This window comes from Coturnix japonica, chromosome 14 (assembly GCF_001577835.2).
Source record: "Coturnix japonica isolate 7356 chromosome 14, Coturnix japonica 2.1, whole genome shotgun sequence".
Classification (NCBI taxonomy): domain Eukaryota; kingdom Metazoa; phylum Chordata; class Aves; order Galliformes; family Phasianidae; genus Coturnix; species Coturnix japonica.
Window position 1 is genome coordinate 1,653,832 of NC_029529.1, and position 144,179 is coordinate 1,798,010.

The 144,179-nt window shown below is 43.9% G+C and overlaps 1 long non-coding RNA gene across 1 annotated transcript; it reads right to left on the bottom strand.

Moving 5' to 3' along the window:
- Positions 1–13,486: 13,486 nt before the first annotated feature.
- LOC107320795 lies at positions 13,487–66,507 on the bottom strand. Its single transcript, XR_001558372.2, has 12 exons — positions 66,197–66,507; positions 57,684–57,959; positions 56,307–56,421; positions 52,828–55,295; positions 52,487–52,590; positions 49,110–49,231; positions 46,198–46,372; positions 41,677–44,051; positions 39,935–41,313; positions 19,325–19,420; positions 15,403–17,855; positions 13,487–14,638 (listed from the first exon to the last, which is right to left on the bottom strand). It is a non-coding gene; the product is annotated as an uncharacterized LOC107320795 (long non-coding RNA).
- Between the last annotated feature and the right edge of the window lie 77,672 nt (positions 66,508–144,179).

The following is a 144,179-nucleotide window of genomic DNA, read 5'->3' on the forward strand; positions in this document are numbered from 1 at the left end:
CACCAGGATAAAGCAACCCATCAGGAATGCAGCAGCAGCACTGGGATGGATGCTCAGCAGGTGGCTGATGGGTGTCACACAGTGTGTGTGGGGTAGGGAGGGAGAGATTCAGGCCATGCTGAGGTTTACCTTCAGGGGATACTGTCATTGTTTCTGGCAGGAAAGCTCATCCTGCTCCCAGGTGGTGGCAGTTGCCATCCCTCCCTGTGCAGCTGTTGGTGCTGAGTGGTAATTGGGGCTGGATGTGATGGCTGAACAAAATCCCATCTGTCTCAGTGTGGAGCCAGCACTTTCCTGTTCTGATATTCAGATGTGATTCAGTCTTGATGCGCTCAGGTGAAAGCTGCTGCACCTCTCCTTGGATACCAATCTGAGGGAGTAAGCATCTCCTTGCATATAACCTCATCCTTCCAGAGGAAGCACCTCGGTACACACTGGCTTTGATTTCAGGTGATTTAACAGAGGAAGATAAAAGCTTCACAGATGAGACAGCTAAGCTGGAGGAGCCAGTGAGGGGGAAAGGAGCTCTGCATCCCCCAAACCACTGCCCATTCCCTATCTTTGTGCAAGCCACTCATGGCCGTGTAGAGAGGATCACAGTTTGAGCACTGTTCCTTTCATTTTGCCTAATTAAGATATTTGGAATGATTGAGTCAAGTTTTCTGTTCCAGTAGATCTTTTTGAAATAATGCTACAGAAATTAATCAACTTCTTTTTTTAATCATCCATTTCATTCTGACCTGTCACCTTTCCTTACAGCACTAGCATGTAAATCATATGCACACGCAGTTAAACTATGCTAATGTATTCCACAAATCACTCCCAGGGTTTGCTGCAGTGTGTTGAGCAGAAATGTGATGTGACAGAGAATAGAGAGCAGAGAACACGCACACCTTTCTGTAGACACTCTCTAACTCTAATGAAGTAAAGTCTTAGAAAATGCTTGGTGTCTGCAAAAAGTACTCAGCTCCTTCCCGTGCCTTTTACCTTCATTTCCACTTGTCCCCTGTTGCCTTAGGCTTAAGGGATAACAAAAAGGAAACAGCCATCACAGATGCAAGATGACAGTGGTGGGGAGCGCTCATTGTGACCGACAGACGTTGTCATAGGCTGAATTTTCTTTCTCTGGAAGAACAGATCACTGTTTTGCTGCATGAATAGCTACTTCCTTCTTCTTGTGTACAATACAAAAGCTATTGCTCAAGTACAAAAGCTGCTCATCAGATCTTTCCAGGATGTTCTTTGCCCAAATCTGCACTTTGAAGGCACTTTTTGCAGTGCAGTATCTGAATTACATGGAGTAAGTGGCAGCTTTTTTTCTGAAAATAGCAGTTTTGAGCAAGATTTGGAGTGAATAAAAACCATCGGAAGTGGTGAAGTGGAAAAACTTGTGGTGTTTTCTGAGGGGAGCTGTTGTCTTTTATGAATCCAAACTTCTAGAAGTCCACATAATATATTTTTCTCCTCTCCAAAATAAAGCTCTACTTTCAGAAAAAATCCACTGGGTGCAATTAGCAGAGATGGTAGAAATACTCGTAGTTAAAGATGAAACCGCTTAAAATCCAAAGGGGCTTAATTCTGAATTAATGCAGTGATCCCACACCCACTGATACCTACGCTTAGCTTTCAGCACATGGAAATCAATTCAGCCCAGCTGAAAAAAAAACCCTCTGTTTCTGATTGCAGAGAGATGATAGGTGTTAGAATCACAAGATGGAACAGGTTGCCCAAGGAGGCTGTGGATGCCCCATTCCTGGGGGTGTTCAAGGCCAGGCTGGATGTGACTCTGGGCAGCCTGTTCTGGCTGCACATAGAAGGGGGTTGGAACTGGATGAGCACTGTGGTCCTTTTGAGCCCAGGCCATTGTATGATTAATTCTATGGAGACGGGACCCATAAGCTCTCCTCCAACTGTGCTCTGAAGTGCAGGCTCATGTTCATCACTGGCAAAAATGCAAAGTCTGTGGTGGTGATTATGTTAAAAAAAAAACAACAAACGTTTCATAGCTGACAATCTGTGCTATCAAACAGTATTATTGTGCTCTTTTTATCTGTTGTAGCTTCCACAGAGGTAAACAGGAGGCATTACTTTTGGAGCAGCCTAGGCATTTCATAACATGGCCAGTTTTATTCTTTTTTCTCTTCCCTTAAGGAAAACACTAATAAATGCTGCTTTGGTTTTGATTCATCCTCTGTAATAGCTTTCTCTCAAGCCCAGAAAAATCCTGTACAGAGACACAGACTCTCTTTCACAGAAGAGATACATTGACTTCTTGGTGTGGAGAACAGTCTTCTTTTTTTAATCACAGACTCTGGTATTGTTGTCCCAGTGTTAGCATCTGGGTGTCACTTTGCCAGGCAGACGGGCTTCCTCTTGTGACTCAAAGCCAGGGCGAGTGAACACAAAATGAGTCTAAAACAAAGAATGAAGGCACGTAGTAAATGGCAGTTCCATCTTCGCCCGTTCGCAGCTAAATATATGTGTACACATGGGTTTCTATATATATACATACACAGGAAGAGTATTGCTCTAATTTTAGTTTTTGCATCTCAGCAGATGCACATACATAAAAAAAAAAAAAAAAAAAAAAAAAAAAAAAAAAAAGAGGTGAATAATTTGCTGCTGCGCAGTATTGAGTGGATGTTTGCTTTCAGAGTGCTTACCAACTTGTAAATATCTGCCCAGATCCCACTGCTTGGCCCATCAGCTATCACAATGCTTTGCTGGGATGTGTAGCAAGGGAATTCGCCCTTCAGGTGGGGTGTGCCTCCAGCATGGATGGTAGAGATCCGTCCTCGCTGAAATCCAGGCTGCTCCCTTGGCTCTCTGTCACCAACGTGAAAGCAAAGGGAGAGGGAGGAATCATAAAATGCATCTGCTTATTCTTCTGCCTCTTCTTTCCCAGTTATTTGAAATTTCTGAAATGCAGGTCCAAAGAAAAGGTAATTACTTTCTGCAATGGGCATTCATCTAATAGGGGAGTCATTTGCAATGGAAATATTTTAAGAGCTAGGTGAAATGTTGCTAATAGTTTTCTTTGTCAGGTCATTAGGTAGCTGCAGGCCTCACTGAAGACAGCAGGAACTTGGAAGCAGCAGCCTCCTTTCTGATCATCTCTCACTTCTGGTAATGCATCCTCAGGACCATAATCTTGTCTCTCTATGGGGACAGCGACACAGTAGGAAGAGTTGCTGGAATCAGAGCCCTGGTGTGGGACATGTCATTGCAAGCTTCAAGTAAATGCATCCAGGGCAGGCACTCACTGTCTTCTTTGGGCATCTCAAACTTTTCCCTTGATACGTTAATGGGTTGGCTTCATGGTTTGGAAATATGGTTTTTTCCCCTTTTTTTGTCTTCTTTTCTTTTTAATGTTGTAACTGAGCAGGACATGGCTGGCATGTGTGCCAGGGTGCTGTTGGTACAGGGCAGCATCCTGCAGGCTGTAATTCCATACTGGGCTGTGGCCCAGCAGACATCCTCAGTACTGAGTACTGCTGAGGCCTTGGACAGATGATATATGTCAGGAAACACTCTGCTGTAAGAGACCTGTGATTTAGACTATCTGCAAAGGGCAGGGATCTCTGAGCTGTTACAGGAGTTGGTTGTGAGGAGAGAGAATAGGGGCATTTGGGGGTGATGCTTTCTCTGATGTTATTTGCACTCCTATACGCAGCCTGAATGCACTTAAGGTAGGAGCAGAGAGAAATTAAGATCTGTGTGACCCATGAGTAATGTGCCTTCATTCATTCATTCTTTTTTCTTTTTTCCTATTTATTTATTTTTTTAAAGTTTCTTCAAAATCACAACGAAATTTGATTTGCAAACTATCCAAAACCAGGTCAGGATGCTCAGTGTCACCTTGACATTCCTCTTGTAGTGATAGACTTGCACAGATTGAAAAGCACTGAAAACCTAGTTTGATGATAAATTTGGTTTTTCAACTTGGCGACATGAAAGATATTCCCCCCATTTTATTTTTCCCTTTACTGCTTTGTAATTCAGGTAGTTAAGTTTGTCTAGAAGAGGCACTAAAGAAATAGTGGAATTTGAAACAATATTCTGGGAGGGATTGTATTAATAGCAGTGCAATGTGATATGGAGGCCTCTTAGAATTTTCTGTAGAACCATCAGTTGGACTATTGACAACCCACTGCATTTTGGTATTTTCAACACAGAGTTCAAAACTCTTCTTGGTAATATTTTATTGGGAGATTTCGCCATAACTCATTTAGTGCAGTTTGACACCTTTTCCTATCATCAGTCTAAGCTGTTTCTTTGTGCTTTGTTCAGGTGTCTCTGGGAAGGAAAGAATGCGTTTTTACAAGAGCAAAGTCACAGGGTAGAAAGAGCATTCGGTGCAAAGTAAGGAAGCACCAGACTTCCTGACCTGTTTTCTTTCACTTCCTCCTGTTTCCAAGTGAACTCCCAGGTCAGGGTGTGTGTACTATAACTTGAATGCTAAGATCACTTATTTAATCTCTCATCAAAGCTGTACCCTAATGCCTATCCACAGCCTTGGTAGATTAGAAATAAGAGTGTTGTCAGGTCCGGAAATGTAGTTATTTCACTTGTCATTTCTTGTTAGTTCTTTCTTTCACCCATGATCACTGGGTGGATAAAATATTTAAAGGAGTGTGCTGTGTTCTATCAGATGCAGTTGAGATGAGCAACAGGGGCTGTCGGCAGGAGAGGTCACCAGGCACTTTCACTCGGCTTTCTTCCAGGGCCTTTGTAAGCCAAGCGTTGGGAAAACAAGCCAGGCACACAGAAGGATCCCTGGTTTAATGCATATTATGTGTTTTCAATAAGAGAATTTGGCTTGGATCCCAGAGACTGCAATGACATCTTTCTGATCTGTAATATTTTAGGTCTCAGGGTGATTGGTAGAGCATAAAAATTCATTTGTGTGTGACCAAATCTAAGTGATAATTTAAAAACAGATTCAGATCCGTTGTGGCATGAGTACATAGGGCACCTGTAAGAGATCTGTATCTATGAACTCATAACATGACAACAAATAGCAATGGGAACATAGCCTAAAAGGCTCAGGCTAGATACAGCCAGTTTGGGATCGCTTAGGTCTGATTCATAGCAGTCCTGAGCACTGTTATTTTGGTGTTCAGTCAGAGATGTCTGAAGTCAAGTGCCTCAAGATGAAGAGTCATAAATTCCCAGACTCCTTGAGGTTATGTGATATTCCTTACCAACTGCTGTATGTGGAGAGGGATTTACAGATGTCTGGGAGCTTTGTTACGTCTGGCCATATACCTTCTGCACCTCTTATTGACCTTTTCTCAAGCAAAATCGTGGTCCTCCTTCAGATGCTGCAAGCTTGTGTATCTGGCAGTCTTGCACATCCCACCTATGTAAAGGGTCTGCTGCTCACCACAAGCACAGAAGGGTGAAGTATGACTAGTGCTAGCTGTTCTTTGTACAAGAGATACGGATCCTGTAGCTATTTACCTTAAGGACCATAGGTGGTATTCCCACTGGAGTAAAGTCCAGAGATCCTCTCTTGTGTCATCATGAACACAAACCCACAATCATAATAACACTTTGAGATGCTAAGTTTGCACATCCCAACTGGTCCCCTACTGGCTCATAAGTGGGTGGCATCATCATTTTAATGCTGCATTTCAGTCAGCTCGTGTTTTTTCCATAGTGCTCTAACAGCTCCCAATGGCACTTCAGTTGTTGATACAGCATTGTTTCCAATATCAGTCCTTTTCAAAGAGTTGTTTTGTAGTTGTTTCCTTTTTAGTTGTTTAATTTATTTATGTATCACCTAAAAACTCACTGCCAGCCAAATCCTGTCATTTTTTAAAGGCAAATATAACTCTCTTTCTCCTTCCCCTCCTGAAGGTCATGTCTACCTTTACCAGACAAATCTCAACTTGTTTTTTTAATGTTGTGTGAATGATACTCATGACAGCACTGGGACACTCAAGTGAGCACAGCATCCCAATCTATTGGATGATGCTCAAATGCGTGATGACAGATGTCAATCTAAGCAGGGAGAAGAGGAAATAAAGGACACAAAGTAATTAATCCAACATCACACATGAAGTCACTGGCAGGAATTGAATCAGCATCTCTTTCTTTGATGTCTTTGCCCCCAGTTCCCTTCTGACAAAAGTGAAGCACTGTAATGGGGGGAGGTTTGCGTCCCTATTTTATTTTTCCCTCTCAGTCCCTAAGTATGATTTTCATTCCATTTTTCCTAATAGATGCTCTCCACAAAGACAAATAGTAACTGATAATACTTCGTATTTTCAATCTACCTCCTGCAGATCTTGTAGGTTCAGTGGGCAGACCCAATTTAACTTTGGAGTTGTCCTGCTTCCAGCATCCAGGTGATGCTCCTGCACAGTGGCATTCTTTAAGGATTACAGGTGCTCTATTAACTTCCACTGCCACGACAGCAGGGCTCACTGTCCGGCCTATGGATGGAAAGGTCATGTGGGAGAAAGTTAAACTATATACTGTTTTCTTGCTAAATATTAATAATGGAAAATATGAAAAGTGCCTCAAGTTCTGCTGTACTTATCAGTATGTGTCCTGCCTGCCCTGAGAACAGCTTCTGCTTGCCAGGATTTACTTGAATGTTGCAATTATACAATTAGCATATTTACCCTATGCACATAATTATACATAGTTACCGTAATCATGTCGGTACGAGATAGGAAAAGAAAAACCCTGCATTTAATAAGTCCCAGTGAAATTCAGATGAGAAACTCAGCATTAAAAGAACATTAAGGGCTTGATACGACACCAAAATGATTCATATTCAAATGTCACAGAAGAACGTAGGACTGCCAGAGAGCTGCTGCTTTTATGTATTCAGATGTTTGTCTTCCAGTGTGAATTTCCTTGACTGTGTCTGATTTGTGGCAGGATTTCATGAGGGAATAAACTCTAGAGCAGTAACTAACAAACACGATTATACAAATCAACACAAAAAGGTGTATTTCAGGTGTTCTGGAAGTGATGGTTCTTTAAGTACCACAAGGCAATAATGTTTTGGACATGACAATGGAACAAGTGAGGCCTATGGTTCTGATTTGCCATAGTCAGGAGGGGAAGAAATAGCAGACTTCCTTGTTACTGCTCCAGCCTTGATATGGTGTAAGTCAGTGCATACTATGTGACTTAATATTTAATAGCATAATCATTTTTGTTATGTTAGAAGCTGGGACTGAAATCGAGCTGTTCTTCCTCAATTCCAGTGGTACCACGTATCAGATGCTGCATCATCATGAGCAAAGTGCAGAGCAGTTACTCCAAGGTACAGCAAGAGGGGTGATGTAATTGGAACAGCCAAGCAAACCTGCACAGTCTCTGTGTAAGTGGCAGCCATAACGGAAGGCCTTGCCAGCATTCAGACTCCTCTCTGTTTTTTGTTGGAGGCTGAACTGGTATTGTGTTGGCTCATACTGCTGTCTATGGAGTCTGCAGTGGTGCACTGGGAAGACAGAGTGCCTCAAAAGAGCAAGTGTGCAATAGAATTGACATTGGGGTCTTCTGCAGCTGAACTGCTGTATTTTCAGGTTATAGTTAAGTTTCTTATTCAGTGAATAATAGGGCAGGAAGCAACACTGAGAGGTCGTTTGGCCATGTCTGTGCCCCAGGGCAGGCTCTACTGTAGCAAAACTATACATGACTGAGAGTTTCCAGCCTTTTCTTAATAATGTTTAATGACAGAGTCTCCAGTTCCTATAAGTAATCCATTTTAGGGCTCCGTTAGCCTTGCTATTGGAACAGTATTCTGGCTGTCTAACTTAAATCTGTCTTGCTGCAATTTAAACTCGTTATTTCTTCTCCTGTTCATTGTGTAACTATCTTGAAGAGTTCTGTCATGTTTCCCTTGAGGCTAGAATGCTGGAAAGCCAGGGGAGGAGGGTGGCAGTGGCTCAAACAGAGCTGGGAACTGCTGCCTGCTGCCTTGGATACCTTCACCTCCTTTTCCTTCAGTCATCTGGAGCATCTTCTTGTACACCATGGTGTGAGTCACCAGAGTCTATGGAGAGGGTAAAAGGACCTATTTGGGGCACATAGCCACTTGCTACATCTTTGAGTAGAAATACAGGTGAAAGTGCAAAATACTGTTAATTCTAAGATTTGGTTTTGGAGGTGGACAAGGCAGGTTCCTTTGTTGAAGTGCAGTGGGACGAGGGAAGTGCTTCATGGCAGAGGAACCAAGGGGAGTACTGGCAGAGAGACCCAGTCTGTCTGCTGTAGGCAGGTTGCTGTCACTCAGCCTTATGGGAGTAAATCCAGATGAAAATGGATAAGAGAATTTCCCCTACTGGTGTTTCACATATGCCAAATGGAAGGTGACTGCACCCCTAAAAACTCTCTGACTGGAGATTCAGTGTTCTTCCAAACACATTACAGTTTCCCTGCAGTAGGACATAGTTGTAACTAGCATTTACAAGATTTATGATTTACTTTATGTACTGCATGGCAGAGATACCTGACATATGCTGCTGAGAGATCTCCTGGGTGCTGAGAGCAGCGTATGGGATGCTTTGGGCAGATGAGGGAAGTTTTTGAGTGGCTGCTTTTTGTTAATGCACTGATTAGAAGAGAGCAGCCAGCTCTTTCAAAACTCTTCCTTTAGGGATTTGTGTTTTTACTTGGGTAATATTACACTGAATTCAGTGTGATGTATCCAAAGAGCACTAGTGCTTATGTACAATCCATACCAGCACTTGCTTTCCTCAGATGAGTCTGATATCCGTCAGGAGAGACCATTCTGAACGCCCACCAGCTCCTGACTACCTCTTTGTATTAGCTTATGACTTGTCTCCAAGGCCTGGCTGCATCAGCGTGCACAAACACAGCTGTTAAACAAGAAACAGCAGCTTGGTAACATTAATTGCTAATTAAAAATGTGCTTTGTGTCCTGTGACCTTGAGGCTAGGCATTCAAGTGCTAAAATATGACCTCTGTTTGACAAATACTGCTTTGATGTGGCCCATATTTCACAAATAACATTTTAATTGGTTTCTGGTGCTTACAGCAGCGTAAAATAAATTGTTCCTGATTCGCGTTCATTGACTAATGTATATTGCATTATTAATTAGTGTGTAGCTGTGCTGTAATGTTTGTGATGGGGAGATTTAGATGTGTTTCCCTTGGGTATTTCGGGCATCTTCGCAGGTTTGGAATGGCTTAAAATAACTAATTCAGAGGAAATTATGATAAAAGAAAGAGACACTAATTCTCATAAATGGTTAAATTCCAGAAGAAGGGGGCACTCAGCTATGGCTAATGCAAGCAAGATGAAGTCTTTAGTGTTGTGAATGTTCTTGGTGAGGTGATGCAGGGGAGCAGTGTAAAAGACTGTGCTCTGTTCTGATGACATCTGCAGAACATGGACACTCTCACTTTGCTTCTCCTCTGACTGTGTAGCACCTCCTTCAGCTGTTCCAACACTCAGCCCTGAGCTGGGGATCCTCAGTGTGAACTGTGCTTTGGCTGTTCTAAGGGATGCAAAGAGGAACTCAGAGGAAATTATCGGTATCACAATGCATGGAAAAGTTGGAGTGTGATCTTCAGCTCTAATAAATCTGCAGCTCTGTAATTGGTTCAAGTGCTCAGTTACAGCAGTGAAAGACCTGAGTGTGGCTAACAGGAGGACCAGGTGCTCCCAAGGAAGCGCTGTGCAGTGGGTGGCTGTTTCTCACTGGCTGTGTACTGCTGCTGTGACCTGCCCTGCTGGGGAGAGCTCTGTCAGTGCACTCCTGTGGGTCCCAAAGAGGCCTTAAGCAGAGAGAGTGCAACTGGTTCAGCAGCCAAGCAGAAAAGGTATATTTAAAAATCGCTCTTCTGTTGACTAATTACCTTTGGGGCCCAGGAGAAGTGACACTTCTGCAGAGCAATCAGCAAAAAAGTTCTGCGGTCTCATGCAGTTCTGCTGAGCTGACTCTATCTCAGTTGAGGTGTTTTTTGCAGTGCAGATTTCCTGCAGTCCCAGAAGGGAGGGGGAAAAAGTCTGGAATCTCTTCTGAAGTGAATTTCTCATTTTCAGACTTTCCTCACCATCCTGAGATTGGAACCAGCCCATAGCAGCAGCCCCCTGTAAGGGCAGTCAGGAGCCATGTGAGCTCAGGATGGGGTATAAAGGGATGCGCCTGTATCAGCCTGAAAAGGAAAAGATGATTTAGATAAAGTTTTTGCTTTTTCTTGGATTTTAAAGGGGCAAAGCTCACAGCACCACAGCATAGTGGGAGAACTGAGAGTGTTTCGTCCTATTTCCAGGTAACTTCAGCTCCTGAGAGATTCTGTGATTGTGAGATGAAAGGTCAAAACGAGCAAAAAAAGTCAATTTGTTAAGAAGCTGCTTCTTGGAAAGATAAGGCTCTCTTCCTCCCTATGTACTTATCACATAGTTTGGTGTCTAAAGTGTCCTTAAAACATTCCCTCTCTCTTCTCTGTTCTGCAGAAGGCTGTAGGAAACCAGATTAGCATTTGGGATTTCTCAATAAAATTGGGTTAATCCATTCTCCCTCCCTACAGCTCACTTTTCCCATGGATAGAAGCTGGTTAACCATGTTCAGCAAAAGGCTTTAGCAACACAATATTATCTCAGATGCTTTGCAACTGGGAGCTTCTTAGTGGAACTGGTATCACTGTTGCTGGTTTTAAAGCATGAATCTTGGCACCAGTGGTTCCACTATAACACCCTCTGCTTTCCCCAGCTTGGTTCTGGGGCTCAAGGTTCAGCATCTCTGCTGTGGCTCCCAGCTGCTGTCCCTTCCATCCAAAAATGGGATTTATATGTCACATTGCACAGCAGTTTTTTGCTGACCATTTCAGTAGCTCTGTCTGCAGTGGCACCATAGTGGTTAGGGCTAACACAGGTGTGTCTTAAAGTTCTGCTGATGGGGTTTTAGGGTGTTTGCATGAAATGACCCAAAGTGCCTGAGTCCATCTATATGATTTGCATTGGGAAAGACATTCTCTTCCTGCAGCCCTAGCAGTGTTCTGGCCTTGCTGTTCTGTGTCAAAAGACTCTCATTCATTCAGCACCCTCACAAAACACAGCTATGCATCTGAAATAAAAGGATTTTGATTTCTCCACACATTTATTCCAGAATAATAATGTCCATTAATTGTCCCATCTGAGACAAATCCTGATTAGTGCAGAAAGTCCAAAGAGTGATGGCTGCTGACACATTTAAATGCTTTTGAAAATCTCACCCATTCTATTTGGGATCTCACCCGCTTTGGTGCAGCAGGGCAGGGCGCTGCCTGCCTTGGTTTTCCTACTTGAGGGAGAAGGACCCCTACTAAATCATTAACTATAGCAGCCTTGTCTCCTCTATTCAAATTATAGTGGATGCTTTTCCATTTCTTAATATAGTTTTGCTTTTAAATGATTTATGTTCTGTTGCGTGGTTTTCATGGCACTGTATGGGAAGTTGGCAGTGGCCTGGAGGACTTTTGTTCACTTCAGTGTGCTGCTCCAGATGGCTTTGCATTTCCACAGCAGATGAGGTGCTCTGGCCTTGGAGTTGCAGTGGATGTATTTGCTGACCTGCTTTGCCAAGCCCCAGACCCTTACAGGGCACTCTGTGCACCGCATTCTGAAAGCTGGCATTTCAATTGGCTTTTGAAATTAATGTTACATTTTCTTATTTTAATTACTGTCCCTGCTGCTCTCATAGTTATTTATTAGTCTCTGCTGGAATAGTTTGAGTCTATTCAGGCTTGTGATTTTGGTAATAAATTTAGGCCTGTTGTTATTGCTGTTATGCTAGGGTCTAAATACCTAATTAGTGTCTTTCTGGTTTCTGAGAACCTGAATATATGGACGGTAGGCTGCATTTTGTCTCACAAAACAAACTTACATTGTAAAATATGCATATAGCATTACATTATTATAGCCCGGTATATTTCATACTATAAAACGTTGCATATTTTTACTTATCTAGTAAAAATAGGTAGAAGAGTAGCAGCTCCATTTGATTGGTGCTGAGCTAAAGCTCTAAAAGATGAATGGATCTGCCCCCAGGTGCCTCGGGAATGGTGGCAGAATCTGGGAATCCATTCTTTTTGGCACGTTTGACTTCTGCCTTGTGAATTCATTGAGCTGTGTGGGATCAGACCTGCAGCAGCCGCTGGGAGAGCCAAACTTACACCAGACAGCCAGAAAAATGGGATTCCTCACGTGTGCAATTTCACTGAAATGGTGGGAAAACGTTTCTCACTATTAATTTGCTTTTCATCTCCATGAACGTATTTGAGCCAGAAGTGAGATGAAACACTGTGCCATTTATGACTGAATTGGAAGTTGGACTGGCTGGCTCAGCCAGTAGAGCTGTACTTGGTGCATGGAGGGCGGGCACTTTGGATGCTCCTGCTGAGCAGTTCCTGGATGGCAAACACAGTGCTTTTCTGAAACAAGAGTCCCATTATGCTCCTCTGAAATATACTTATTTAAAATTATGGTTCTTTTGTGTTTCTCTGAGCCAGTCTTAGGGTGATCCTCTGGCTCCTGCCTTGGGTCCTGGTGTATGACAAGTGAAACCATGCTGTGACACTGGTGGCTTCAATTTACTACCCATTTTGTAGTACTTAGACAGCAAATTGATGCATGCTCTAATGAATGTTGTTGCTTCTTTTAAAATACTCCTGTACTTCAGCATATTGCACTTTATTCCACTTTCAGGACCAGGGTTCCTTTCCCACTTGCCTGTTCCCAAAAAAGAGCTGATGATGCCCTCCCCTGACCTGCCTGGGTTTGGTGACACATTGCACAGGGGTGTGAAAAGTGGAGAAAGCACTCCTGAACTGGTACATTTGCAGCAGTCTTGCAAAATTAAGGTCAATGGCTTGAACTGCAGAGACTGGGTGCAGTGTATGAGCAGATCTAGAGGGCTGTCTGCCTGTCTAAGAGCCCAGCAGCAGTATGGGAGGTGTAACTGAGGAAGTGGGCACTGCTGAGAGTTTGCACTAATTAACAGGCTTTCGTGACTGATGTTTTTTGCTAGGCTGATGACCTCTGCTTGGCTGCTGTTATATACAAAATGAGGGAATGTGGGGCGTCATATTTTCATAGTGTATGCGTCTGTTCTGCTCTGAAGTGATTTGTATCATACAGAGTGAGCCTTCAGAAACCTAACAAAAAGTGGCAAGGCTCCCAGCCTTTGGCAGAACTTAGAAAGCCATTTGGCCACATGGCTCTGCCTTCTTGAGGGGCGAGTTGAGCTCATATTTGGTGCTAGAATGAGTTTTTCACTACTAATGTCAAAAGAAGAGATTTCAGCTCAGTGTTTCAGGCTGCTTTCTCTGACCCTGATAGAAGAAGTACAGGGACAAATGTTTAGATGCTGTACGTGTTCTCTGTGGGATTCAATTGTAACTAACCTGGGACCAGAAAAAGAAAATCTGAATGTGTGAGAAAGGATGAAAGGTGGTTGTGTGTGTGAGACCATTCTTGCCATCCCTTGTCTGAACAGTGATGAACATCTAAGAGAACTTGTCTTTATTTCTTTTACTGAATGATTCCAAGCAGCGGTTATTTACTGCTGCATTTACATTTTTTAGCATATTTCCTTGAAAACAGACCCAACAACTGGAGTTGTTCAGTTCCAAAGCCCTCATTCCTCATCCCTCTCCTCCTGTGATGTGAACCCACTGGAGGATTTTGGGGTCTATTAGGTTAAGTGCCTACAAAAAAGGGAAGAGTTTTAGCCAACTTGCTCCGAACTCCTCTTGTTTCACTCCACAGCAATGTCATTACTGGTGGATCACACGTCGTGGCTTCACCAAACCCTTCAGTTATGCACTCAGGAAGTCACAGCCTGTCAGAATTGCATTAGTGTCATCTCTAGCACCTCGCCTACCCACTGCCACCTCAGATCATGCCTGAAATATTAACTCCTGTGCTCTCTTGTAGTGGTAAAGTGAGGCTGATCAGCTCCTTGTCAATCAGCCTTTCAATCCAAGCCTTCTAGCTTGCTCATAAATGATACTACCATTACCTAAAACAAAGTGGGTGGTTTTTCTCATATTTCTCATCCATTTTCATGTCGGGAAGGAAATCTGGGATGGCATATCCATGCCATGAGCTTAGAGACACTGTGGATGGGATGGCAGAAAGTCATGCTTGGGTTTAGGGGAGCTTGCCCAGCTCTGCCAAGGGTCCCAGCTTCCAGCTGTGCACATATCCACATGCAGGAATGGCATCCATAGTATTTCCCTACCAAAGAAAACATCTCCATGCAGCTAAACTCATGGTATTTCATAGCACTGCTGCTAATTACTGATGAGAGCTATCAGTGCTTTGATTTGCAGTTTTCTCACCAGGAGAAAAGCTGGCAGTGAGGGAGCAGTGTGCTCTCCCAGGGCAGACGTTGGCAGGAAGAGCCATTCTGCACAGCCACAGAGAAACATACATTGAAATTGGCATTTCAGTCAATACATTGTTCATGGGATACTTCTTGTTCTTGAGATAAAGGGAAGCTACCTAATTTTAAAAGTATATCCCTGGGGAGAGGTCAAGATACCAGACTGACAGGTTAGAAGAAAGTCCCTGAGCTGCTTGGGCAGACTAGAGGAGCCTTGGAGGAACTGTAACATCAGGTCTCTGTTACGTGCCTGTGTGTAACATTTTAGCTAAAAAGGAGACCTGTAGGCACCTGTACAGGCTGGGAGGAGTTGTCCTTGAGAGCAGCTTGGCAGAAAAAGACCTAGGGGTCCTGATAGATGAGAAACTTAACATGAGCCAGCAGTGCGCTCTGGCAGCCCGGAAAGGAAATGGGATCCTGGGCTCCATCAGGAGAGGGGTGGTCAGCAGGGATAGGGAGGTGATCGTCCCTCTCTACTCTGCTCTTGTGAGGCCCCATCTGGAGTACTGTGTCCAGGTGTGGAGCCCTCAGTACAAAAAAGATATGGAGATTTTGGAAAGGGTCCAGAGGAGGGCCACAAAGATGATCAGGGGGCTGGAGCACCTCCCCTATGAGGACAGGCTGAGGGAGTTGGGTTTGTTCAGCTTGGAGAAGAGAAGGTTGCGGGGTGACCTCATTGCAGCCTTTCAGTACCTGAAGGGAACTTACTCCCAGGAGGGGAGTAAACTCTTCGAAAGGGCTGATAATAGCAGGACTAGGGGAAATGGTTTTAAGTTGAAGGAGGGAAGATTTAGGTTGGATGTTAGGGGAAAGTTCTTTACTAGAAGAGTGGTTAGGTCCTGGAACAGGCTGCCCAGTGAGGTTGTGGATGCCCCGTCCTTGGAGGTGTTCAAGGCCAGGTTGGACGGGGCCCTGGGCAACCTGATCTAGTAAAGGTGTATGTTTGGTGGCCCTGCCAGGCAGGGGGGTTGGAACTACATGATCCTTGAGGTCCCTTCCAACCCGGGTAATTCTGTGATTCTGTGATTCTGTGATTCTGTGAGACGTGTAATGGAAATCTTCTAAGCAGTACATACAGTAACATACCCTTCATGACAGAATCAAAGCCTGGAAAAGAGGGGAGACAGGTTTCTTTGTCAAGGCTTGTGCTTTTGTAGCTGTCCTCTGCATTAAGCCACCATGTCTGGCTTAGTGTCCATTGGGAGCCTGGATGTCAAAACTTTTAGTCAACAGTTCATCAAGCAGTAAGCGTTTTGGTTCATACTGAGACCAAACTCTAGGGTGGCTGGTACCATCCCAGTGACCAGACTACTTAAAAATATGCATACATATTCTTACATATATATAATAGGTAAGGATCATAGTTTGAGACTCCCTAGCATGTAATCATGTGGATATACAAAAAGATAAATCTGACAGCTTTCTTTTATGGTGATGTAGAAGCAACTTACTTAAATGTTTACCATAGTCACAACCTAAAAATATTGGGGTAGTAACAAAGCTTGTGAGCTACAATCCTGTCTTGCTACATGCATGAAATCATAGATAAGTGTGACAGAATGTGACATCTAAGATACAGTTTAACTTATCCACGAGGGACAAAACCAAGATAAGACATACTGCCTCCAGGGAAAAAGAGAAGAATAAAGGGGAGAGAGGGGAAAGGTTCACTGTAGGGATCATTCTGATTTTCGAAGGAAATCACAGTGCTTCAAAATGATTGTGCTATAATGGCTATAACATCAGGAGCAAGGGTAAACTCCTGGGGAGCTGCCTCTGTGGTCGATGCACTGGGTTTTCCAGTATTTCCATTTAGCCATTTTAAGGCAAGTTGGTAGATGTAGTAAAGGAGCGAGTGCTATTTCCACATACACATTTTGCTCATATTCTTTGTGTGTTTCATAGGGCTGCATAGGCTACCTCCGTGGCTTCTTATGGACTGAGCCACAAAATAAACCAAAGCAAAGCAAAGACGGCTTACAAGATCACTGACATTTCAGTCTTGAAATTAGTGCGTGACAGTAATCAACAGAAAAATACCACGGCTCCAATGCAGGCAGCAAAGGCTGTGGGCAGCCTTGCTGATTGCTCTGGAGCAGGGTCAGGCAGAGCAAAAGCAGGCTGAGCTCTGTGAATACAGCTCAAAAAGCCAAATTAGCATGCATTTTTGCATGATCTGTCTTGCTGCCCGGGCATTTTCCCACAGTGCTTGGAGCTCTGATTAAGGCAGTCAACCGTAAATCATGAAGGCACATGTCAATGAAGCCCTTATGATGCCACTGGGGATAGAAGAATCATATCCTCTTATTGCTTTAATCGTGAGGCTGGAGTCCATTAAAAATCCATTTAAATCTATGAACTGGTGCTAGTTTTAAACTGGTAATTTATGTCCAGTGGATATTAGCAGCAATTTTTTCCCCTGTATCTGAACTATTGCCAAGATCTGCTCTAACTAACCTACAGTTCTCATGTTGAGGCTTGTACAATATAATCTCCTTCACTCTCTGGCTGTATATATCAGCAGGCAGCAGTAATGGGTATTGTCTGAATCAAAGTGTCTTAAAGGAACATTGTAAACTGGACTGAAAAGGCTGGAATAGCTCACTGCCCACACGTGGGAAGTTTTTCAAACTGAATTAATTGGAGGATGTTCTGCTGTCATTTTTCAAGCTGTATTACAGAAGGATTCAGGAGAAATCCAATAGTATGTGGCCTAATACCCATCACTGATGTACCAAGTTGAGCTATACGGTAGTAATAAAAGAGGAGTCCTTGGGAGTCAAGGGCAAGTTGAGTCTAGGTAATTTTGTGGAGTTCTGAGTATTTCAGACGCACTGTCTCTTTGAGCTCACTGGGTCTGCATGGTGAAGTGTTCTGCAGGGTGAGCTCACCTCGAATCATTGCTCTTCTCTGTGTGTTGGCCTTTCAAAGAAGGCAGCCAGCCTCCTGCTCTTGGCAGCTTCCCAGGCTGTTTTCTTACAGCGTTCTTACAGGCGTTGATTCACACAGGCTGATGTCTCCTCATTTACTCACAGTAATTCAGAAATTCCAGAATTTAAAACAGAGTTAAAGGGAAGCCAAAATCCTTTGTTCTCATTGGCCATTTTCCACTCTTAAATGACGTTCCAAAGTCCGGAGGACGGCAGGTAGTTAGGCTGTCACTTCCATCTGTCCCTGCTGGGCTTTCTCAAGTCCCCATCTCCCATCAGTGCATCCTTTGTCCATTCCCAGGCTCCACTGCCCACCTCCGGCATTGCCAACAGCCGTGTGGCCAGCATGTCCCAGGTGGAGCCCAGCAAGCGGCCACGCCATGGCAGGGCCTGGTTTGTGCTCACGGTCTGTCTGTCTGCCGCTCCTTGGTCCATCTGTCAGCTTCTCTTCCTGCTGGCAGGTGAGCGCCTCACCTGGGAGGGCTGCAAAGCAGGAAGGAAGATGGCAGGGGATGGAGTGAGGTAATCACAGTGCTGGATGGAAAGGTGCAGGTCATGGCTGGAGAACCTGCAGGGGAGGCAGAAGCAAATGTTGAAGGTTGTGATGCAATTTGTCTGGCCTCTCATTTAGAAATGATGGTCAGAGCACGGTGAAGCTGCCTGACCAGGCAGAGGCAGTAGCAGAAAACAAGAAATGAAGGGATGAGTGGAAGCAGACAAAGGCTCCCATCTTCCTGAGGCATCAAGCTGATCTTTATGTTTCAAAGTGAAACAAATGAATTCCTACTACAAACTACTTATTTCTGTTAGCAGCAGTCTCAAGAAATCTCTGGGTAGTGCAGGTGTATGCCAGCAAAGCAGCAAGAAAATGAAAAGGGAAAAGGAAAGGTTCCCTTCACTTTCAGCTTCATAATCCAGATGACAAGTTTTGAAGTGAATTATAACAAATAAATAAATAAATAAATGAAAATCTTCGACAGATGCTTTATCAAAACCTGGCTCACCGCTTGGCTTTGCTTGCAGCTGTTCTGCTTGTTCTGGGCTTGGCACAGGACAGCTGCTGCAGGGCTGCATTCTGCTCACCCTCTGCGTGTCCTTTCTCTGACTCACCTTACATCCAATACATCTTTTTTTTCCCCTCATTTTTTGCTCGTTGATGCAAAGGGAGTGAGCTGCTGCCTTAGCTGTTACCTCAGTTAGACACAGGGGAACTGCTTCCCCAGGCACATGGGAAATGTTTGCTTGGTACCAGGTGCTCACTTGGGACAAAAGAGTAAACTACAACAATATCCAGTTTTCCCCCTGTCCTCACACTTGCATTAAGTGCTCTCCCATGAAGGTTCTTCTCTGAAACAACAGGGTTCATTGGCTGGACTCGAAGGCATCCAGATAGTGCCTCAAAAGGCACAGTTATGCAGCATTAGGGGAGGTCACAGTTGTGGATATAAGCAACCTAAAGCAAGCTGGGAAGCTTCTGTTTGATTCAGACAGCTGATAGCTGGGCGGCAGTGAAGTTTGCATTTGACTGCTGCCGGACTCCATCCTTTTGATTTCCCATGTCCAAAGACCCACAGTAGTTCAGAAAGGTTTCATGTGCGTAACTGGGTAAAGGGGGAGCCAGGAGCATTCTGAAATTATTCAGTGTGAGTTATGTTTTGTTCTTAGTGTTTGTCTTTTTAGCACCAGAAATGGGTGCTGATGTCATTCCTGTGTTTGCTGCTTAGTTTAGTGAGAAGGAAAGATGGCTAAATCAGGGTGCTGCATAACGCACCGCCCAGATGGCTCAAAAGACAAATGAGGGAGGTGCTGAAATGAGAGGCCTTTGTCCTGGGCTTGTAAAAAGAAGAAAAAAAAATCAAGCAGAAGTGAAGCTGATTTTGAGCCTGATATTTGCATTCTTTTGCATCGAATCAAGAAGCAGTTAGTACTGCTGTATTTATTCTGTGTTAAATAGAGGAGCAAAATGAAAAGCAAAGCAAGGTAAAGAGCATTAGGCTGTGAGGGAGTCTCTTCTTTTAGCACTGTTTTGGCACTCACATATGTTGCTGCTGGTGGTGTGTTCCCAGCCTGGATCCAGGCCAGGTGGGCTAAGGGATGCTCGTCCTCATGGTGGCCTCAAAGCTGGATGCTCACCTGCAAGAAACATCCCATATTTTAGTTCTGGCCTGGATCCTGGCTATTTCACTGGTCACATTTCAGCCGCTCATCATCACAGTGTCGTCCCTGCAGAGCACAGCTGCAGACTGAGCCAGCAGGTTAACCTGGTTCTTCTACAGGAGGTGGTACAGAAGAGGATGGAATAGGGACTACAAACTGGAGGACCACGGGCGCTAGCATATGGCACTGCATTAGTTGCCAACACCAGCAAGACTTTGTTAAAAGATTCCCATAGGGTTCCCTATGACAGTGTTACTGATCTACAGCTGGTGATGCCCATCTCCCTGAGTGGTGCAAAATGAAGTAAAGGGTTACAGGCTCCCCGTTTCCAGCAGTCTTTCCTCTGTGGGTATTCTGTACCTTGGGAAACAGGTGAAACGATTTCCACCATAGCAGATACTGCATGGCATTTTCTGGCACTGTGTGATTAGTAAAGCGTAACATCACTTGTTTGGCTTATGCCACACAGCAGCTAGGGAGAGGGCTGGCAGCCAGTGAATCCAGGAGAAATAGCCTGAGGAGATGATGATAGTTTTTCATCTGTTTTTTTTTTCTCTTGTGTTACCAGTAACACAAAAGCATAGCAGCATAACACGTATGTGTTGAAATTAACAATGCTGTGTGATAAAGACCTGTTGTTTTTTTTTAAAATGAACTGCTATGAGTAAAGCTGAAAAGGAAGGAGGAGTACAGCATTGTGGAAAGGGCGACAGAAATGCTCTTACACAATCTGAAATGTGAAAACTTGTTGACAAGAAATATAGGTTGGCTGACGAGCAGCATACGGTAGGGCAGTGATTGTGGATAGATGATGTATTTTTTATTGTTATTTTTTACCTAAACAGTAGAAGGTATGAGGCACTTTGAGCACGTCAACCTCGTGGCATTCATGTGGATGTAGCTCTTGGCTGGGGTTACACTGTAAGGCAGGGAAGGATCTGTCCCCAGGCTCATCCTGGCTGAGAAGATGTGAGGTGCAATGCCAAACGCTGCCTTTTCTTCAGACACTGGAGATGTGGGCAGAAGAGGAGTCTGTCATCCACAGAGCACACCTGTCCCCGTAGAGCAGGTTTGCTGCTTACTCTGTAGCTGGAGCAATCTTACCCTCTGCAAGGACACCCTCGTCTCTGTCTCTCATCACTTCAGAAAGCATGTTTCTTCCTTGGGTTTCTCTTTGTGTGCACTGGGGCTGATGAGCTAATGTGATATGACAGTATAGCTACAACTGCAGAAAATACAGGAAGAATAGCACTTTTTTTTTCAGGGTAGGCTCCCTTCTGTTCCAACATTTTCTTGGCATGTTAGTGCGTTAATGCTTCTTGTGCGGCAGTAACTGACTTACTGATGTGGAGGATGGTAAAGTCCAGCATGAGAATGCGTGCTCAAGATAAGGCATCACAGTAAAGGTAACAGCTTCCAGTCACCAGATAATGTTAAAAACATTTGGAATGCAACATTCACTTGTGTCCTGAGCAGCCACCTTGTAGGTTGCTGCTCACACACATTGAGCAGCCACCTTGTAGGCTGCTCACACATCCATCCAGCTGAGGATTGATGCACAGGCTTCTCCAGTTTTCTTAACGGGTACATGACCTTTCATGAGCTTTCTGCAAGGGTCAGATTTTTCCAGCCTTTCAGACCTTATCGTCTACAGGAGATTGAGGAGCTTTGATCTGTGCTTGTCCGTGTGTAAACAAGCATAGAAAATGCAGGGAAGATTAATACAAACCAGTGTTTCTAAGTGTTTGGCTGTCATCTTGGCTGTTGATCAGACGCTTCCTCAATTTCTATGTAGACATGACCCCAGTGCACAAAGATAATTAGACTTGGTGAAGCTGATAACACTCCTGAAAAAACCCAAGGCTGAGACCTCCTCGTCTCTGCCAAAGAAAATCAATATTTTCATTCTTCCATAACCTCATTGCTCTGTTTAGCAACACCAAGCCTACATTATGCTGAAACTTATGCACATAATTAAGGCTTTGGGACTTTGGAGGTGTTTTCTCCATAATTAGACTGAAGGAGAAGGATAGCAGGGCTTTTCTTTTTATGGTTTTCTACAGTCTCAATAGAAAAGAACAAAACTAAAAACCTAAGTGGAAAGGATTGACCCGTAGACCTGGAAGCCATCCATGCCCCACAGAAGTCAGACTCCTGTGCAAGCATTTCCACCCACTGTTTAACTAGAAGGTCAACAGAAGAGCTCCAGTTTAACCAACAAAAAAGGCACCGAAAGATCCCATGTGAAACTAGGATAGCTCCTCCACTAAGAACTTCAGGAATAGTCCAAGTGGGCTCACCGGTGCACCTTTGCAAGAGGAGCAATATCCTCCACAAAAAGAGAAATGTAAGCTGTACTTAATGCACGTTTAGCTATGTTTAGTTGCTGGCACATTTGAGTGAACTACTTTTGGGGACTCTAGATACATGATGTTCTCTGTTGATAAATAGATTAAGGGAAACATTGGGAAAGGTTTTTTTCTCATGCTGTGCAGCATCTCCCAGTGTCTTTCGGGACTGTAGCTGAGTAAAGGTTTATAGGGTTTTGGCAACAGTAGAAACCTTGAGCTGGCTTTGGTTTATTGCCATAGAATGTGCCCGTGATTTCCTCCCTGTACAGACAGCCCTCATCTTTACAAGCCACTGAAATTCCTTCTGCTGGCATAGATGAGATAGGCCAAAGCAACATAGAATCACATCTGAGGCTTCAGAAGAAATGTGGGTAAGGGCTGAAGCTGGAGCAAGGCAGCTTGGCTTGGCCAAATACAATGGCTCTGGTGCTGTTCATACCTATGCATAACCTCTGGCAATACTTGTGTTATAAACACAGATCTCTCTTTGTTTTTACTCAACAGAATGTCTTCTGAACAGATCTAGAATACTGAGAGTAAAAACAGTTATTCACAAATGAATTAAGAAGGCAATACTTAACCTAACAGCTTTTACTACAGGTAGTACATAGTACAGAGAACGAAGTAATGACTGCACTGCAGTTTAAGCAGCCTTCTGAGCTGCAGCTGCATATGCAGCAAATATATCTTAAACAATTTCACATGAAGGGAAGGAAAGTGCCAAAGACAAAGCTGACACCAATAGCAGCCAGTGGTACAAGTATTCCTGGGTGCTCAGAAACAAAGGAGGCTTTAGGAAAAACTTCAAGCAAAGAGAGTTTGTATCTTATCTATATTCATCCTTGGTTCCACTAGCTCGCAGTGTACTCTATCTTACAAAGGAGATCAGCTTTTGTGGGGACAGCTGGGACTGGGATGGCTTATTGTCGAGTCTCAAATGTCAATGACTAATGCTGATTTACATGCAGATTGCCTCTCAGCTTTATTTTATTTGGTTACTTATTTCTCAGAAATGCTGTCTTTTGCTTCTGAGGAACAAATCAATGAGAGGGCAATAAAGAAAATGGAATCTTATTGCCAATTCAGGGGGAAAAAAAAAAAGAAAAGAAGAAAAAAAAAAGAAGACTTGATGATCATTTCAGCAAACACATAACTGCTGGTAGTTTTCCCATTCAGGTGTTTGCCAGATGTCAGTCTATTTGAGAAGAATGCATGTTGTGCTACATCCAGAGCTGCAGTTGAGCTCAGAGTCTGTTCTGTCTCTGTTGAGTTAGCTTTGAACCTCTCTGCTATTGGTCTGAAACAAGAACCGTTCCATCAGCTCTGCACTCTCACAGCTAAAGAAGTGAACTCCTGTAGCTCTCACCATCTGGATATCAGCAGAAAAGGATTTTCATTCAATGGGAATGTCTTCTTTCCAGGGTGTTCCAAATTCTATCCACTTAGTTAGTGACAAAATTAAGCTATTGTGGGTGGCCCATCGCCTGCATTTGATGCTTTAATTTGGTTCATTATTTCCCTGTCCTATCACCTGCTCTCTAATACTGGGTGCTCTGTGGGGTAGGAAGGGGCTCTGTGGCCATTGTCTTTACAGTGACTTTGCAGTCCTTCCTCCTGCTGTATGAAATGTCTTTGTTAATGGTGATAAATTAGAGTCAGAAAGATACCAATCTAGTGTTTTTGCAGACTTTGAGTTTGGAAGTTAGTGATTAAATGAGAAAGTTGAAGGTACAGCCATTGAAAATGAGCTGTGGTACTCCACCAGATTTACTTTGCATGGCAGTTTCCAAAATGCAATTGCAATGCCAACAGTTCCTGTTTCACTCAGTTGGTCCCCAAACCATTCAGAAGTGGCAAACTGCATTCCAGAAGAAAATGAATTTGCACGAAGGAGGCATAGATTACAATGATGTCAGATCTGGTTTCAGTTTGCAGCATGCTGGCACACCTCCAGCTATGGGGTCAGCTTCACCCCAGCCATTAAAGATGAGAGGGTACACTTGGGTCCCCATGTCCTTCTCCTTGCTGAGCTCAGCACTGTGGTGGTACCAGCTGTGAAATGCTGCTAATAAAAGCACTGTCACACTGATGGTTACCTGAATGTAAAATCCTGAAGCTACAAAGGCTGTCCGGATCGGGACAAACACTTAATACTTAGGATTTACTGTAGCCAATTACTCAATGCACAGCCCTCATGTGGATTCAGAAGAGTGAGGGGATTTATAAGCACCGACAGATAAGAAGAATGGAGGGACAACCCAGTGTTTGTGGATTTATAACCAAACTGCATTGATTATTATCCTTTTCATTTTGATTTGGGACAGACGTAGGAAATGATCACTGGCTGATGGTGACCCTGCAAATTGCTTTATAATGGTGATAAAAATCTTTTATTAAAGATTTACATGGAGCAAGGGACCAGGTGACAACTTTTGGTGATGCTGAGTGAATGTGCTTCAGAGCAAATAGACGTTAGTGGTGATGTGAACGTTCTTTCTTGAGAATCTGTAATAGTTAGAGGATCCTTCTCATTACAGTCAGATATCTCACTACTAATTACTCTGTTGGGCTGTGTTCTGCTAGCGAGAGAAATACTGCAACAAATTTATTTACCTATTAAATTCTTTATGTGTCTATTACTGCCACCAGTCTGTGGCTCCTCAGAAATATAGACTCTTATTGACGGGATCCCAGATGCTAACTAGAATTTAATTTACTTAAATAGTTTCAACTACAGATTGCCTTTTTCCACAGTTGTGCACAAACAGAATGAGAGAAAGCCATTATCAGTTGCTTGGGCTAATTTTTATATGTATATTTTTTTCACTATTTGCACCCTTCTTTCTTTGCATTGTAAACACAAAATATTTACAACTATTTACGTAAAATACTGCTTTTGTTTTGTTTTTTTTTGAGTCAGGAAAGCTGCTCCCTGTGAGGAAAGCCATGAAGTTGCTGTCAGTGCTGTCACTCCAGTTGTAACTGTCCAGCAGTTGTAAGACACTGCATCTGGCTCTACTTATCTTTTTAGTAGATTACACTAAACTGAATCCTTAAGGCTAAACCCTCTAATTTACTGAAACACACACACATAAAATTACAGCTGTCTCACAAAAGCTTTCATTGATTTGAACAGAGCTGAGATTCATTTAAGTGGTTATAAAACTTAGATAAGCAAACTTCTTTCAAAACAAACAGAAAAAAACACAGCAAAATACCAAAACCCAAACACCTCCAAACTGCCAAACAAAGCTAATTACTAGCTTATTGATTGGCTCATCAGCACCTTATTCTTCACCTCTGTGTCCACTGACACCATTGCTGTTCCTTGGCTCCATGTGCAACCTTGGTCCCACATGGAGGGAAGAATTTGTTGGGAAAACAGGGCATTTGTTGAGATAAAAACACAGTTTTGCTTTGAAAAGTAAATATGTATATTGTATGTTCATCTCCCTGAAGGCCAATTGCCTAAAATTTGGATGTCTGAAGCTGAAGGCAAGGCAGCTCCAGATTGTCTGCTAAGGACAAAGAGAACCTGGAGGGAAACACTTAGAAAGATGATTATTTTCAGGCATCTTAAGTATCTAAAGATGTAGGATGTAGCCTTCTGTGCACCTCTGGGGACTGATACAAAACACTGCGGAGAAGGTGAGTGAGTTTTCTGTAAGGACTTGGATGTTCTCAGCCGTCCTCCCAGGAGTGAGCTCTGCTGTTTCATAGTGCCGGCCTCACCCCATTACGTTGCCCAGCTCAGGGTGTTCATTGCACCTTATGGTGTTGCTCTGAACTTGGTTGTCTGCATCAGAAATGTTTGAGAGAGCCAAAGAAATGGCAGAGAGAAAATTAATCTGTTGGTTTTCTAAAGAGATGGTAATGTGTTGGCAGAAGGTGGTGCTGTTACCTGATGTTGCCGCAGATAACTAAGTGCCACATCCTGGAACAAAACCCATGACTTGAAAAAAGATATTTTTACCCTGCAGCCAGAGGTGTGCTACATAAATAGATATAGATGAGGTTTCCCAGGCCCTGAGATATAATGAAGTGTACTTAATTAGAAGTCAGGCAACCGAGGCAACATTTCTCCCAACAGAAAGGAGGATATTGTGTGAATAGTGCTCGCAGAGAAATAATTGCCACTGCATGATGGCTTTCCAATGGGGTGGCTGATTTCACCCTGAAGCACAGGGTCCCATGGGCTGGGTGTCATAAAAGCAAAAAGCAAAAGATGCGTGACGTAAGGGATGGCTGGAAGTTTCAGAATGCCTTTTAAGTGCGGGATGCCTTCACATTCAGAGGTCGGGAGAGAAAACCCAGATTGAAGCTGGGTTTGGAAAAAGCTCTTCTGATTTCTGTCTTCTTCAAGCTTAATGCAGTCAGGTGGCACCTTGATCTGGGTTGGGTGTATGTAGCAATTCACTTGTGTGGCACACATCGCTTTGGGGCTCTTCAGAAACATCTCCTATCCTATTGACAAGAAAGGGGACAATCTGTAGGATACACTGATAACAAGGATCACTTTGAGTCTTCAGATTACCTATAGGTTGTATTTTCAAGCTTTGTGTTATCATAAAAGCCAGAAACTTCTTTTGTGTTTAATGAAAGATGAATGATTTTTCACTATTTCTGTGCCTGTAGGAAGCCCAGTCATGGTTGTGGTTATGATTTATGGCACTGGAGCAGAACATGTATGCAAATAGAAGTCGTTGTTTCCTATAATTCATGTTAACTAAGGCATTAGAAATTGTGATGATTATAAGCTTTATCTGTTTCTGGGTTAGAACTTGGGCTATTGGCAACCCTGTGCTGTTACCATCCTTGGACCCTACTGAAAGTTCCTGATTCAGAAAATGAACTGCTGAAAGTGTCTGACTGGTGTGTAGCAGCTGAAGTGTCAACCTATGTAACAGTGTTGTAATGAAGGTTTATATTCAGGAGCTTCGGAGTACATAGATATACATCAAACTTTTTGAACACTGGCTGGAAATGGGATCAAGTGACAAACCTTTAAAAAATGTCTTTACCCATTGCTAAATCCTCAGTAATTTAATCTCATTTTAAACATAAGCATCTCTAAAGAGAAAAATGTGTACCATGAGAGAAGATGGGCCAGTGGGGAAAGAAAATAAAGTCCATGTCATGGAATAGATGCATCAGGATTTGTGCTCTCTGCTGAACTGCCTCAGCAAGGAGAGCAGCAGTACATTTGGAAGGGCTAGAAATACGTGTGTGTTTGGTACACAGGGGGCTGTGATACTGCGATGTTCAGATCTGGGCAGTGTGAGCTCTAAATTTCAGAGATTAATTTGCAACAGCTACATTTTGGGCCATGTATTCAAACCTGAGAAATCTCGGCTTCAATTCTCTTGTTAGAACAGCTTTGTGGAGGGACACACAACCAGCCCACAAGTACCTGAATTCAGGTTGGGGGGGGATGCCCAGCTCTCAGGATCTGGCTTTCAGAGACCAGGCACCACGGCGTCCCTTCAGAGGAGAGAGACAGAACTGGTCAGATGCCATTTAAGATACAATTCAGTCTGAGAGCTAAAGGCTCTTGCAGGATTTTCAGACCTTGAGCATAAGAAGGCTTTTTTTTTTTTTTTTTTTTTTTTTGTTCCAATTGGATTTCACGGTTGAAACTTGGTGTAAGAATTGCGAGGCTAGGGAGCAAATAGCTTTTTATGGAGATTTGAATTACATTTTACACTTGAAAAATCAGTCTAAGCAGTGAGTTGAAGGGCCTGGCGCTCTGGCTGTGCCCCAGTCCTGCTGCTGGCATCCTGCACAGGGCAGCACTGGGTGGGGAAAGAAAGGGAAAGGGAAAGGGAAAGGGAAAGGGAAAGGGAAAGGGAAAGGGAAAGGGAAAGGGAAAGAAAGGAAAAAGGGAAAGGGAAAGGGAAAGGGAAAGGGAAAGGGAAAGGGAAAGGGAAAGGGAAAGGGAAAGGGAAAGGGGGAAGAAAAGGGGGAGGAAAAGGGGGAGGAAAAGGGGGAGGAAAAGGGAGCGCTGTGGGGGGATGGCTGCTTCCTCCTCTGAAGCCCTCCATAGCAGCCAATGGCAGAGTTTGTGGAGACTTAGTGGTGGATGGTGTGGTTGGCAGCCTTGCCCATGGCAGGGGTTGGAACTGGGTGCTCTTTGAGGTGCCCTCCACTCCAAGCTGTTCTGTGAGGATAGCTTTCATTTACCCTCCATCAAGCAATACAGGGAGGAGAGGTGGCTGCTGCTGCTTTCTGCATGGCTGCCATCAATGCAATAATGTCTCATGTGTTTCAGCTTAAGTCTCCTCTGCTGACAAATACCATTGCCACTTCAGTGGAATATTTAAGGCCATTGATCATGATGACACGGACCGTGTCCTTCTGTATGTGAAAATCCAGCAATTTTTGCAGGATTGCAGGTAGTCCTCAAAGCATCTGCAGGGCTTCCCATGACACGCGCTGAGAGGTGTATCTTTATTCAATTCTGTGGTTAACATCTACTGCAGAGGTCAGCAAAATTAGCTGCCAGTCAGTTTGTGACTGTGGAAGCCTGCTTCTGGTTGTCCTATGAGTGCTGGTGGGAAGCAGAAAAGGAGTCCAATGGTGGTACGGTCCGACCCTGTAACCGCTGCTACTCAGGTGGGTTCTGCTGGTGCCAAGGGAAGCAGTTCTTTGTCAGCCACAATCTTTCTTTCACCTTTTTTTTTTTGTGTGTGTGTGTGAATTGCTGAAAAGCAAACCTTTCTCACAACTAATTGTATTTGCTAATTACCTGTGAGAAAGCAATTATCTCCCGGTGATGCAATTCTTTGGGAGGGCTTATTTATTTATTTATTTATTTATTTTTAGTTGGCGAAGAAGGAAGGAATCTCTTCTATAGGGGTTATTTGCAAAAAATGCTGCCCCAATATTGTACCTGATGTATCACGGTAGACACATCAGATTGGGTTGCATCAGTGGTGTTGCGTTACGTTACATCACCGAGGTAATGTGCTGTGACAGCTTTGCAATGCAGTGTGTCAGCTGGAAAATAGGGAAAGATGTGATTTCCCGAACAAAATGCTCCTTAAGCTTTATGGCATTTTCCCCTCCTCCACGTAAATAAATGGCTGCTTAGGTGTTGGGGTATTTCTTAAAAGACTCAATTATGTTCAGAAGAATCTGAAGCTGTTTTGTTGTTGCTATTTTCTTTCTCGATGGATAATTATCTAATCTGGAAAGAAAGATATCTTCGCTTCTTATATTTCCATTACCATTTGATAATTTATCTGCGCCCCCAAACATGCAGCAAACTGAAAAGGCAGTTTCCAGGAGGGCGAATTCAGCTGACATGGTGAGGCATTCTGGCTGTGGTCCTGCTGGGATGCCAGAGCAGGGGAAGAGGGGATGGATGCACTTTAGCTGTAGCTTTGGAGCTAGACAGGACAGAGCAGCAGAAACAAAGGAGGTACACTTAAAACTGCTATGCACTTTAGGAAAGTGGGTGCTATGAAATCTATGTGAAAGCAAAAATCCAAGTATTTTGAGCACGTCTTCAACTGTCTACATTGTCAGATATAAAGGGCGGTGTTGCTTCCTTTTCTTTTTGTTTTCTTTTAAGTCATCCTTCATGATGAGCTACTCAAAGTTGTCCGATGTTAAATGCTGCTCACGTTACGCTTCAGTAAAACCGGACCAATATACAGTTAGTTTCTGAACAGGGAAGTGCTATGCGATAATGGTGACCATATCGTCACCAAGCTGTGGTGGTTAACAACCCCAAATCGCTTTGATATTTGTACACACTCAGATACAAAGGATTGAGATGTTTGCTCTCATTTTAGTGAGCTCTTGTGATTCAGTACATTTGGCACTTTAGGGTTTGGAATAGTCACTTGTTTCCTACAAAGCAATGCCCTCAAATGTGTTACTATTTGGTTGCTCGTTATGGACCCATCTAGATCTTTCTATTGCTGTGCAAATATGCCTTCGTTTCACAGTAACTTGCCTAATGCTGCTTTGTTTGGCATTCTTTGTTGGAAGGATTAGGGTTCTGGTGCACTCAGAAAGAAATCAGCTAAGTAAATCTGTAATAGCATCGCTGTTTAAACAGCGCCTTGGAGCACTACAAGTAAAATTAAAAATGTTGGTTAGGCACCTGTGGATGCCTTTCATTTTCAGTTCAATGGTTTTCTTACAAAGGGCAGCAGTTGGGTGAGAAATGTTTACTTACCGTTTTTTTGTTTATTGTTTTTTTTTTTCTTACTTTGATTTAGCACTTAAGGACAATACCGAGATTTTACAGCCTGTCCTGAGTGAGGTGAAGTGCATAATCGCTGTGCCCTGGGAACAGCCTGGGAAATGAATTATGGGGAGGCAATTGCTAATCTTTCCCTGGCAACCTCCACTTCTGCTTGCTCTAAGCAGATGTTAAGAACATTAAGAATAAAGGTATTAGAAAAGTATCGAGGCACCTAAAATTCAAACAAACTTACAACATTTCTTTCAGGAATAAGCGAAGTAGGTCTCTCATGTTCCTTGAAAATAAGAGCTGTGTGTCAGTTCACCTCCAAACCTCTGCAAAAAGCGTTATGTGATCTACTGCACCCACCAGTTATGGCAGCCATGCTGCTATCCCAGATCCTATTTCTTAGTCCGTTCCCAGCTCTGTACCCTCCATATCTTGGTAGTAATGGGGTCATACCCCACCCCGCACTGATGTCTGGTGGTACAATCCCACATCAGAGCCGTTTCCCCAGATGTCTGTGCAGTCTGATGTGAAATGCACCCTGAGGTCTCTTTGCTCTCTACCAGCTGCATGGGAAGCCCCCCTGAGACGAGCCCAGAAGTGGATGCTTCTAGCCTGGCAGCCGGTGTGCTCATGTTGTAAATGAAGGGACAGTCTTGGTGCTTCTGCCACTTGTTTCCACCACAACATTGCTGTTCCACCTCCCATATTATGTATGTTGTTCAGATCAATAAAAAAGCAGCACAATCGTTAAGCCAACTATTAACCTTGCTCTCTATATGCCAGCTGGTATTAGCTGTCACTAACCCTTATTCTGCATTCTGAACCCCTATTCTAAGCCTTTTCTTTAAATCCGTTATTAAGTCTGCCTTTCATGTCAAAACCTGGTGCAGTAGTGCAATTAATTGCTTTACTTAACATGCAAGGTTATAAGTGATCTCTATGATTCCACGGACGTTAAAGAAATAAACGGAGCTAAAGTGATTCTCATTACAAGGTGATCATTACGCAGTCTTTGATTGGTGGAACCAGCAGCAGATGTGTATTGCAGAATTAATGTTAAAGTGTTATAACTACCATTGCTACACAGTGGCAGGATACAGAAGAATCTGTGCAAGTCTTGTGCTTCAGTTTATACTTTAAAAGAACTCAGTCATACAGCCAGCACCTACTTTTATGCTCTTCTTTTCCTTCTGGTTATAAACACAGCATCTGCTTTTCCTGTAGTGTGCTGGGAAGTTCAAGGAACTGCTCACAATGAGCCAAAGGTACCTTTCCTACTGCAATGGGGAGAGTACCCTGGTTGTTTAGTTCCTGGTTCTCAGCCTTTTCTGCTGGTGAATTCATAGAGGAATGTCTGGATGTTTTGTCAGGCTTGTCTCATGATGAGACTGAGAGAAGTCATGCGATGCCCTGTGAGTAGAAGTAGGGAACTTGGTGATACGCGTTATTAAGTGCCTGATGTGGTAGCATCCCTGCCCAGAAAGGCATGACTCTGAAAGCAAAGCAGGTAAACAAGGAAGGCAGGTAGTTCTGTCCTTTGCTTAGTGAGTGGTAAAATTTCACATGATTCTTAGAAAAGACCTGTGGTGATCCGGGAAAGCAGGTGACTAACAAATGAGTAAGGTTTCTGCAGGAGCTTTAGGGTGAAGGTAAGGTTCACTTCTAGCATCTATGGAAGATGTGATCAATACGTTTGCCAGAACAGAGCAGAGAGGTTCAAAAAGCTTGGGGATAAGGCTGAATTCCAGGGTTTCGGGGCAGTTACCATATCCAAGTGAAGCTTGTAATAGCAATGCCAAGAGCATGATGGAAAACCACTCCATCTACTACTTCAGGAAGACAGCATTCATTCGATTGCAGTTATTCAATAGGCACACAGGAAAGCAGCAAAAGACCCCAGCAGACAGAATAGCTGGTGACGAAGCTGTAAGAAACCACCTTTAGAGAAGCAAGACTGCTTCCCCAGGTGGGGAAAAGAGGATGAAGAGATTAGAGAAAATGGAAAGTGTCCACCAGGGTTAGAAACATTAATGTGAAGAACAGAGCACAGCAGTGCTCCCTCCTTGGAGAGGTTGCTGGAGATTTGCATTGCTAATTTGCTTGCTTGAAAGTTCTCCCAGGCTTCTGGGGAGAAGAGGCAGATGTATTCTCACAGGGCAAGGCAATAAGTGTTTGTGTAATTTTACCTCTGTGTCCTGAGCTGTGAAGGTAGTGGGGGTGAAGCCTCAGGGCTCCCAAACAGAAAACACTCAAACTTAAGAGCAAAGAGAGCTCGTTTCCAATCTTGGTATCTTCGTTAAGTAACACATCAGTAGGAGGGCAGAATAACAGTTGCTCTAGGCCCAGATAAGCTTTTGCATTGCTGCTACCCCAATTATTTCCTTTTTTACACGTGCTCAGCAATCTCTTGCCTCTGTAATTACAGCACTGAACACTGCAGCTATTAGATACAGTCACTAGACTTTTAATAAGCCATCATTACTTGCACTCGGAGTCTTACAATTTAAAAGCAATGTCTTTGAGAACGGTGTAACTTATTTCTCCTTTACAATAACTACACAGACTCATGCATGGACATGCATGTCTAAAAGCTGGTTGCAGCTGTGGGCTTTGCTAAGGAGCAGCAAAGAAGCCAGGAATAGAGCTGTCAAATTATGATCCTGATTCACATATTCTGGTTATTAGTAACATCTCAATATTGGGAAGATAATTGCCAAATAAGGAAGTAGTAAATATCTGCAGCCCTCGAGGTCTTGTGCTGATGTCAGAACAATGATGTATCGTCTGTTTGGAAACCCAGAGAAGTCAGGGAGGCAGGTGCACAGGATCTGCCTTTTCCCAGCTCCCCCTCCCTCTGGCAATTTCTTTCCTGCACTTTTTGCTCTTGAAATACTGCTGAATACTAAAAAGAGGCGATGCTGTGTACAGCCAGGCAAGCAGGAGCATGGTGGGCCCAGTGACCTGATTAGCCCATGGACTTCTGTGCTAACCCCAGGTGGTCAGACAGAGCAGGCATTTAAAAACTCATCTATCTCTTGTCTGACTGTTTTTGAATTTGCATAATTAAAAGCGAATTGCTTGCTGTATTTTAATATATGCTGTGAAAATGCATGAAAAGCTGAAGAATTACAGCAATCCAGTAATTCATGTCATGTTCCATTCAGAATTACAGCTTCCCAGTGCCAGCTCAAACACCGAGGAATCCCTGCCACCATAAAGCTATAATTGCTGAATTAATAACAGCGGGTTCTGGAGAGTGACTGCTCAGACTCTCTGACCCGAGTAATAGAAACACTTGTGTTAAAGTGAAGTTGATACATTTGACTTAATCTATGTAATATCAGTCTCTAGGAGTGAAGATCATTGCTTTTGCATCGCATAAGAAAGCTGCAGGGAGGTGGTACCCTTCTGGTTTAGTTTGAGTGACCTGCATTTGTCAGCCATGGGAACTAGGAATTGTATTTGCAGGGATTAGTCAGGTTGCATTTCCTTCTGCCATGGGATTTGTACCCCAGTCTGTCTAGAATTTCTGGGAGTTGGAGTTCCCATCCAGCTGCAGAGGGGTGGGGAACAGGATGTTGAGGGAGATGGTGAAAGGCTTCCGCTAACACCTCATTACTCCAGAATGTATTAACAACTAAAACCAATCCTTCCCCCCCCCCCCCCTTCTAACTCAGGAACAGATTCTGCTGCTGGTGCTTCACAAAACACTGTGCTTCATGACCCCCACAGCTAAGATGTTCCTCAGAACTGGGATAAAGGAACTCTCTTTAAACAGGATAATAGGAAATTAACCAAAAAGACTTGATCTGAATGAGGAGTTAATTACATTTTTCTTCATATTTTTAGTTTATTTTTAAAAAAGAGTTTCCCTGGGTGTTAGAAGGACCCGGTAATTCATTTACCATGACTTCCTCAGGTTTGGTCCTTGAATGGGACCTGTGCTACTCTACATTAATTTCAGTAGGATTTGTGATTCTTGGTAACCTTTATAGGCTGACTCAAGTCATTAGGGACAAATTGCCCACGTCAAAGGATTTGATTGTATCATGGAATTGATATAGTGCACAACTAGTCACGTTGCAGAGCTCAGCTGCAGCAAAAGCCAAAGCGTGTGACCATTGAGATGTCGAACTTCTCAGCTCAGGGCATCATCCCATGCAGAGGATCTTAGCAGCAGCCTCCCTGAGGTTGTATATACATCTGGATAAAAAGAATTGGCAGATTTCAGGGCTGCCAATCTGGTTCTTTTCGTAAGAATTACCATCAGTAATTAAAATATCTTTTTTTTTTTTTTTTCTTTTTCTTTCTTTCTTTCTAATTATTTCAGCTCTAATTCTCTTGCAGGTTCATAAATAGTAACATCCCTTTGTCCTGGAAAAAAGTTCATTTTTCTTTTCTTTCTCTTTGTCATTGCCCTCATTCTCTGTCCTCTCATGGCTTAAGGTAATTAAACTTCCAAAGCCCGATCACCTCTCTGAAATATTTAAGCACGATCAAAGAGATTTTCATGTTGCTTTTGCCCACAAAGCTCCATGGGAGTTTTGAACACAAAAGCTTTCTCCTTTCTGCAGGTGACTGCAGAAGAGGGGCTGGGTCTGCTGAGGGATCATTTCTTACCAACCTGGTTTGCTATTGCCCAGACCCTGTGCTACTAAGTTACGGTTCAAGAAGCAAACATTTCAAGCCTTGTGACTTTTAGGCGCAGGAAAGGTATTTAACTTCATTGCTGCAATTGCCTCTTTGCCATTTAGCACTGAGGTTCCAACATGTACCATTGGATGTTGACGCTACTCTCAGTTAACTGCTGCATCCAGCAGATTTCTGCAAGATATCTGTATGTGAGGTGCTCCTCTACATGCCCAACTGCATGCAGGATGGTGGGCTGATATGTGGAGGGGAGGAAAATCGTCTCAAAAGGAGGTACGTAGAGCGCGATTACCCAGAAGAGCTGAATAAAGGACCTGGGTATTTTGAGAAGAAATATATGTAAAACTGTGGTGTTAAGGCAGAAGGAGATCCCTCTTTTCACAACTTGAATTTCTGAAGGTCTTTCTAAGCTGACAGAAGGACAGCCTTGTTTTTTCACTTACTTCACTATGAAATCTGCTTTTTCTCTGCAGATATTTAGCTTGCTGGCTGATGTTTTCTTGAAATTTCCTTTATTAAGTGTCAAGCTTTTGTACCAGAAAATATCAAACACAGCTAAAGGTCAAAGTAAATCATGAATGAAATTACAGAAACTGATGTATAGTGGAGGATAAAACAGAATGTCTGATGGCAGTTTACATAAATGCTATTCCCAGAGTAGAGACCAACTGTGCCCACCCAGAGAAGCCCTGTGCCCACGCTGCCGAGACCTGCTTGTACTGCTCTACTGAGATCAGGCTGGGAATAAGACTGAAAATCCCAATAATTTCACCATTAGAAAAACAAGAATTTGGAGAACTTGACTGAATGCTTGTCTTTCTTTCAAGAAAACATCTGAATTTCAAAAGCATAGAGATGCCACAGGTACCAGATCTCTCTGGAGGTCTCTCCTTAACTGCAGCTTGACTGATATCAGGGAAGAAGAAATTTTTTCTATATCTTCTTACTTTTCCTTACTTCTTTGCTTAGGTGGTGAGGGCAGATGAACTCAAGGTGTTCTGCTGGCAGTGAGCACAGGAGTGCCATTTGTGGGCAGCTCACAGGCTGGGAGGGTCTGTTAGATCTGTCCTGATGCTATTGGTTTCTTGCACACTTGGTTCAGTGTGCAATGCCTTTCTGGTTTCCAAAGACTGCCAATGGACTTTCAGTCAAAGCTTGCCATTTGTGGTGCATTTCCAAGCAAGCCTCCAATAACACAACTTAGTTGTGGGCTGTTGGGCCATGAATCAGAGATGTCTGACAAACCACCTGAATTTGGCTTAGGAGCAAATCAGTTCCATGGGCCAGAGAGACAATGGTGGCATTTTCAGTGTGTATTGTGGGGGTTTTTGTTTTGAGTGTGGGTCAAATGCAGAACTTGTCTGGTTACCAGCATTCCTATTTCATGGAATTTTAGGAGTGTGAATACTTCTACTATATACATACAGATAAACGCATACTCAGAGGCTTTGTGATCATACAAAACAAGAATAAAAGTAATCCTTTCTTTTTCCCATTTTTTTCTGGTTTTTGCAGCTCTTGTCTAAAAATAGTGGCAGAAGTGGAAAGAAGGAAAAGCACACGGGCACAGGTCACAAGCAGAAAAGTAAAGTAGATATTCTGAAGTACTTCGATGGCAACAAGAATGTTGTCTCCCCTCCAACGTCCTTTCTTTCTTTATTTTTATTTAAGCTTGTTAGGCAGCAAAATGAAATGTTTTACTGTTTTATCAAGTGCAGCAAAGTCACTGCTATTATGCTTGCAATTTCATGACATGGTAAACAGAAACCTTTGTGCAAGAGGGTCTGAGTGTCAGCAGTGTAGAAAACTGATGACTACGCTGCCTTGTGAAATAGGAGCTCCTTCACAGGAAAGGCGTGCTACCTGGAGCAGCATCACCTGATATTTGCCCTTGTGGAGTGTCAGCCTGTGGCCAACATTTATAGTGAGATTAAGAATGAGGAAAACAGCTGGGACAGTAAAACTGGTGATATATTTCTATATTTCATCTTGGGCTATATGGGATATAACTATCTTTCCACTTCAGGTGCAGTGTTTCTCACCAGGCTTTCATGGTGGGTATATTAAGCTGCCTGCAGGAGGAGAGCTTGGTGGCTGAGGGTCTTCACAGCAAACAGGGGGTGGCTGCTGTCTGCCATTCTTGCTGTGTCTTTGTTGCATGCGTTACTGGTGTGAGCTCATTTGCTTTCAGTCATTAGAACATTTAATTTGCAGCAGCTGTAATTTATATTTGTAATTTTGTCTGAGATCAATAAAAGAAACCGAAGAGATTTATAGCCCTAGTTTCAACCAAGATAAATTGAAACGGGCTCTGTTTCCCTGAAAAGCTGTATTTAAACGGCATTTTAAAAGAACAAAATGAATTAGATGGGATATTTGCATGCAAGTATGGATAAACAACCCGTAGTGTCTGGAAGAAATATTGGGAGGCGTGAACACGGTCAGTGTGTTCTTCTCTGAAATACAAATAAACTCTTGGGGAACGTTATTTTAGAGCAGGGTCTGATGGCAGACAAGTAACCATTTCATAATGTTTCTTAACAGCAGCAACTGATAAACAGCCTTTTGAGACATGTTGTGTTAATAGTTTATTAAAAAGAATCACAGCTGCCTGCTTTAAATACCGCCAAGATCACTGTGAAGGTGGAAAGGTAAACTCTGAAAGCGAGGCCCTTCCTTCTTTCACAGCAGTCCAGGAGCATGCATTGCTGAAATGTGCTAATGATTTTCAAAAGCTCTGTGGTCACTGAAGAGATCAGCCTCCCAGTGCCTCCTCTCTGTTATCTCCTACCAGCACTGGGCTGTGGGATGGCACTGGGCAGCACAGCCAGACTGCAGCCAGCCCTTGGTGCAGCTGGTGGTCCTGATGCACTGCTGGGCAGCTGCAGGCCGTGCACAGCCCGCAGCCCGCCTGGCGCAGCACTGGGTAACGGAGGCCATTCTGTCTCCATCCCTGCTCAGTTGATTTATGTCTCATTCAGATGCCTTTTGCCAATAGTCAGCTGGTGTCATTGTGCAAGGGAATGTGTTACTCGCCCTTGCAGTGTAGCCAGGCTTATTATTTCTGCTGTTTTTGGATAAAGCTCTAGCTCCTACTGTTGTGTGGTGATGTGGAAATGGTGTTTTACTGGAGAAAAAGATCATTTGTGCTTAGATGCATGGGAGAGAAAGTTCTGCAATAAGACCTACACTCACTCCCAGCAGGGGAGTTGCTTTTTAGATGAGCTGTTCCATGTTATGGTGGTTTGAGTCAGGGTTCTGCCATCTGCTGTGCACTGTCAAGGTTCTGTTCTATTCCAGGTCCGTGTCCTGAGCCTCTATGGGGTCTGCATTTCTGTTTTCATGGGCCCATGTGAAAGCAGATGATGTGTGTGGGGGTGGGGGTTGGCGGGGAGAAATCTGCCTGGTCCAGCCTGTGCTCAACACATGCTCCTCTGTCTTTTTGGAAGGTGTGCAGCTGACCCCTCTATTCTAAGCACATTTTCTCCTATTAGGAGCAATCTAGGATGTTAAGTAAGTGTTGAAGTGCTGTTGTAATCTCTGTTATTCTTAGATTGCTAAAGGAAAAGAAAAAAAAAGGGGGGGGGGAGTGGGAAATCCCTATTTCCTACTTTGACAGAAAGCTTTCTGCTGCATGCTTCCTGATGTCAGTTCCCATTGAAGAACAGTAAAAGTATAACCCGACCCACCTGGATGTGCATGCTGCATTTCAGGAGGAAGATTTGTTTATGAAAGCTGACTGTCAAAGGCACTTATTTCAGACTTGAAATAGAAGCACAGCATGGTTGGGCTGGAAGGGAGCCCACAACCCCCCTCCCCTGCTGTGGGCTGGCTGCCCCCCCAGCTCCAGCTACTCAGGGCCCATCTGTGGCCTTGGCACCTCCAGGGATGGGGCACCACAGCTCTGTGCAGTGCCAGTGCCTCACATGACTCATACCTGAACTGCAACAAATGTCTATATGGATCATGAGACTGTAAACGCCATAAATATTCCTATTATTAATATTAATAGTAATTGTATATGCATTAAGACGATTACTAGATATATCAATGAGGGCTTCTGGCACTAGGGTCAGTAGAGAGAGAGAAGTCTGTGGAGTAAGACTTCTTCCTTCTTCCAATGACCTTCTCTCTCAAATGGATGACACTGAAATGAATGTGTCAATAAAAATTTTAGAAGCAAGAAAACATGCTCAGCATCACATAAGGAATACAGCAGAACAGAGCAGTAACCTTTAATCCTGACCCAGTGCTATGCTCTAAGTATTATCCTGTTCATGGCAATGCCAAAGCCACAGGCGCTCTGTTTATTGCATGCAGTCAGCTCAGCTTGTCACTTCACCTGCTCTTTCTATTACCCAGTGTTTTCCTTAGAAGCTTCTAACAAAAGGATCAAGCGAAAGACTTCCTGAAAATGAGCAGCTATTTTTGAGTCAGTGCATGATACTGTATTTCACCTGCTGTGCTTTTTGGAAGAGAGAAATTGAAAAGGAACAGCAGATAGCACAGCCATGTTCAATGGCCTGTGGGTTGGTCTGAGGTCCACAGTCATCAGGCATACAGGGCTGAGGCCATATGGAGACATAACTGAGGAATCCTTTCCTCCCTTCCTCCCGTCCCACTTTCCTTCCCTCCCCCCCTCCTTTCCTCCTTCCTCCCTCTCTCCTTCCTTCCCCCCTTCCCTCCCTTCACTCTCCCTTCATTCCTTCCCTCCCTCCCTTCCCTCTTTCTCTTCCCATTCTCTCCCCCTCCACCCTTCCACCCTTCCCCTCCTCCCTTTCTTTCCTCCTCTTCCTCCCTTTCTTCCTTCCCCCTCCTCCTTTCCTTTCTTCCCTCTTCCTCCCTTCCTTCTCTCCTTCCTTCCCTCCCTTCCCTTCTTCCTCCCTCTCTTCCCTCCTGCTTTCCTTTTCCTCCTCCCTTCCCTCCTTCCTCCCTCCCTCCCTCCCTCCCTCTGAGAACAGGACTGCCTGTGACTTTCCTCTTTGTAATTAAAATGGTCTTTTGTCCACCTGTGCTTTCTTGAAAACATTCAGTAAGAAACAGGAACTATCACCTATATGACTATATAACTGTCAGTTTGTCCATTTCCTATCTGCTAATATCTCTTTAACATGAGCCTCAGTTTTAGAGTCTCTTCTTATTCAATCTGTAGTGCTAACTGGAATGCATTTGGAGAAAGAGGCCCCCTTCCCTTCCTCCGAGCCCCTCCTCTTGGCTCCTGGTATGAGCTGACCCTGGGAGGAGACCATTTATCCCCACAGTCTGTGGCCCCAACACTTAACTTACTTTGCATTGCATCCACCAAGTGCTCGCTGAAACCTGGACCAGCATAACAATGACCCGCATAGTTCTGTTTCACTTGGCATGTACTCTTCCCCTATATGCACAGTTTCCTGTGGACTTCCTTAGCAGATCCTCTGCAGCAAGCAGGTGTTTCTCCACTTTTCCAGCCTGTGAACTTGAAGTTAAATTCAAAAATAATTCATCATTTTATAAATAAGTTATACAAGCTGTCACCACAGATCTGTCACTGCACAGACAGGTGCCAACATGCGCAGTATGCAAGAAGGTAACGACACCAGGATTGGAATAAAGGATGTCTAAAAAGCAATTACATCCAGATATTAGGCAAACACAATTATTTAAACTGCTAGTCAAAAACAGTTGATAAAATAGATAATTAAAAAAGATCGACCCGAAAGCTGATTTTAAATTATTCTGTCATATGCACGTAACTCAAATAATTGCTCTCTCATAACCCAGCCTCCATTAAAAGGAAATTTCACCTAGAAAAAAAATTACATATTCAGGACGTGGTGATTAAAATAAATATATATTCTCTCAAATGCTGGAGATGATGTGAGAAACTGTATTAAAAAGTGGTTAAGAATTATGCCTGAACTGCAAACAGTAGTGTGGTCTGTCAGTGCAGTAAATCATGCTCAATAGTCACTGAAATGATAAGTATGACAATGCAGTAAATCCACATCAGCCTCAGAGCACAGCAGAGGTAGGAGACCTGCCTATCCTGTGTGTGGATACAGAATAGACAAGCTGGACAGTAGTAGGATAGAGTCATTAGAAAGGAGCTATTTTAGTAGTCCAGTTTTCACACTGAAGTCTTATGATAGGACATCAAAGCCCCTAATTAGGAGCCTGAGTTCTGTATTTAATACATTTTATGCCCACTTCATATATACACAAGATAGCCCAGCTTCCACCTAAAACAATATCCTGACCCCTAATGCAGGGTCAGATTGATTGTTCTTAAGACCTCATTTTCTGTGCTGCTATCTGGTAGTGATGCAGGACTGACTTCAGTACTTGTGCTGTCATACTTCACCACGTCAAAAGCAGGATCAGCCCGCTGTGCTTTAGCTGGGAGGACATAGGGGTGCCCTCATTAATGCATCTGTCTTTAAGAAGCCATCCTGTGCTATCCTGCACTATCATCTTTGAACTTGAGAAACGCTAAAACTTCAGCTATGAGCACACGGTATTACTCCATAAATGGTACTGGAACTGATTAACCTATCAATCTCTATTATTCAACTATTGCAAATGAGACACATGCTCCCATGGGGATTTACCTGGAGTGAGATCAAAAGGAAACTGTTTTCTCCCTTCCCAGCTTGAAAGTTCAGAACTTGTTTTGACTGGTGATGCTACAAATAAATAAATAAAAGAAGTGACCTGAATAACTTGAGCAATCCCCTTGGGATTGAGGCAGGAAGCATCTGAAACATGAAAAGTTGCACCCGTGTTCAAACGAGAGAGGCCCTCGTTAATTATTTACAGCAGCTGAAAGCTCATCAAAAATTTAACCACGATTTATTTCTCTGTGACTGTGCGGGCACCACAATGTGCAGAAATGGAGGCTTTAGCTGTCTTAAGTGAAGCTCTTGAGTTTTCACCTCCCCAGCATTTGAACCGCTGCTGGGAGGTTCTGAGGTGGCCCTCAATGGACTTCAGCTGTGGCAAAGCTGTGACCCATCGCTGTCAGTAGTTGGTATCAAATACAAACCCACCTGTGGCATAGCTCTACTTCCTCTCCCACCTCGTGTGCCCTTCCGTTTTGTGCACACTGGCTGAGTGAAGGCTGGGCCATTGCCCTTTGCTTTGAAGTCCGTTGCATTTGTGATTTTTCTTTGATCATCGCTGTGGAAAAGCCTGAAATGTTTTTCTCCGGAGTCTGTATACACACAGGCATAAGAGAGCTGAGAACCTCAGGAAAGGTAAAACTTCTGAACTGATCTTGATTTTGTTAATATTAAATTAAGTAGGACCAAATTGTGTTTTGCCTTGGGAGACTAATGAGGAGGAAACAATACTGTTCTACTACTATCCATGTACTCAATACATTCACCAGCGACAGGAACAGGACCTATAAACGACAGTGAGTACCTTAGGATACCAACTTCCTGCAGAGGTTTCAATGATGGCACCTCATGACCAATATCTCATAAGGTCCCTGAAAGAGAATAAAAAATCAATTATTTTCTCACCATCTCTGAGTAGAAAGCTCACAACACAAGTGGGAATTCATTTTTCATGAGAAGAGTCAGTCTCTCTGCATTCTCCCATGCTTCTGGAGCTTCCCAGAACCTCTTATGACTGAGTCACTCTGCCCTCTGTATCTGTGCTTGTTCAGCCTTTTCTTGGTCTACGCAGTCTGCACAGCTAAATCTACTTGGGAAGCAGAGCTCAGAGTCAACTGCCCATCCTTCTTGCAAAAGCATCTGAAGCTCAGATGCCCCAGGCATGGAACAAAGCAGAAGGTGCCAAAAAACAACAGCAATTCCTATTTGCAGCTGAATCCATCAGTGATGTATCAGCTCCCAACCCCACTGTGACCATCCTTTCTGAAAAGGGCTACCACTGAACAAGAGATGAAGGAGAGCAGACAGACAAGAGGAGAGCTGGGAGGAAGAAAAGGTCCATCCAAGGTAAGCTGCGCCATCAAACCACTTGGTGGCTGAGGATTTTCTCCTGCTGGGCTGTGCATTTATCAGTGACACTGAGAAAATGAATGAACATTGAATACTCTGCACAGAGAGAGGATCTTTGGCAAATAGCTAAAATAAGCCCCCCTCAAATCACACTGAATATTTTAATGCTTCCTGAGAAGTATCTGGGGAAAGAAACTGTACAAAGCTTTCATTATCAGTTGAAATATTACTGTATATTTTGATTCATTTGGCTCAGTTCGTGATATAATGGAGCACAACTGATGTAACTTGGCTTGATGTGACCCCTTGTTACACATACTGGAACAATATCTGCAGAAGCATTTGAAATGACACTTTTTTTTTCCCAGACATCTATTTTAAGGATCAGTGACTTCAAACAAGCAGTGCATTTGGGCATATTTTAAAGGCTTATTTCCTGCAATCATGTGCAGGTCACGGCTAAATCCTCATCAGAAAGAACGTGTTTTGTGATTCTGATGACTGAAGGGGCAGTGAAAGAAGGATACACCTAGAAAGAAAAGCATCAGAGTTTTCAGGCAGAGCCCGGACTCTGGACCGGTAAATCTTTGATAAGAATTTTTGAGCATGGTGCTTTTTTTTCCTTTGTATTTTCTTTAACATTTGAATGTGGCACCACAAGAGGTGAAACAAAACAGTCTTTGAAGTGTTGGTTAGGTGAGGTTCTGGCATTGCCGTGCACTGCACTGACATGGGCACAGACCTGGGAAGAGCCAACTGTCTTGGCAGGGAGCAGGTAGCCAATGTGATGAGCAGCTGAATCTGTTATTTTTTACCGAATTACTGAGAGTCACAGTACTTTGGAAAGTACTTTTCACAGCACTGTGACTGTACAACAAGAGTTTTAATGGCCAGTAAGCTATTTTAAGTGAGAAGGAGCAGCACAGCTTTGCTTGGCCAGATGCATAGCTGTGCTCAAGGGAGGGCTGGCGAAAGGCAGAGGGAAATGTGACAGCTTTCCACGACAGATAAGAGCTGGATTCTGGCCCACTTCGAGCTAGCTAAGCAAATAATTACCTGTGAATAAATTAGGAAGAAAAATGCTAAATATCCTTATTAATAGAGACCATATGTTTTTGGCAACTTCTCAGCAAAAGGCTCCTAAAAGTACGCAGTGACATTCTAGAGTTCCCAGTCACGTTTCCTACATACACTCACCATGTAGCAGACAGAATACTGATTTTGTGGGTATTTTAAAGCCCCACAGCCTTACCATCTGTGAATGCATGGGCAAAGCCTGTTTCTTCACCTTGAGCATACCCAAAGTATTCTTCCCAACACTCCCAGATAGGCACTCACTACTCATTTCTAGAAGCGCTCTCTTCATTTGGTGCTGCTGACAAGTTTTTACACCCGGTGTGGTTTATGGGAGCCTCTGGGCTGCTCTTATTTTCTGCTTGCAGGACAACTTCAAGCTGAAGAAACAAAAAATGGAGTGATCACAAACCACTCCAGTACCCACCTTCCCTGCCAACCCCTGCATTCCAGCCATTGCCCATTATCTCCACAGAGAGCGCTCAAAAATCAGGCTGTGACTGTCTTCCCCTCCACAGGTTTCCCTGATGTCCCAATCACTGCCCAGCTGTTCCAGCTGCACAGACAGAGGCTCCGGTTCAGATATACCAAGGGTGGCAAGCAGAGGAAGCATTCTAAGGTTCATTTATTAATCTGGTAATACATAATCTGATGTGAGCTTGAGTTGTTTATGTGCCAGAGCAAATTCAGATTTGGGAGGGATTCTGACTTCTCTGTGCCCTGCCTACACCAAGTATTGGGAATACTACAGTCAAAAAACATCCTGAGCAAGATAAGAAGTGGTAACAGTGTAAGATGGAGAAACTTTGCCCTGGTGCTTTAAAAAAGAGAAGGTGACAGCTATCTCATAGGAGAGGAATGAGTAACCAAGCAGTTCCAATGGCTATCAGCTGGGGATGGCAATGCCACTGCTGGGCTTATGTGCACTCCTGCACAGAGCCTGGATGCAGTCGGGCACTGTGCACTGGTGGTATCAGGGTGTGTGTGCTGGGCTGATGGGCAGCTCGTGACAACCAAGGGTGTTCTCAGGCTTTCAGGGAGTGGGGGAGAAACCAAAAAGGCCAGTCTGCGTGTTTCATAAAATTGACCAGTGCATTCTAAATCCAGATATTTTGATATTAAGCTTAGATTTAATCACACCACTATGAAAAGCCTGTTTCCCTACCTGTTACACTCAGAAGCACTTCTGCAGATGAAAACCGAGCCTTTCCATCCCACAACCTCCCACAGACATATGCACACACATTATGTCCCACGTTTAATTGCCTTTCAAAACTGTCTTATCTTGGCACAAACTTGTCGCTGGTTTATCTCTACTCAGGATAAATGCATACCTAATCTTATTACTGGATGCATGCAGAGCAGGCAATCTCATTAAGAGCCACCCTTAAGGGATTTCTATCTAGGGATCAATTTCATAATTGGAACACAGCTACATAATATATAAATATACCCTTTCAATGGCACAGCCATTTGCCTGCTGGTCTCATGCTGTTCTGTCTTGCACATCTCATGAAGAATTGAAAAAGGGGGGGGAAAGAGAGAATCCAGAAAGTATTTTTAAACTAGAGATCCTTCTTGGAAGCTTGTTAGGTTTTCAGATCACACCACAGGCTTACAAGCTTGATTTGTCAGGTTCATGATTGTTACTGGATATGTGAGTTCTATCATTTTTAGCCTGCGTAGTCACTAAGAATAGTTTTCCCCAGCACTGCACTGAATTCTGTATGCTCTTTGTTGTAACATATAGAATTCTATAATGGGAAAAAACCTGACTTGTTAGCTACGTATCATTTTCAGAGCCAGCAGGAGCTGTAGAGCTTTTAAGAATTAAATTATGTTCATTTATTCAGTGACTGCAAAATACCCTACCAAGAGCCTAATAGCTTAAAGGCTTCCTAATCAACTTTACTTCATCATTAAATAATTATGCTTCACATCTCCGAAATTCACTTTTGTCACATCTCATAGAAGGGATAGTTAGTGAATATAAGTCATTACTGAGGCTGAGCGAACCATTCATAATTAAACCTGAGCAACGCAAAGCTTCCTGGTCTAAGGTTGTGTGAACCTTTCACTGAGTCTGGGCTAAGTTTCCTACAAACTTAAATCCAATTATATCCAAACCACAAGAAAACAGTATCTATTCGCTCACTGTGCAGACCCAAGCTACAGAATGCTTCACTTCCTTTAGTGGATTTAGCTCAAATCAAATGGGACCGATTCACTGTCTCCCTCCCACGCTGGAAACACACAGTGAGGATGGGCACCACTGATGCTCTTGGAATACATACCTGAGAAAATAGTGAGAAATGCTGACAGGTGTTTCTCACTTGGATATACCTGTATGTAGCAGTGAGGTGTGTAATTGCATGCAAGGTTTTTTGGACATCACTGAGTACTGCTAGACAGCTGGTCAAATGGAGAGAAATTAATGTCATAACTCAAAAGGAGAGTAGCACTATTAGTAAAAAAGATGATGAAATAAAGAAATGCCAGAAATGGTCATTTACTGTGTTTGCTTACCAGCAGCTCACAAGCCACTCAGAATTGAATATCCTCATCCCCAGGGCTGCCAGCCACACCATGTCCTGTCCCTGCTGCCTGCACAGCAATGATGGTGACACATCCACATGGAATGTGGAGATGGAAGCCCAATGTGTGTCATCTCCTCTGAGGCTGCTCAAGTTGCTCTTCAGTGCTTTATGGGGAAAAAACAGAGCAATTATAAGGCTCTGCATGAGCAATAAGACTCCAATTTGTATTGCGATGGCTCTTCATCACTGGATCTACTTTCTAACAGATGGGACAGAGATGCAGGTAGGGTGGAGGGGCCACAAAAGCCCCTCCAGGTTTCCTTGGAGTTTGCCATTCTTTTTGTTTCATTTATATTTCATTAAGCATGAAATTATGTTTATAATTGTATTAGACAACTGTGTGAGATATTAGATCATAAGCCCAGACTGAATTAAAAACCATTTTTAATTAGTTATTGATTTATTCTGTTTTGTCATTTTTAATGAAATTATGCCCCTGAATTCAAAGCACCAGTGCAGGTGTGTTATCTTAGTTCATAAAACTAGCACTCCGCTTAGCTCCTAACCAACCAGGAGAGTGGAAGTTGGTGTTCTTTAACACAGTTGTGGTATCAGTCACTGATGTGCATCTGCACAAAGGGTGTGAAGGAAAGAGACGCCGCACTCCAGAAGGGCTCCCTGGGCTGCAGGCACACTGCTGGGAGGAAACAGGGCTGAGGAAAACCCAGGGTAAGCTTTCAAAAAGAAAAAAAAAAAAAGAAAAAAAAAAAAAAGAAAAAGGGAAAGCAGGAAACAATATGCAGCTGTGGGATGTGTGAGATGCTGTGCTTCTGCTGGTAAGGAGCAAAAGCCCATTGCCCTGGCGATGTTGTGTTGCAGCACCAAAAGCATCAGCCACCACACAGTACTGGGATCCAGTTCAATCCCAACAGCTGCAAGGACACAGAGCAATGCTGAGCAGCGAGGCTGTCTGTGCTTTGTCTATGCATAGAAATCAGAGCCAAGAGGTTTGGGGTTCTTTGTGGTTTTGTTGTTATCTCAAATCCATCAGTTCCTCAGCTCCCTGTTTTTTCTACTTTTCTACTCCATCCTGTGATGTTAATACATACACAAGGATTCACTTGGACTTCAAAAGGGCATCCTCCTGTGGTGTAGGAGCCTCAGGATATTTCTCGAGGTGTTTCAGACATTGATGGCTTTCATTTAAAAAAGAAATAATAAAGAGGCTGTAGTCTGTAAGGTGCTGCTGACGCACCTGAGCCATTCCTCAGCTCACCTTCAAAATGCTTTCTTTTTTATCACTTTCTGGCACTCACGCTTATTCTGCTAACGACCATGGATCTCCAGAACTTCTTTTCACCCTTCAGTACTTTTCAGTCTGTGTGACAACACGTTCCTCACTGGCATTTATCTCACAGTCTGACAACCCAACATGTTCCTTTTCCCATCCGAGCTCCCCAAATGCCCAACAACTGACTCTTATCCTTTCTTTCTGTTTCGGTGTGGGTTTTTTTTGGCTTCTCCTTTCCTACTTCCTTTCCCCCCTCGTTCAGCCTCCCACATGGTTTCACTCACTAAAACAGCCCATGGTGAAATCAGACAAACACGTTGACTTTGCCCCCGGCCCCAGTGGTAGCTGTACTTCTGAAGCCGCCATTCACCTCTAATTACACGTCTGCTGAAATCATGCAGAGAAGGAACAGTGTAAGTCATTAGCCCTCCTAAATGAATGCGCAGCTGAGTAGCTAACAAAGGGATTAACACTTGACAGCAGAAGCGTTGCACGCTGAAGGGGAGGGTCATTGGGTGGCTGCTTATTACACAGAAATAATTGCCATCCAATGCTGAAAGAAACCGATGGCTGCAGGCTGTGTTTACTGAAAAAAAAAAAAAAAGAAAAGAAAAAAAAGGCATTTTTTCTTATCCCTTCTGCTTAATCTTCCTTTGCACAGAGCAGGGAGGAGTCCCATTGCTGGGCAGGGCATGGCAGGGAGCACATGAGCAGGTAATGTGATGGGAGCTGAAGCCCAAGCAAGTTCAAAAGGAATTCTCCTGACAGTCAGAAAGCTTTCACACCTATGATAAAACTTTGTGTTTTTTCAACTTTTACAAACACTACTTCTCTTGTTCCTCTGTTACCCTACCATGGCATCTGGCTTTACGCAATGTTTAAAAAGGTATAATAAGGTGATTATAAAGACGCAGTGAAATTATTTGTCTTTATCTATTCATCTCCACAGGTTTAGGGGACTATGGACATCCCTGTCACCATGGGGCTGTTCACAGAATCATAGAATTGCTCAGGTTGGAAAAGACCTTAAAGATCATCCAGTCCAACCACAGCCCAACCACACTACCATAACTCTAATGGCCCTCCACTAAATCATGTCCCTGAGCACCACATCCAAATGGCTCTTAAACACATCCAGGGACGATGACTCAACCACCTCCCTGAGCAGCCCATTCCAGTGTTTAACAACCCTTTATGCAAAGAAGTTTTTCCTAATATCCAACCTAAACTTACCTTGGCACAACTTGAGGCCATTTCCCCTCATCCTGTCACCGGTGAAATGAATTACTGAACTGTGTGTGTCTGCTGAAAACACGCTGCACACATTAACACAGTGCGATATGGAAGATCCTGTTTAGCAGATAGGGTGACCTTACAGTTAAGAAAGATTTGGGGTACGGCTTCCCTACTAGAATAAATACTCATCACTCTATTGAAATCACTGCAGCTGCTATGTTTGAAATGGGCTGAGATACATTCCCTTGTCTTTAGGCAAATGAGGACAAAGCAATGAGTAAAACAATGTAGGAGAATTCAGTACACATTTGACATTGAACAGAAAGGGTCTCCATGGTGGACTTCTGAGCAGGGATGATGCTCTCGTGCCCTACCTGGTGCAGGTTGCAGTGCAGAAGGCGTGTGGCTGATGCATGACTGGATTACGTGCCACGCAGGATCTCCAGGTAGGAAAGGTTTGGGTCTGGCTTTTTTTTCCCTTCCTTCTTCTTCCTTTCTTCAAACAACAGAAGGTGGAAAAAAACAAAAACCTTTTTAGTGTTTTTAGGAAAGAAAGATGCAATTTCAGAGCATGTTGACTCAACCGTAAAACCGGACTACATATAGATGTACTTTGACACCTTCAGCCCAACTGAAAGGCAGTGGATTTTAGTACAGTCATTTTAAGCTATCAGATGATAGCTGAGATGTAAATACCACAGATACATGAAAAGCACAGCAGCACTGGGGTGGTATGGTACAATGTGAAAAGGGTGTTTACATCCAAACATGACACGCACAGTTGAGCATGAATTCATATTAACTCAGCTTGCGTTTCAAACATCTATTTATTAACTCTGGGTGGAAACAGCTATTTTTCAGTAGCAGAGTTCAAGTATCACAAAGTAATGACTTCTATAAACCTTAGCACAGCTATTATTCCAAAACCTTACATCTGAGCAGAGGTGATGCTTAAGCTTTTCTATTATTCACCTCTTTTTTAGCATTTTTTCTTCCCATGTCTTCAGTGATGTGTCAGCTTTCCTACATTCTTCCCCTTTATGTGTCACTGTTTCACTACTGTGCTGTAGCCCAGCGAGCCCGTGCACGACTGCAGCATCCTGGGTGCACACGGCCATGCACTAAGAGCTCCTACCACCCAGCACAGGAGGGGCTCATGCATGCCAGAACTACTCGTGGGCAGAGGCTGGATGGAAGGCCACAGAAGCTGTGAATATGGGAATAAAAGGAAACAAATGCATGAGCTGATGCACATCCCATGGAGTGTTTTCCATTCACTGTGGGGTACTGCTTCCTCTTGTCTGATTAAATGACATCCGGTTAGTGTATCTGCCTGACTATTTAGTTCTCTGCATCACTCTGAGCGCTGTAATCTCTCTAATTGGTGCAAAGAATTTTTTTCCTCAATAAGGTTAGAATGAAGCAGCTTCTCTGTCTATGCTCCTTCACGGTTGATTTTGCTATCAGCTTCAGAAATAATACAGAAGGAGTCTGACTGTTCCATTCATTCAAGAATTCTGACATTTGCAGCCACAGAAACAGTATTTAGGTCTGGATACAAAGGAAATATAATGCCCCAATTAATTTTCTGCATCACCAAAATGGAGCTTCTGTCAAATGGGGGAGGCAGACATTGCTGATGCTGAAGAGCCATCCCAGAACCAAGCCAGCAATGCTGTTTGGGAACAAAAGGTAAGAGATGGTCAATGAGATGAAAATGCTGATTATGTTTTTGGACGAGATAAGCAAACTGGCTTGTAATCTCAAATTCTGAAGTCTTCTTGCTGTGTTTTCACACTATCCTGAGCCTGTTGTTATGTCTGGAAACAGCCCTTGGTCTATTTTTATGCTTCAGGCAACATTAGTTCAGATGAAAACACTCTCCCTTGCCCTGATTTGTTAAAGCCCTAAGGTTTATTTCCTGATGATAAGAGGGCAGTCCCAGCCTTCTCAAAAGTGCAGATTTTCTTTAAAACAAACACCCCTGAGCTATTTGGCTGTTTAGGTGTGAGCTGGCAGTCGGCTGCCCAGAGGTGCCCACATCCTCCTGAGCCGCACCAGCACATCCATCCCAACGCTGGAAGAGCGCTGGGTCAGGAACGTGCTCCCAACAGACAGCCTTGGAAAGAGCAATAATGCAAGCCTGCCAGAGATAAATAGCTGATTTGTCTATAAGCAGTTGTCTTAAAGCAAGGATACTACTGATAGTATTGATATTTCCCAACAGCTTGAATTTGCGGTGTTAGAATTGCTTGTACTCTGACTGCTTGAAATTCCTCTGGTGGTTTTTATCACAGGATGTCTAAATTGTTTAGCAAGATTCATTAACAGCGTGACAGCCTCTCTGCTGACTAAGAGCTTCCAATGGCCACTTCACAGAGCAGACACCACAAAACGTGTTGAGTTGGTGAGAAAAGAACAGGAAGGGCTGAGGCATCCCTAACTCCAAGAGAGCAGCAGGCATTATAAAGAAGGAAATCATTTTTCACTTCTATAAGGAATAGGGAAGTGATGAATGTGTAGAGCTTCAAAATAATGTGGTGACATTGTCCTGACACTCAAAACATTTGCAGAGAAGGTACTTCTGAAATACTGTCCTGGTCACCAAAGGGAGGAGGAAAGTGCCTGGCTGCACATGAAGCAAAGGTTTAAATTAGAGACTGGAAAAGCTTCCTAATGAAGAATACTTAATCAGTGAACCTGGCTGCTATGGGAAGCTGTAAAATGTAAGTTCTAAAGGACCAATTAGACTAACACCTGTCTGAAAGCAGCACAGCAGGGTTCTGACTCCTTGCAGCAAAAATGGACTTAAAGCCACTATCATACTGCAGCACTATTTCTTATCCTCCCAAATCCCACTCACATTCCAAAATCTCATTTTTGCTATTAACATGTAAAGCATCCTTCCCTAGTGAAAAAGGTGCATTCTGACTTGTGAGCTACTAATGCATCCGAGCTCGCTTAGGGAAGTCTCTCCTATAACCTTTATCTTTTGGAGGGGTTTGAGGATGAAGATCCTTGCGGAGAGGGAGAGGTTATTGCCCTTCAGCTCTCTGTGAGGTACACAAAGGTTTTACCTACCGTTCCCTAACATGACTGATTTGGTTTCCTGGTGCACTGCATGAGCAGTGCGGACATGCAGTTCACAGTTCTGGGTTTCCATCCAAAAGCCAGGATCCTTCATGCCACCCTCAGTGCTGCTTCCCAGGCCTCCAAATCCTTGACTGCATTCTTAGTCAAGAATTACAAGAACGATAACCAGCACTGTAAGTCAGCAGTACCCCCTTCAATAAGATAAAGCAGCTGTGTTGGCTCTGGAGTAGCTTAACTTTAGACTTCTGAGTATGATGAATTATTGTTTAAGGAGATGCATTCGTAATTCTGTTCCTTCCAAGCAGGTGGTTGATATTTTGAGATCCCTGCTGTATCAGCACTGTGTATATTTGGCACAGAAACTGCATGAATATTATAAATTCTATATTTAATTGAGTCTCATAATGAAACCCTGTAAATCATAGTCAGTCCATCAAACTAAACAGGAAATTGATATGTTGAGGTGTTAAATAACGTTATTTCTTTCCATCACTACAGGTTAGGCAAAACTTGGTTATTTCCCTAAGAAGGAAAAAATGATGGCAGTCAGACATAGTTGATGTAGTTCTCTATCTGAAAGTAACATAAAAATCTCCATTTACATTTATGAACATCATGCAAGTGCTGGGTGGTGAAAACTACCACTGCTTCAACTTACTGGGCTTCAACAATCCTGAACTGTTCAGCTTTTTCTGAATGAAAACTAGCGCAGGACTATACCCATACAGCTTCAGTCTGAGGCTATGGCAGAGGAACTTTATCCTAGGAAACAGAATCATAGAACAGTTAGAAAGGACCTTAAAAAAATAAAAGATTATCTAGTTCCAAGTAAGAGACAGTTCAAACAAGTGTAAGTATGATCTAGTGAGTAAGGGTAAAATCTTAACACAATGGAAAGTACAGCAATGACAGCAGAGCAGCAAGATCCCAGGCTGCAGCAAGTGAGGATTTGCTCAAATGCAACAGCTGTGGGCACAGAAATGAAGGAAAGCTGCTTACCTTCAGAAGGCCTCAGGGATGCAGGGATCTTCAGTGATATCCCCTTGCCTCCACTGCCAACCCTACAATGAAGGCTGGGAAGGGGTGCATCCTGGTTCCACCCTTCTGGTCACCCAGTGCATTGCATTGCATGCATCTGAGCTCCCCTGGGCTGGTCCTGCCTTCCCACCAGGTGCTCCATCACTGCTTCAGATTGTAACAGCATTTCCACTACATCTGCAGGCAAATTCAAGTGGAGTAAGATTTCTATCTAGCTTCTTTCAGTGGGTTGTAAACAGTGTATGTTTACATGACTAACATTGCCTTCATTAGTAGCATATTATTTTGAGGTTTTGGTACAATGAGCTACTATTTGCACCTTCTTTATCTATGGTGATTCTATGACATCAAGTCAAACAAGTGATAAGAGAGACTTGCACTCGATGAATAGAGTTCATTATTTTGCTGCATCTGGCTAATTGAATACAGAGAGCAGAGCAGCCTTTGGCACCTGACCTGCTTGGTGTTTTTGCCTGCAGAGTGCTCTTTGTGGATGAGGACAAGGAGCTGCACATTACTCTGCATTTTCTTAACAGGCTGTTTCAAGCGCTCTCCAGATTTACTTCCTCTGCTTCTCCAAACCCTATTCACACTGCTTCTCTTTACTGCTCTTACAGTGGAATTCATCACAGGCTATTTTATCTGTGTGAGAGCTGAGCATGCACAAGTACAAACTGTGGGGCTGCTGTCCAAGGTTGTGGCCTTGCTTATCAAAAAGCATAATGCCTGGGAAGTGACCTCAGTAAGCCAAGGTGACCCTGAAGCATTGCACCGTGGGCAGCTGCAAGTCCCATTATGCGATAGGCAAGATGCACACTTGCTTGTCACAGGTCAGCGAAAGGTCCTGTTGAAGATGGTTTGCAGATACGTGTTGAAAAGCCTCTTTGCTCGGCCAAGGATGTTTCTTGTGATAACGTTTAAACATGACATCTTTGTTGTGCAGCATAATAGTGATGCTAGAGGAAAGTAACTCAGGTTAGCAGCTCCTGTGTTGAGGGTAAGGGAAACAACAGAGGGAAGGGTAATCTTCACCTGCTGAGGTAAATGCTTGTCACTGCCCCTGGAAAAGCAATTAAGGAAGATCAAAAGTAAGCTGGTGAGAGCATGGGCAGAAGAAACAATTTCCACTGTGCTGGGAGAGATGGGAACTGGTAAGCACAGTCTAAGCAAAGGTGGTTTTACTAAGGAACATATCTACTTCACTCAGTTTTCTTGCCTATTGGAAATTATCCAAGGCAAAAATTGACCAACAGTTCACAAAGAGGACAAGAGGGGTTCTGTGCGTACCGAGGGGCTCACTGCAAGTGTGGGTACTTGGAGAATTCTGTGTATGTCAATAGCATCCCTTGAACATGCAGGACTTCATGACGATGGGGTAAGACCTCAAGTGTATGCATAAATATAATTTCATATTTTACTATTACACAAAGAAAAATCATTCTCCCCACCAGAAAAGAGGCAAAGTTTTTCTGTAGTAGGAATCAAGAAGTAACTTTGCTGGAGGCACCGGTATTAGCTAATGAGGTCTGAATACTTTTACACACACTAAACAATACCTGCATACACTCTCCTATTGAATTTAGGGGGCTTTTTTACAGCAAATTACTGTTCTGCCCAAGTAAGTCTGTGAGCATCTGGATTTCCACTAACTGAGATTACACATCTATTAGACTATTCAGAAGTTATGACATTCTAGTATTGCCATACACTGGATTACCACGCACTGAAGATAGGACCCTGGGAAATTATTCAGTACAAAGATGTAGGAGCCCTATTTTCTCAGTAACAGCAGATCTGTCTGAAGCACAGCAGTTTCAGCGACGATTTGGCTCTTGGAGCAGAAGCCATTTAACTTTGGATTTGGAAAGGCCAGTGCTGGAATGGAGGGAGCAGATTTGTGTGTCACTGGATTATAATGGGGAAGCTATTTTGCAAATAACCTGTCCTCTGAAACTGGTGACTGCAAGATGCTTTAGGAATATTGACAGTTTGCCACAAGTACAGAAACCTCAGAGTCAACTCCCATCATCAGACAACTTAACAACACATTTCACTTAAATGAAACAATTCCCTGTCCTCCTAACAATTAGGAGAACATTTCTCAGTGATTATGCTTCCCCGCAGCAAAGAGAAGGGTGCTGATCCAGGCCTACGTTTCATTTACAAATTGTGTTTATATTATGACTCATATTGAGGGCTTTTCTAGGGAGAAAACGGGGGATTATAAAATACTATTAAATATTGAGCAGATGGCTTCATCTCAAAGAAAAGAACACCCTCTGATAAAAAGTAAAATGCTCAAAATGACTTAACAGCAAGGATGCTCACCACAGCGTGTGTGATGTTTTGGAGAAAGCTGCATGAGAATGGAGCAGGTCAGCTCATTTCACACTGCTGTCATCTGGGGACTCAATCACGGGTTGGCTTCCCTTAAGATAAACAAATAACATCACAGGAGGTCACTCCTACACCAGAGTTCTGTGTGGTTGTGCATGGAGAACTGAACTGAGAGAGGCTGAGATTTTTTGCCCCATAAATCACAGAGCCTTTGGTGGCACTGGGACCTGAATCAAGATTTTCAGAGCTTTTACTCAGCACCTCCATCTATTCTTCAAAGGTTAGGCCCAAAGGGAATCTGTAACGATGGCAGAGTTTCCATAGGATTACTTTGGTAACTGTTTCAGGGCTGTGTAGGATTTCCTCTCCACTTTGCCTCTTTGAAGCTAAGAGAAATGCAGTATGCCCATGGACACTGCCATCTCCACCTTCCCAGCCCTGTTCCTTCCTGCAGACCGTGCTGTTGATATCAGAAGGAAAGAACTGGCTATAAGCAGAGATAATTCTGCCTCAAGTAAAAGAAAGGAAGGAAAAAAAAACAAGTTTCACGACTGGAAACACTGCTGACAATTTCTGTTAATATTTCTACAGATGACCCCATGCCAAAGTTCTTCTGCAGTCCTGCAAAGTGCATGCCATGGGTCAGCCGGTGGGACAGCTGCCCAGGACAATGAATGCTGCCTTCCTCCCCTCTCAGGGTGATTTGTTTCCACATCCCAAATGTTTCAGTATTTTTCTATTTGATTTCTGTGGGTTGAATCCCACGCCTTCTCATGCATGCAACTATCAGTGGGCAGTTTGGGCTCTTGAGCATTTCGGAGATGTTCCAGCCAATTGTCATTCTCCACGTGACTGAATTTTATAGTCACGACTTCATTTGTTGCAGTGGTTGTGCTCACGCACCCTCTTTTTCTGAGGTTTAGAGAGGCCTTTCACTTCCTGAAACCCAGTGATAAAATCTATTCCAAAGGCCAAAGCCATTCCTTACGTTCAAAACGCATATGTGAAAAAAAAAAAAAAAAAAAAAGATCGGCTAATTAGTTCTAAATTAAAATTCAAAAGGAATATCCATTATTTCTGGGTTATGTATACGCACCACTTACTTCCTTAACAGTTTCTGATGAAAGATCAGCCATTGTGCCCAAGTACTGCTGAGAACACCAGCAATGCTGTCACGAGACGATATCTTGATCGAACATGGTGACCTTTAAGTTGGAGCTGTAGAAGCAAACCAGATAAGAAATGTTTTCAAAATACACACGAAAAGCACTACAATGAAAGGAAAAATTATTATCCCCACATTCTTAATTGTTTTAAACAGTTGATACAATTAAAGTAGATACCGTATTAAAACAATGGGATTTCATGCCATGCTGGCTATGTTATTCATCTTTGAATGAACTTTCCAGTTTTCCATTTATGAGGCTATGCTGATTTCTTTATGCATGCTTCTCATTTTTCTTCACATATCGTATGGTCAGGACAAAAATGCTCACAGCAGGAATTGATTACTAGCCAGTCACTTCAAGCCACGTGCCCTTCCTTCTTTGTAATTATTGAATAACTTTCTGTCCTTGTTCTGTTTAAAAAAGGTTTCTACCAGCAGACAACAGCTGGGGTCATTCTTATTGCTCCTGAGTAATCTTGTTTGGTAGGAACTATCAGAATGCACAAAGCAGCCCCCTACTACCTCACTGCTTCTGTGCACAGAAGCTCTTTGGCAAGGGAAAAGGCAAAAGCAAAAACATCTACTAGCGCCAATTACATCTGCTTCCCTTTAGGTTTTGATCCTGCTTTTACAATTAGACTTGAGTGGACTAAGAGAGTTAGAACCAGGGTCAAATTTTGTCGTGTTTTTATATAATGCTTTACAAAATGAATTCCTAATCCTTGATTCTGACTGGGTGGCTCATCTGCCCTAAATATAATAAATATTAAAATTCAGGCTTTGCTGATGTCAAACAGAAATGAGAGACTGGGAGGATGAGCAGAGTTGAGTGACCTTTCCATGTAATCCCAGGTTGGATCTATAGATTAAATATATTCTCTTTGAACAAATCCATTACCATGAAAAACAAATTCAGCCTCAGTTCTTGACTGAAATGCTACTGCTTATCTCTTTCCTTTTTTTCCCTGAAGGTTTTTCTTCTGTTTTTCCTTCTTCTGAGCCCCGTGGTGTACCTTGAGCTCCAGCTTTGACAAGTGAAGCTCATCAATGTGATTCCAAGTGGGAGAAAGATATGTTGTTTATCTGAAAAAATATCTAAGAAAAGGCTAGAGGAATCCAAATTTCTGCATCCTGGCACAGCCAGAGCATTGCTGTGTTATTGTGCTGCAGTTCCATATGAACACCCACAGGCTCTGTTTGCAGTGCTTTCCTGGTAAGAGATTTGAAGTTTCTAGCCCCAGAATGTGAGTCATTCCCATAACCCTTTGAATGCAGGACAGCTGGCAGCCTTGAACTTAAAGTTTAATCTTACCTGAAAGGCCGAACTTCCCAGTTTGGGTTGCTGTCTTTATTTCCAAAGCACTTGTCTAGATCACTGATGTGACTTGATATTCACATTAGCTTGCATTGTACAAATGGAGAACGCAGCATAATCTGCTGCTGAATGTACTTGAGGCATTGCATAACCTGGCTGAAGTGAGGCCAGATGTTTACTGAAGATTTATATCCTTGATGCTTTGATTTGACGTAGGTGACAGAGTAATCCAGAAAAGTGCTTGCACTGCAATCTCTCTCCATTGCCAACCATCTATAGAAAAGAAAGCAAGCAAAAAATGTAAACTAAGGACCCCAGCTATGCTGCTGCTTCCCTCAGAACTGCAATAATGAGGCCAGGCTGGGCCATGAATGAAAGCTGTAAACCACCTTCCATGGAACAGTAGGCTATCAGGTCAAGTCCAATAAGTGCTAGGGCACAGCAATTTTTTACCACCCCAAATCCAAAGTGTTTCGACAGCAGAATCACAACTGGGATTCAGAAGAATAGAATAAAAATCCCCAAACATTCCCTCACTGACAAAGAAAGGTAAGAAAACAAACAATACAGAAGCACAGGATGCTCTGACTGCAAAAATACAGTTATTCTTGTCAGCTTCAGTCGTTTGCCCTCATCTTCACGATGGGTGTTTAGAATCAGTTCCCACTGACACCAATATCAGCACTGAGCCTTGTTCTCAGGATATCACATTGCAGTCACTGATTAATCCCTCTGTTCTATTAAATGCTTTCATTCTTTCAATAGAAAAAGTATGATAGGGTCTATCACAGAGGTATCCTGGGCTGACATTTTATCCTCCTTCTGTCATGAACTCACAGGCGAGAACAGCTGAGAATAGAGAAATGAGCCATAAAAAAAGTGAGCAAAAGATGGCACTCGGATCGCTGCATGTCAGAAATGCCATGCAGGACCAGAATATTGTCCTCACTCAGCAATGACATCGTTTTGTCACTGTCTTCAGTGCTGTTTTACTGGGCCCATCAGAGCTAACTGGACACAGCACCGCTCATCCAACTCCTGTCAGTCACATTCTAAAAATAACATTCAGCTGTCATCAAGTTATTGGAATTCATGACTATTTTATATGCTGCCCACCCTGCCTGTTTAACCCCCACATCAGCCTTGAGTCCTGGGTGACACCGGAGATTTCAGGTAAGACATACTGAACCCCAGGGACTGGATAACTCTGGATGGTAATTACTATACACATAGGAGCACTGGAAAGGAAGAATTAACAAGTATCTGCCACCATGGTTTGGTTTCATACTGTCTATTTTTGTCTCCGTACTGGTTTCCTGCATTGTCCTGCCTTTTACCAACCCCTGTGGTTGTGGTTTGCAAAACAATGTGTCTGACTTTTTAACTCCCATCCCTCTGGATTCCAGCTGGGATCAAACACTGGGTACGCCTGTTCTTGAGAAGTAACAGTGCAGGTATTTTTCACTAAGTATTTTGTGTATTATAGCTTAATACATCATCCTCTAGTGAGAGATAAGACACACAAACATAGCATAGAGCCACTGGTGTTGAGCATAAATCCAGCACTGGCTTGCAATGTGCTAATGAGCAGATGGGAGCCCACCAAGGGATAGCAGCCTCGGGGAGAAAAGGAGGATGCTGAGAGCAGCTGGAAGGCACAAGCTCCTTTATGAAGCTCATAGCTGCCATGGGGAGGAGGGCCTCGTAGAGAGCTATCTGGGAGCACTCTCGTGGGGTTTTGGTTGTGTGGAACTTGCATGAAGTCTAATAGACACCAGCATGCCCCCCTCTCCTCTACTGCAGCTTCCTGAGAATGGAGCCAACCCCCAGCAGCACCTGCTGGTTTGCTTCTCACCTGAAACCCACTGAGGTTTATCTCAAACCCCAGAGCTCTCAGACATCTGCAGAGGAGCCACTTTCTACGCTCAGCCAATGGCAGATAGCCTAGACGATCTTGCCAGAAGCAAAACTCTTGCTAATTCTCCCATCTCACTCCATAAGACATTATAACAAAGTACCAGTGCAGCAGCTCACAAAAGAATGACAACACAGAGAAATTTCTAAGGTGCTGGGAAAAAAGACTCTGGGTTCACTGCAACAGCTTCTCAGTTCCTGAAGGAGACACAGCATGCAATTCTATCTCTGCAAACATACACTCCTTTCCCCTGTGCCCTTGGTGAGCTATCTGAATAAGGCAGCAGCAGGTTTGTCTGAAAGGCACAGAGGCTTTGTATCCAAAATTTCCTTCCACATACATTTGTAACACAGTCTTTGAACACACTCTGTCACCATTTATAATTTTTTTGTCTTTCTTCTTTATCGTCTCTGCAACAGCTGCTGCTGCTACTGCCAGATGCCACCAAAATGTCTACAGAGCATCAAAACCAGGCCAGCCCTAACACTGGGCTAAGTTCTCTGAAGTCAGAAAAGAGGCACTAAAGAGTCTTTCTCCTTACTAGTGGCCAAAAACATGTCTGTTACTTTGACACAGAATCTAGCCTACCAGATAGTCATCCCCATATTGGACTCTTCTCACCCACCTGCCTAGGTTAAAGCAGGCTGCTGCAGTTTCCTGTAACATCCAAAAGGATGCACACCTACATGATATCCCTTGTTAATGAGATCAGTGGATTTGTATCATTTGGTATGAACTCGAAACACAACCACTTCAATAACTACACAACCTAACCGCTACTCTACCCCAGTAGAAATGGGTCTGGTTACACAGCAATGTGTCAAAGCTAAGTGATTTTCCAGCGGCTGATTTGCAGTGATGTCTTATTTGCACTCCGATGTGTCTGGGAACATCCACAGGGTTGTGGTGGAGCTGCCCCTTTTGACCACAGAATCATAGAATTGCTCAGGTTGGAGAAGAACTTAAAGATCATCAAGTCCAACCTCAACCTGACCATACTACCCGAACTCTAATAACCCCCTCACTAAGCCCCATTATGGAGCCTGAAGGATGGCAGAGGATTGCTTTCCCAAGTACTGACTGTTTACTGAGAAAGCAAAAGCTGAGAGTGTCTGCTGAGCCAGCTGGGATAGGTAACAGCAAGCAGCCAAAGCAAGAGCTTGAATGGAACTTGGCCAAAGTAATGCAAGCCAGCAGGGTCAATGGAACCCAACACAAGCTGTCCCCAGGGGCTGCCCTACTGCACACATATCTGGATCTCAAATAAGGCAAGGCTCTGGAGGATCATGGATCAGACCAGCTGAGTAATACTGGGAACTTCAGCACTGAGTCAAAGCCAAAGCTTTTTTAACTTTATCACATCCAAAACTGATTAAAGCAAAATAGTGCAAAATGACAGAGAAACAAACTGATCCAAATCAATATTTGGAAGAAACTGTCAACAAAGAACTTAATATATATGCCAAGCTTCCCCTTAGGAACAGACTAATTTTGCACAGACGTTCCTGAGTGGGAGATGCATCCATAAAAACACGTTGTCTCCGGATCTCACAGCATCGTGGGATCTCCTTACTGAATTAGCTTCCAGGCACAACTCAATCCTCTCTTCTTCCCCTGTGGCCAGTTCTGAGCAGCTTTCCCTGCTTTGTCTCCGTAGGGGTTAATTCCTCTCTGTTACGCAGACACTGGGATTACCCTGAGACTTTCCACAGTAGAAAGGGGAAATAAAAAGTAGTTCCTTGCATGATTTGTGGAAAACACAAAATACAATAGCAATAAAAACAGTAAAGAGCTCATTGCAACTGAAATGTCTCATTACTACTGCAAATGCCAATCATATACATGGTCAGGGTCTGGATGGTACAGGCAGTCCTTTCAACACTGTCCTTCCTTGCTCTGGGGATACAAGTCAGATATAAAAGCATGTAATCCTTCCTATTCCTGGGCTGCTGTCCTTTCATTGGCTCCCGAAACAGTGTGGTGCAGACCGTAGTGCCTGGAATAGGTAGCATACAGGGCCAGATACTCTGGAGCCAGCACAGCAGAGCAGTGCTTCCCCTTCAAATTTACATTACAGCAAGAAAATGGAGGACTCCTTCTATTGGCAAGAAATGGTGTGAGCACACAATGGGAAGATGCACTTGGAAATAAGTGGGAGAAAAAGTTCTCATCAACATACTGCTAATGGATTCAGGGCATTCGCAGATGAATGGCATAAACCAGGCTAATAATGCAGCGTCAGAAGTTTTAGACATCGAGAGCTGCCATGGGAAGACAAGGCATGTTGCTGGCTGCCAGCTGCCTCCTGCAAGGAAAGTTTGGCCACCAGTGCTGGGTTCTCCACTGGGCATTGCCCAGGCACAGTGTGCCCAAGCCCTGCTCAAGAAAATGTCCCTATTAAACATCTGTACATATACATCGCATGAGAGCTATAGCTGAGCTCCTCATATCAATGCATTTCTTTGTGCACATGAGAAGATGATTATATTCATTTTATAGATCTGGGATTATACTTCTGAGACCAGAAATGGTCCCAGAAGTTTGGCACCTTTCTCCTGGCAGCAACCAAGCTAAGGCTTAAGCTTTACTGCTGACACAGACACATCACTCTTAGCCTGCACGGAGCTTCTCCTGGATCACTCAAGACACATTATGTGCCTAAGGGATCAGACTTTACAGGACCTGGATTTTAAGGGACCTCTGCAGCACTGCACACACACATCCCTGCACTGTCTCTGCAGTGGTATGGCAGCCTGCAGCAGAGCAGGAGATGAAACTTCTGTCCCCTTCGGGACTGGCTGTTCCATAATTGCCAAGCAGTCCCCCTGCGTACAAAGTTCTTTTCTCATTTGTAATCTAGGCTACAGGGATTGTGCAACTCCATCAAGATCTGCAAGGTAATAATGAGCAATGCTCTTCAAAAATGTACTTAAGGCTGAAAGTGTTTAAAGATGCTCCAGCCTGCAATTACCTATTACTCACTGGTGCTCTAAACGGTTCATTTTTCACATCATTCCAGGAAGTTGTAACTTCTTAAAGCAACGTTTCTGGTAATTATGGGAGAGCAGTGACAGCAGGCACAGAGCATTATCTAAGGCTGCAGCAGAGGCAGAAATGCCACCTTCTGCAGCTGAGACAGTGAGTGTAGGAGCACAGCAAAGCCACGCAGCCTCCAGTCTGACTGCTGGCCTGGCCGTGCTGGGGCCATTGGCCACCCAGTGGGACATTGGGTCTGAGCCTGGCAGTGGGATGGCTGCAGGCAGGGCTGGGAGTGTGGCAATCTCTGCAGGATGCATCCAGCTCTGCCTGCTGCAGTTGGCCAGAGAAGAAAGGAAGGCTTTAGGGGATGTCTTTTTAGGCTCTCTAGTTTTAATTTTGAAACATCATCAAAATTGCTAAGGCAGCTGAACATGAAACCTCAACAATCTGCCTGCATGTCTGAGGCATTGCTGAGAACTGCGTTACTTACTGCATTCACTCTTTGGTCTGATAAATATATTGCAGTGCTTAGAGGAAAAAAAAGAAATCACAAACAAATAAAAAAGAGCTGTAGGCCCTTGGGACATCCCCTCTGAACCAGACAATGCAATTGCTGGACCAAGCACTGCAGCTGTCCTGCTGCTTCCTCATGTATCCCAGGGCAGGGAATGATCCCTAACAATGGTTGCATCAGGCTCATCGGTCAGCATCACATGAAAACCAAAACTTCTGTGGCTGTGAGCTGCCTTGCTCTGGAAACACACCCTGGGATACACAGAAAGCAGGAGTTTTGCATCTGCTGCGGCGAAGTGACTGATGGCACACTCACATCCAGAAGAAGTGCCTGGTTCCTAACACCAACTTGGCTCAGCGTGCAGATTTGGAGCTGCTGGTATCACATCTGCTGGCTGAAAAGTCAAAGGCAGCAGCATGTGAATTGATCTTCATTTTCCCCTTTGTAGTTTAGAAACAATATCCAGGTTGTATTTTTCCTCTCCAACATGTTTTGCGATGCTTCATTTCCCTGTGCTCACCCCTCTGGCTGAAGTGATGGGGTCACATCAGCCCACACTCTCCCAGCCTTGGCTGGGCTTTCCCAACCTCGCCATGCATGCACACCAGGCACCAGTGCTGCTCCACGTGCCGCAGATGCATCCTGGGTACAAGCTGTTTCAGCACATTGGAGACCAGCAGGAATTCACGGCCCAATTCGTAACTCACAGGAACATCAAAGGGCAAGTCCTAGTCTCCTGAGGTTTTCCTAATCTTTCTATCTGGGGTCTCAACACAGCTGACTTTCCAATGAGCAAAATAAGTGCAACCCAGGCAGTCCAACTTCTTCAGCACCCAACTGGGCTGGAGCAGAACAACTGTGCAACATCTTCTAAGGACTGATATTCTGGGGAGGAGAAACATCACCTCTAGGAATTCAGCTTTATGGGATACTCTAATCCAGAAGAGATAAAAGCACTTACTAATTACTGCTGGGTTTTGTTTCTTTGAAGAATTGGGTTAAATCTCCTTTGAAAGCAGAAGGCTGTTTGTGCTCGTTAGATGTATAATTTAATTTATTTAGGAATTCTTTCTCTTTCAGGGTTTTGTTCTACTGATATCTGTGCACTGACTCCTTTCCTTTCCTCTATTTTCTCCCCAAAGATAGGAACTTTTGCTTTACTCTACATTTCATTATTTAGCAGTGAACATCCTTGAGTTGATGCATCTTTTTTTTCTAGGGGTGGAGAGGGGGAGTATTTATTTCTTTTTTCCTCTCAAAAATTCACTTCCTTATTATGAAAATAAAGTGTTCCTTTCTTTTTTCCCTTTTTCTTCCCTATATAATAATCCTGATGTATTAATTCAGAGCTGCATGTCTGCTGACTGAAACACGTCTTCATGCTACACTGAAGAGAAAACTATCAACATCTACTTTGGGGAGAAGAAATCATTGGAATCACTGTACTGTAATTTATCTGCTAACTACTGCTATGCAACATTGCAGAAGCAAAGAAAATTGGCCTGAAGGGGAACTTGGGAGGTTGTTCAATTCATATTACTTCCCCAGGTCAGGATCATCCACAGCCTACATCCTTCCTAACAGATGTTTTTCTAACCTGCTCTTAACAATCCCAGTGATGCTACGTGCACAGCCCTCCACTGCAGCTTCTATGAATATTATGCTGTTCTCACTATTAGAAAGTATTTTCTTATGCTTAAACTGAATTTCCTGAGAGGCAATTTGAGCCTATGACTTCTCATCCTACCCACATATATTTGAACTTGCAAGTCCCTCCGGCTGGAAATGATCCACATAAACTCCCAGGAGCTCTCAGCACTTGTGCTGCTCTGCAAATATAGCCCACATTTGGGAGATCCCACACACTTAGAACTACTCCCAACATTCAGAGATCAGCTGCTTGCCCTGCCCATGCCTGACAACTACTGAGGCTTTGCTGTGTCAGTGAAAAAAATGCTTCATCCATCACACACAGAGTCACACTGCACTCAATTGCTCAGCTCCCTTCTCTCTCACCCCACTGCTTGGCAGGACAACGTTCTCCATCTCCAATCAGGTTCTGCACTGAGATGTGTGAATATTGACTTCTCCTGTGTCAAGAACACAGCTTTGGATGGGGTATTATAAATTAATTCTTTCTTCTGCAGTATACAACCTGGAGTTTGCTATACAAATAAAGAAAAGTACTGATTGTCTGTCTTGTTTCTTATCTGTAGGATGGGAAAACATACATTGCTATGGAGAATTCCAGCAGCTGTTGGGGCCCCTTAGCTCCATCTCTCTGGTCCTCTGGAACAGCAGCAGTGGCTTTCCAGACATCTGCTAAGCAGGGCAGAAACCAGCTGGGGCACAGCTACTCTGCAGCTCCCAGCAGTTGCAGCAATTTTCTCGCCCCTAGCCCTGGCTCTATCTGGTTATTAATTTCAGTTTTCAGCATTGCTATTACTACTACTATTCTAAACAACAATGGGACAAATTCCTCCTCAGAAATAGATTTTTTTTTTTTTAAAAAGCAAATGTTACTACATCCTGTGACAGCCAGAAGAGAAATGTCCTCATTGTATGAGTGGAGAGAATTCCTTGATGCTAGATGGTGGGCTACTAGGAATGGCATAAAGAATAAATACAGATTAAATTGGGAGTCTGGATCAGACAATGCAGGGAGACACTGGCTTGGGCATCTGGACGTGTTGGCTTCTCTATTCCTGGAGCAGCAGTTGCCTCAAAGGCACAAGCTCTGAGAACATGGGGGTCCCACAGTGCGACAGCCCAAACCGGCAGGAAAGCAGGGAGGATCTATCAGACCACAAATGGGCGAGGAATTGAAAACATTTTTTGACTGATGCCAAGTGATTGTACAGCTGGTCTCAGGAAAATTAAATGCTGAGCAACAAAACATGATCATTTGGGGCCAATCAAAGAGGTCTTGCTCAGCCCCAAGATGAAACAGTTTTGGTTTGTTTGATTCTCTTAAATAAATAAAAAAGAAGAAAAAAAATAGCATGGACAGATTTAAAAATGGGGAATTTCAGAGGAAAAAAGAAGAGAGTGATGAAAATACTTGGCTTTCTTTTCCAAGTGTTGATCATTTTGCAAGCTTACCTCAAGACATTTCCAAAAGGCTGCTCAGTTTGTCTCAGTGTGCTCCATATGCCTGGGGCCATGGCGCTTCATCCCAGCCAAGGGAGCAAGGGAGCCTCTGCCATGGGGGGTCCTGGTGATGGGTAAGAGAAAACATGATAAGGAGTGGTGCAGCCACATCAGCATGCCCTCATTTATGACTCCACCAACTCATGTCTAGCAGCCCTGCAATCCTTCAATTATTTGGGTAAGGTCTCATTCCCAAGACTGAGGCCTTGCTGTGCTCAGCAGCAGAAAAGTAACAAAAGAAGTCCCAGCCCTAAGGAGCTCACAATTTTCTTCCATTGCCTGTTGAAAGGAGCCAAAGAGCTTTGGCCTGGAAAGCCCAAGATATCTCCAAGAAGATGTCCAACTTCTGCCTTTCTGCAAGAGATGACTGCAGTGGATGCTGTCAGGCTGGGGAGGGACAGACCTGTTCTGATGGAAGGACCACTTGTTGCCTCTCTACCAAGAGAGAGGTGAATACAGGCTCTTTAAAATGATGCCCTCTAAGTCATGTTCCATCGATGCACCCTGTAAGCACAACCTCACTTAGCAGTTTGAGGAGCTGTACACCACAGCACAAAGAATTCAGAACTTTCCAACCAAGAGAAAGCATGCAGTGAATAAATACATGGTAACATCCACAGAAATCATTTACAAATGGTCACTGACTTATATCTCACCTCACAGCTGTCTCTAACTGAGGGGTGAAAGATGAAGGCCCTGTTTCTGGAAGGCGCCAGCCCAGTCCTGCCCTGCCAGCACCTCCCCCATGCAGCTGAGCCATGGGCAGAACACATTCCATTGTTAAAGGATAATTGAGAAACTTGCTCCCTTCTGCAAACACCTCAGACCATGGGGCAGCAATGGGGGCCACCCTGGTACTATTAACTCCCCCACAGAGGCAGAGACATGCCTTGCTGTGGCCTCCTCCACCCACTCACTGCATCACCCCCGAGGGAGCTGACTTCCCAGCTTTTTTGAAACCAAAGTGTTTAGCAATCTCTTGTAAATACTGAAATAAATCTAATTATTCACATAATTGGGGAAAAGAAAGCTCCCGCTGCTTCCCAAAAAGCAGGCAAAAACAAGCCATTGCGACAATGCAAGAGAGAAATACGTTTACAATCCCAACCCCATACGGAGTTTGTTAGAAAGCTCCTCAGCCCTCTTCAGCCTGTTGCCAGCCCCACACCTATATTCAGAAAGGCACAATGCAGCAGAAAACCAACGAGCCAAACCAGTAAACTCTCCAAACCCAAACGCTGCTTAGGCAGAGCAAGCTGTCCATCAGCTGCTTGGGACAGCAGTGCAGGTGGGATGGGGTCTGGGCAGACGGGCAGCTCTCCCCTCACACCATCCCATAGCTCTCAGAGCTGACAGCAGGAGCAGCTCAGCGAGCAGCAATGCTTGGTGGCATCCCAGCAGCTCAGTAATGAATGGGGAGTTGAAGTTCCTTTGGCTGACAACCCCAAAAGTGCAGGCTTGCAGGTCCCTCATATACCCAGTAGAGGACACAGAGCAGAGCCCAAAGACATTGCTTTAAACTACCTTATGTGTTATCAGATCCTCACTAACTTGCACAGGGAAGATGGATGTCTCTGGACCTCTGGCTCCTGGTCATTCCTCCCTCTTTATGCCTCCTGCCTCAGTTCTGCTGTCTGTATCTCTCTTTCCATGTCCTGGGGCTCCCTGTCCCCCTGCCCCCTCATGCAGGGGGGCAGAGCTTGTGCTTTCCCAAGGGAGCACATCCCCAACCCCTGCCAGCCTGCTGCAGGGATTGAAGAACACTAAAACAGTATTTGTTTCCTTTTCTCCCTTCTTAATGGCTTTTGCTCTCCTACTTCCCCATCTGAACGTTTGTGCCCACAGGTGCCCTCATGGATCCAGGGCTGCTCCCTGGGTCAGGATAGAGGGAAAAGAAAGGCCCAGATGTGCCCTCTACCAGGATCAGGAGGCAGAAGGGGACTCCCCGGGCAACTCACGGGGCTGTGCACCAACAGATAAGCCATGCTGGGAGGCAGTAAGAACACAAACTCCGTTTCCCAGATAGGGTGAGTCAGCTGGGTCACAGCTCAGTGGAGCCATGGAACTCAGACAGTGCAGTCATCCCTGCAGCAACTGCATTAACTCCTTGTGGCTTGTTTTCAAGCCCAGAAATAATCAATAGAAGCTATGGAACATAGTAAGTTATTATTTGCTTTTTTTTTTTTTTTTTTTTTTCTTTCCTAAAATTATGTGCAACTTTGTTATATTACTGCCAACACAAGCTGCCAGACAGACAGCCCTGACTGAAGGAAGAACTGCCCCATATACTCACCTTCCAGCAGATCAGAAGGTGCCACGTGAGCAGCTGAAAGCACAGCTGAAAGGTGAGCGCTTGGGGCAGTTGTTCTTTGAATCAGGGCTTAATTCCTTTGCTGGCCACCTGCCTCAGCTGGAATTGCTGGTGCAGGCTCATGTCGGCTCTGTGCCACTGCATTCAGGGCTGCACGCGTGTTCATCGTGGCTCAGGGCAGTTATGTCAAGCCTCAGCCCGCAGCAGCTGCAGGGGAGGCAAAAGCCTTTTCCTATGGCGCAAGGCAGAGATGTCAGTGTTGCAATCCCAATGTAAATCAATGCTGGGAACATGAAATCAAGACTTTCCTCCAGCGCTGAGTAATCTCTTTGCATAATTCCCCTCTGGATGTTTTGGATACAGCAACATATTGTTTCTCCTGTAGTGGCAGATTTTGAGAGGGTTTTGCTACCAACTCATGTCTAGTTGGGCTTCCAGTCTGCTTCATGGGAAATGAAACAATTGCTCATATTGGGAGACTTGAAAAAATACACAAACGCTTTTAGAGGAATGAGTCTCCCTTACTTTGAAACATATGTTTCCTCCTTTGTGGCTGTTGTGTCTTCGTTGGGTGCTTTTTTTAACCCACACTTCTTAGCAAACATTGTCACCAACAACATGATGCAAGCAAAGAGAGAAAGCCAAGTTTTAAAACGTCATAATGGTTGATTCATCATGGTAAACACCTGATTTATGTATTTGCTGTCCCTTGAATGAGGGCATTACCACATTGCCCAAGACTGAAATGCCCAATAAAAACAGCTATAATCTTGAGTACCAAATGCTGTCAATGATCTGCTTACCATAAACTACTGAACTGGTCACAGAAAGGTTTGCTATGATGACTCATTTCCAGGAAAGTTATTAGCTTCTCAGCTGAATTTTAGGCAGCAGGGGGGAGAAAAGGTGCTAAGTAAGTCAAATAAATACTACAAATTATTCACCATCTTCTGACATCTGCAGAGATGACCGTTAGCATCTCCCTCATTCCCTAGGGGAGAAAGCAGAGAGGAGAAAGTAGAATAAGACTTCTCTGTTCCCCTCTAGCAACAGTTATTAGCACTTCCCCGGAGCACCCTCCTGCCACCAGGATGTCAGAAGAGGTCAATCATGCTCAGGACTTCCCAGCTAAACGCAGATCTGGTTCAGGAAATAGCACATGAGCAGAGCAGCCCATTCATGTGGGAACAAACAGGGATTTCTGAGTCTATTCTGCACCAAATGCTGCTCCAGTCCCACCGCCTGCAGTTTGGACTTTCACCAGTGGTGACAAAGCCCTGACAGTGATGGGGCTGTCAGCAATAAACTCCCACCTGCACCCACTTGCTTAGGCTGGAGCAGCTCACTGGGCTCTAGTCAATACACAAGCAACTGTACAATCAGTGTTTTCAGCCTTCTGCAGATTCAGTCTCTCCTGAGAGATGTTACTTTCCAGGATATCCCTCTAAGGAATCCTTCCTTTAAAATTGTTAGAGATTACAACTGACAAGGTTTAATGGGCCAGCATAGGGTCTGTTTTGTCTAAATCCATTGAAAGCATTGGAAAATAAGACTTAACATTGTGGTCCAGCCCAGGCTGATCTTTGGTACAGAAACACTGTCTCCCAAAATTCATTTGTGCGCAGCCCAACACAGTGTGTAACCTTTCCCAGCTGATTTCCCACCCCCTCTGCTCCAGATCACACAGTTGACCATGGGCTCAGTGAATCACAGAGATAGATGTTCTCTGTGCATGGCTCCTTTCTGAAGAACACTGCCTCATCCTCATTAAAAACAGCCCTGCCACCATTTGTTTTCTTTCTGCTACCCATATGCTCCTGAGCACCTTTATTAGAAGCCTCGAGCTTGGAGTTAAGAGCTAATTAAACTGACAGTGCTGCCTCACTGCAACTCATTGCAAAACAATTCAGATTTCATTTGGTCTGATTTCTTGGAAGTGAAACCAAGCAGTGCTGGGGAGAGGAAGATACCTGCAAAGCACGGCGGAATTGCATGCCCTCACCAATGCTGTGCATGTTGGTGCAAGGTGAGATGCAGAGCAGGCTGGAGGGGAAGTGTGGGCATCAGCTCTGTGCTCTGCAAAGGGGCAGTGAGGCTGGAGACAAAGGCTGGAGAATCTGCTTGAGGCAGGAGCAGCCTGAATAACACTGACCAGGGAACCCGGTTCTTAATTTGAATTAGGAAAAGAAGTGGCTTTGGATTTTTTCTTTCTTCTTAACAAAACATTTAAAATCACAGCACTCAACAGCCTTATTTTTTTTTATTACTCATTAAAATTATTTTGCATGTAAAATGACATAGCACAAGATCTCTGAGAGGTACATGCAGGCCAGCGTCTCAGCGGTCACCTGCTCTCTGCTCAGGTGGGCACGGCACTGCCTTTGGAAAACCACAGGTTGGCACAGTGAGCTCAGGTCACCATGTGTTGCTCACAGCACCCGCAGCTCCATGCAGATTGCTTGTGAAGCCAACAGGAATTCGAGTCAGTGTTGACACTTGTTGGTGAGTGACATGAAAGCTGTGCCCTCACAACGAGCTCAGGCCAAGCTGGGGCAGCTCTTTGCCAACCTGAGCAATTCTACAACTCGGTGACTCTTGCTCAAGTTAGGATGCAACTTCAACATCTTAGCTCCCTTTTTTGTTTGCATTAGAAGATGCCTGACTTAAATTTCTTAAAACCCTCCAACAAAACAGTGTCTCCATTTCATTATTTCTGCCTCAGACAGCTGAAACAGAGCGGGAGCCCTTCACACTGAGTGATCCAGCAGAGGACAGCTCTGCTGCTCAGTGCGCTGCATTGCATTGAATGCAGCCAAATATTCATCAGAACCTCCCAGCAACTTCAGGTAAGTGCTGGCACCAGCACTGTAAGGCCTGGCTGTTTGCACCCTCAAAGCCCAGCTCTGACGCAGCCATTGCAAACAACCCACTCTACTTTTTGGGAAACAAACCAGCAATCACACTCTAACTCCACTGAGCAAATCACCTCTCATTCTCACATGCTTGGCTGCAAACAATGCAGACCTTTGCACACAGGGCTGCGTGGGCACCTGACGTGACCAGCAGTGACGTGCTCACTGCTCACAGCTTTCGAACCTTTGTGTTTAATGACCTCCACCACCAGTGCTGAGATGGGCAGCACGGGTGGAATGGGTGTTGAGGAGGCTTTACATCAACACACCACATCCCTTAACACTGCAGAAATCACACTGGTTACTAATTTAACTCCACCGGCTGGAAACCCGAACCATTTGCACGTTGCTTCCAGCTTCTGCTTTGTTAAGGTCACATTTTTTTTCCCAAGCATTGATTCATAGGAACTTTCCACTGTGCTGTCTGCCACCAAACCTGAGTTATCTACATTTTTCCACAGTCAGAGATGAGGAATGGGAAAAAACTCTGCCTTACCCCATCGATATAGGATAGTATAAATAGATAATGTTCTATTTTTATCTCATACCAGAGATCCAAGCCTAACAGCCTGTAAAGCTTCAGGTACCTTTTGCAACTGCAGTCACTAATGTATTAGTGAACGAGCAACTGGAACCTAAGAAAACAGACGCAGAAATAACTAGGAAGGAAGCAGCACAGAAGAATGGTACTTTCTTGTTCTCACTCTGCATGTGACTAGCTTGTCCTACATCATAAATGCTATATCAGTGTCTCACTGCAAAAGGATTTTCAACCACGGTGCTCTGTAGATTATATGAATTTCTTTTTACAATCATTACCTGTACAGTCATTTAAGTAACAAATCACTGCAATGATGCATTGCTCAAAAACACTTAGCCTTCAGGTGATAAATGTGGGATTTGAGATGCAAACCAGGGTTTTCTGCCTGGCCTCTGCCTCGAAGCCTCAGACCTCCAACACTGCACTGGGGATTTCTGCCCTTTGAAAGTCTGTTCTGAAGAGCAGTAGCTGGGTAACGTGAAGATGTCAGACAGACTGCAAGTTAGTCACTACAAATACATCTTCCCCATAAGTCTAACATACTTTCCTGATCAGATAAATCTCTTTCTCTCTGATGGATTTGCAGAGATGCTCATCAATAGTATTTACATGTATGTAATTTTAAGCACAGAAGATCAGCAAGTCAACTGGGAGTCCTGACACTGAGCAGGCAGCATGGCTTTGTATTCCAATGCCCAGCAATGGCACGCAGCAGTTTTTCTATTTAACCCAAGGGAGCTCTGTAAACTTCAGGGAGAAGAGATAGAAAGGGTGAGGAAAAAAATATCTCTTTGTCACCACGGGGGCAAAATAGCTGCTAGACAAATTCATCCATCTCACAAGATTACTGTCATCATCTTCTCTACGGCTTTTTTTTTTTTTCCCCTCTTGCACTACGTGCGTATAGAGGAGAGGAGCAGAGCGATGGAAGACAAAATGAGAACAAGCTGAATGACAAATTCAGTAGTTATTATATAACCAGCAACCTCTTTGGAACTGTTTAGGACTTGTATACATAAGACAGGACATTTCAGCATGGGACGGGACTTACTCAGCTCACTTGGCTTTGCAAAGGCGTTACGGGGTAACTGGCATTACAATTCAAGCATGAAAAAAAGACTGAAATGATATCAGTAGGAGTGAAAGGAAAGAACCCCAGATAATACTATCAAAAATTTAGAGCAGTTGGAGAAGATTTTAAAAGTGGGAGCTGATGAAAATGAAAGAACTAAGCTTTGAATTTAGTAAACGATGCTTACTTGATTACACCCATATGCAGTCACTGATGAGATCTTGAGCAGAACTGATGAAAAATTGGATTGTTTACATGTATTAAACCAAGCAAATGGGAATCTGAACTGAATGTGCCAAAAAACCTTGAGAATAAAAATGCTAGCAATAATTGCTACATTTTATGTGTCAACAGCATGCCAGCAAGGCTCCTGCATCAAATTCTGACCAATGGAAAAAAGGTTGGGTATGTGAAACTGTAATATCACTTATCTACCAAGCAGGACACCTGATGACTGACAACTTTAATTTGAGCGTGAAATTGGCTGACTAGCTGTTGAAACATCCATCCCATTTGACAGGGACAGGAGTCTCCAGATATTACCACTAGGAACTTCCAAAGTCAACCACCTGCTGTACTCATCTTCATTTCAAGCAGCAAAGAGAGAGCCTTAATCCAAATCACAGCTCTCCCTCAATGAGCAGGGCAGTGGCCTTACGGTGTGGGTGTCACACATCACTCCCCTCTCTATAGAAAGGTCCACGTGCTCAGGAGAGACTGAAGCACTGGGGAGCTGAGTACCCAGAGGACAGCGTGAGGTCTGTGAGGTCAGTGTGTGAGCTGAATCCAAAGGAACAAGTTAAGACAGAATGAAAATGTGGATCAGGAGTGCAGCCAGAGCTCAACGGGTTGTTCACAGCCAAAGGAGACCCACTGGAGCACATGGCTTGATTTCATTGTAGGGTTGTAGGTACGTCACCTCACAAGACTACATAAATACAACCAAGCAATGGGGCTGCAATCCATGTTACTGTATGATCTCTACCTCTGCTCTACACTTAACAGCAGTTCCGAGCCCTACTACATTTAATTTATTTAGGAAACTCATTAGTACTCATTTCATTATTCTGATTTTGATATTTGCCATCCACTCTGGGTTGAGGGATTGTTCACAGCTAAACAACAATTAGAACAGAAGCCAGGCAGCATATCCTAAAATCCTCCCAAGTCAGCCTGGAGTTGCAAGCTGCCATCCTTCAGGCCTCTGCTACCAGAGAAACCAGCTTCAGTTCTGTTGGCCTCACTGCAGCACCATGTACATGTTTGGCCTTCACCCCAGTTTGTGCTGGTTGAGGAATTCCTGACATACTTGGTATCACATGGAAAGATCCCCACAATGAACATCCCTCCGCTCCAAATGGGCTTTCTATCAACTGATGGCTGAGTGACCAACACACACGTTCCATACAGCTGACTTAAAACAAACAACAAACCTAAAAACAACTGAAGTATATCTGCTCCCTCCAGCTTTATTATGAATCTATGGCTCTTAAGATCCTATTTGGCATTGTACTCCTGGTTCTTCAGCTTCCTGGTGGCCCAAAGCAGCTGTAGGGTGAAGCTGTCTGTGCCAAAGCAGACCACAGGACACTAAGAGTGATTAACTTTCCTAAAAATACCATCTAAACAATGGCCTCAGGGAATGGCAGAGTGCATACGAAGCCTGAATGCTGCATTGACTTTTGGATTGCAACAGAAGGCTTCCAAGGAATTGAAGGATTACTGCTCATTTTCATTCAAAAAGGAAAAATAGAACTGATGAGTATAACACGTACACGTACAGTATGCTGAGCGCTGCATCAGCCCAGACACTATTAGCACATAATTAATTAAAATGGCTTGGCACTTCGGCTTATGCTACTGACACTACATGAGCTAATGCTGGCCCACTTTCTACTCTTATTATAGCCCACGTCAATAGGATGGACACATCTGAAATCACTTCCTGTTCTTTTTTACAGTATGTGCCAAGAACAGGAGAAACTGATGCTGTGAAAGAGAGACAGCATCTCCAGCACTGCAATGGAGAATGGGAAAAGGACAAGGGGCAAGCAGGCAGCCCTGGGTGGTGCAGATGAGAGCCCAGACTGCTGCAAGAGCTCTCTGGTGGAACAGCACAGGCACATCTCAGAGCAGCAGGGTTCTCACTTCAGTAGACAAAGCAGAAGAGGAAAAATGAAACGGGGAATAAAAACAAATTCAATTTTTTGCAAACTTCTAGATCTGCAAGTGTTCCGGGTTCCTAATTTAGCAGCGTTAAAAAGCTACTGAATCAGAGCAGGCTTTCTTTGCCAGAAGATATTTTCTTCCCAACTGCTGCAGACAAATACTGTAGGAATCCCAATGGGCTCTTTCTCCCCCAGGGTTAAGGATGGGGAGCAGAGCACGCAGTGCTCACACGTCCATGTGGGTAATCTCCCCCAGCTCCTTCAGCCTCATCCAGGCTCTGCTGCTACCCCAGTTTGCCTCAACCTGAAGCACAAACCTGACAGTACCGAGCTCTGTGCATCTGCACAACACACTAAACACAACTCTTGAGGATTTATTAGTGTTTCAGTGTCACCAAGAGCTGATTAATTATCAAGGATTTCTCCACAGCAGCTAAAGGGAGAGAATCGTGCTTTGAAGAACAGCATCATCCGCACCAGCTGAGTAGCAGAGAGCTAATTATTTCTGTCTATGTCATTGTTGCTGCCATCAGTGGGGAGAAGCTGGCATTTCTCCAGCTTCTAGTACTCTAAGGTAATAACAAAGTGTCTCAGCATGCAGCGTGTTAGAAGGAGATTTAATGTGCTTGCTGAATATTGTATTGAGTTCCTGATTTGTGTCAGCAAGACCTGCTAATTCATAAGAAAAAGTGTCATCAGAACTTATTTTACATACGTTTAGACATGGCCAAATTACACAGGAGACAGCCTGAGTGTAGCCATTAGGCCTTTGCTGCAGATCTCGTCTGCCTTGGAGGGTTGCTAAGGGTACAACAGCTTGCCGTGCAGCAGCCTGCTTGGCCATAGCCCTGCAGGGCTCCTGCACTGCTGCCCCATTGCTCCTCTGCCAGCACAGAAGCTGCATGTCCTGCTGCTCCCCCTGCACCCACTGCTGCGGCTGTGCATCCTGCAGTGCTTGGGGTGCAGACTGCTACAGCTCTTGTAGCTCCCCTCACCTCTCCTGTCGCATCTGTAACACAAGGCCTGACTTAGGACTCCTGCGTTTGCCACTTAAAATCTGGTCTCTCAAAATACATCTGAGTTCTACTGACAACCCCAGAAAAAGCAAACAGAAAAGGTACTGAAACCAGTTCTGAGATGGAACAGTGCTTGGGTTCCTCAGGTGATGCCAGGCTCCATCCTGCCCTGGGAGAAGCAGCTGCCAAGTGGGGACAGCTGGGTGAGTGGTGAGCTGGTGGATGGTGGGGGATCACGCAGGAGGGCCGGTATGTGAATCCCTGCTGGAGCCTCCAAGGCTGCAGTGTGCATTTCGACACCACGAAATCCCAGAACCCTTCATAAAATATTCATCCCTTCTTTAATGCCGCATCTTCTAATTTTAAAATTCAGCCCCTAAATAATTCAGCAGACTTATGGAAAGAAAATAAAGGAAAAAACAAATAATAAAAAAAAAAACAAACAAAATCCCCATCGAGGTTGCGGCACAGTTCCTAAATTAAAGCCGTCAAAGATTCCTATCATATTTCTTGAGAGAGATTTATGGCTGTGCCCACTGCCGTGGGGTGCTGAGCCCTTTTGGGGCCAACAGATAACAGCAGTGGCCTGATGCTGCCAAAGGAAGGGAAATGCTTATGGGAAGCGTGACAGCATGTGCCAGGGTCAGACCCCTCCCGTCCCACCACGTCCCAGGGACCTTCTCATCACCCTTGTGTTCTTCACTTTTACACACAAGAGGATGAGCAGAGACGACGAGTTGAGGCCTCTCCTCACTACTCAGTCCGTAATTAAAGCATCGTATTTGGTTGAAATTTGTGTGCTTTCATGTTCCAGCTCTGGGGCTTTTCTATGGGTTTTCTGCGCCAAGCAAAGTTACACCCCAAACTTCCTTCTCTTCTTTCCTCGTACAGAAAATGCTACCCTGCAGAATCAGCCCCAGCTGGGCCGCCTGCAGTTGTTCAGCAGCACACAAAGTCGGACTGATGAGAGAGATGAAATTAAAACATAAGGCTCCACAGTCACGACCCTGCTTTGCGGTAACAGTGCTGCACCTCTGTGCTTCACTGCTGCTCAGGGCTGCCTTCATGTAGGTTACCCTTCCAAAAGCAAACTCAGTTCACCTCTTGCTGCAGAAATACAGCGTGTCCCTTGCAATGGTACATATGCCAGCTAACTTTCCCAATTTAATTAACTTTTCCCCAATGGCCTTGCTGAAATAGACTTCAAAGTTCAGAAGACCAAAAAATAAAGATTAAAAAAAAAAAAGAGAGAGAGAGAGAATTGCATTTTAATAATGCACTCCACAGAAATGGGGGGGAAAAAAGGGAGTTTTCATTATTCAGTATTGAAGTCATGGAAACTCCTGTGCCTAGCGGCTGTTTTGCCTTTTATAGCATCAATAATTTAAAACTTAATTGTTGTGCATTATTTGGTTAAAGAAGATTATGACTCTAACATTTGCATTTATTTATCAGTAATGGTGAGATAGCTCTTCCTCAGCAAAAACATATTTGGAAATCCATTCACCCTGCAAACAGAATCACAAAGCAGCTCATCCCTAATGCTCCTATTTAAGCACTGAGAAATTAAGCCTCTCCATCCCAGGGTGTGATGAGAAATGTCTGTTTATTACCAAGCCATTTAGGTGACTTTCAAACCAGTTGAAAGGCGTTTTTTGAGGGTAATCTCTGGGAATAACAACCCCATTACATCGTGCATAAGCCAAGTGAAATCTCTTGTTTGTGTCTCCAAAGGGCAGAAGACATTTCTTAACGTCTTTCATCTATCAGAAGAAACTGAACATCCCCAGTGCAGTCTGCGCACAGAGGACAGCACTGTTGGGCACAACAAGGCATGCAGTGGCACTACTGCTTGTCACATCTAAGCTGACTTTGTAGGCTGCAGGTTTCAGGCGCTGCTTTGAGCTTGTGGGATGCACAGTCACCCACCACATCTCCAGAGTGCCCCTGAGCTGCATAACCACTTTGTCAATATGCACAGCCAAGGGGCAGCTCCCTACAGCTTCCTGCTTGCCCTGATACTGTGGGTGCCACAGCACAGGATTTGCTCTGGAGCCTTCTGCTCTCTCCTCTGCCCCTTACACAGCGTGCTCTGTGCCAGCCAAAGGGCAGTCTCGCACCAGGGCACTGCTCCCTGATCCCCTCAGCTTGTAAAGTTATATCTGAAAATCCCATCCTCTATTAATTATGGGGAATTCAGATACATTCACCTTGTAGGAATGAAAGCTTAACTTTCCAAAAGCATCACCTGTGGACCTGCAGGTCCCCATCACTCCCACACAAAGCTCAGATCATCATCTCGGCAGCAGGAACTACAGCAAAAATTAGGAGGGAGAAAGGGTCTTTCAGGATTGGAAAGCAAAATGTGAACTCTGCTGGGATTAAGTGCACTGAAAAATTGTCTGCTGTTTTAAATCCAGCAATCTTATAACATACAGCACTCCCGAGAGCCTCATCAGAACAAATCACATGCAACTGTTGAAAAAATGCAGGAGGAAAAAGGATTGTTAGACCTTTTTCCTTTTACCAAGATGTAAAAAAACCCAAAACCAGAGAACGTGGGAGGCAGAGCCTTCAAAGCAAGTCAATTCCATGCTCAGTTCTCTGGACTGTTTCTATATTTACACCCTTCTGAACCCCTAATGCAGAAAGATGAGCACTAAGGACCATCAACTCGGCACACAGAGATGTAATAAGAAAAACAATTTGTGGCTTTGGAAGTTTTCAAGTTCACAAAGTCAGTGCTGAAGTTGATACAACCGGGATCGGTGAGCGCCTACATGCAGAGCAGCCCACAGCCACACAGCACACATCTCTCAGTGCTGCAGAGCTCCCCTGAATGCAGATCTGACAGCAATTAGTCTCACTACAAAACGCCAAGTCCCATCGAGCACAAGACTAAAGGTTGGGTTTTCTGAGGTTTCCAATGCTTGCTCGAGCATCTGTGCAGATTCAAATTGAGCGTTAATGAGATGCCATGGAGAGCTGAAGTTACTGCAGGAAAAAATGATGCCCTGGTGCAGGCACGATCCTGCTGGGATCTGTTCTGTGCCAGGGGGAGCTGTGCTGCCCGCTCTCTGAAAACAGGCGGTCTGAGCAAATCCTGCAAGACACCCAACTCAGAGATAGAATGCAAGTTGATTGCAAGCATCCATAACAAAAAAGCGAAACCCTCGGGAATAATAAATGTCCTTAATAATGCCTATGTCCCCATTAGGGAAAAGAATAGCCAGCAGCCTTCTGAGTGTCTCATGCTAGAAATGTGTGGAAGGTGGCAGTCTGTCTGCATGCAGACAGATGAATTGTGATTAATAGCAGAGACTGCAAACTCCATTTTGAAGGAGGATTTCTCTTGCTGTCTTCTACCTCCACAGAGTGATAATACCCACAGAGGTGTCAGCAGATGATCTCGCCCCTGGTGCGGCTCTAACAAGGGTCATTAAACTCTGATGAGCATCCATTTAAATCGATCTAAGTCAAGAATTTGGCTTCTGTTCAAGGCAACCAAGTGAACGCATTGGTGGGAGGAGGCTGGGCAGCTGGGGCCAGGCAAGCTGAATGCAGATGGGAGACAGGAACTGAGGGAACCCTGTGCTCAGGAGGTGTGCTGAACCTGGGTGCATCTCAGGGGGTGAACCTGACTGCATGGATGCTGCCCTCCAAGAGACAGCACGGGTGAGCAGAGAGCAGAGAGACCAGACCAAGCAGAAGCATGGAAAGCGCATTTCCATGAAAGTCCAGAGGATGTGCTGCTCACAGCCTTGTGGAGTGCCAAAGCCCCATGCTGTGGTCAGCATTCAGCACATCCCAAGGAAGCACAGCAAAGCAGCTCTGCTAGGACACTTCAGCCCAGAAAACAGGAAACACTGAACACAATTCCAGTAAGCCAGTTGGCACTCTCCTGCATATTTAGCATCTCTGAAAGTACTTGCACGTGTTTAGCAAAGCATTTAATTTCATGGAGCTGGGTGGCAATATTTACTAAGCTAATGCCTTTTTACTGGCAATAGCTTTCATTGGTGCAGGGCTACTATCTTTTGTTTTTAAAGGTCTATTTGTGTGCATCAACACTCCTTGCTCTGAGGAAGGATCCAAAGTTACATGAAAACAACCAGTATCCCAAAACCTGAGGGAAAATGACCTGCATACTATATAACCAATGCTACTTTCCTGGCTGCAGAGAACACATACTGCTTTAGAGTTACAGCCAGTCTATAATCTGCTGTATTTCATCTTATAAATTCTCTGTTTTCACTTCACCAGACGTATCACCAGTCTCAACTGGTCATTTACAAAGCAGCACTTCACCATTCAGTATTTGTCAACACAGATCAGAATTGCACGCAAGTCATTACCTAATTATTGTTACAGAAAGAGCAAACCAGTGAAAATAGCCTTAAAATCCCCACAGTAGATATAGAGGCACGTTGGAAGGGAGACAGTGCTACAGGGCTGTCTATTATTTCTGTTTGGCTCTGCTGATCTTTGAAAAACAGTCCAAAGTCACACACAAAGACCAGACTCAACCATCCCTGAGAAACCCTCCATTGGGTTGTAGTGGGAACCAGATCAAGCTCAACACCAAACTCATTTCTGAGCTGTTTATACTTTATCTCTCAGATCACTTCATGCTGTACTACATGGCTAACTAAAGGTATTACATTTTCATTGGCTTGCATGCAGGGGTTGTATGCTAACTCTTAACGATGAGCCTCTGCTACAATGATAACGACGGTGTTTTTGTTGCTGGGAAGGTCTGAAGGCGTAGATGCACCACACAGCACTTCTAGAACTGTGCACTTGCCCTCCTATGTTTTATAAACGGGCGTGTTTCTTGTTTCTGTTCTTCTTGTCTAGTATTATCATTTAATATTTACTCTGCCACTTCATAGCTCGTGAACTGGATAGCTCAGCTGACAGAAAATACACTAATAACAAAGCGCCATCAACTAAAGCCAGTTGCTTCAGTTTGAGTTTTGCAGGAAGCTGCAGAGCTAATGAAGAGGATTAGCATTTTTCCCTCGACAGGTACTCATTTGAGGGACACTTATTTTCCTTCTGCAGTTTCTTGGGCAAATGACACGTTCTTCTGAGAGGGAGGATCTAAGCTACAAGGAAGATCTTGTTATTCCCTGGCTTCATAAACAGGAGCTTCAAAAACCAACAGAGCCTCATTATATATGGAATAAACAGAAACGCCGTGAAGGAACTCGCTGTCCCTGCAGGCTCATGAAGTGAGAATGGGCACAATTTTCCAGCAGATAGGAAGTCATTCACAGCCTTCAAAGTTTCTGGCTCCATCGAGATCAAAGATCCGGATGCTCAGCACCGCTGCCTACAAATACAAACTGGGAGCTGTAGGAATGTAAGAGACCTTTTTATACAGGAGTCAAGAGTCCTCCTGTGTCCAGAGGACTCCAGAGCACATAATCCTCACTCCAGCTCCAGAGCACATAATCCTCTGTGACTTTTTGACTAAGGGTTGGGAGCGGAGAGAGAAAGCTTCAGATGCACAATAAATTATAGTTGTATAAAATTAAGCTTCATTTGAGAATCCACTCAACTTACACCAAAATCCCTTGGCTCAGGAACACAGCATGCTCTGTGTAATACACAAGCACTCAAAGAAAAATGTAGCTTACAAAAAGCAGCCAAGATGGTGTTTCTGACTAATGATTTTTGAGTGTTTTAATATAAATACATTTAAAGGGAAGATGGTTTTCACAGCCCCTGTACAAACCTTTTCAGATTTCCTTCAAATAGGCACCACAACACAATGAGGAAGCAGCCTCAGCAATCTGGGCCACATTCTTAGTTCTGAAATACATACCTTAAAATGAAGCACTCTTTTGTCCTGCATGAGGGCTGTAAAGCTGCAGTCCTACACTACCCACATCCCTATGAGGCTTCTTCAAATACCCCTACAAGGGCATTTTCTTCACATGACATCCCAAGCACTGTGTCAAACAGACACAACATTTAGAAACTTTTTTATTCCCATTCTGTATTGTTGCTTTTCTTAAAAAATAAACAGACCTGAAAAAGTGATCCACAGTGTCCCTCTTGTTGCTCTCCTCCAAGCACATATCCTTTTGATAAAGCTGCCTTCTACTCTGCTCTCTAAGCTTCATCCTCCATTTTCCTTCAGGTTCTCATGTCTCTCCATGCATTTAACATTCTTCCTTCTTGGAAGTTGGTATTCGTTTCCCTATTTCTGTTTAACCACCTAAACATCTGACACCTTCCTCTTATCCTCTTCCAATTCTTCCACTTTCCCAGTCCCATTAATTTCTACCTGTACTCCTCAATGGATTCTGACACTCAACATCCCGTACTCCAATTCCTCTTCTCCACCCCCCTCCAATGAATTGTCTTCCTATAGCCTATCATCTGCCTTCACAACTCCCCAAACAATGCATTGGATCATAAATATTGCCATGTTTTATTCAGCTTGTATTTGTGACAAGCCCCAAAATGAGCTGCCATGCTCAAATATTAATCCACCCTCAACTGTCTTCTGTTATCAGTTCACCCCGTGAGCTGTCAATCAGCCTCCCTGGGTGTGAACACTCAGTTTCCTATTCTGTGTCCTTTGCACCAACTTCTCCAAACCCTATTTCAGCACTTCTACTTTTCTCCTAGATTTTCTTCCACAGCAGAACTCCTAATCCAACGCTATCCCTTTCTGCACTACCAACGTATCTCCCATCTCACACCACTGCCATTCTGTTTTAATATTCACATCAGGGCTAGGAAGCAGAAGGGCCAAGATTTATTAAAAAAAAAAAAAAAGAGTGGAAATTCATGGAATGGCTCATGAAGCATGCAGCTTTCAGCAACCACGGGCAGTGACATTTGCAGGCTGCTGTTCTCGACCAAAAGGCTGGAGGCATCTCCTCTGGGATGGTAATTGAGGAACAAATGCTGTCTTGCCAACAGACTCTCTTTTCTGGTCTCTGCCCAAGAGACATGTCTAGGATGCTTTCCTTCTACCGTGCCTTGAAATCTGGGCACACTAAAGAGTCATTTCCTCTCTTGTTCAAGTTTTAATTCAACCTCTGACCACAGCAGGTGTTGATGTTGGAATCCTGCACTGAAGAGGTGCACGCTGCTCTTCTCACAGGAAGTCATATTTGTATACCTGTAGCATCTGCTAAGTTATAATTATATTTTTTTCCATTCATTTTATGTGAATTTTTCAGTATGTGGCATTGCTCCCCTTCCAGGCTGTCTTCATTTACTCCTTTTTGATTTGCTTAATCCTCTATTGCTGAATTTTCCATTCTCCTGTGTCCTACCTAACTCCTTTCTAAATTCACACGTTTGCACCTGCTTCCCCTTCCAACCACTAATGCATGCGTAAAACAGGGCTAACAGAGGATGAGTGCATACAGCAGAAAGGGGCAAGGAAAATGCTCCCTAAGTGCACACGTGATGATGGCCCAGGGGCTCTGATGCTTTGCTGAAGTTGTTGGCTAGATTCATGGAGAGTAAGGGAATAAAAGAAAGGAGAATGGCACCTGATAGCAAATCTGTGTAATGGAGATTCTTTCCAAACCCTTTTCTCTAGAATCATCTTCACCTGGGTGCTGTGGGCACCAGTATTTGCTGGGAGCCACCCAGCTGGATAGCAGCTCTGCAGAAAAGGTTCTGGGAGTCCTGGTAGGCACAGAGCTGAGCTCGAGCCTGCATTGCGCTCCTGATGCTAAGAAGGCTAATGATCTCTTGGCTGCATTGCCATGCATTTTTGCCATAGGTTTATATACAATCAATTTCCCAGACTGTTTTTTCAGGGAGCAGAGAAACAACGTGGATCTATTCAATAAATTGTTCCAGAGTAAGCAACCTGTTTTGCCATGGAAAATTGGATTTGTGTTTTCTTCAGCAATGTGAAAGACTGGAGCCTTGAGTATATATACGTATGCTCTGCACTACCAGAGTGTAAAACTGGAACATGATTATCTGATATTCCTGGAGGGTGGAAGGTTTGATGCCTTTTACCTCTAACAAGTCATCCCAGCAGAAAGGGAGAGATTTCTTAATGTTTTTCTCTTCCTTGAGCACCTGTGTCAGGTCAGTCCTTAGCTTGATTTTAATATTCCTGACTTGATCAGAAGTATTGGCAGTTGAGAAAAACCACCTTAGGGCTAACAAACACAGCATGTTTATCACAGGAGCAAAAGAAAGTCTCTGTTCAGCCTCACAAGCGCCATTTTCAGAGATGATGAAACCGTTCGTTTCAGTCTCTTAATTGACAAGTGGAATATGACAACATCTGAGTCCTTACAATGACACTGCAGACCTTCACTGTCGCCTGTAACAGCTGGGTCCCTGTAGCACATTTTGTTTTGGGTGTTTTTGTGCTTTACGTCAAACCAAACCAACCGATACGAAGACAGCCCTGGGGATGGCAAAACCAGCTTTGCAATTTGGCTTTTCTGCCACGGGAGAGACGGTGATATCAGCAGGACATATGAGCATGGACTGAGGGTGTTTTACAGCCCACGGAATTCTTTTTTCTTTGACGTCTGCTTTATTTCTCCCTGCCTCCATGAGTGCTCTTGAAAAAACAAGTGAAACCATCCCAGAATACTCTCCTTGTGTTTTCTGAGAACGTCCAGCCCTTAGTTATGTCCATGAAAATCAAAACCCATGGCTGGATAATACAGGAAACCTTATTAATGAAATACTAAGCTGCATTATATTCAAATCTGGATTTCATTATCTTTCATCTCATAAAGACTAATAACAGTACAGACGACAACCATCTTATCAAAAATAGCCTCTAATACAAATTGCCTTTGACTGTATTTACAATGTCACTTTTAATCAAGTAAATTGTCAGGCTCTTACACTTCTGCAACCAACTCCACACAAGATTATAATGAAGGGAGAAGTGGGTCCAAGTACCTTCAGCCTTAAATGGCCACCCATCTCATATCAATTACTGCCTATTTAGTCAGCATCCCTTTCTGTTCTTAGAAAAGTGCCAGATAGAAGCATACCGGTTCCTCTGAAGGAGACAGCGCACAGGAAAAAAGCTTATTCCACTTATTGAGGACATTTATCTCTGTAATTACACTTCTCTTACTCCTATGCAATTAGTAAATACAAGCTGAGCATCGCCAATTGAATGCCAATACGGTCCCTAACTGTTTCTCTATTATGTCACTTTCAGGTAAGCAAAACGTTCCATTTATTTGTAAGCTAACAGCTTTATTTAGATGACTTTACCTTTGCAGGCACATTCCAGGCACCTCATCCCATCCCCCTGTACATCCCATAGGTACACTGCTGCCCATGCTCTACTCTCAGCATTCAGCAGCTGCCCACAGCTCTGCCTCACATTGCCACACTCACTGTGGCCTCTCCCTGGGCACGCTGAGATCAAGAATTTCTGTTGTTTGGGATTTTCTATTGGGAGTGGTTTGCAGAAGCAGTCAGCATTATAAAGAAGAATAATACTGGTGCTGCGGATGTATTTATCAATGGCAGACCATGCCCAAAGCTCTGATGACAAGCACACACATAGCTCAGCCACCTGCCACAGCTCGCAGCACCTTCAGGAGATGGCACCAACCAGATCCTCCATCAGTGGAGAACTCCCCTGCAGGCTTGAGCTGCACACCAAGGGCACCAGAGCTCTCAGCAAAACCAAAATGGGAAAAGTTACGCTTCCCAGTAGAAGTGATCCAAAAGGTAACCTAGTTTCCAAGTTGCCACCTGTAGACCCTTTGATTTCTGGTAAAAGCGAACTTATTAATCATTTCCCTTCTTGTGAATTAATAACGTTCCTGCCCTAAGGCCAGCCGCCTATTTTCACACAAGGTGCAGGTGCTTAACACAGTTCCTCTGCCAAATATAGCTGTGCATTTACTATCGGGTTTAAATGTATTGTTGAAGGATTGACAGACACAAGGAGAGTACGGAAGCACACGTTTCAGAACCTGGTCTAACACATAAGCACCTAATGCTATTTTTATGACTTAAAACATTTATTTCTTTTATCCCAGTCCCCTTCTTCTTTCTCAACAGACAGGTTCCTGCCACCACAGCAGAATTATTTCAGCTGGAGAATGAATATGTCCAAATATAAGCTTATGCTTAAATCTCCTCAAAGCCTGGTGGATTCTTTTCCTGTGGAAAAGAACACAATGTCAATTAAAAGAATGAGGACAAGAGCCTTAACCTGAAGAAATCAGGGAAAGATCTCTATTCCTATAAATGGATCAAGGGTCTCGTTCCTAGTTGGTGAATCTCAAGCCTCATATTGAGAGATGCCCATTAAAAGCTGAGCTGACTGTTTGAAGCCAGGAGCAGCAGGCCTTATCCTGGGATGTCACCCTTCACATCTGGACAGCTCCAGGTAGCCCCGTCATTTGAGACTTCAATGGGTTTTAGCTAATGGCAGTGAGCAGAAGGCACGTGGACAGAAGCTGCCCAGAGCACACTGCAAACAACCCCTGAAATACAAAGGCAAGATCCAGCATTTGCATACAGTGCAATTAAGGCTCTTCCAAAAGAACTGGTTTGTGATCCTTGGAAGCAACACTGGAAGCCTGTTTGAAGTAGTTGTAGCTGAAATATGTGTAGATCTTGCATGTGAACAAGTGGACTTAAAAAGAAACAGTGGAGAGTTGCACATACCAACAACAGTAAGCCTCGAGCAGCACAATACTCAGCTGTATGCTCAAAACTACCCCTCAGGAATCCCAGCTTTACCTTTTCAATTTTCATCTGCCAACAATGCTCTGAAAAGTCTACAGCTATAAATATTAACGAGTCGCTAAATTAGAGTATAAAACCCCACCTCCATAACACACACGCAGGCACACCCCTGTCTGTGCACACACGAGGGTATTTCCAGTGGCATGTTAGCATGGTTGCTTTTATAGAGCACGTCTTCCTTACCACCTGTAAGAATTTTGCTCTGCTTCTTGAGAAGAACGTTCTGCAGAACAAAACTCAGTTTGAAAAGAGTGTAAGGTGGGAAATAAAGTAGGAAATACATCAGTTTAAGAGCTGGATGACACCTCCCCCCCAGATACAAAAAACTGAGAACACTGAGGGGGAAAAAACAAATGAATGAAGTGAATGTATCTAATATTCCTTTTGTTTTGGAACAAATATCACAGGCCTAATTTTCTCAAATCCCAAAGAGAGAAAACTCTTTTCCCCCTCCCTTTCCGAACGCCATTTTCATTCTTTTGATAAACTAGAAAGCTTTTAATTTCCTTTTCTGTTATAGTTTGAATTATAAACACAGACATAAGCTTCTGGGGATTTTGCATTAAACACAGAAGCAGAAATCATAGGTGATGATTCTGAAAGGTTTGTTAGCAGAGCAGAGAGGGGACGGTCACAGCACAGAGCACAGCTGCTGCCTGCCCTGTGCCCTTTGGCTCTCTGGGGTCCAAAAACCCTGTCTGTAAATTCCAGAGTGCTGTGCACTGCCTTCTGTCTGTACACACCACATCTCTTCTGGAAATTAAATCAGGCCTCTTTGCTCCAAAACATCTCTTAAGGATTAAATCAGGGCCCTCTGCAGCACCCAGCCCAGATAAGTGCGCTGAGATCGGCTCCTGGGAGAACCAAAGGCCTGGGGAGGAAGGAGGCAAGGACAGCCATGGAGACCCATCGAAGCAACGAGCTCTGCCATCACCCAGGGCTGGAGGACAGCTTTTCTCCCTCCCTCTGACTCACACCACTGGCTGAAGTGGTGCTTTGACAGTCCCACACTCCTCCAAACATCATCTATTTATAAACAGGGCTAAGCAAGAAGCTAACTGCCTGAGCTCCAGAACACGCGCATTTTCCGATATTCGTTCCAAATCTGCAAGCAAACAGATCAATTAATTTTGCAATTCTTTTCCCGTCTCCATTTGTCTGCCAGAAGGATGATCTGCTGGGACAGAGCGTGCTGATCATCAGGGAACACTTCTGGGGGTAGAGCTGACTGCGGAGATAGGGAGCTTAGACCTTTGCGTCTCTTAATTTACGGAAGTGTAATTAGGGAAGACTTAACGCACAGAGCACACAAGGAAGCTGCAACTTCTAGACAAATATTATCAGTACCATTTTCTTCATGCTTCATTAATAAAGAACAAAACGTCTCCAGACTTTGTAACATATGCACAGAGCGATTTCAAACCAGACTGAAATTCTTTTGAAATGAGGGTTATAATACACTCAAGCAATAACAATGCAATTTTTTATTGCTTTGCTTGTGAAGCCGTTTCCGTGTTCTACTAGGACAAAGTTGTTTGTCAGTTCTGCAAAGTGTAACTTGTTACTTTGATGGGTTTGAGGACCTTTCTGTTTCAGCTATCGATTCAAGGTTGCACATAGCCTGCAGCACAGCCGAGCTTGGGGAGCAGCGCCAGAGGAAGACTTGTATGAAAACAATATAATTTCTACATAAAATATACAAATTAGAGACATCAGAATACAACGTTTTGATTTATCTTCTCCATTATATATATAACATGTAGGATTTCGTGCCACACAAAAAAACAGAAAGACTCTTTAAACATTCCACATTTACTCACCTCACTCAAATTGCAAACAGGATTATTTTATTCATTGCTTAGATCTGAAATAGAGAAAACTGCAAGCAACAAGCACAACTTTCCCCTTTTCTACCAAAGACAGGATCAACAAAACCAGTGTGTCCTGCTTTGTCTTCAGATGCCCAAAAGACACACTTCTCATTGGCTTTTTGCATTGAAGAGTAGAGATGCAGCAGCCTGAGCCAAAAACTGTCTGCCTTGAGAGCCCCGATGGGGCAATTATATCTGAGGAACTGAAAAATTAACCTCATAATGTCCATTTCTAAAAGGAACCAGATATGGGCAACTCCCCAAGCGATTCTGCACTGAACACAAACCTTCATCCATGTAGGAAAAGGAAAATCAAAATAATCTCACAAGGAGAAACATTTGATATAAGAAATCTGGTGGAGAACATTAAACAAAGGAATTCAACTATTGCCCAAAAATGCCCGTGTGCTCCTACAGTGATGTGCCAAATTTCTCTGCAGGCATTGAGATATCAATGTTTACCATTCAAACATAAGTACAGAGTTGGGAACAGTGAAACAAACTAGGTAACAATGTCAGTGCATGGATTATTAAGCAGAGATCTGCATACCAATTGATAGCTGCCAGTTGGTGCTTCTTGTGAGTGTTCATTGTGGTTTGACTTTCCATGTGATGCAGACTGTATCTGGCAGGCAAATGGCTCTGAGGTACTTTGCAAAGAGGGAGTACATTCATCTTGAACCAGAGAACCACTGGGTGCCTGGGAAGGGGTGACAAATGCTGGCACTGCCATACTGGGGGTGACTGGGTGCTCCCCTATTTAACATGGAATACCTGGAACTTAAAGACTGTGCTGTCAAAGGGAACAGAGAACTGGAGAGCGCTGTAAAACCAGATCTGCTGGAGAGCTGGAACTTTCCAGACCTTTAATTAAACAAAGAAGCAAGGAGCATTTGGGGTTGAAATCTTTGTTTAAACATCCGCTGTTACTTTATTTGAATATCTGAGTGGAAGAGAAAGTTCACACGCTGAAAGAAGCCAGAAGATTGCTCACCTCCCACACTCTGTTGTTTTTTTTATGTTGCACTCATTCTGAACACTGAATAAACACAGCTGATTGATTGGACCGTGTCTGCTGGTCAGCAGGGCAACAGGATTTGAACTCTTACGGTAGGAAACAAATTCCTCTCTGAAAAAAGATTCTTCTGCACTGGCTCATGTCGTCCCATAAAATAAAATAAGCAAAACTCAACTCACTAACAAACTGCCTGGACATATCACAGTATCCGTGTCTCAGGAAAAGCTAAGGAGCAGTTTGGAGTTTTACTTATCTTTTGGCTCCACTTTTACCCTGAAGTTTAAGTACATCAATTACTTTATGCAAATGCCAACACAACCCACCGCCACCCGCTTAACACATCTCCTCTGGATGGTTGAGCTCCCATTGTTGGGAAAATGCATGATTTAAGACTTCTCCCAATCACTTAAAAAATTAAATGGAGGAGAAAATGAGAGATTATTTAGCTCAGATTTGTTTTGCTTTCCTAAAATAAAATAATTCTGGATTCTACTGACAGGAAATCTGCTTGGTTAAGAAATGTTTAAATGAAAACAGCACAGGGCTGTTGTGCTTTGTTGGCTTTTTGTTGTTTAGGATTTCTGGACAGGTTTACAGTGAAATTATAAAACCAAAATGAACAGTAGTTTAGCATTTTCCAGAGCTGCACAGAACAACAACACATTCTGATTAAGAAAGCCAAATCCCAGCGTGTCAGGAGTTTTCTGATGAACTGTTTACTGCCAGAAAATGATGGTTGGCCATAAAAATCTCTTATTTTCTAGATATAAACTCGCATTGAGCAGTTAGTATGAGAAACGTGTTCCCACACGGCCACCCTAACAGCTCCCTCAGTGGCGTATGGGTCAGAAGGATTCCAAGACCAATGGGCACCAACCTGCAGCACCAACTCAGCACCATGCATTTCACATGTCAACAACAAGAGATGTCTCATTTTAGTTCCTGGCTCCATAATATTCCTTCCAAGATCCCCTCAAACCTCAACACATCCTCATCTCAGAGCACAGCTCTCAGAGCTGAGAGGTGCCTGGTGGGCACCCACAAAGACAGGGATTACCTATTGATTTTTGCATAAGAGAAATGGCGACTGTAGGCATTCTAAGTAGAGCTCAAGGCATGGGGAAGCCTGAATTTACTACTGCTGTTAGCTTAGGTTACCTTTCCTGGTGCAGAACAAGCTCCCATGCTTCCCCAGCTCTCACCCAACCCATGGGTGCTCTGGCAGACAGGAACCTGGCCATCACCTCCAGTCCTCACCTTACTACCGTCCCCAAAGGATGGTGTTCACCACCTCTGTAAGTCATTTGTCTTCCTTTCATTTTGCTGTGGCTATGACTACTTATGCAGGGGGGAGGAAGGGATCTATTTCTTTCTGTGGGCACCTGCAGAGACCACACAATGGAGCTGCGATCTCATCTGAGGCCTCAGAGCAGACACTCCTTTCATGTAACCATCCCTCAGAAAATGCACAACAAACAGACTGGAGAAAAACTAATTTTCTGCTTTCATTCCATTTAAACATGCTGCCAGTTCAAAAGGCAGGATCCTTTCATTGCTGCAATGCCTTTCTCACCTATAGCATCCCAGCGATTATGGGCAGAGAAAGCACTGAAGTGGTGCAGTGGTGCCAGCACCAGGAGTTTGTGATCTGAGAGATGAGCCCAGCAGCTGGCTGGAATTGAAGGGAATGGCTGAAATGGAAGGGAACGAACAGCCAGAATATCCACACTGAGCCTGGAAATCAGAGGACTTTCAGGGTTCAGGTGGATGTGCTGCAGCCCAACAGCATGTTCAGTTTCATGGAATCCAACATGGGCAGCTCCTGGCTGCATTCAGTGGCACTTCTGCCCTACACATTTCATGGGCACCATCTAACCAGACATCCCATAAGTATGGACCCACTCTGGCATTGACTGCACAACACCTCTTCCCTATCACCTTTCTACTGCACAGCCCCATTGATTTCTCCTCTCCACAACTGCCAAAGGCAGCTGTCATTGGTCTGCCTCTACAGTCAGCTACAGTGGGGTAGTACATTGCTAATGACGTGCAATCTCCCCGATGGATGATGGGGCTCCAGAGGAGTTACCATCTATTTGAGCAGATACTGACCTATTCCAGTACACAAGCCAGGTACTGATATGGGAAATATAAAATATAATGACAGTAAATTTGTACAAGAATACCCCCAGTCAGCCATATCAGTTTATCTATGCTCTTCTACTCAAATACCCTACATCACTTGCATTACTAACACCGCGTTACCTTCAAAAGTATCTTCTCCAAACAGCAGCACTGAATGCATAAGACACTGAGCGCATTGCATTAACCAGAAGGCATCCCTTTAGCTCAGGTATATTACGTTTTGTTAACATACTTTGCTACGCAAGAATTTATTACCTTTTTTTTACCAGCAGTTAGTGGTTTTGAGACAAAGAATGAAACCAACCACTAACAACCAGCACTCAGGTTATGCACACAAAGGAAAACGAGCAGCAGAATGTGTATGAGCTTCCGGCCTGCAGCGTTTATAGAGCCTGCAGGGTTTTGATCTGCGCGCGTCCTCATGTACCAAACGCTGAAAAGCCAAAGCAACTGCCAAAACTCACATTTGGCCCTGATTAGTTCCTTGTTTATCATGGTTAGCATTCCCCAGATAAGAGATAATGCTGCAAACTCAGTAACTGCAGAAAGTTTTGAGGACGCTTAAAGTAAAACACTTATTTTCCCAAAACCAAAGTCAAATTAATTTTAAACTGGATGGACTTTAATCGGGCAATGATTAGAATTGGCCAAGTCTCACTCCTGAAAAATCCCACCTGGTTTACACCCTAAATAAGTGCATGAGAAAATGCAGCTATGGCTTCACATGTGCATGTCTTCCATTTACCACAATGGTATTTCAGCTGCCTTTACATCTCTCACTGCAATAAACCCCAAAATTCCACAAGTCACCATTTCCCATCCTTCACATCAAGCCCACAACACATGGCTGGAACTCAGAGGAAAATTATGAAACCACGACGGAGCCGTAGAAGACAACATCAAACTTTTCCTATTTTAGATGACATCGTGCAGGCCATTGCTGGCTCTCAGATGGACAAGAACTGCTGCCCTGCACAAACAGAGCAACCCTGGGGTTGGGATGGACTTGTTATTCAGCGCCACTCTTGGCACAGCGCGTTGTGCATTTCTGCAGTTGGAGAGCACTCTATAACCAGGTGAACCAGGCATGCGAAAAGTTAATATCCTGCTGTTGTGACAATATAATTGTCCCTAATAATAAAGGAAAACAGCTGCTTCAAATATTCCTTCACTTAGCATTTGGATCATTATACTTTGACTTTTATCATCTGTTTTTTGGATCCACTCCCAACGTGGTTTATGGTTCTGCAGAATGGTAACATCTCATTTTATGAGTGACAGACAGATGGGCTTTGCTGCAAGGCTTACTGAGAGGAAAGCACACAAGATCATCCACAAGGCTTAACTGCAAGAAATACTGAAGGTAACAAAATATCACATTCTCTTAGTTTTTAAGACTCCTACTGTTTATTTTCAACTGTTTCCAGTGTTCTTTTCTGTGAGTTTTTGGTGGTATCACCAGCTAATCCTAAAACTGAGGGGTTTTTTTGTTTATGTGCATAGACAGAAGAACAGCTGTTTTACATTTAATTGGAAGGTAACGGAGTTGCAGACCAGATTTCAGAGCAAGGTTTGTTTGCAGAGCTGTATGCCACGCATTTCTTTTTCTTCATCCTTCCCACCCCCAGCAATCATCTAATTGGATTTTCATGTCCAAATCCTGTTCTCTTAATCAAAAGACAAACAAAAATCAATCTTTTGAGTTCCCAGAATCCGAGCAAAGCATTTAGTCCTAAAGAGCCGAAAGCCTTATTCACAAAGCTCTGGCACACCCAGCTTACTCAACTGGTTGACCCTCATCACTAAGAGCCACGGCCTTCATCCCCGAGGTGTGCTGTGGGAATGTTACATTGTCATATTAGGAAAGGCTCAATTTCCCCAAACCTCTGTAAAATCCATGAAACTGACATATGGCAAATGGTGCTATATGGTGGGAAAAAAATAAACTGAGAAAAAAAAAAAAGAAGTTATAAATCTTAACCTTTTGGAAGCAGACACTTCAAACACGTGGTAATATTTTGCAATATTTGTCCTGGAAAGAAGAGCATCTAAAACGCATTTGAATGAGTTGCTATCTCTGTGACAGACCACATCCTTGAAATCAGGAGTTCAGCTCTTCTTCCTCTCCTCTTCTTTGGCAATTTATATCTTACACCTCTGCAAGGCCCACATGCTTTCTGCACTGTTTCCTGCACCCTTCCCACAGAGCAGCAACCTGCACTGCTGTTCCAGCATCCTCCACAAAAAGCAGAAGATGTATTTGTTCAGGTTTTGTTGGTTTTAGTACCAAAATTCCTTGTTAGCAGCTCCCGAGAGCTTTTAGCAACCCACATGCACTGATGGAGCTGTGGGTGTCCCTATTCAGTGCAGGCAGTGGCTTTGAAGTGCCCTTTCCAACTCAAACCATCCTGTGATCCAAGAACCCTACTACTTAGGGGCTGAGCGAGCCTTGCTCTTTCTCCTTTAACCTTCTTTACTGGCCTCATCCTGAGCTCTACTGCCCCCTGAGCCACAAAAGAAACCCCTAACATCTCCTCACACATGTTGCTGGTTGCTTTTCAAAGAGCAGCTGCAGAGATGCTGACTCAGCTTAAATTCCCACTAAACCCAAAGCTCTCACCTTCACTCCACCCTGATGGTGCCCAAGCACTGCTCAGCTTCTCAGACCACCACTCAGTACCCCCACCATAGAAGCCCACTAATTCTCAAAGATAAAGAATCCTTATCATACCTAGAGGCCACATTCAACTCCGGACACCCTGAAGGGGAATCTCAGAGTCATGAAAAGCACTTTTATCCTTATCTGTCCCACATGAGTATTTTCAAAGAAATCACATTTTTTTCCTTCTTCTGTGCTTGTGCTGTAGTGAAGTCCCAGCTCACCAGGAGGAAGCAGGGGAGCCCTGTGCTCTGGGCAGAGCCTTCCAACCAGGAGCCCCTGAGCATCCCATAGCTCCCCGGCCCCCATTTCCTAATGGGCTGTGGGACAATCTGCTTCAGCAAAACCAAACAAAATGACTAACAAGGAGGAACAAAGGGAAGTATACAAATTACTCATCTTGTGATAGGGTTGCTTTATTCAGTGTCAGCTTTGGCTGCTGGTTACAGTCCAATGTTGTAAGATAGATTCCCAGCTGAAAAAACACAATTTGATCCCCACAAATGTTTCACAATACTCTGCTGGAAAGTCACAGCACAGCTTTGGGAACCCTATAAAATTCCTCCAGGAAGAATTTCCCTCACGCTGCACTGAAGCCAGTGTTTCTCCTAGCATTCATCACATACCTAGCAGCTTTATAACCTTATAAAATGTGCAATAGTTGGGTTCGTGACAAGCTTCTTGGTCTTTCTGTTATAGGAGACTTATCTTGTTTCACACCCATGATGCAAACATAGATTGCAAAATAACTTATCCATGATCTGCCTGAATATCTCCAGGCGAGGTCAGAACCACTTGGAGGCATCAGGTCAGTGAGACAGGGATACTCTAACTTGTAAAAATAAAGACAAGACTAAAACCCTTTGGATGGTTATAAGTTCCTTAGCAGGGTGGAGGGGGATGCAGAGTCAGATCTAAACAATCCAAGCAGCAGGGAAGTAAAATGCTTGCTGGATGCAACTGCATTGCAGACTGCTTCTATTGGAAGACAGGCCTGCAGGTCATCTCCTCTTTTTGAGGCCCACATTGGCAGCGTGCAACGGCACAGGGAAGTCCTGCTGCTGGGGCTGTGCAGAGGTGGAGCAGCTGCTGGGAATGCCCTAGCAGGGAAGGCAGGGCATGCAGCAACTGGTACTACCAGAAGAACAGAGCCTTAATAAAAAGAGCAACAGAGGTTGAAAAGCTGCATCTGAACAGGAGCCAATAGCTCACGGACCTTCCTCTTTGGCAACTCTTCTGCATACATCAGAGTGCAACAGCAATAATTAAACCTCAGCAATCCATGCTTTCCAAAAACAAAGCCGTCTTCCCATGGTTCTGTCAGCCCTCACCCTGCTCCTACAGGCATTGCTGCACCCAGCACACACGGAGCACTTCAGCTGCAGCTGATTTAAGCACCAGCCTTGCACCGAGCACAACTCAGCAGCACAAAATCTGTGCAGAAGTGACAATTCCAGGCCTCTGCTTTGTCTTCTCCTTCCCACCTTACAAACTGCTGTTGAATCTTATAACCTTACAGCCAGTGGAAATGTAGTAGAAGGGGAGGAAGCAACTTCCAAAGGCCAGGCACAGCAGCAGATGCCAGGGACCTTTGCAATAAGGGTAGTGCAGACACTTAGCTCATTTTTCATTCTATATCTGCCTGGTCTGAAGGTGCACTGGAACAAGCATTCCGGTACGCTCTTGCCCACAACCTGCTCAGTATGAATTCAGTGTCTTGGTCGTGTTTTTCATCAGCCTTGACCTGGTTCAGAGGGGTTACAAATCAGAACAAATTAGATTTTGGTGGTAGTAAAAATAGCACAGTTTCAATGAGCATGAATTTTTAGAGGTTCTGCTGCTGACAGTGGAGGGAAGCACAGCACAGCCTCAGCTCAGACACCTAACACTGCATTAAGAGGGCACACGAGTTATCAATGGAACGAGATTTCACTTCCACATGAGCTCATATAGAGAAAGCTTTCATTCTTGTGGCACTGAGGGATGTGTTAGTGGGCATAGTAGTGATGGGTTGATGGTTGGACTAAATGACCTTAGTGGTCTCTCCCAGACTTAATGATTCAATGAATCTGAGCTTAAATATCTCTAAAAACTGGCCATAATCAAGCTGTTCCTTAGCCCATCTTCTATTTACAGCTTTCATTGATGTGTCATTAGATTCTTTGTTAAGGTCTTGGCCGTGCATTTGGATAGCTTTAAAATGTTGGCTCGTTATTAAAGCCGAGCATCTATCCACCTTATAAATACAGCATTCACCACAGTAAAAGCTTCCAATTTGCAAAAATGGGGCAAATTCAAAAGAGCAAAAATTGATTAATGGAGATGTTGATGAAAACTATAAAAGCAATTATTCTTGTTCGTTGCTCCTCGGGAAAAACAAAGCTAAACCCTGTAATGTTATTCTAATATTCAATTCCAGTAATCAAAGATCCTTTTAGTAAATGATACCAGGCATCAAACCACACATTCTCAGTCCTGCTTCAGTCCCCCCGGTCTCAGCCATTTGCTGATGCCCTTTTGCCCAATCCTTGAGTACGATCCAATTACCATCTTATTTTTCAATAGAGTGTAAAAATAATTCTTCAATTTGTAGTGCTGCTAAAATCCCCGCAGACTGAAGGTTTGGCCTTACGGGACTCAGTGATGGTCTAAAACAAACTGGAAAGCAATTTTTACATAGTAAACCAGCTGTAATGGGTAACAAAGCACACTGTGCAGATGTGAAAGTGACTGAAATGGGCTGAAGAACCAACAGGACAGAATTCTTTAAATTAATTGGGATGCAGAACTTGAGATAGGAAGAACACATGGAAGCTTCAGAAGGGTACGATAACACACAGTTATTGTATTATATCTTGGAATATACAGCAGTGTTTCTACAACTTATTACAAATCATTCCTCAGAAATAGCCATCTGCCTTCACAGCAACTGCTCTTCTCCAGAGAATGAATGTAGTCAATTAGTCTTCCTTTATGTATCCTGTGCTGTTGTAATGCCGAGCAGCACTTGGACCTAATTCTTCTGACACAGTTATGAAAAATGTAACTTCTAAACCTTAAAATATTCACACAGCTAGCGAGACAGAACTGAAGTCTGAATCAAGTTGTCATTTATGTGTGGTGTACTACAGCAGATCCATTCAATCCATTAAAATAAAAGCAGCAATGAAGCATCACCAGCCAGGAGGAGCCCATTTCTGCCCACACCCAGATCTTATTTACCTATTCCTCTGCCGTATACCTTTCCACAGGCCTTTCTGCACATCCAGAAGACAGCTTTGGAGAGGTAACTTGTAGGATTCCCATGGCCAAAATACTGCTATTTATTGCCAATAACAACTTACCTCACTGACCATTTTAGTTCTCACCTTGCTTCATCTTTAGCATCTGCGTAAGCCACTACTACACACAGATCAAGAAAGCAGACTCTAGTGCCTCCTTGCACCTCATCTTGTTCAACATTTCCTTTTCATTAGTAGGATAGAAGCACTCTGCTGTGTTCAGTGCTCTTTGAGACTTTGGCTTAACCCTTTCAGCGTGATTAAAATAAACAAAGATCAATTCTGCAAGCATTCCCCAGAAGGACAGAGACAAGCCAAATTGGTATTGAAAACTCACAAAAGGAGCAAAAAGAGATAAAACTTTTTCCTTTTTTTATTGCTAAACTCAAAGGGGGAAAAAAAGACTAATTGATTGTGATTAGTAAAGCCAATACTTGGAGACATGGTCTAGATTACCAGATTTATTGTCCCCTTTCAGCAGCCATGGCCATGACTGAGCTATTGGGTGGATTGTATGCAGAACTAATCAGCTGCCATTTCATTCTGTGACTCATTAAGCAAGTGCAGCAGATAACCATTACTGCTTTTTGGTGTGAGAAGACTTCAAAACTCATGCACCACTAACAATGCCAGAATTAAGAAAAGCAATACCCTGCTGCATGCAGAGGTCAGAGTAAGCTCTAATGGAATACTTATCTGTCCAGAGAGCAAATTAAATCAATTTTCTGTGTCTTGTAATGGGTATAATGCTGAGACAGGAGGCTGCAGGACGGGGAAGCCTCATTTCCCTTACAGGTGGCTCTGTGTTGCTCTGACATGCAACACTGCCAGCCACAACGACAAGCAAAGCTGCTAGGAGACGGGGGCTCTCTGGGCACAGCTGGGGCCAGCAAGGTCTGACTGCATTTGGGGAGGGCACTGATGCCTAATGAGAAGAAAGGGTCATACTTGGGAAGGACAAAAGGGAGAGGAAGAGGCTCCTTTTACCACAATGGGAAAGGGACACATCTGTGCTGTGCTTTATTTTCTTCCAAGTCCAACAGTCAGCAGTAAGAAGCTAAGCACAGAGGTGGACAACCAGAGTTATACTCCTGCTCTCTTGCCTTCAGGCTGTTCTCTCCCTCATGGCCACTCTGTAAGACCTCACCTTTCCTTTCTCCTCTGGCATACAGAGCTTCTATATTGGTCAGTAAAGTAGCACAGACAATTCAGATTATACATCTCAGTGCTTTCTGGAGCAAATGATGGCCGCAGCAAGGAAGGACATGTTACAAAAGCAGTCACCCTTGAAAGTGTGTGTGAAAGACACTTAGGGTTGGAAATAGGAAGGGGAAGAACTGGCACTCCATTCGTTTGTGCTTGTGTTCCCACTCTGCCTCTCTGCCTGCCTGTGGTCAGATGGTGCTGAGTGATCCGCAGCATCAGAGCAAAAGCAAAGTTAAAACACTGATCCTCTTCTTCTAAACAAATCTCGTTCATCTCTGCCATGCCTGGAGCTGTCAATTCTGGTCTAACATCTCAATGATTAAACAGCAGGGAAGCAGCTGGCTCGTATGGCATCAAGGTACACCCAGGACTGAGCAGATGAAGCCTTTGAAATGAGTTGCCTTCAATGGCTATGGTTTGTTCTAAGGGCTTACGTGTTTGTTTGGGAGCTGTTTGGCTTAAGCTTCTCCCTGATAAATCAGTTTTCATAGATTCAGAACAAAACCCTCATTTTTCTTCTTTTAATAGGACCTTACTGCACAGCTCCTCTGGAGCCAGCACCTTGTTGGGCTGCTTTGTCATTACCAAACCTGCTGCAGTGTTCTCCATTGAGTGAAAACTAAACTTTTTTTTTCCTTTTTTAAACTTTCCAATTTACTTTTTGCCTTCCATTCTGTGCAACTGCATCAGATAGGAAAGGCATTTCAGCTGCTTGCAGAGAAAGGATTGCTTCATTGTGCTGAGGAATATCAACATCTTATTCTGCCAGCTTTCCTCATTTAAACCTCGGAAAACACAGGCTGAAAGTGCCCTGGATTCTGGTGACAGACTGTACTTTGGGGCTACCAAAGAGATCAGAAACAGATCGTTATTTCTTTCCCATTACTTTCCTGTACCAAAGGAAAAGAAAGAAATGGACAACTGCAGATTGTCTGAAGGTCTCACAGCAAATCATCCCCTTGAGTCCAAAACCTTCACAGATCCATCAGTCAGTGCTTACAAATATTCCACATTGAAAAGTTCTAGAACTGCTGTTATGAAGGTTAAGTGATACATACAAAGTGATACGTACACTTGCTCAAAATGTATTCTTCTGTCTTAATGCCACAGTAAACTCATTTATAATTTCACAGCTTCTCACCTTTCCTTTCTTTTTGATGCTCCCAAATTGTACCATGGAGGGGACTGCATCCTCTGACATCTTCAGCTGTGTCTGCTGCACCTCATTTAACATACTATGTACATGCCATGACAATTCTTCTTACAATCCTAGATTACCATCTCAACACAGCAAGAGCTCATTTTATGTTGGCTTAAAGATTTCTAGGGTTGTGAATGCAACTGGGCTTAGCATTTTGCTTGGCAAAGGGATGCTGTTAAGAAAATAATAGTTAATGGACAACCCTCTTTGCTCCGAGAACTCTCAATCATGTTGAAGTGAGGCAGATCTCCTATTTTCTGTTCTCTCTGGCAGCAGCACGAGAGGTGAGATGTTTTGATTGTGCACTTCCCTTCACTCCAAATTTCAGCTGCTCTGCTAATTTAACTGGTTCATTTTTGTTGTTCATTATTTGCAGACAGTTATAGCTTATTATCTCCCGTATTTGCTAAACCCTCTGCTTAACTCCCTTAGTACTGTAGGTCACATTAATTGACCTCATGAACATCTCAGGTTCCCTGTGTGCAGGTGTGTGAGCATGCGGTGCCCACCACCCAGCCCTGATGATGAGCAGCACACTGTCACCTCCCCACATCTGGATTTCTACTATTGTAACACTCCTGTGACAACTGCAAGTCTTATCATGGCACATAAGCACCTGTAAATAGGTGGTTGAGTGCCCTGCTTGCTGAGTTCATTGACCCTGGCATTTCCAACACCTGGGGAGGTGTGCACTGGCTCAGTGCTCAGTGGAACAGGGCAAAGCCCTGCCAGTGCTCACCCTAAAAAGATCTGGCAGGAAACCAGCCAAATGAGGCCTCTCAACAGGGAACGAACATGGATTGTCTGTCAATCTGTCATGACAAAAACAAGCTCCAAGCAAAGGCGTTATTGCTCTTCTAGACAAAGCTGCACTGCGTTGCATGGGAAGTAGGCTGCAAGAGACGTGTGAAATAAAGTGACATGGGAGCAGCAAGAGATGGAAATGAGAGCAGAGATGTTATTGAAGTAGACAACCGAGATAACCTTGGAGCTACCAGCATGTGTGTCAAATAGAGGTTTAGGCACTGTCCTCCATTCCTCATCAGCAGACCCTGCCTCGAGTCACTAAATTCACTTCTTTCAACATCTCCATGAGTAACTTTGAGAAACGCAACTCTGGTATCTCTCCTTGCATCTGCTGTTGACAGTATCTGAAACACTCCAGAGATTTCCTCTATATGGTCCTTGTATTTTATTTATAATCACGAGGAATACATTTTCACATCCCCAGCTTCCACTGAAAAGAATTATTTTGTATTTTAAAAACCTTCCAGTGCCATCTGCAGTATTTTGGCAGCAGACAACTGATTAGCAACCAATGTAAAGAGCTTATAAGAATGATACATGGCCACGGGTTGGCCTATTTGTATTCAGTGGTTTGTTTTATAACATTTGAAGATACCCAACTCTGATCTCCACGCAACTCCAATTAACGACAATGGAAATTATGTGAACAGCCAGAGTAGTTACATTGCCCTTAAATTCTTGTTAGAGCAACTCTCATCATCTACTACTCTACATTTGCATAAGCAATTAATTCCTCATTAATGTCTCATTAGGAACTTGTACCATATGAGAGAGGAAAGAACATTAGTGCCTGGTTGAAGCTGTATTAGGTCACATATGAAAACTACTTTTATGGTTTCATCTCATTTTGTCTCTGCATATGCAGAAACAGATAAAATCAGATGCATAAGGCATGGCCTGGAAGCTCCTCCTGGTAGCTGGGAGCTCCTATGGTGCCCAATGCTCCCAGCTCACTGCCCATGCATTCACCCTCTAAGTGCTTTGCTAAGGCAGAACCAGCAGCACTGGGTGCTGGGTTTTGGCAACTCGTGTTTCTAAGTGCAATCACTGAACTGAAACAAAAAACTGCAAGACAAAGCAATAAACACACAGGCACCGCAGCACGTGTTGCTGAAATCAGGCATATTTCTGACACCCCGCTTATTTTCTTGGTACTCCAAAATAAATAAATAAATGAAAAGCATGCTCAACCCTGTTTTCAGCATTTCTCTTTCCAGTGCCTCAATTAGCAGCAGTCACAGCCCTAGCACAGAGCCTTGCACAGACCTCATGTGGAACAGCATCCTGCACATCACTGCAGAAATCAAACTGCCTCTGGTTGCACCAATCTTAATGCAGCCACCGCACAGGCAGGAATGTTAACTCTTTCACAAGAGTTCACCCTTTATCTCATCTTCTCATTTTAAACCACATTTATCTTCCAGTATCTCTGAGGTTTAGCCAGTATCATCTGAAATGAGACTGTAATTACTTTTCTTCCGCTCCCCCCACCCCCCCAGGACTTATAAATAAAGGCTTTTACATCCTACCTCCCCAGCTACGATGAAACGCCTTTGTTTTTGAACACGGCAGAACAAAAACAATGTTGTATTATTCAGTAGCCGTGGGAAATATTTCTTTATTTGGATGCAATTAAACTTAAATGTTTAGTTCTGCTTTTTATCAAAAGCTTCTATGAAATATGTATAAACACAGCAATCTTCGCCTGCTCATTTATTCACTTTGAATAGGCTATGCAGAATTAAATTGAGCTTTATTTCATTCTTGCTTAATAAGGTGGGTAACTAGCTAGTAAGTTCCCAGGACAAGTTACACACCACACTGATCTTGCTGTTCCTTTAATTTACTTCCAGAGAAAATGGGTTGGATCCTTGTTTCAGTTGCCAATGTTTTCCCTTAACAGAAGCACAACTCTGTGCCCAGCTGAAGCCCGTGGGTTTGGGCACACCTCACTCTTCTCAGCTCACCACTTTCTCATTGATGGTGAGTTCTGAGTCCATGGCTGATTCACACAGCAGTTCCCACAGTGCTCTGGCAATCCCAGTTTGATTTCCAACGTCTCTTACGCTCACATTCTCACACTCACAAAAGCTTGAGCTGGAGATATAATTTAGATTCTCTCAGAAGCGTTATTGCAAGAAAGTCTTAGGGAAAACACACAGGGATGTTCCCTTAAGAGAAAGGGAAAACCACTGCCAGCCGTGCTACCAAGCCAATACCCCCATTGGCAACCGCTTGGGCTGCTCAAAGGTGGAGACTCCACATGCCCTGTGGTCTCAGCTTGCACAAAGTGAGACTCTGCACCCCCAACAAACTGAATCACAGTGTGGTTGGGTTGGAAGGGCCTGTGCAGCCCCTTAGTGCAAAGCCACTTCCATTTTGTTTCAGAGACAACCACCAACACATCAACGTGGTTTTGTTTGCATCCCTCAGAACAAAGTTTACCCATTATTTTTTTCCCCATAGGAAAATAAGGCTTGTTTTCATCATTATTTTGAATGAAAACTTGTTTGTAATGAGAGAAGCTCCCGCTGGGTGGAAATGCCACAGCTTTTACAGCTTCACCTATTGGAACCAGAGAGCTGAAGGCACAAAGTTATGAAAAAGACCAGGTTGCCTGGGTAACCATTTTTTCCACAGTCAGCAGATCGGTCTTGCAACTTATTTTTAGCTTTTCTTAAGGAGAGAAACACCATTGCAGAGAAATGCTGACAACAAATAACAAAAGAGGCACTATTTGTAGAAGTAGTAAAAATATTAGTATGATTGCACTGGTGAGAAAATACAAGCTATGCTTCCATAAGACAGACCCAAATCCCAGGCTTTTAAAATCATGATATGAATGAAAATACTCTGATTTGGGGCCTGATTTGTGTGAGCACCAAGTCGGGTAATTACACATAGAAATACTCAGTTCTGCATCCTATGGAAACACCCTCTTCCTGCGTGCAGCCCAAAAATCATCACCACATCCTACAGCACAGCTATAACTGTTTATCTACAGAGCCCCTGGAATTTGTATTTGCCTTAGAAGCATTTCAGCATGTGTTAAGAGTAACGTGTTTGAGAACTTGCCACACTTCTCAGCTGCTGTGAATTTTGCATCGGTGCTTGTTTATGTGAAGGGCCATCAGAAAAAGAAACGAAACAGGAAAGAAACACAGACCTGATTAGCTGGGATAGCTTTGGTCACCATTCAGCCCTGTGAGCAGCAGCACACGCACAGCAACCCGGGACTGCAACACACAGGCTGTAGTGGTGCGATTCACACACCACAGTGCTATCTCTAAGGCAGCACTTGAGATATTTCAGGGGGAATCAAGGGGCAGAAACAATCTTCTGAAGAACCTGAATTACTGCTAAAGAGGTGTTATTTTTATCTCCATGATGGTGAAAGTTCCCAGTGATCGATAAACCTGACCTACAACCACCCTGTAAATGGAATCAAAACAGTATTTCTGCCTCTGTCTCATGGATTATGCCACATTTAGAAGCACACCAAGCTATATTTTCCTCTTTTTTAGAAGAGATATTCGAACAATCACTCTCAAATCCGACCTCCAGAGCAGATGGACAACTTCCTCTCCTCCCTGCAGAAGTTGCTCTCTAACTCAGCACAAACTCCTGCTTAACATGCAGCCCAAATATGGGAAAGGATACACAAGTGGTTGCTTTAATTCTAATCAGGACACCAATTACAGTTTTAAAATGACTTTTGTAAATGCAGAACCCTGTACACTCTCAGACAAGCATGAGCTCTTTCCATATTGACACTCCTGGCTCTTTCTGGGCAGCTGCAGAGTATGACTCTTTCTGGAGTAGATCTAACTTATATTCCTGCTCCATAGAGGAGGGATACACGATACACACATCTAAGGTAAGCAGACAAATGGGAGGAAGAGGAAAGAGACCAACTGAAGTACCAAATCATCAGCCCTTGGCCAAAACACGTTATGTCATCAGCAGCATCTGTGCAAACTGCTCCACTTTTAGAATCCTCCTCAACCCAGTTGCATAACTGCACTGTAACAGTCATTAACAACATGCACTAATCTGCACTCTCTGCCCCTCACACACAGATGCTGACGGCAGCCCTAGTTATTGCTCACGTCCAGCCCAGTGCCTCACCTGGGAAATTCAGGCAGCTTTTCTCCACTCAGACAAAAACATCCCGATACCTCCAACAACAAAACCCCATGTTCTGCATACAGCTCCTATCTGCTATTTCTCCATAACTGGGACACGCTCTGACTCGTACCCCCTCACTGTCACCTTTCATTCTGGCCTGAACTTCAGAGACTCAGCTGCAGATCTCAGATGCTGCAGGCGGTTCAAACCCGATGTGATAGGAAAGTTTCCCTGGCAACAGTCACCAGAGGAAGCCCTGTAAAGATGCCTTTCCTCGCTTTTGTAATTCTGCTTTCCAAAGATTTACACAGGTAGACCAGATACAAAGTTTGGACAGAAACTTACAGAACAGCAGCAGAAAAACAAGTCTGAGCAGAAATAACTTATTTCTCAGCGTGTTTGAGAACGCCTCCCATTCTGCTTCTTCATATTATACCCAGCAATTCACACATGCTTTAACAAACCACAAGGTGTAACTTCTGTTTAGAAAGGCACAGCCAAAAAACCCTCTCACGCAAGAAAGCTTGCATGTGATCACCTTTGATAGGCATGAACCACGCTATGTATTTATTATGTCATGTTAAGATAATTAAACAGCTGGTTTATGAGCCATTAAACTAGGATGTTGGTTGATGATGATGTAGGTTTCACTCCAGTCCATCCTTCTTAATAATCAAATAATGAGGTACTAGTTATTGCAGCTTTGAGAGTGGTAAACACCACTGCTTCAGTAACATCTCCAGTAATATTTTATTTTCCCTTTAATTATGCCCTGAAAGCAAATCCAGACATCGGAGTAGCAGCAAAGTCACTACTGGAATGTGTCAGGCTGGAGGAGCATTAATCAATGGGTGCTCTGCAAGGAGATACTACAGAACACCAGCCTGGTGTTACAGGAGACATGAGCAATAAAATACCTACTGCTAATATGTAGTGCAGTGGTTCCCTCTTATATACCTGCCACTGTGAGATATTACTGAAATAAGCTGTTTTCAAGCATGATGTTTTCAGCACCAGTAAATCAGCATTTCACTAGCAAGAAAAAAAGGACCCTTATTTATGCAAGGCCTCTTGTGGAAATGAGTTATATTTTGGGAAGAGGATATAATCGAGAAATACCCTGCTAAGAAAGTGTATTTGTGGCCTATGATGAAAGAGTTATCCCAATCTCAAAGTAACACAGAAGTGTGGAGGACAAGAGAACATGAGCAAAGTCTTCAAAGGTCAATCAGGGGTGGGGACTCCTTACACAGCCTTGCCCAGGGGCTGTCAGGACCTCCCTGCTTCTGGGAAAGGCCCAACCTACTAATGGGATTCTTTCCCAGTCATTCTCTTAACACTGGTTTGCATTGGAACCTGGTTTCTAGCTGAGGAGCCTATTAACCATTGACAAAGCCAAAGCTGCAGACGGAAGATGTGAACTGAGAGCCCTGCTGTGGGACAAGGCAGATGAGTGCAGTAGAAGAGCTGATAAGGAAGGCAGGGTGGACCCATAACCGGTTTCTTCCATAGGAGGCCTTGGCTGCCCCCAGCCCCACAGCTCAGCCCAGGAATGCACCCCATAACCTGCTGTGAGATACTGTTAAGTGCCCAAAGCCAAGGAAATGCTTCAATACACCAAACAACTTGAAGAAATCTTCTCAATATAACCAAAACATACCACGGATGGTCACACATTGTCCAAACTGCTTAGAAAATTTGGCTTACAGAAGAAAGCTGTGTATGGGATGGAAGCAGAGCCTTGCTATGAGTTCTCACCTGTGCTGACGGTTGGCATCTGTGTTAGAAAACCAAACTACTCTCAAAGCAAACCATCTATTCTGTGGCAAGATGCTCTGCCAAAGGCATCTCACTCCTTTATGTACTCTCTTTATAAGTCACATATCCAGAGACAGAAGCAGGTTACACAGACTCACTTTTTGAAGCGGCTGGAGTAGAGGCTGAAGAGTTTTGAAAGGTCAGTCATGGTTATTGACTGCTTCATAACAGTACTAAAAGCTTTTTCACAACAACAGCACTCGATTGCTGCAAAAATATCGATTCAGTCACCAGAAAATACCACTGCGTTGGACATGAAGCATATTGCAGAGCAGGAGAACTTAAGCACAAAGAACAATTCATAAACACTACTCATCTGGCTTGATGGTAAACGAGTTACTACAAATCATTTTTTTAATTGCTGGCAAGAAGCATCACTGCTACATTTTGTTGATTCCAAGAAGAAACTTTCCTATCTGTGACTGAGCAGACAGGTCAGTTCCACAGCCCACACCCACACACAGGGAGCTGTATGCTGAAACCTGTGCAAACCACATGTGTCAGACCTCCTCAGTTCACCTGCACACACAGGGCTGCTTCAGGAAAGGAGAGCTGAACTGCAGTTCTGGACCAGCATGAATACGCAAAGCATCAATCTGTTCCTCAGGGGCAAGCACACCGTGTCCTCAGTGCAGTGCTAACGTGAGATGTATTCCGAGAGATATGGAAAATACTTAATCCAGGATTAAGAGATTATGGTTCTCTGAGGTTTCTGATGTGAAGTCAACTATGGATCAGTTTCTAAAGCTTGGGTGTCAAAGAAGGACAATTCAAGGCATGCACCTATTGAGTCTATGCCATGAGCAGAATGTAAATAACTTGCTCTAGTGTCATGTGGCCAATCCGATGGTTAATCCTAGAAGAGGAAATCAGTTGACCTCAAATAACATCCTAATCAAAAGCATTGCAGAGTTAAGCACAATGATATGAGTTTACCGGGATCTACTGTTTGGGTTTGTTGGGGTTTTTGTGTACTTCAGACTCTGACTGAATGACAGGAGCATGCAAGTGCTCCTCCTTATGAAGAGGAATATAAAGTGTGTGCATTCAGGCTTCTAAAGGTGGATGGGCTGGAACAACATGAAGCAAAGGGCGTTACAGATTTAGTGTTTTTCTCCTGGAACATTTATGAGGAACAAGAAAAAATAAAGAGGAGGAAGTAGCTGATATCCACAAGAATTGAGTCTTTCTCCCCTTGACTGACACACATTAATGTTTAGAGTATTTCCCTGAAGGAAACATGTTCAAGGTAACCTACAGGGTTTCTACTACATTATGGACAAAAGTTTTCATTAGCATGTTAGAAAACGTGAGCAGCATGCAGCACAGATTTGTTCCTGAGCATCCTGAGTGCCACAGTGCAACAGTATGAAATCATTCCAAACTCATGCCATGACCATGAGGCACACCGGCAAGGAGCAAGCTGTGCTGTCAGCCTGGTAACCAGCAGTCAGCTTCTTCCACTGCTTCACTGGCAGAAAAGCCATAACAACTACAATTTACAACACAAAACTGGCCTTCATCAGCATCAAAGTATCTTCCACAACATGGTAGCGTTGCTACAAGTTCTGCTGGCGCCTACTAAGCATTGCTGAAAAGCTTCTTGCAAATTCTAATTATTTGATTATGTAACTTCACTCTGCGTCGGTGTTCAGATTCAAGAATATCTGCCAGAAAACTTTTTATTCCCCTAATCAAAACAACTTCCACAGTGACGGGTTGAGGAAGAGCTGTGGCTTTGGACTCCCTAATCCAACCACCCCTCTGCCTGCTCTCCCACTTTTTTTATTGCTACCTTCCCCTCTTTGCCCATTCTCTACTCATCCTTACAAACTGGGACAGCAAAGCCCAAGATGTTTTTACACAGCAAATACTTAAGTTCTTCAGGCCACAATCTTGTAACTTAATACACTTATGGAATGTCCAATTTTTCCATGATGTTATTCCCTCGACTATGAAGGAATATGACATGTCTGAAGAAATTGCCTCTGGCCAGAGTTCTCTTGCAAGTGGGAACAGAGCCCTGCTCTTCACATCCAGAGGCAGGTGACCAAGCTAACACACATGCTTCTAGATGTTATCTAGTCCCAGGCACATAATAAAGATGCTTTACTTCAAACCTCTGGGTAAAGAGCTGCATAAAAAGAACCACTTTAGAGGGATTCAGGAGAAGAATGAACTGGCTCTGCAGACAGCCTCAACAATATTCCCTTTTACGTAAACATAGCCAAAGATTTCAGCCCCAGTAAACAAGCTGCTCACCATTACCATCAGAGATCTTCATCTCCTGACTTGTGCACAGGAATTATTTGTGTACTGCTTACTTCTGCAGAACTCATTTTACACACAAGACAGTAAGTGTGTTCTAAAACAGGAACCCACATTCCATGGCAGTATTTGCTAAGTATTCACTGCAGAAAGATTAACTGATCAGGGTTAGCTTTAGAGATGAGCAGTGTAACGCTTGGCTTGAGTGCAAATATATCGAGCACATGTTTTCTGCTAGTGCCGACAGGTGGTGTTTCTTTTGGAGAATAATTGAGATTAGGGTCAAAATGGCTGAACACTTCGTTTTCCTGTTCCAGATCTGGAAAAATATAGTAAGAAATAAACAGGTAGAAACAAACAGATGCTTACTTTTCAAACTGTGTGCTTAACGAGTTGAAGCACGAGCATGCCATGTAGCTCATGCCTGGGAAAGCAACTGCGCAACTAGATGGAGTTGGACAGCACTTCTCTATCTACAAAGTAACATAAGACAACCTAGATAGACATTTAGTACAGGAAGCCATTCAACTCATGCTTATTCACTTCATCAAGAAAGTGGATGCCAACTACAGACAATTCAGTAGCATTAAACTCATCTAACAGCAGATCCCTAAAGAAGGGCTGATCACCGACCTGCAGCACCATCAGCATTCCAACCAGCAGCAGCTCTAAAAGTCCTGTCAGTCTATATATTGCACTACCTAGAAATAAAATGAGGGCTGATAACTTGATAAAACATTGCCAGAGGTGTGAGAAAAACAGCTGTGTATTGATTACTATGTAACAAGTATAAATGCACCTACTGCAATTATTAATTACATCCAAAGCTCTGATTGTATAACCAGTTTCAATACAGTATTAGCACTACCGATGTTAAGATTTACTTCCTGGCTTAATATCCTATCTTTAAGTTTAATTTCAAGCCATTTAGATTCAAAAACAGTTCTTTGAGTTCCAAAATGATTTAAAGTTTTGTAATTAGCTGAGCTATGATCCAGCTTTTAAACCACACAGTCCAACTTTTCCATTAGGAAAAACACATACGGGTTACTTGCATTTGGACCCAAATTAAAATTGCTCCCTGCTTGGCAAGTGAAGCAGCAGTGTTCAGGATCTGCTCCATCAAACACTGATTTATATCCTCAGCCATCACCCAACAGTGCAGAGAACCTCTCTCTGGCTGTTAGAAGCAGATGTGGCAATGAGAAGCAGCATCCCAACAGGGCAGGCAGGAACAACAGCACTGCTCCAGCTGCTGGCAGCCTAGCCTGGCTTTCTATAGCCCTGCATGGGGTGCTTCCTCACTGCTGGTTTACAATGCCTTGAAAACATCCCCCTTCACCCAAATCTCGAATGCAGGTTGTGACAACTAATTTAAGAATTAGAAAAGAAAAAATAAATAAATAAAGCCAAAGATTTCACTGGAAGGAGAACACAGACTATTTTTTTCCTTAATGGCCAAAATAAAGTCATTCTCTTTATGTGAACCACAGCTCAGCAGCATCACAGCAACAGCGCGAGCTTAGCTGTGGGTGCTGAAACACAGCTCTCCATAAATCACCCAGCTAGCCCTCACCACGCATGTGATAACACAGCTGACATTTCTTTTTTTCCCCCAGGATATTCTGAAGCCAATTAATCTGCGCAACAGATTAATGAGATGAAAGGACATCCTGACAGGTAGAGAACCCGCTACAACCATTTTGCCACATTCATATTGAATGTGAGAAGTGAATGTAGTGCATGGGGAATTTTTATTGATCACAGCAAAGTTGTAGTACAGATAACGAGCGCATCTAGAAGCCCTGGTGTGAGATTGGTTCAGAGCCAAGATCTCTATTATCTATTAACATCCTGACTACGCTGCACAAAAGGGAAAGACTTCTAGTGCATTAATATACCTTAGTATTAAACTAGCTGAATATCACGCTGTTTGTGAGCTTGTGCAGTTCAAATGCATTCCTGCTAACATGACTTAGAAGTCAAGATTTTATCACTTACACTGTGCTTGCAAAAACCTGATTGTTTTACAATACCACCAGTGCTGGTGGGATCCAAGTTTATGGAGCTCCTGTGTAGAATAAGCCTGAAGTAGTCAGCTGGTGTAAGGCCAGCACGCTTCTCTTCTAGAGCTTGTCACCCACTGCTGCTTCTCCTCTGCAATCTGCCAAGTGATGACACTCATTTCAACACGCAACGCATCTCCTGAGCGCATCTTTGTAAGAAGTAGGATCTACCCATCAGGGATGTAAAACACACCTCCCAGAAGAGGACTGGTAGGAGGAAGCAAGCCCTGCTGAAGGCTCAGCCAAGAGGACATTTGGGCTCAGACCCTGTTTTCCACCCAACAGGCAGCTTGCCATAGACACACCTCTACACAGACCAAGGGGTCCAAAGCCCACTGCACCAAGGGCACTGTGATGAGAATTAAGGGCCAGCTGCCCAGAAGGACCAGGCTTATGAAAGGATTCAGACCCTTCGTTACCCTTCCATGTGCCAGGAAACACAACACTCAGGGCTTTATGCAAGCAGAAACTATTCCTCTTGCTCTGTGCCAGCTCGAATCCCATTTCAACACAGGCAGACTGGCTTCCTCCCTGCACTGCCCTGCACTGCCTGTCTCCTTTGACAGCCCCAACCAGCCCATGGAGGCTGCCAACCCGCTGTGAAAAGCAGCCTGTTCCACCAAAGCATAAACAGGCCTTCTTCAGCCCTCCCCTCCAGGTTGACCCCAGCAATCCCACCTCTTCCCACACACGGAAATCACTTTTGTGAGGACAAAATTCAAACAGAAGCACTGCCCTCCACACCAATGCTCTGACAGCCTTCATCTAAACCTTCACTCAAAAGATGTTCTGTGGCCCACGGGAGTCATAAATCAATCCTCAGTTTTTGAGCTGGGTATCAAGTGTTTATCGGGGCTTCAGTGACTTAAAATGGTAAAGAGTGAGCCAGGGCTGTTTTGTCACCATTTATTATGTTGATTGTATATTTATTCCTCAAAGCAGGATTCTGCTTAATGTTCTGTGCTTTGAAAAACCCTGGCAGCTGGTGTAAATGAGTTATAGTCCCATTTACCACCAAATCAAAGCCCAGAGCCAGATCAAAGCCAGATAAAAAAAAATCATTTTTCTGTCACAGACTGGATGGCTTCTTCTCTGCCCTGTAAATAAAATTGATATTATTTCATCCAACTTCTATTTTCTCCTGATCAAAATATGATTATGTCTAATGCTATCCTGTCCAGGGCACTGAAGTTATACGAGATGTGAAAGCTTATTGATGTATTCAATTACTGGCTGCTGCTCCATTGTCTGCTGCGCAGAGATGCTCAGTTATCGGTTCTTTAGAGCTGTACGTTCCTGCCTAACAAAGTCATAACTCCCACAATTACCTGCCTGATGGATGGAAAACAGAAATATCTCACGGGTCCAATGCTGTTATCAGCTCTTTTCCATCTCCAAAATTGCTTTATATTAATGAGATAGGGACTATGAAAGAGGTACCAGAAGATTTAATTATTAGTGTTTTTCCTCTTACGGCACCAATGCGCTCACATTTCTCTATATGCACAGTGGTTTTTCTCCCTAAAAACACAGCATTCCCAGAGTATGAACTGGAGGAAACACAGTGAAGTGACTTTCTGCAGCCTCAGGTAACTAAGGCTCACGTACCACTGTGCTGACCGCCCAGACACAACCAACCCCCACAGCACGGCAACAGGAATCCCTCAGCAGCCTGTGCTGACGCCCTTCCCCTTAGTCAGGTTGATGCACACAAGCTAAGCCCTCAGGAGCCAAGTGCATCAATTGCTGGCACCCATATTACTTCTAACCATGCTGCAACTCCTTCTCCCTATAGCATTCCAACAACAACTGTCCACACTTTGCTATGGTAAAGACTAAAGAGCTGGCATACACATAATCCTGCTTTCCAAACACCAATCCACTCTCACTGGCACTGTTTCCCCAGGAGCCCTCAGCACAGATTGCATGGCTGCTGACATTGTCTTTCCTCCTCACCTTGGACTTTCAAGAGGTTTTTTAGAGGGAAACACCTCATCTTCCTGCAGCTTGCTCTGGTGGAAAGGCAAGGAAGGTCACTTTCCACAGCTGTTCTGTGATGCTATTGCTGCAGTAAACCACTTAATACAAACAATACAGCTGTAACACAGCACAGGTACCTTAAAGGCTGCGAGAGGGGTTCTGTGTTTATTATGCACGCACAAAGAAAAGAATTCAGCTTTGTCACAGTTAAACAGAATTTGAGTTCTGCAGGGAAGTGGCAGAAGGCAGACAGTGCAAGTACAGCAGCCTGAAAAACTCCTCAGCCTGTATAGAAACACTGCTGCTCACAAAGCGAGCAAGCAGAACATGTAGCCAACTGATATTAAGTATTCTCCTCTTAACATTCAGTAATAGATGATGTCTTTTAGGTTCCGTACAGGCAGAAGTTCGATGCTGAAGCTGCCTGGACTGCTGGGAGTGATTAGATCATTGAGCAGCCCTTTCTGACACTGCTGACTGCGTATCATATTCAGCTGGTGACATTTAATCCATCACCCTCAGCTCCCAGGAGGCAATATTAAGGAGCACACAATGACCACACAGCCCTGCCCTGCTTCTCCCACCTTGCTGTCAGCATCCCTGGCTGGCCATCATTTGGACAAAAAGGGTTAACGTGTCACTGTCACACAGAGGATCTTGGGCAGCATTTCTCCCTCTCAACTTATCATTCTGCAGCAGTCTGACTGCTGTCACCCTCCTTTATTATATAGAGCAGACAGCAGGGGTAATCTTTGGTTCAACCGTGACAGCTTGTTTTATAAAGTCTTAGTGTGGTATAAGCAGTAATACTTGGTATCACTGGCATATAGTTTGAGATACTCATATTAGTGCCAGAGATAACCTCAACGTCCCCTTCAGACACCAAATTAACTTTAGATGCATTAACACAGCATTTTAGCTTTCACTTTGTCTGCCACAGCTCCAATCCCAGTAGAGCTCTGAAGGACCAGAGCATCTTGCCCAGTCATCAGCTTCCTGAATGAAGGAGTCATCAACAGTTCTCTGCTCAGCTGCCTTCAGCCACTCCAGAAATGGTACAAGGACAAATGTCAGGGAAGATGAGCTCTTACTCTGCTGAGACCTGTAGGGCCACTACTAGGGATCCTTGTTGGAAACTCTTGCTTTGATTAAGCTGTGTCAGTAAGACACTCACCTGCCCGGAGCGGCCTTGGGATAGTCAGCCCCGTGACAACTTATGGAATATGTCATTTTTCATCTCTCCGTGCACTGTAGTTAATCCTTAGAATAAGGAGGGAAGGTGATCTGATATGTCACTGCCCTCCTGACTCAAACAGGGTTTCCTCCTTCTTTACTCAAGAGTCTGCAGATCTACCATAAGAGAGTGCAAATCAGGAGAGTTCACCGGTATTTGTTTGGGAAGCATGTGTTAGAACGTGAAGTGGATCTACTTATGACATTTTCAGAAAGCTATGAATAATCATACACCATTAAAGCTGCTGATTGAAACACTGCTTTGCCACGACACTTCTAGGAGATGGCATAAGTAAATGCAAAGACTCACTAGAGAAAAACCCACAACTGAAACTCGGTCTTATATTCCAAAGCCTTTAAATCTTATCCTAGATTTAAAATGAAGAAAGGGAAGGAGGAGTTGCTGGCAAAGCCAATAGCAAGTTTCCATTGAACTCAGCAGGATCAGGTTTACTCCAGTAGCAGTAAATTCCTAAGCAATAAAGAGCATAGGCTGCCTTTGGAAGGGAGATTTAGGCTCCTTATCACACGTAGAATCTTCAAGTAGCTCTCTTCTTTGCATTAAAAGGGTGCTTTATCTCAAAACATTCATAATATCAACCTATTCTCTGTGGGAAAAAAAGAAAGCAGTAGTGTTGCATAACATACATGTTGGGAATAAATCCATTTGTTTACACAAATTAAGAGCCAGGAGCGTGAGAAACCAAGATGAGGCTTTAGATATCTGAACATAGCTCGGCTGCAACAATGAGTTTCCATGAAGCTAACTGTCCTTTCATTAAAAACCACAAAAAATAGAACCCATGTTACCTGGAGATAACTGATGCTTCCCAATGATACCATTTCCACCTTGAATAATTTCACAGAATCATGGAATCATTTAGGTTGGAAAAGACCTCTAGGATCACCATCAACTCATCCCCACCACACTCACTAATGAGTATCATGGCTAGCACTGCCACATGAAATACTGGGAAACTGAGGCAAAGAATGGAAACAGCAGGTTTTTATGTATTCTAAGACAACCCCTTCAAAACACCGCTCAGAACCGTGCATTTACCCATCTGATTGCTCAGGCAAAGCTGCCCCACAGCAGGTGCTGCTATTCAGTAGCTGCCTTTCCTGTCCTATTACACAGACCTCTGCTCTGAACTTGGGTCATCTGGCTTCTCAGCTGGATGCTTCTGAGAGCCAGGAACAAAGCACGGGTCTGTCTGGTTCCTGTCTGTAAGTAGGTGTAAAAAATGACAATAAGTTGAGATGAGGAAAAAAAAAATGAGAAACACACAAAGTGGAATAAATTCTCACTGCTGCTTTCTACGTGCCATTCATTTTGGCCCTAGCCCAAAATCCACTGCATTTGGAAGATCTGGATTCATTACATTTGGATAAAGCCATTATTCATAGAAACGCTTCTGCTTCCAAGCACAGCCTGATTAAACATAACACAGCCGCATCGCAGTGAACAGCCAGTCAAAAAGCAAACAATCTACAAGCAGAAATTTATTGACAAGATTTAAGTGGGGAGCCACTAGGAACAATCCCTTGTCTGGAATCGGGGTCACCTCAGACCACAGGGCAGAAAGGCAGCTAGCTCAGGAATGAATCCTATTCCATTGCATGCTTTAGCCAGCTCTCCATATGAACTAATTGGGCAAGAGTTGAGCTTGCTTTGTGTTAATTTGACTGGGATTATTTCATAAGATTGGAGAATTCTGTGGCTTTTGAACAGAGCAATCTCAGCTTTAAAAGCTCCATTTTCTCTGACCAAAAATCCCTTTTCCATAGAATGGTTTGGGTTGGAAGAGACCTTTAAGATCACCCAGATCCAGACCCACTGCTGTAGGCAGGGACACCTCTCACTAAACCCGGTTGCTGACAGCTCCACTTAGGTTGGCCTTGAACACTTCCAGGTGACATACATAACCTCACTGGACAGCCTATTCCAGGATCTCACCACCTTACCCAGTGAAGAATTTCTTCCTAGTATCTATTCTAAACTTGCCCTCTCCATTTAAAACCATTCCCCGTCATTCTGTCACTACCTGCCCTTGTAAGAAGGCCCTCCGCAGCTTTCCTGTCAGCCCCTTCAGGCACCAGAAGGCTGCTATGAGGTCCCCCTGGAAACTTCTCTTCTAAAGGCTGAAGAGCCCTGGCACTCCACCTGCCAGAACATCTCTAAAGATCACACCCAGCAGAGCTACTTTGACGCCTGGAAGCAGACAATCAATGGGAAGAAACATAACTCCATACAGACATGCATGTCTCAGAGCAGTGTCTGTCTATGCAGGGTGCTGCTGCAGCATCCTCTGCCAAATGCAGCCAGCTCTGCACCTGGCAGCATGATCAGAGCAGCAGCCAGCAATGGGCATCCAGCACTGGCAGCAAAACAGCACGCTGGCCAGCCCAGCCATGCCCAAAACAACTGATAATTGCCTCTTACAATAGCAAATGAATTCCACAGAGCTGTTGACCAAGATGCTGAGGAGATGCAGGAAGTGGAGCTGCCCAGGAGCCACCAGCTGGAGCCTCACACAGTGATGTTCTCCTTTCTTTACGGTGTCGTTCTCTGTTGGCAACTTCTTTTTAGAGCTGCTGGCTTCTCTGAGTTTTTATCATATTCATTAAGAACTTGGACTGGAGCTTCAGCCTTCCTGCCAAGCAGATCTGGTGTGAAGGTAATGTCACTGGTGGAACTATTATGTTGAAAATGAACCTTTCCAGCTCATATTGTCCAATGAGTTATTCAAAGCACTTGGCGTATCAAACAGTTCATGGAATATAGGTGAAACAACTCCCATTTACATTGATTGTGACCTCAATTTAAAAGCCAGAGGTGAAGACAGAAGACTTTGGATTTGTTTATTATCTGGCAAGAAATTTCTCACGCTCATTTTGTCCCTAGAAAAGTGTCTGATAAAATGGTCAAATGTACATCTCCCTTATAGATGCTGCTTCCAGAAAGCAGTGTGAATATGTGCATTATTCACGTTGGTTTTTTGAACCAGGTGGTTCTATTTCTGCCATAGCACGCATCCTGCTATTATTTAATGCTGCAATATAGCAACCCCAGGACACAAAGTCAGCGCCGGCTGCACCTTTTACTAATATAGCCTAAATCACTGAGGATGGTGGAGAGGAAAACTTGTTAGCAATTAAATACTGTCCTAGAAGTCATTAAGAATATTAATGATACAATTATACACCCTAGATGTCCAGTCTGAAGCAGCAGAAATAAGTCATGGAAGTAAAACATGGCCAATAGGTGTATTTCAGGAGCAGCTGAAGAGATTTCTTAACAGAAGAGTTGAAATTAATGAAGTGAAAGCTGCAGTACTTTCCAGAAGGAGCTGCATATGCTCAGCAGCAGCACCTGCTTTGCCTGTTTGCTTCTGTAAGGCAGAAATTCATTGGGAGGTCTTCAAAATTGTGAAGGCAAATGACTTTTGAAGTCAGAACTGAGCTCATGCCAGGGCTGAGGAAAAGCCAGACCTGCTTCAAGCTCAGTGAAACTGCATTTTGTTTACTCACACCAAAATTCACCCTTGACTGAAATCTCATGGCACTGATGTCCATAAGTTTTAAGCCTCCAGGGGTCATCCTTTTTAAATGCTGCTGTTCTGCTTTGTGCCTCTTCTCCCCCAAATCCAACACACCACAGGACTCCTAACCAGAACTGGTCCTAAAGGGCACGCTTCTCTGAGAACAAACATCTGTGTGCTGTGCAGCTGCCCCACAGGGTCTGGTAGGTCTGGAAACAAAACCACGGCCACCAAACAGCCAAAAAAGTTGTGACAAACCCAAGGTTTGGACCAGAAGGAATGTTTATGAAACATATGCAGTTTTATTCTAAAGGAGCTTTCCTTAGAGAGCCGACTTACTCTGATTGCTTTTGGTTTTCAAAAACAAGAAGTTGACATTTTCTGCAGGAAGTGCAGCATTTTCTGATTAGCTCTAATAGCCACCTTTGGGAGATGCTGCAATTTATCCCAGCATTTGAAGGAGCTGAGTGCCATTAATTGCTATTCACGGGGGTATTAAAGGCACTTGGTACCTTGTGAAGATGGGAACTAGAAATCAGACTGCAGGCCAGGATTGAGCAAAACACTTCAGCAGACACCAAAGGCTGAGCTGCACACACACCTCTGTGCCGGGCAGACCCAGAGCTGTGCATGATGCACCCCAAAGGCTCCATTGAGCATCTGCTGGCAAAACCCAGATGCAGTGTTACTCTTGCTTTGAAATGAGGCATCCATTCTACCCAGATACCTGACCTGCTGCCAGAGCTCTCCAGGTTTTTTTCCTCCCTGTATCATTCTCTACCTTCATATTTCTCACAACTATTCCCTCCAAAGTAAATATATCTTGGCCTGGTATTAAAACACATAATGTTGTTACCCAATAAATCAGATCTTGATAATGCCAAAGCTACAATAATATGTAATTCTTGTCAAAAGAGTCACTTATTTTGTTTCCCATCCTCAGAGACATACGCTCTAAGTTGGTTTCTGATAGAAACAAATGAAGTTAATGATTTGTCTTGAATAATAAAGCACCTGCAGCTGCAAACATCCTTTCGAATGATGGCTTACCATTAGCAGAAGCGCTTATATATTCCAAGAGCCCACATGCCTTGCGGGTAGGATGCCAGGGTCTGTGCCATTTACCTTATTTTTTCATCATTTTTTGTTAACAAGAACATCAAGGATGCAGCACATACAGCATCTACCCAGGAGTCCAGGTGCACTTTAAGCCGTGACCTTTGAATGAGCCCACTCTGCCCCTAAGAAGTCAATAGGAAAGATTTCCTTAGACTTGAATCATGTAAAATCTATAGCACAGAGCTTCCACCTGGGACCTGCAGGCACTGAGCAGGTGGGGCTGGGCACAGCTAAACACTGCACAACTGCAGGAAGGCTTTTCACAGCAGATACACATACCGCTATTCTCCAGGACAGCAAAGCTCTGAGCAACAACTGCTATGTTTGTCTCTGCTCTATATCCCAATGAGGTGAGACCTACGTGCATCTTCTGCGAGCAGTAAAGGTACAGAGCGAGCATGAAGCAGCAGCAGTCAGCTGTAGGGCTTCGCCAGCCCGCTGCTATGGGAGCTGGAAGCAGTGCTTATGGCACAGGCACACAGCAAGCACCTCAGCTTCATTCTAAACGCATTAACTCATCATGGAAAACATGACATTAAATCGAACAGAAATGAGTGAGGGATTTTCATGGGTGTGAGCATGCTGCAAATTATCACAAAGCTCCGGCATAACTAGAAAGGAGAAGATTCTAGCAGTATAATTTACAATTTGGGAAGCTCAAATAATTACCCGAGTCACTAAATATTCGTGAAGGAAATAATGATCCCTCTCTACAGCAGCTTTAGCTTTACATCACCTCCATGACAAAAGCCAGGTGAACTACTGCTCCTTATCACCTGCATCATCCATTAAGGCACAGAACCTCCCTGCAGGCAGTGCTTCACACGGTTGTCTGAGTCAGCACCACCTCCAGCTTCAAACTCAAATGCCACAGCACCAGTGCAAAGTTACTATTAAATCATTTTGCTGCAAATTAATAAGATTCATAGTCAAAAAATCACAGAATCACAGAATTATAGGGGTTGGAAGTTTCCATTGGAATAAATGTGCTGCCTTCACATGGCCTTAAACTTAAACTGATGCATAGCTGTACGCACCAACTTCAAAACTGGGGTCATCAGTGCAAGCACACACACTCTGCCCATACACACAGAATCACAGAATGACGTGGGTTGGAAGGGACCTCAAGGATCATGTAGTTCCAACCCCCCTGCCTAGCAGGGCCACCAAACATACACATTTACTAGATCAGGTTGCCCAGAGCCCTGTCCAACCTGGTCTTGAACACCTCCACGGACGGACATCCACAACCTCTCTGGGCAGCCTATTCCAGGGCCTAACCACTCTCCTAGTAAAGAACTTCCCCCTGACATCCAACCTAAATCTTCCCTCTTTTAACTTAAAACCATTTCCCCTAGTCCTGCTATTATCAGCCCTTTCGAAGAGTTTACTCCCCTCCTGGGAATAAGTTCCCTTCAGGTATTGAAAGGCTGCAATGAGGTCACCCCACAACCTTCTCTTCTCCAGGCTGAACAAACCCAACTCCCTCAGCCTGTCCTCATAGGGGAGGTGCTCCAGCCCCCTGATCATCTTTGTGGCCCTCCTCTGGACCCTTTCCAAAATCTCCCATGTCTTTTTTGTACTGAGGGCTCCACACCTGGACACAGTACAACAGATGGGGCCTCACAAGAGCAGAGTAGAGAGGGACAATCACCTCCCTATCCCTGCTGACCACCCCTCTCCTGATGGAGCCCAGGATCCCATTTGCTTTCCAGGCTGCCAGAGCACACTGCTGGCTCATGTTAAGACCTGGGTGAGGCTCTTCCCCATCTCCATCTGACATTGTGGTTCTGCCTACAAGGGACAGTAATCAAAGCACAAAATCCATAGGGCCAATTTCCACTGCCTTCCTTGGAGCTGCATGCAGTCACACTATGGTCTTCAAAATTACACACACCCGACCCAGCAACACATGGCCAGAAGGAGCTGCAGCTGCTGTCTTCTCCAGCACAGCAATGACCACCTCACTGCTTGCCTCTCAGGTAGGGACAGCTTCAATTGCTCCACACTCAGCCTGAGTGCCCAGCTGGCAGGCACCAAGCACTGCTGGAAGCAGTGGGGCTGCAGCCAGTACCCCATGCCCGGAGCACCAAGCAGCCTGCACACAGCTGCCAGCACAACACATGGGCAGCAGCTTCCAAGTATGTTATTTCAGGTACATGTCCCAGAGCAATGTCCCCCCGGTGCCTGCTGGCTCTTACCAGGACACATGGGGCTGGCAGTGAGAGAAGAGAACCAGTAGGTCTGGTGCCAAGCAGGGAAATAAATGAGAGCTGCATTTAGTTGCCATTTCTCTGGGTATCCTACATAGCTTTTCTTCATCCTCATTATCAGTTTATTTCAGCTGATGCATTTCTACCTTTTGCTTTGCTCCTTCTATGAAAGGATATCCCTAATTCCTCCTCTCCTAATCTTCTGTCCTCCCCTAAGTGCTTTTCCCCTCCACTCACACCCATCAGTGGGCCCCTTATGGCCCTGCTAGCCCAACAAGCCCACCTCCATCCATCCAGAGGCTCAGAGACACACTCCTCACACCATTATATTTGCTACATACCACATATGCATCACAATCCTAACCCATAAATATGAAATCACAGAGAAGCACTTAAGAGGTCCTAATCTGTGCCTGCAGATCCAAGTCCCGACAAAAGCAATTCTTAGCAGATGTTTGTCCAACAGCCATCAAAAAGCTCTGCAGGTGGAGGTGTTTCTTACCCTGCACAGCTGGGCTGTGCACAGAAGTTGAGATATTATTAGGTAGTGGTGTGCATGAGCTGTTACAGCACAAGTTCTTGCAAGCCTGTGCACAGGACTATTATAACGTTCCAGTATTACTGGACTTTACTTTTGCTGTGGGTTGCTGAACTAATATGAAATTCTGATTGAATTTCTGCTGCCGGTGGAAAAGCTGGAAATCGGTAAATGCTCTGAGAGCAGAATGCTGGGAGAGCACCAGGCAAAGCTCTGCTACAGGGGGAAAGAAAAGCCTTGAAGAAATGCTTTGGAGCAAACAAGCTCTGCTCAGCCCTCCAGAGTTACTGTGGGAACATCTGCATTTGTTGTAGGGATCCCTGCAGCAGTCTAAAGCCATGGGGTTATATATATCCTCTAATGTCCATTGAAATGAGAGGAAAAAAGCAGAGGAAGATTGTTTCTGGAGCTTTGCTCATGCCAATAAGGGTTATTCTGCTTTATGAGAAGTACCCTCAAACCTCAGAAGCTTCTTACACAACTGGAGCTTTCTACACAACCAGTCTGGGTTCATTTCCATGCATTTTCATGTGTCTTTGGCAAAACCTCAAGAGCTGTCATTCTCCAGCAGTAGATTTTAAGGGAACTGACTTGGCTGGAGCACACCAACTGCAATGTCCTCCTCGTTTCCTTCCAGCAGCCCTCATGCTGAGCTTCCTTCATAAACATACCAACTTCACAGGGCCCACACTGTTGCTTTGGCCACAAGGAGGCCTTTTCTCTTGCAATAAGCTTCCCCAAGAACATCCTGTATGCAGAAAGCTGTGCATACTATCCTCACTCCCAGCCATTACAATGCACCTCAACCTGTACTCAGTTTATCCTGGGAAAGTGGTTCAAAGGAGCACAGTGGGGATTAGGATTAGAGATGGAACAGAAAAGTGAGGATAGCTTACGATCCCTCCCCCTTTTTTGTTTTAAGGCCATTTGCTCAGTCTTCAGACCATCTTATTTCTCACTCATTAAATCTCATATGCAAGGCTTCAGAAGATCCACCCTCATACTGATGTAGCAGAGCTGCGACCAGGCACTTTTACAGCATTGTGACTTACTTTCCCCATACATGAGAAAAACTAACTTTTTTAAATGAGTCATTAAGATGAAACGAATAACATTTGAATTGCTTGGCTATTATTGTGATAGACTGTGCAAGCAGAACTAGCTTCAGGCACCGTTCATTTTGAACAGGATGTAGTGCAAACCAGCTTTGTACACCACAACAAGAAAATCTAATTTCAAATCAGAACAGTATTTTTGTATTTATTTCATTATCTTTCCATTAATGCCTTTGCTTTTCTTCTCCCCCCCTCCCTAAGAGGACATTCAATTTCTTGAAGTGATCCAACAAAAGCCTCTTTTAAGCCTTAATTTCTCTGAATGAAGCAGCCAATTTCTAGAATAAATAATGATTACAGCTGCCATTCATTCAAAAAAGGAATCTCATTCTGATCAGCACCCACCTCTCAGCTCTGAATTTAAATTGAAATTGGCCACAATTTTTGGCTACAGTTACTGCTAAAATAAAGAGGGTCTTGCTGCCTGCAAGAGCCATGGGAGCTCTTCCCATTCCAAAAAAAATCACATTAGGCCATTGGTGCCTGCAGCACGATTCTCCTTAAAACGAACTGCAGTTATTTGCTCCCTGGAAACACAAAGAATTGACACCAATGATACTAATTGATTAATCCAAGGAGCGTGCCACAGTGACCCCCACTTTGTCCCTGCTCCACTGGGTGTCCCACAATCCTCCTTCCTTTATTCCTACAAACAAGGATGCTTGAGTTGAAGAGACTGAAATCAGAAGAGGCCAAACCCTACAAACACACTTCTGTCCATCACACCATGCAACACAGCAGAACAAATGCACCAGGACTGAAGTCCAGAACTGCCATATCTTATAGTACCTGCATTTAAGAAAAAGCTACATTTGAAAATACCTTGCCAGTATCCACATTAGACAACATTTTAAGAGCACTACAAAACAGCTCCAAGCTATGCATGTATATGGATGGCACCAAAATAACCATTATGGTAACTCAGATTGGACTGCAGCATTACATGGAGGCAATGTGAACATGCCTACTCAGCAGCAGATTTAGCAATGGGATTATCCAGGGGCTGCCTTCCAAATGGTGCATTAGCCTTTTTCTGGCAGAGTACTGTCAGCCTGTAACAGAACGTCCTTAATACAACTGAACAGACAGAAGTGCCCGAGAACATAATGAAAAAGACCATTTAAAACGTGACTTCAAATTCAGTATTGAAGACTTGTAGGAACGAGTCGCTGCATTAACGAGCTGCACCTCTCAGAGTGAACATGAAAGAGCGTGACTTTAGTCCAACTGAGAACCTATTTCTAATTCTACCAGATTTTTGCCCTGCAGCCAGACTGAAAGATTTAGGTCAACTTTAAAGAAAAAAATATATATATATAAATGGAGATTTTGATCACAGTTTACTGCAGAAACTTTGGGCTATTCACAAGCCATTGACTTTCCTTCTAACACATGCACCGAATGTTGGGGCAGTACCTTTACTGTAAGGAGATTCAAACAAAGCATCTGATTTATTCAGCCCAGCAAATAGCAAGATGCATCAGTCCACGTTCAAAGTATTTAAGAGCAATGAAGAACTGTTTGAAGATCAGAGCAGTACAAAGGAACAGAGCCTTCCAGCTCCTTGCCTGGGAGGAGTGGCACAGGATTTGACTACAGAGAACAAGCAGCTTCAAAAGCAGCGAGTCCACAAAGTCCCCTTGACTTCTCCACAGAGGAGGAATCATTTAATTGCATCAAACTGAACCAGCTCCCACCCCACTTCCCTTGCCAGGAGTGACTTTGAGTAGAAGAAGAAAGAAGAAGGTGCACAGAGTTATGCCTCAGTTCAGAATGGTGATCAGTGCAAAGCACTCAACACCTCTTCCATAGGTAGTGCTCAGTTTTCCCACTTAGTGGATACTTTCATTATTTAGCATGGGTTTTCTAATCAATTTCTTGAGGGGTTGATTTCATATTACTTAATCTTTACATTGAATGACAGCAGTCATCTAAATTCAACAGGTGTTGAAAATTGGGAAAGGGAATGCTTTTTCTATAGCCCCCAGATACGCTGGCAGACCACAGGCCAAAATGGCACCCATCGCTCACCCTGCAGCCCAAAGGCAAAGGCTCACCACCCTACAGCCCCATCCTCAGGGTCAGGTGTGGATAAACAGTGATCACCCTTCCTATTCAGCAGGTCTTATCAATACTGCTGAGGAATAGCCTTCCCTTCCTGTTGGACATCCTGGACTAACAGCTGATTTGTTCCAAGTCCATAAACTCATTTCCCCACACACACCACCCCAGCACACACTGCAAGTAGTGGAGCTCAGTGGCATGAGGCTTGGATGCACTGACCTTTCCATCCCATCACAGACAACATATTCAGTCCAAGGAAACTGGCTGGTGCCTTGCAGGAAAACAAAGCAGCATCATACAAGTTAACAGGATGATTTAGAGCTGGTACAGAAGCACCACTTCATTACCCACTCACTGCTTTCCAGTTCATGTGGACCTCAGGCTACATTGGTCATCATCACACACTGAGGAAGATAAGCTTGTTATTCCACTTAGCTAACTTAGACTTTAGACACATGGCAGCAAAAGTGTTTCCAAACAAGACAGCATCAAGCATTCGAACTGCAGCGATAGTGGACAATTGAGTTTATTCCTGCCTAAGAGAAAGCAATATAACAACAGCACAGCCAATCTGAGGCTCTGCAGTCATTTCTATGTAGGTAGCTATAAATTACAGTATGCTCTGACATTCTTTTACCAAATACAACATTAAGCTGACAAATTGTACTAATACAGTAAGATTTTAAGGTGCACACTTGCAGCATGTGTAAATTTCTCAAATAGAATCCGATGTTTGCTAATACGGTACGATCTAAGTTAATAAGATCAAATTACGTCTGATCATACTACATTAGAAAATGTCACATCAAATTAGTCACTTTCGGAATGATAATGAAGCACAGAAAGCAACCAAAAATAACTTTTCCAACACAAGTAAGCAGCTGAAGCTGAAACCTGAGTGAAATACCAAGTCTCTAGAGAACATTCCCTGAATTCAAGGTTAGCAGGGTTTTCTCTTCAGCCTTATTTCATAGGGCTCTCATACATGATTTAAATCTGGGTTTGATTCAGAGAAAGGTCTGACCTGAAGGTTGCTAACAGAAGCTGGAGGTAAGGGAGGAAAGGAGGTGGCACAGTACGGCTGGCTCAGAGATGCGGTCGCTGCGTTGGTCCCAGGTAGGAGAAACTACAAAACCCCTTCTATCAGAGCTTTGGAAAGAGGAAGCTACTTAAAACATCATTAAGCTTTCCTCCTTACAAGTGTAACTGGTCAAAACTCCAGGCTTCAAAGCTTGGTTCCCCCCCCCCCCCCCTTGTCTGTTACTGAAGCCAAGCACCCACTGAGTGCACTTTTCACATAAACCCATTTGTCTGCAAATATAGTTTGCCTGCTGCAGGCATAATAGGAAAAGATCACCTGCTGGCACAGGAGGGTCCATGTCATGCTGAGGAACATAGTATATGCAGACTCTTCTCTACTTGTGCTGGACATCAGCCCCACAGAGCTGATTTTCTGTTTCCTGCCTCCAGCTTACTACAGGCTTCCTCCACCCACCAACATGCAAAGAGCTCTCTGCAAACATCCATGTTAAAGCTGACATGCCACGAATGCCAACATACCTCAACAGGATGCCCATGATCTCAAAGCCTACCCTAAAATGAGGATTCTGATGGAGGATCTCTTGCACACCTTTCCCAGGGCTTTCTACAGGAGGAAACCAAACCTGGCACGTGGCAGCAGTCGTCAGCACGTGCAATAGAGCCACACTCACAAGAAGACCCTGTCCATCAGCTATTCTAATGAAAGTTGTCATGGTTTTGTAATTTTGCTATCAGTATTCCACATCATAACATCATGTAAAGCATGGATACTTCTATTGAATGTGCAGTCCACAGAAGAAGACTACATATCCCAGAGAACAACATGGTTAGTGATAAGTCACGGGACCAGGACGCTATATAATCTTGTTCCCAGGATGGAGTGTTCTTCTTCTTCTCTCGAACTTCTCTCGAACTTCTTCTCGTGTCGCCTAGAGTTCACAGTAGGCCTCTTGGTTTTCGGGGACTCTCTCTCTGTTTCGTTCGATTTGTTAGCCTCAATTATATTATATTGTGTTATCTTGTATTTCGGTATCATATTTAGTAAAATAAGTTTTTCCTCCTTAGATTGCCGCTGTTTTTATCCCATTCCCCTTTTCCCCCTCCTTTCCGGGCCCCAGGGGGCCCTACGGGGTGGCTTCCCCTGTCACAGGCATAGGTAAATCTAAGTAACCCATGACAAAAGTTAAAAGGGAAAAGCAGCACAGAAAAGCACAGAGCAGAAGAGCTTTCTTCCATAAGGCCAAGCACAACCTGGGTGGTGGGGAGGGATTCTGCCCCATTTATGCCACTGGGCAAAGCAGAGCCCAGGATTGCCTCAGCCCTGTGCTAAGGGACATGAAAAAAGAAGTAATGCAAAGGTTCTGTTTCTGTTGTCACTAAACTAACATATACTAAACATCATCACAGCTAAGCCCTCTGCATAGATCACCTTCATTTCCTGCTGGCTAAATTAGCAGAGCAAAAAAACCCAGACCTTGCAAACAGAAAGTGGGGGGAGCAAAAGCTGAAGTGGCAGTTAAGATCTAACAGCCCATTTCTCAAAACAAAAACACCACACACAGAAGAGAAAGGAGAGATTCCAGCTGCTTTTTCCAGAAAGGTGGAACAAATACTCACTGTTGTGACCCATAGCATTCAATATTAATTTCCATTATGTACTATACATTGGCATGTGCTTCAAAGGGCGTTTTTCCCCACAATGGCTCTGCCAACCCCTGTTGCTCGTGACTTTTGTTTATTTGTGTGATATTTGTTTCTTTTTAAATCCAAGCTGTCTGCATGAAGTTTGACTCAATTATGGGTGTTTGTTTAAGGCAGTCTGCTGAGGGACAAAGTTGTTGATCCCCAGAGGAAGCATTGTTCCCATCCCGCCTGTATTTCAGTAGATTAGGTTTAAACAAGGCCTATCATCAAAACACACTCGCTACCATACAAGCCTGATGTGTGCTTTGGCTTGAATGAAGTCATTATGATAGACTAACCTTTTGTTATCAGCAATTATGAACACTTCTGTTGGATTCCTGTATGCTAATGGACTAGGAGTGCTTTGTCATCTACTAAGCCAATATCCATGTTATTCTGCATTTCCTTCTTCTGATCATTTCTCAGTCCGGGAGGGTTTTAGCAACACTTTACCATCATCCTGTTATCAGACTTGTTCTCCCTTGGGCACGTGGCAGCTTCATTGAGTAGCTGAGCAACATGTAACAAAATCAACCCATGACAACATAAGCTCAGCCAAAAAACAAACGCTTTGACTTTACTCAAGACAAAAACAAAAGAACATAAAAGGAGAGAGAAAAAAAAAGAAAGAAGGTAAGCTTTATTGACTGTATCTTTCCCACTTGTTTGGCTGTGCATATTGGAGCTTGATGTCATATCCATTGCGAGCTCCTGTCTCTGACCCACTGAGAGCAGCTGGGACAGCCAACCCACCTCAGTAGGACAGGAAGAACTTCCTTTGCCCCAGCAGGCAAAATCTGTCCTCCTCATTCAATCAAATCAGGCAAGAGGTTCTTCCTCTCATAACAAACAGGCCCTTACTTATCACATACACGAGCACTTTCTGAAACATTATTTGGCTGCACATGGACATGACTTAGAGATGTTTTTAATGACCCAAGGGCCACTCTTATCACCTCACTCATACTCACTTGAAGAAGTAATATTTTCCATCATCACTTCAGAGAGCAGAGTTCAGCTTACACCCACTAACACCACTGTAAACCAGGAGCAAACCACTCAAGCCAACTTTCTATATGCCATCGCTTACAATCAAGAGTTTTAATGTATGCATGGGTTCCAGCTAATTAAGTGATCCCAATACAGTAAGCATGCAGAGCAGCAAAGATCTCTTGGCATGGGAGGCAGCACATGCTGCTAACACACGGTGAATCAATAGCAGTTTAATCAAAGCCAGCTTCCCACAAGGCACAACCTTCACTACTTGCTTTTGGCTTCAGTCTTTGGTCACTTCCCTGTTACTGCCAAGCCCATCTTGCTGGAAATGATTCTGTTATGAACCCCACGCAACATCAGCAAGCAGCAAGAACAGAAATGCAAGCTCCTTGTGTATTGTGACATGGTCACAATGCACAGACAACACCGTGTGGGTCACTGCCAGCCACAGGAAGATGGAACATCAATTGGCCTTAGGAGGCTTTCAGAACACAGCTGTAAATAGATCTCTTTCTCCCTGTAAAACTGAAAATCACTTACATGAAATTGGTTTAAAATACATCAGTGCCAAATTAAACTGAATGCAACCCAAAGTGGTTTTGTTGTTGTTGTTTTAATAGGGGTAAAAGACTGCAGAAACCATTTTTTTCCCTCATGTGTTTAATTTTTGTGGCCTATGCCCATTAGCCTTGAGTGAGAATAGTCCTTCAATCGTCTTCAGCTATTGCACCTCCAGATTCAGAAGCAGAAATGAGGCTGCTCCTTTGGGTTTCAGATCTGAGTCACGATTATGCATAAGAAAATTAAAACAGGTCTCTGTTGACCACAGGAGAATTCTGACCAATATGAAGATAGAAACACAAAAAGGCTTTTCTTTCAACTCCCCTGGCACCAGTGCCTTCCCCTGAGGTTACACCCACCCCGGGACACAGGAGCTGCCTGCACTGAGACCTGGGAAGCAACCAACACTCAGCCCAACTTACAGAACAACGATGTTGATTGTGGGCAAAGCTCTCCTGGCTCAACTACAACTCGTTTTCAGCATTAGACATGAAGCAGGCCTGGAGTTAAGACAGCTGATAGCAAGGGTGGTCCATAGCTTTGGATGGCTTTTTAAACCCAAGTTATTCTATTTCTATGTTAAGGCTAACCCACAGTGCACAGAACAGACCCATTCCCTGGGCATCTGCCCCAGTGTGGAATTAAACACACACGTCCAGCATCTGCTTCCTTCTGTTCCACACACAAAGAACCTCCCTCACACGCATGCACGCTGTTAATTAATGAGCCCCATACAGTCAATTGCTCCTTCCAAGAGACAAAAAACCACATCATTATTCATCCTTCATTCACACTGAGCAGAGTATTTCTAAGGCACAGACACAGTAAACAAAACAAAGCCCCTCTCCCTGGCCCTCATCAGCTTGGAAGCTTCAGCTTTACCTCATGTAGCTCCTGATGCCATTCCAGGCACCCATTCCCATTGCAGTCATCAGAGCACAGCATCCATCCCTGCAGGACCGATGGAGATGGAGTGGAGCTTGGTCAGCACAGGGCCCTATCATGGGGCAGGCAGCTCTGTGTTACAGCCCTGTGTTACAGCCCTCAATAACAGTAGCCAAACTAAAAGGAGGACAGTAACCCAAGGTCTGGAGATGCTCTTCAGTAAAGCTTTCTGCTAAGATGCCTTAACTCACATCAGATCTATTACAATGTTCCATTAGTGCTTCCTTCTTTGCCTCCCATTCTCCTCTCTGCCTTTACATCCTGATCTGCCTTCTCCCTTTCTAATAGAGATACAAGAAGCAAACATAGCTCCTTAGCATCAGCTTCCAAGCAGGCCTTTGAAAACAAGGCAGCAAAGTTTACAGCACTACAATAAAAAAAAATGCAACTTCCACAATAGGCTCCTTTACTTAACACCAGCCACCCTCACAAGGAACAAAAGGGAGATGAAGAAATGAAGCACCATTTTCTCCCTGCTTTAAATCCTTACCAAGTCCAGCTTCCACACAGCCAAACAAGGCTGCTAGAGAAAAGTCATTCTGTGGTGTGTAAGGGAATCCCTTAATTAATGGCAGCTGTCCCTGTCCCAGCACTCCCTGCTCTGTGCTGAGGGCATGCATGCAGCTGTGGTCTCTTGTATGCTAAAGAGAAGGACTTAACCCCTTCCCTACTAACCCCAAATGAAGGCTACAGAACCCAGAGAGCAGACAAAGAGTGAATGAGACCAATGGCATCTTATGTAACCTTGTGTACATGATTGTTATCAACTTCGCAGCTGAAATAGATTTATTTTCTAAATAGAAACTATTGCCAGACTTCGCTCTCCCCCTGTGGAGTGACCACACCACAAGCAATTCTGGTTGCCTGTTTTAATTTCAGTTTTCTTGTTTTCTGGGATTTCATCACCTGGCAATGAAACGCAGTCCCCTGAGGTTCCCAAACAATGCTGAGTTGGGCTCAGTACATCTGCAGCATGCAGAACAGAGAGAACAGATGGTGGGTTTGCATTGGTGTGGTGATTCCAATTGGGCAGGCACTTTAAGACAACATCCTAAAGACTCCCAGATATTCTGCAGAGAGGTGCAGGGCATGTGAACTGGAAGGTTCGGGTCTCTTCTGAAGTATTTCCTTCTGTGTCCAGTAATTGCAAAAACAAGGCATCAAGGGAGGCAGCAAATATGGAATGGGCTGTGCACTTTCACTGTGTTAATATGCTAGCTAAAGCAAAGGGAGATGCATCTCCATCTCCCTGAGGGCACTTTGCCCCTCAGCCACAGGGTTCCCAGGCATACCAAGTGCATCCCACTTCAGAGCCTCGCCTCTGAGGAGCAGGTCTCATTCTCTATGCTGCTCTATGTGGGGGCATTTCATTGTTTTACAAAGACAAATCCCCATGTGGAGTTACAGAGAAAGAGTTCTGTAAAAACCAAATTATCCAGAGGCAATAAGGAGGGCACTGAGTACACTGTTAGTGCCACCAAGTACCGCACTGTTGCTTTGCATGGCAGTGAAGGGCTGCAACATGCCTTCCCCCTCCCATGGAGACAGAGCTGCGTCTGCCATTAGCACATCTCAGATCTGATTTGGGACTCTGTAGGTGCAGGATTGCACTGCAAGCTCCTACATGCCATTAACCAGCAGTGGACGTCATTGTAACACAGTGAATCTGTAGCCCCCTCCCTTTGCAATGGGAAGAACTACAGGCGTACTCAGCACACAACCTCGCTGGGCTGCAGCTTGTATTCCACATCTGGATCTGGTCACTGAGGAAGTAAAGCACTGTAAATATATTTTGAAAACATGACTTGTAAACACTTCAAGAACTGATTACTGCCCCTAAGTGATGAAGAAGAAATGCATCGCTTCATAAATGTGAACCACCTGACCTCAAAGGAGGAAAAAGTAATAAACGAAGAAAGTGCTATTGCATACAATTGGCTCAATCCTAACCATGTGGCACAGAGATCTGGTGCCATTAGGGTCACACTGAGCGTCACTGTGTGTTGACCCCACTTACAGATGTAAGAGATGGATGATCCTCTTGTATTTCTGAACAGTTAAATTTCCAGGAACTTAAATACTGCAGTCAGGTGGATGGCAGTATTAGGAGCCCCCTGGTAGATGGCAAGATGGGAATAATTACTTTAATTAATTTCTGGGTCATTGTAAGAATCAATTCTAGTGTTGTGGTCCATTAAGTCAGTTTGGTTTATCCCAGAGCTCTTGGTCATTATTAGCTTAGAGTCAATAAGCCACATTGCACAATCATAATCAATAGATGAAAAAGAATTCTGAAGGAAAAGAAAGAGAAGGATGGATTTTGATCTCACTTACATCAATAATTTCCCAGAAACTGGTGGAATTCCCTGATGTAAAATCAATGTGAGCAAGTTCAAAATTGAGTTGTTTTGCTTTGTCAAGAAGATAAAATGGAGAGCTTGGATTGTGCCTTTAAAGTCAGACATTTATAGATTAAATTTTATCTGCAATATCTTGCTCTCCAGAGATTTTCTCTTCATTTATGGGCTTAAAATATCTGTGCTCAAAAGGAGGAAAAAAGAGAGATTTTGCACATCTGACTGAAAGAAACCTTTGATGGTACTTCAGGTCAATCACCACTCACCAAATGCTTCCTGTCATCTCATCTAAGATGGAGATTTGGTTACACTGTTTAAAAACATTAATATTTTCATTTAGGACCCAACATTAGATATATCAGACACTTATTCTCTGTGGTTTTAGCATTAACCAAACGTGTAGCTTGGCCAACGTTTCACGCAGTGAGAACGTGAATATTTCAGCGTCTTCATTCATTTTCATCAATAACAGCAAGCTGAGTGGTACAGTTGATACAGTAGAAGGGAGGGATGCCAGCCAAAGGGCCCTGGACATGCCCAAAAGTGATCACATGAGGATCTGATGAGGTTTATTGAGGCAAAGTGTAAGGAGCTGCACTTGAGTCACTGCAGTCCTGGGTACAAATACAAACTGTGAGAAGAACTCAATGAGAACAGCCCTGCAAAGAAAGACCTGGGAGTCCCAGTGGGTCAAAAGCCAGCAGGGTGATCTTACAGGCCAGAAGGGCTGTATCAACACAAGATTCTTCTGCAGACAGGGTAGAAAAGCAAGAAGCTGCTGTTTTTGTGATGGGAGGACTCCGAGAGGCCAACACATCTGCAGCAGCTCAGGTTGTTGCAGCTGAAGCGCAGGTCATACATCACTGACATCAACTGTGTGCTGGAAACAAAAATGCCCAGTACTGGGAGCTCTCTGCTGGACAACTATTGCTGCTGTGAATGTTATGCACTTGAGCACAACAACACAAAGTCTTGTTATCAAATGTTTCCCATTGGTGCATGAACCCAAACTCTGCCATAAGCAACAGCCCCCTTGCACTGCAGGTGTGACTATTACTGATACAGGGCATATATACTGATACATGATTGATAGATTGTGTAGATTTTAATGTTTTGCTTGTTCTTCTCTGTTAGAGAATAATTACGTCCTTCCTTTCATTCATTAAATCAACCCTTGTTCTCAGCACAACCAAGCGTATTGCCCACAAGCAACACTTGCTCTTGCGCTGAGACCTTGTCAACTCATTTTCAGCCTAAAGCAAAAACTTCTGGCTGAGTTCATCACTCCTCATTATAAGGGGCTAATAATGGAAAAAGCAATTTGGGCTCAGCTCTGACAACCTGACTGCCCTGCAACAACACTCCCAGCACTGCAGCAGAGAAGCACATGTACCCTCAGGCAGTGTGAAATGACCACTTCCCAGTGACAGCCAAACCTCATGATGTAGTACAGCTGTGTGGTGTGCTGCTCTGCTGATTTGTTTCCATAGGCAAATAATTAATTTGCAATGACTGACATTGTTTTATCTCCACCCCATCACTGACATCTTGTCCGAGTTGCATCGTATGCCACAAACTGCTTATCTTCTTTGGTCGCTGATGTGCTCTATTCCTTCTCCTTTAGTATGATACTCATTACAACCTCTCTTATTCTGAGGCCAAGACTCCTGCTGTGATCCCAGGTAATGGATTCTATTACCGAGCGCTTCGGTTGGGGAGAAGAGAGGAAAGAAGGAAGGAAAAGCCTGGAGAGGGAAAATGGCCAAGTTGCAGGATTTCTGGGTCTCTGAAACAGTTCCAAAGTTCCTTGGTGTTCTGGAGGTCTTTCTGTGCACGATGAAGGCACTGGGCTTTTGTATTGTTTGCTTTATTTTGTAATACTTTCTGATTCCCATATATTCTGAGTTGTGTTGATTTGTGACCAGCATTTCATCGCTATCCTGGGGAGAATTTTCTCTGAAAATACAGGAAAGAAACAACGCCCTGATGCAAGACTGCAAATGAGTAACTGCCACCAGACCATGGCTTCTGTTATTCACCCTGTTCTTGCAGAACGCTCATGACTGCAGTACGTGATCACCTCCCAGAATGATAAAGTGGAAGTAAAGGCATCTCTCTCCTGCTCCCTCCCCTTCCCATTTACCTCCCACATCAGCTCTGCAGGCCATCACACAGCAGGGAAGGACCACAGCCTTCCCCAGCCAGGGAGGAAAGCTCTGTGATTAAAGAGGTAACCATGGATGCAAAACATGTCAGCTAATTGCATTCTCTAACATATGTTTTCTGGAGGAATCCACCTAGTACCAAGCATCTTAAGTCCCTTGACTTGTAACAAAACCAATAGATGGTATCGATTTAAATCTTGTTAGGAATCAGAACTGCAGTCCTTCAATGTCTTGGGTGCAGGCTGTGAAATGAGAATATCAGCATTGCCCTGGCTTACAGGCAATAATCGATTCACGCAGATATAGAAAGCACTCACATGCTAGGTCACAAGAGCTGTAGGTATATCTAAGACCAACAACTCCATCTCCTTGCCCTGGGGTTATTGTAGATTTTCAGGGATATAAATGAGACCAATTTCTCATCATTCATATCTGAAAGTACTTCCACAAAACCAGTGATTCTCTGAGCACAAGAAATCAGGGCTCTGATTTCCTATGGATTTGCATCCCTGTGCCAGGGCTCCCTCTGGGTCCTTTAATAAGTACTGAATTCATGACACAGCCATTCTCTTAACTGGGCGCTAATAGGATTTCTCTTCTACACCCAGCCACCCACAGCCACTCCATGCACTGTGCTCACTCTCCTCACCTGTCCGTAACAAGCTGCTGAGGCTCATTTCCACTAAGAAATTGCCTTTGCTCATTTAAAACATTCATATCCTCAGCTGCTACAGCAGAAAGAGTATAGAGCCTAATACAGTTAATTTTCAAGCCAGCTTTACTTACATCTGACCAAAATTACTCTTTGCTTTCAATTCTGATCTCCCAGAATAATTTTGTCATTTCAAATTCTGTTTGTATATCCCTGAAACTATACTGGCATCAAATCAGCGTAAGATAAGTGAGAATCAATAAAGAGAATTTTAATCTAAATCATTGAAAATTGTATTTATCAGGACCTTGGGTTCACTCCATGGCACTGAGGCAGATACAGCATTCTCACTGCAGATGTTAGAACGGCTCCAGATGTGCTGGTATGGATGAAAGTAGATCTGCAAATCTATCCATATCCAGGGAAAGTGGGTAAAATCCTGGTTTCAACTTTTAATTGGCCATACAGGGCAATAACTTCAGCAAGAGCTCTCTCTGGAACCAGAGGCAGTGATTCCACCCACTCAGAAGAGTTTTTTTCCTGTCCCATATTGTTCCATAAAAGCAACAAAAGCTAATTTTCACTGGGATGGGTTGGACTGACTTTACAAAGGCTTGTCATAAAGAAACACCAACACTGAGAAATATGTGTAAGCGCCCAGTTTTGAACAGAAGCTTTTAGGGCAGCCCACATTTCTACTCCTTTTTGGTTTTCTGCTTCAAATGCAAACAGTCCTAAATTGGGGGTATATACAGAACCACATCTTTCAGACAGCTTCCACATCAGGTGTTGTTTTATGAAGCTGAGTTCCTTATTCTCAGCTACTAATGCTACAGCTGCCATTCTTACAAGCATATTATAATGTACCAATTTATATTCAGAAGAACCCAGGGTTATCCCATCATCAGAAATCCTTGTAAGCTTGATTGTTTTTTCTGTTCCCATCATGTAGTAGGATTATGGTTTCCATAAGAAAAACAAAACAATTTTTTGCCTTTTTTTAAATTTCCCTTCTCCCTTCTTTCCTCCCACAGTTTAATTCTGAAATAGAGAACACTTTTTTTTTTTTTTTTTGATTATTCTTTTTAGGGCATTTGTTGCACACTACAGGCTGAGTGGAATGTGCCTTTCCCCACTCAGCACTAACCTGCTGGCCAGATGCGCGCTTGGCGCACTGACAGCTCTGGTTCACTCATGTAGAGACCCACAGCACAGTTTGGTACCATGTTCCCTAGCAGGATAGACTTCATGTGACATCAACCAGCACCAGATAATGGTTTCTTTCCTACACCTTCCCCCAAAAGAAAAACCAACCCAAAACAGACAAATTCTAAACAATTTCTATGGAAGTGCTGGAGTATCTACTGAAGATGCTCAAGCAGGGAGTTCTCACTAGCATGAAGTAGCCAAAAAGGAATCATCTGCTTCTTCTCACAGGTGCTCAGCTGTGCTATTCACCCACAAGACAACCAGGTGGGAGGTGACACCCCAGGACAGCACCGTTAGCCAGCTTTAGGTGAGCATTTATCAAGGCAGCATGAAACTTTAACTCTCAAGGTGACTTTTTTTCCCCAGTGAAAATATTCAAGACAACACTGATTCCTCCACCTCAGGAAACTGTATTTTCTATTGAAAAAGCATTTTGATGGAAAGCACCCTTACACACAGCTCTTCCTTGCCTGAATGCTCATAGGACTCGAACAAACTGCAGTGCTTCCCCAAGGGTGATGGCACCGCAGGAGGACAGAACTTCACTGCATTTCCCATACAGAGCCATGTAAACCTGTGGGGCATGGAGCTGTGTGTGCTGGGCTTTGCCCTGGGAGCTTTCTTTATAAATAGGTACATGGGAGAAACACGCTTTAAGTTCTTGCTCCTTGCGGGCCCATCACCTCGACATGGAGACAGAAAGGAGCAATGTTTTGTAAATATCTGTCTATCAACTTAACTTTGTTCACCTTTCTTGCTTCCTCTCCTCCAGCACCTTTTCACAGCAAGCTCTTTAAGCAACATCTCTGGATTTTAAGCTGTTTGGGTGTAGCTGTGCATTTTTATGGGGTGCTCCACCTCTTTCCTGGAGCCTTGCCACAGCTTTGCAAGTCAGGAGAAAAGAGAATGGAGTTGGGAACCCATCCAACTGTGTGTTTGCATCAGATAATTCTGGAAGGATTTCATCCCCAGACTGTGCTCCTAACTTACTTTGCCCAGGAAGGAGAATATATGTCATATCTATGGAGAAAACATTCCACAGAAAAGCTGGAATCGAGAAAAAGATTCCTACCATAAAAGATTCCACACCCGTAACCCATGTGAATAGAAAGAGCACTCCAGCTTAAAAATAAGCAGTACATAGGGGTAGCAAAGATCCTCAGGTTCATTTTCCAGAACAAATTTCCTTTCCCTGCTCCCACATTCCAGGGCTTGCTGGCTTTGCTGTGCCTTGTTCCATTCATCCATTGAGCAGTTTGCAGGGATCCTCCTGAACAACGCTACCCAAAGTGTCTGGATGCAGTTCATCACTGGTCTGTACTAGGCTGACAACGTGAGCTATTTGAGATACTCAGCATTCAGTCCTGACCTGTGACAGTGCAGAAAGGAGCAGTGAATGCTGAGTATTAATGTTCATAAAGAAACAAAAATGGAGAAAACCTGGGCTTCTGGCCACTGCTTTCCTCCCCTGTTCCTGTCCAGGTTTCCCTGTACTTCTACGCATTGTATGAACCGTAGACTATATATAGAACTCTGCTTTCACTGCTAACCTGAGGAGGAATGACAGAGGTCTCTATGTGCCACATACACCCTCCCAGCACTGCCATGGCAATGGGCTGGACACCAGCATTCAGTTCCTAATGTTCTGGGAACTGACTGCTCCTACAGAAGGACTCAGTAAAAGCTCATGAACTGTATAATTACAGTTCCCTTCCTGAGGTGGTAACAAAAGAACTAAACTGTAATCTGGGCTCTCACAGTTAGCAATATCCACTCTTCTGGAGAAATATAAGAAAAAAAAGACCTAATACTGACCTCCTGCACCCCAAAGGAGCAACCACACACACACGGCTATCACGGGGGCATCAGGAGCTGGCAATGCTCAGCCTCTCCTCACAGCAATGTGGGCACTGGGCTGCATTCTCTGCTCCTGCAGGACTGCTGATGGTTCTGCTTGCTTTACAACCATGGGAAAGCTCCTACAGGCATCATGGCTGCCTCAGAGCAGCAGGCTGTTCCCAGCAGGAGTTGCTCAAAGCAAATAAAGCGAGGATCCCGCCAGGCCCACCTCAGGTGATTTCTGCTCCGTGATGGTGAAGGGTCTGATCCACTTACATGGAACAGAGGACAACAACCTGCTTTGATTACTGCCTATAACTGCACTGCACATTCAAATCTTGCTCCGTGCACTCAGAAGTCCATCCCCAGTCCCAGCAGCATGGATTAATGACACCTTCCCTCCAGAATGGGAACGAAGGACAAAAACGTCCCTGCATTTGTCTTTTCCACGCTGAGTTTTGCTGCAGATTTGTTAACGTCTGGACAAAATCATTACCATTCTTTAAGAAGTCCAACTCTCTAGCCAAAGCTAAAATTAAATTGATGGATTCTCCTTGACTCTCCGTTATGAGGTGAGCGCGGACTACTTTCATAAACATGAAGGACCTTGACACAGCTATCTGAAAACTGCCCGTGTAATAAATTAAAGATTTTTCTGTAATATAATCTTTCACTGCTCATTTTGTTCCTCTCCTTCTACCAAAGAAGGTTTTTGTATATATTTCAGCTCCCTCCTTGCAAGAATTCTTATGTGCCAGGGACGTATTTGGAAACATCCCCGTCACGCAGCTCTAGCAGCAAGCAGGAAATGAAACGTGAGCAGCGCAGTTCAGCATCGTTTCAGTCTTCCCCGTGAGCTGCTGCTTGCTTCAGACATTCACAACAAAGATTCTAATTAACAATCCCAGTGGATCTGCTTTCTAAGAAAACTATCATTGATGCAATAATGCTTCGTGACTCAGAAACTGCCAACAGGCACTGCAGAGAGAAAGGGAAAAAGGTCTGCGCTGCAAGGACATTTACATGTGAAAATTGGGTCAGAAATCACTTACTGAGATTCCAGTTGGGTTTAATCAAACTATTTCTTAATTTGGATGATCTGATTGGAAACCTGACATAGTGACCCATCACACCAGCCTGCGTCAGCCTTCCTGTTCCCATGCAAATGAAAAGAGAATTTGCCCACTGAGTGTGATGGGAGTTTGCCTTAATAGGTAGTGAAAGTTTGGGTCCAACTCGAGGAGATATTGCTCATGTAAGTCTCAACTGCATTCTTCCTATATTTAAAATCATAGAACCAACTGTTCTTCATAGCCACATGTATCTTACCAGATTATCCCAAGGACCTTACGTTCCAAAGGTCCTATAATTGGAATTTCATTCTTCCTCTCCCACCCCTTTCTCTATTATCCTTGGCGATATTATCCATATGTCTCAAAGTAAGGTACTTTTACAGACTATTTTGCCTTGTTACAAATATTTACATTTTCTCATATTGCTGTTTCTTTTGGATGAGTCACACTGTCTCCATCTCACCGTTGGTCACATTTTCATTGCTTGTAAAACTATACAACATTTTCACATGTAGGATGAAAGTGTTAAAATTCCCCTTTCTCTGGTGTAAAGAGCCCATCAAATTAATTTGCTTCACGAGTTTTGTTTTTCCAGATTTTAATAGTTAATAAATTTACTGTTTTGCTTTAGAGAAATGGAACATTTTGCTTTCTCTGATGGGGCGTTGGAGGCTCAGTGCCATCCTTAATTAACACAACACATTGGAGATCTATTGACCTAGGTAGAGCTGCATCGCTTCACAAGAACAGAAGATTCAGCCTCCAATGAAAACCAAGCTTTTCTGGAAGCACAGCACAATGAGCCTACAAACTAAAAAGGGAGAAGGATCCTTCACATCCCTGTTTCACTACACACCCACTTCATGAAGCCCCCAGCATCATGGCAACCCCATGATTTCATAAGGGCTGGTTTAGAAAGAGACTCCAAGTAAGAGGCTTAAGTGTCATATCTCTGCCAGTTTCTCTACAATTTCAGTATGTTTTTCCGCCACAAGGATCCATGCTACACTGTTTTTATCTCGTGGCATTTTAACACAACTATTGAGATACAGATGCAAGTTCAATCTGTATATACACATATAGGAAGAGAAACTCCTCTTTCCCCATGCCCATCCCCATTCAGTGTTTAAAGCAGCTGAATTAGCTCAGTTCGAGTTTCCAGGAGCTGCGTTTCCGGGCACACAGAGCTCATAAAAGAGTCTGTGAGTTTTGGAGGGGCAGTTGAAGGCACAGAGACACAACCATTAAGCCACTCTGGCCCTTTTCTGTGCTTGTGCTTCCACTGTGTTTCCCCACCCAGCAGCTCGCAGCTGGAGTCCCAAGTCCCACATCAGCTGCTCACTTGATCCAGGAGTTAGAGGAAAACAACAGAAATGAGCCTGGTGGCTTATTGTGGGTGGATGATTAAATGCACCAAGATTGCTGCTGTGATTACTGAGCTTTCAACTCAGGTGATGCTAGTTTGGTTTTCCGTTCTTCTGCACACATACATTGTGTTAGAGTAGCTTCACTGCAGTAGTGCCAGAGCTGCACACACTGTTCATCATCACAGCCAACCAGCCTTACAAACTACTCACCCAAGGCATGCTCCATTGAAATAAGGCACCACCTCCATTTATGCATTGTCTAAAGCAAAAGGCCTCTGATCTGGGCAACGCTTGGGTCTGGGAACACAGCTTTACCAGTCACCTGGGTATGCCAGCGTAAGTGCAGCCACTCCTCCAGCTCCAGCGCAGACAGACAGCAAAAGATCTGTGTACACAGCTCAGACTGAGCCAACACAAATGCACCTTATCAGTGTTTGGGCAAAGTTCAGCAGAGCCAACAGCCATTGGAAGCATACACAATACACCGGGCCCAGTGCAGATGAGGAGGACCTGGGCACGTCTGTAAGGGGCCCAGAGGAGCTGGGTGCTGATGCCATGTTGCCATCCAGCAGCCCCAAACTGCCTAGCAGGGGCATTGCATGCCCTACCCCAGCTGCAGCTGTAGACATTGCCAGAGCTGCATGCCCCAACGGGCTGCTCTTTGCAGAGCACAGCCTGAGGGCCATGGGGCTGGGCTGCTCGTGCAGGAGAGCAAGGAGGAGGGAGGGGGGCAAAATAAAGCGTGGGAAAGGACGTGAGAAATCTGGGAGAGAAAATACAAAATGGGCTGTAACTGTTTATTCAGCATAAAAATTTCTCACCCTGGGAGAACCCTGGATTTCTGATTGTGTCCTACATCATGACAGCACATGGAACAAATTAACTTGCAGCCATGACCTACAATGAGATCAGAAAAGACTGTTCAAACTAGAAGTTGTGAGCTGATGTTGTCAAAATACTGAGTGGTTGTTTTCTTACAGCCCTTAGGATGATCCCCTGCAGCAAAAGGCTTCAATGTATTCCCCAGCAGAGCATGCCTACTAGCAGCTTCCAAGCACTTAAACCCCCGGGAAGTGCAGCTATCCCTCACTCATTAGCTTCGTTTGATCAAATGGGACAAGCACAAACAAGAGCAAAACCAGCAAACTACAGCAGTGGAAACAGCAGTTTCCCAGAAACATCCAGTAGGTGTGAAATAGCTGGAGTCCCCAGCAGAACCACATCAAACCTGCAAGATGTATGGATGTACTTGGTGCACTGATGCTAGCTTTGAACTTGCTACGGTCTTTCTGAATCACATCCAAAGTAGGAAAACGCTATTGCAACCTCATCTCCTGCAGCAGAGACAAAGCAATACCTGTTCAAGTGGCTCAGACACACAGAGGGGAGATGCACAGAAATGGCACCAAAGATGAGCAGCCCTTGGCAATAAAGAGCAGATCCTATTTTTAAAGCTAGATTTTCTACAATCCCAAGAATGCAGAGATGGGTTTCAACAAGCACACTGAGCTCTATGTGCAGGAGCAAGCACACCTGCCCTTCCCTCTGGCTGTTTTCCCCATCTTGGTACACTTTTAGCAGTCAAGTTTTTGCCTTCCTTTTGTTTCCCGTGTCCCAAATTCAAGCTGCACCTTAATTACAGCAATTAGCCCCCTAAGACAGGAGGTGTAGCCTTGAAAAAGCTCTGCTGTGCTCTCCTTGTCTCTCCCTTCTCCAAGGCTGCTAAAGCAGACACGCTAACCCACGAGCAAACAACCTTGGACGATTAACTCAAATATCACGTTAGGGTTTGGGAGGCTGCCGTTGACAATGCACACACAGAAGGGTGACAAGACTGATGAGACAGAAGGAGTGCCACCAAATGTCATCAGGCATTACCAACCATCACTGTGCCTGGGGCTTTCCCAGGGAATTGTGCCAAGGAGGAATCCAAGGGCTGCAGCACAGCGGCACATAGCTCAGCTAGGGCGAGAGACCCTGAGCTGTTGCCTATAAATCTCCAAAGACTGCTGAAACATAACTAGAGAAAGCAAGTAAAGCAGCAGGGAGACCACTCTGGAAGCAAACGACAGAGCATCACCGAACCATATGCAACCCCACAAAGATAATGGCCCTAAATTACCTCTCACTTGCATTGGTTCATTAAGAATTTGATAGAGCTCCACTAGTGCTGTTGGAAGCCTGCTCAGAGAGCTAAGTGGACTCTGGATCAGGCCCCGGGACTGGAAAATATATTAGGTCATAAAGTACAGTATTACATATTTTATAAGGGAACAGCTATCAACGTCTGCTCCACCCAGTGAACATACAAAAAAAACAGCTGGAAATAAGAACAGCTGTGCAGATCCCAAGCTCTCTTTAGCTGCAGCTTCTTCCAGCCACTCCTGAGCTCACACAAGAAAAACGTTTCTACAGCTCTTGTCTGCAGGAGGAATTTTAAGACCAGGAGAATACCAGTATGACAGCAATAGATGTGAGTAAAATAATTACAGCATAAAGAGGACACACTTAACATTGTCAATTATGTGAGTTAGCCTATAAGAATACAAACATGGGTAATGAGAGACATGTTTGCAGGTACCTTTAGTGCATACATCTTCTATCACAAATGTGCAGCCAAGATTCTGGTATTTGCTAGCCTGATTTCAATGACTTACACAGCTACAGCCCAAACCAGAGCAACCACTGCTTACATACAACATTGTCCTGTTAAGGTCTGCGTGGAACAACGGGCATCAGGGGATACATAACCTCTTTAGCAGCATCTCCACCCACTGCTTCTTACTCCCAAGGTGGAGTCCTGATGCTTTGGATGGCAGGCTTCTCCCATCAGATTTTATCCATAAGTAAGAAATAGAACTAAAGCAACTACTCGGTCACAGCAGGGAGAAATTCTGCCAGTTTAACACAAACACATTCCTGATGCAGTGAAATCCCAAGGAACACGCTGCTGTGATGGAGAACCCCTCCAGCCCTTCACAGCAAAGCGCTGGCACTGAAGCAGAAGCTTGCGGAACACAAGTGATG